Source organism: Bactrocera neohumeralis, chromosome 2 (assembly GCF_024586455.1).
Source record: "Bactrocera neohumeralis isolate Rockhampton chromosome 2, APGP_CSIRO_Bneo_wtdbg2-racon-allhic-juicebox.fasta_v2, whole genome shotgun sequence".
Lineage (NCBI taxonomy): Eukaryota > Metazoa > Arthropoda > Insecta > Diptera > Tephritidae > Bactrocera > Bactrocera neohumeralis.
Window position 1 is genome coordinate 56,589,315 of NC_065919.1, and position 131,388 is coordinate 56,720,702.

Sequence of the window (131,388 nt, forward strand, 5' to 3'; positions counted from 1 at the left end):
TATATAGCACGACGGTAATCATGAGGACTTGCAGAGTTCGGTCTTTGTTTGCCGAAAGAGGACTTTATTTTTCAATTGCCTACTAAGTCCAAAGAAGCACCTATTGGCTAAAATGATTCTGCGTTGGATTTCGAGACTGACATTGTGTTCATGCTGGTACCAAATAGGCGAAATTATGTACGACTTCAAAATTATGAATATCAAAAGTGACGTGCGAGCCAAGTCGCGTATGCGATGACTGTTTGTTTGATGACAGGAGATATTTCGTCTTGTCTTCGTTCCTAACCAGACCCATAAGCTGTAAACTCTTATAGAAGATTGTACCTACTCTATTTAACTCTGCTGCTCTTATTATTTTCTCCAACAATAGATTGAAGAAGTCACACAATAAGAGTATACTTGTCTGAAAGCTCGCTTTGTACCGAACGGCTCGAAGAGGTCCTTCATAATCCGGACGGAGCTTCTGGTTTTGCTCAACCTCAGCTTAAACAGCCGAAGTCAGATATATGATTATATATATATAGTGTAAGTGATGAGGATGCCGAGGCGAGTTAAAATCCGTCTGTCTGCCCGTGCAAGCTGCAACTTGTGTCAAAATTTACTTATCGTAATAAAATTCTGGATACTTGTTCCTTGACAAGAAAAATAAGGAGGATTTGTAGATGGCGTAATCATACCACTGTCACACCTCGGTGAAAATCTATATCTCAGGACCTACTCTACTGATATACACCAAATTCGGTAAGTATAATTATCCTATCGTCCCTACATTCTAATGAAAAAATGGGCGATTCAGATAAAAACCACGCCTACAATATAACACAATATTAAATTCCATCTTACTCTTTCACTTTCCAGTATACAAATCAAGAACCAATCAATAGATCCGCATACAACTTTGCAGAATTAGTGTCCTCATGGTATTTCATTTTTCGCCGAAAAGTTGTCGAAATATGGACGATAACTCTTCAAGAACCCTAACGTGAGATATGTGGACCCAAACGCGAATGGCTGATTCTTCCCGAAAATATCGGTCAATCTGTGGATATACTGCTAAAATTCGTGGAAAATGTTTATTTGATAATAATATACTGTTCTCTATAGAATGGTTTGAAACGGATCAATACTTTCCTTAGCTCTCATATACCTAATATAAAGATTTTCGAACTTCCAGTTCGCTTAATGCCACATATATCGGTCAGTATGAGAGTTATTTTAATGAAATTGAGAGAGCGTATTTTTCTAATAACAGTGTATCTTTGTACCAAAAATGGATAAAATCGGGGGACAAATTTCCTTTGCCGCCATATAACTTGCATTCAGGATTTTGAAACGTCTGGTTGATCTTAGCAGTGGTCGCTTATAGGCCGCCGAACATCTGAACGAAAAATGATGAAATGAAAAACCATTAGCTGCATACTTTGGCTGTACTTCTTCGATAAGGACAGTCAAAAATTAGTTTAATGTTTCTCGATTACACTCGATCTACTACGGCACTCCAAAAAGGATCATTCACTGTCGCACTTATTTGGGCTGTTCCGTGGATGAAACTTAAAAATAAGTCTCTACTAGAAGCTATAGTCGGCGCAATAACCTATGGTTGAAAAAATCACAAAATATCGGAGTTCAAAACAATTCAAATTTACCAAAAATTTTGCCTGCCGAAACTGGTAGGTCACTGTATGGATGACTATAAACGGAACATGCAGAAAAATTGATAGTGATCAGATTATTTGTATCCGAGTAATCACTCAAGTAAGTTTGAAAAAAATATAGTTTTGGAATAAAGATAAAGTGATGAAGAACTGCGAGGCTACAAATTAGAAGGCTATAACTCAAAAATTATTTGAAGTAACGCTTTAAAAATTTAGTATGTTATTTTTAAGGCCATGACCTATAAAAATATGAAAGAAATCGATTTTTTGCAGTTGTCCGGAAAATGATTGTAACGTGAGCCCAACATCACAAAAATCACCGATCTCGTATTGGCAGACGTTTCATGGTTATGGACGAAACATGGAGTGGAGGCCAATACACTTTTGTCGGCACATCAGCAGAGTATCAACAAATATGCAACACAGTTGCTGTACTGCTGCAATTATTACGAAGCTCGAACGCACCCGATGTTTTCCTGGGATTTACAAGATGTGACCTACATCGGTTACCTGTGTAAGGGGAAAACGCTTACAGGGTTCAAAAATGCCGATTTCGACGCCGAACTGCGAAGAAAAAGACCCCACTTGGTGAAGAAAAAGTACTCTTCAAACGTGTACCTACATTTCAGGGTATACGTTATTAAATAGTAGTGTAAATAGTTGATTTTAAGGATAATTGTACATGGGCAAGTTCAGTATGCTATGCTATGTCTCTTAGATTTAACGCTTTGGTCCTACATTGATTTAAAGTAAGATACTAATGGTGATATACTACTATGAGTCAAAAATTATAAGACTTTGTTCAAAATTTTAAAATTCTTAAATTATTCTTTAAAATTTATTTCGTCCCCCTCAAAGTAATCCCAGTTGGCACCAATACATTTGTGCCAATATTATTTCCAATCCTCGAAACAGTTCTTTAAGTCAATTTCCGGAATAGCCTTCAATGCGCGTAGCTATTCAAGTTTAATATCTTCAATTGAATCAAAACGGTTTCCTTTGAGTTTACTGAATAGCCAGAAGTCCCACTGTGCTAAATAAGGCAACTACGGTGGTCGATATTTATTGAAAATTTGGCAAACAACTCACGAAGAACCAATGCGGTATGCGACGGTGCCTTATCGTGATGCAAAAACCAAGAGTTTTCAGCCCATAACTCCCCGTCTTATTACGACTAACTTGGCGCAAATGACGCCTAACACTCAAATAGTATTCGGTGTTGAGAGTTTGGACCGTCGGAAGAAATTTGGAGTGCAACACACCTCGATAATCGAAGATACTGTAGCATAACCTTGATTTTTGACCTGCTTTGCCACGATATTCGGTCGATTGATCGTCTGTTTCCGGGTCTTAAGGATAGATCCATAACTCATCGCCCGTAATAAAACGTTTCATGACATCTTGGTAATCGGAAAGCATTCTTTCACAGAACAGGACGCTGTTTTTCGAAAAAATTGTGTAATATTGGAACCCATTGTGCTTTCACTTTTCTTCTGATCAAATGATGTTTCAAAATGGTTTTCAGTGATCCTTCCGATATTCCAAAGATGCCAGTAAGATCTCGGACTGTTAATTGTTGATTCTTAAGCACCAATTCCTTTATTTTATTGACGTGTTGATCATCAGTTGATGTTAATGGCCGTCTTGGTTCGTCGTCAACGCGTTCTCGATCCTCTTAGAATAATTTTGAACAATTCAAAACACTTGCTCGCGACAAACAATTATCACCGAAGGCGTTTTCCAGCGTACTGAACGTTTTGGCATCAGAAAATTGGTTCCGCACACAAAATTTTAATGGAACTTCTTTGTTGAATGAATAATTTCACTCAACGTTAAAATCGCCGAAGACACTTTATATACTGCAAAAAACAAGCGTATACTAAATACTAAAGATTATTTTGATGTGACATTTGGCACAGATGTCACTGGCAGTCATACTAACCTAAAAATAAATATTTCGTGGAATGGGTTTACGCGCGAAATTAAAATTAAAGTCTTACTATTATTTGCCCACAATAGTATATACAGATTCTAAAAATCATAGCGTGGATGGTCTTCAGTTCAATGTACGTAACAGATATCGTGCTATAGAATAGTTGATGCCATATGGAGACTGTTTACTTCCAGTTTTTTTTACTGTCATATTTCTTGCCCGTTCCCCGTCCCACGTTGTTGAAAATAAAAGGCCCACTATTTGCATCATTTATCTCAATTTCAATTTAACTTTATTGATTAATATTTATTATTGTTAATAACTAAAATAAAAGCTTATATTCTCTTTACTTCACTTCGCCGGTTCACTTTTTAAGTCTCTGTTATATCAATCTATATTTTATATATAATTCCATATCATTTATTGACCTTTTAATTGTTTATTTTTTTGTGTTTTCTTTTTATTTATTTTTTCTTGCTTTGTTTAAAAAAAGTTTCATAAGTAAATGGTTTTCATATTCATGTTTTTACATTTCTTTTTTTGTTTTGTTTTGTTGTTTTTTTATTAGTGTTTATGTATAATAAATTTGTGTATTCAAATTCCTTTTAGAAATTCATAGCTCATACCTGTTAATTTTAATACTTAGAAATTACTTTTCCATAGCATCATCGGTTTTACTTTCTATATTTATTTTTTTCCTTTTTGTTTTTTAATTTTTAGTTAATTTATATTTATTTTATTTTTTGTTTTTTTTTTTTTACTCATAGTACACACTACATACAACAGGAATACGTTGAATATCTCTTGTTTTTATGCCTTTTTTACTGTAATTTGTTTTTGTTGTTTTAAATAGAAAATGAAAGTAAGTCAACCATTACAAAGTTTATTTGTTTGAGTTTTTCACATTACAGTTAGTGTTTTTTTTTTGAGTTTTTGTTGTAGTTTTAATATTTTTTAATATTTCGGAGAGTTTCGTGTATGTAATTTTGTTTAGAAATTTTTTCATGTATTTCGGTGTGCAATATTGTGTTGAAGCACTGCTGCTTCTTCTTCTTAATGCGAATTGATGAATGTTTAATGCGAGGAACTCGTTTAAAATGTTTCAATGCAGCGAAAGTAAAATATAATTTATAAAAAAAGAATTTTTTAAATTTTATTTGCGAAATAAATAATAATTATGAGATTTAAATTATTTTAAAAATATATTTAATTTAAATTAAAACTTGAATATAAGAAAAAAGTAATAATTATTTAAAATTATTAAAAATAATTATCAAAATTTAAACAAACATTTTGTATAAGAAATTTTAATAATTATTAGTTTTTAATAAAAAAAAAACACAATTTATTGTATAAATGTTAATAAAATACTTCTTGTTATCATTTTTTTGTCAACCACTCAAAAAGAAAAAAAAAAATTTACCAAAAACAAAATCAAAATATATTTAAATTGATTTTCAAAAAATTATATTTTATAAAAAATTTTTAAAATTAAATTAAAAATTTGATAGCAACATTAAATCAAATATTTTATATAAGAAATATTATAATTAATAATTTGTATAAGAAAACAAACAATTTATTATATAATATTAATAAAATATTTCTTACTAATTTTTTATGTGTCAATGACTCAAAAATAAAAAAATTTATTTTGCTAAAAATAAAAAAAGAATTTAAAATATATCATATACATATTTTTAAATTATTATTTAAATTAAATTAACAATTTGATATAAGAAAAAATTAATAATTATCAAAATTAATTAACATTTTATCCGAGAATTATTAAGTTTTTTATACAAAAAGAATCAATTTATTACATAAATGTTAATCAAATATTACTTACTATCATTTTTTTTTGTCAATTACTCAAAAAAAAAAATATTTAACCAAAAAACGATATCAAAATATATTAAATTGATTTTCAAAAAATTTTATTATAAAAAAAAATATTTTAATTAAATTAAAAGTTTGATAGCAACATTAAATCAAACATTTTATGTAAGAAATATTAATAATTATAAATTTGTATAAGAAAACAAACAATTTATTATATAATATTAATAAAATATTTCTGACCAATTTTTAAAATTATTAAAATAATTATTTAAATTAAATTAATAATTTGATATAAAAAACAGTTAATAATTATTTAAAATTATTAAAAATAATTATCAAAATTTAAATAAACATTTTGTATAAGAAATTTTAATAATTTATAATTTTTTATAAAAAAAAAAATTGATTGTTTAAATATTATTAAAGTATTTCTCACAATAATTTTTATGTGTCAATCACGCAAAAAAAAATTATTTAACCAAAAAAAGGGTTAAAATTATATTTTATAATATTAAAAATATTTTTAAATTGATTTTCTGCAAATATTATTGACAAAAATAATAAGTCGAGTTTAGTCGTTTTGTCAAATTTCTGCGAAAACTTGCATAAAACCATGAGGCTAGTTGTAAAATAATTGCAGAATTACGCAAATTAGCATCTGTGCAGCGAAATTCGTATGTAAATATTTATTTAAAAGTAAATAATTTCACAGAAATCGATTGAAAATCAAAAAAAAAAAAAATGTATAAAATTTAAAAAGAAAAAATCCATAACCAAAATATATTTATACTATATAAAATATATTAAATATATGTATGTATATTATATATTTTTAAATAAAATTAAAATAAATAAAAACACAAATTTGCCAGTGCAGCATATATATTTTTTCAAACCTCAATTGTTACTTCTTGTAAATTTCAGTCGAAGGTGCATCAATGAATTAATCAGGTAGGAAATTTATTTGTAGGATACAAAAATTACACATTGCGCCTGTGGCTATGCAACTACAACAGCAAACTGCAATTTTTTTCAAGCATAGCGCCTTTGGCTATGCAACGACAACAGTAAAGTGCACATTTTCTTCAAACCTTGCGCCTAAGAATGTGCAAAAACAGTAACAAAGTTCAAATTTTCTTCATTCATAAAAGTAAATCATTGCAACCGAACCCGGAGAATGCCAAAATCCAAAATACATAAGTTCGGTTATTCGTTAAAATGATTTAAGGACATAAATGTTTTAAAGGCGCCTAAAAGATACTACATGAATTTAAGTTGTATCACCTGCCTTTTGGTGCGTTTTTTGACCCACAACCGAAAACTTATACATGCTTACATAAATATTTTTCACAAGTATTGTCTACATTTAGGAGCAGAAGCATTCGGCTCAGGCAGTGGTTGCGAATATTTGTGAAACATCAGAACAATTAAACCATTTAATTTTATATAATACAATTATGATATTTTTCAGATCCAAATTGTCATAAAGATTAGATTTTATGTCAACAATTAAGTATAAAATAGTTTAAAAAAAAATTATTTTGTATGAGAATCAACTATGTATGTAAAAAAATATGACTCGATATTTTAATAAATGAAATTGTCGAAAAACATTATCAAAAATGTTTTCTTTTTTCGAAAATGGTTTGAACAACTATTAAAAGGATAAAAAATGCGCGAAAGCATGAACTCTAATTGAAGGATGCTTGGGCGCCTGAAAATATGCAGCAACAACAACAGCAAGGTATGTAGACAGTTAGTTTTCTTCAAAAAATATAAAAATTTAAATGAAAAAATTTATTATGTAAAGAAAATCAGAAGCTATTTTTATATGCCCAACTATAATCTGGAAACAAAGTTGGCCCCCCATAAATATATGGCTCATATATGTACATACATATAGACAGTGTAAGAGAAAGATGAATTTGACACTAAAATTTATTTAGAAATTGATTAAAAATTAGTAAAGTGATGAAAGTTTTAGTAAAAAAAAATAAGATTAAAAAATGTGTTTATTAAAAATTGCGTACACATTTTGAATTGAGAGTCTCTTTTGAATCAACGAAATCCAAGGATATAGAAAAGCATCAGATTGGAGAACTAGAGTGTAAGTGAATAAAAAAAATGCATTCTGAACCAAATGTTTATTTGAAAATGGGCCTCGAGAACCTTTAAGCCGAAATGCCTAAGATCCACATACCTATCCAAAGTTCTGCCAAATAATAAATTCAAAAACAGCTGTAGAACTGTTGCATGCTTTTAGGCGCACTACCTATTTCCATACCTCCAAGGTTCTAAAGCCCGTAAATATGTATGCCTTCTGACGATTATCACAATGGAAACGTGTCGTCAATGCTCGTGTTTGCGATATCGCTTAGTATTCAACTTTATTATTGGCAATTGGAAGATTATAACGGTTTTCAATTGCATTTCCTATGTTACGCAGGTGTTGTGGCGCAACCCTTTAGTGTTCGATAAAAACAAATTACTTCAAAAACACAATTAAATGTTTTTCATAAATTTGTATGTTGTTGTAGCTTAATAATTTTCACAGTTATAGGCCGGTTAAACAGTCGGGGTCCGTTTCGGTTAAACATCGATTGTCGTGAGAACAACAACAGCCACTATTGAAGTTGTTGTTTTGTTAACAAATCTTGAACGGTGTTTTATGCCTCTAATATATTAAGCAAACAAATACAATAAAAAAATAAAAACAAGTAAGAAAAAAAACAAATTAAAAAAAAAACAAATTAAAAAAAAAACAAATTAAAAAAAAAACAAATAAAAAAACACATAAAAAAATTTTATATCAAACAAAAATTTTAAAAAATATATAAAAAATACAAAAAACAATTATTAAAAATGATATTAAAAAAAAATTTTAAACGATATTTAAACAAAAAAGTTAAAAGATATTTAAGCAAAAAGTTAAAGAAAAAAATATTCAAGCAAAAATTAAAAAAAAAAATAAATATTTAAACAAAATAAAAAAAATTAAAAAAAAAATATGAATTTAGAAAATTGAAATAAATTTTTTTAAAGAAAAAAATAAAGAAAGCATATTAAACAAAAAACCAAAAAATATATTAAACAAAAAAAGAAAAATTAAAAAAAAAAACAATTAACCAAAAATTTAAAAAAGTATTAAATAAAAAAAATGGAATAAAGAAATTTTAAAAGAAATTAACAAAAAATGTTTAATAAATATTACAAAAAAAAGGAAATAAAAATATTACAAAAAAAATGCTTGAAAAAATATTCAAAAACATATAAAAAATATTTTAAAAAAATCTTCAAAAATAAAAAAAAAATTTCAAGAAAACAATTAAAAAAAAATAACCAAAAAAAAGTAAAATAAAAAACAGCAGAATATTAAAAATAATATAAATATAAACCTGCATTAAAAATTATAAAAACTGATTGAAACATACATATGTATGTTATATTTATAAAAAAAATATATATACATACATAATATGTAATATATAGCAGCAAGTGCTGAATAATAATAGAACTCCTGAAATCCTACTATTCTAAACAGGCCGGCATTTATTTATATCAAACCAAGCACTGTCAAGTCAGCACCGTTCGAAAAAAGATTGGTGTATGCTGCTGCAACAATTGCTGACTTTGAAGTACGCAACTGTCTGCACATTAGGGTGGTGTGAGCAGACGCCTAACCTAAACCGCTAAATGAGATTCCAACTTAAACGCTACTAAATGAACAGACATCTTTTAATTGTTGCTTTTAACGAATATTTCAATATAACAAATGCATGTACTAACTAACACATACATACATTTTAGAACATAGCAAAGCACCAACTTCTTGCAGCCGCCACCAACGCCAGCACCTAAGCATACAACAAACAAATTTTGCATACAAATCTTGTGTTTTTACTGCTACTACTTCTTCTACTTGTTCTGTCAGCTAATTAAGAAAGGTCCAGTTATTCACGGTTTTGTAAAACGTAAATTGACAAATATATTTATTTTAGTATTTCCACTTTTTCTTCAAATTTTATTTGTTTTTTTTTTTTACTCGATTTTACTGTTTTTCATTTTTTATATATATTTTTCTTAATGTTTTTGTTTTTTCTTCGTTCGTATTACACTTTTTTGTTGTTGCTTACAAGTATATTACAAGCATTTACTGAAAATTTCGCAACATAAATTTCTAGTTTTTGCATTTCAATTGCATTGCCTCCCACCATGCGGCTGCGCCTAACAATCCGCACACATTTTTTTTGCTTCTTTTTGTTTTTGTTGTTACTTTAATGCAAGAGGGATATATACATATGTATGTAACTATGCTTTGCTTCCAATTATTGTTATTTATATATAAATATATACTTTTTGACACACTAGGGTGAGCTCGCTCACTGAGTGTGCACCTGCATATGTGTTTGTGTGTGTGGGATCGTTTTATAGCGCGCAGATTGGCTACTTGCTAGCGCTGTATATTGCATGCGGCACTCATTTAACACATACATTTACATATAAACATTTGATAGCAGTAGATGTAGTTGTTGTGGTTGTTATTTTAAGTGTATAGGTAGTAATATATGCCTTGACTTTTGATCATTTTTTCTTTTATTTCTTTTTAAATAATTTAAGAGTATTTAATTAAATATTAAGTTAGTATACGACGCACTGGTTGTGAGAAAGTAGAAATAATAAATGTTATTATTACAAAAGTATTAAATAAAATTCACATATGTTGTTGCTGCTTTATTGTTGTTTGTCGTTAGCTTTGCTGTTGTTACAGTTGCAGTTGCTGTTGTTGTTGCATTTGCGGTTTTCGCTCTTATACTCATTCATGTGGGCAATAAACAAATGGACGTATGCATTTCTGTTTTGCTTTTTTGTTTTTGTTTTTACTTTTGCATTTTTCATTACATTGCATTTGTAATTTGTTGCTAATTATCTTTGCTCATCTTTACTTTCAAACATTTTTGCACACAAATGGATTTATGTTGAAGAAATGGCGGCATGGTGGGCATGATTTGGCGCGTGAGAGTGTGTGTGGAGCGCCAGTGTAGAGGTGTGTGTGTTTCAACAACGCGGAATTGCGCTTGAATCTTCCAGCTACATACTATTTTATTGTTGTTGTTTTTTTTTTGTTAGTGTAACTTGCAACCTGGCAACTACAGTTCGAAAGTACAGATATATGAAAGTACGAGAATTACAAAATTTATAGTCGAATTTCGAAAAAAAAAATTAAAAAATACTAATCTCAAAGAAATAAAGAAAATATATGCAATTACATTGCTTTTGTTTTTGTTTTCTGATTTAAATTATACAACGAATTATACACGTACGAATGCAGGCGGATGGCGAAGGAAGCGAAAGGGGCGTGACATGGCGCTGGCTATGAAAAGTGTAGTGTGATGATTGGCGAGAGCGGAGAGAAGAGAGCGCATGAAGTTTTAAAGTTATATTCGAATTCGAAGTTGATGCGAACAGCAGTGAGGAGAAGTGGTTAAATTATATCAGGCAACGCGATAATTAGAGACATATTGCTCCAGCGAGGAAATCATTGCACCGGCGAATTTAGCGAAAAAAAATTTAAATAAAAAAATTTAATTAAAAAACTTGTAAACAATTTTGTAATTAATAAAAATTTAAAGCAATTTTTTTAATAAAAAAAATTATGAACAATTTTTTAACAAATTATTAACAATACAAAAATTTTTTCAATAAAAAAATTATAATATTTTTAATAAAAATAATTAATTTCAGAAAATTTAAATGGAAAATAAAAATTAAAGAATTAAGCAAAAGAAATTCACTCATTTTACTTATTTTTTTTTTTTAATTTTAAAAAATTTTAATTTAATTTTTTTTTATAAAAAAGTATATCGTATGCCATATGCGGTCTATTGCATTTAGTTTTTTCGCGTAGTTTGCCTTTGTTATTTAGTGCTAACAAAAATTAAATTCCATTCACACAGTACATAAATATAATCCCATTTAGTTTATCGTTACTAAAAATTAGACAATATTTAATGGACTTGACAACGCACTGCTGTTTATAAACTAAGTTTGCTTTTTATTTACCTCTTCGAATTTAAATTTAATGCATCATGAAATGTTCGTTAAGTGTTTAACTGTTTGATGATTTATGTTAGCGTGTTGTGTGTGTGTGTGTGTATAATTCGTTTGTATCGAGTTAGTAAACTATTTTCTATATATTTTTAATTTTCAATTTTCCTTTTTGTCATTATTTTTCCTTATGATTTTTTTTTTATTATTCTTTAATAAAAATCCTCTCTTGCTGTATTCTTTTTGTAGTGTTTCCATTTATGTTGTTTAAATGTGTGTGTTTTTTAATTATTTTCATTATTTAATATTTTTTTGTTTAATTATTTTTTTTTTTTAGTTTTATTGTTTAGCTCATTCAATTCAATTAATGCTTCGAAGATGTTAGGTATTGCATCCTAATTCCTCATCGTTTTGTTGTTTTTGTTTTTTTTTTCTGTTTTACTACATATTCTGCTGTCACCGTTGTTGTCGCAGTTGCTTTTGAGGCTATTGCATGCGTACGCATTTTTTTATTTTATATATATTTTTATTTTTGTTGTCGTCGACTCATTAGGATGTTCCGTTGACAAGTGTCTCCCGCTTATTGTTCTCCTGTGGTTGTATCGAGTCTGCGTGATTGTTTCTGTTTTTGGTGCGTCGTTGTTGTTTTGACTGCTGCGACTGCTGTTGCTGTTGTTGTTGATGATGCTGTTGCTGCTGCTGCTGCGACTGCTGTGGCTGTTGTTGTTGTTGCTGTTGCTGCGGTGGTAATTGCTGTTGCTGTGGCTGTTGTTGTGGTTGTTGTTGTGGCGGCTGTGGTTTCTCAATGTTGCCCTTGATTGCCACATTACTGCCATCTTTGCTGTTCACGCTCTGTTGTTTCGATCGCTCCGACGAGCTGCCGGCACCGCCGCCACCACCACCACCATTGTTGTTTTTATTGTTATCTGCGTTTTGTGGTTGCTTGCTTGGCTGGGATTTGTTATTGGTAACCCCACCATTCGCTGCAACAAAAACAAACGTGATTAGTGTATGAAAATCTCTCCGAGAAGCTAATAATCGATCGTTAATAATTATCAAAATCAAAAAGCGACACATTATAGTAATGGCAAACCGGCGATGGGCACTAATGATCAAGGCTTTGTTCCTTTACTCGTTATCATACGGAAGCATAACATCAGAAATAAATATTTCGCCGATCTCTAACTTAAGCTTGACACTTTTCTAATCGTAAAGATAAAGTAGGAGAACAAAATTAAAGAATTTAGCAATCTTTTATTACTTTTGAAGAGATTTAGACCCCAGAAACCCAGAAAGTATTAAAAGAATTGTGAAGGTGAGAAAATCGCTGCTAACTCCATATTTATTACCTGCACAGTACACATATATTCAGACTTATAGTAAACTTCGCGTGAATAAATCATTCCCATGTATTTTTATTTTCACGCGAAGGAAAAATTCTTAACACGAATTTCATGTGAAATGTTCGAATATCGATTGTGCTATTGTGAACTATGGCAGGCTGTCACATACCATATGTGTTTTAATTAGTGCTATTGACAAAAACTTATAAAGCCAGTTATGCGACGGATTTAACTTAACGTGTGTTTTTATTTTTAATTATATATCGTATATATGTATATATATATTTTTGAACGAATCGGTATTACACTGTGTAATAATTTGAAAGTCAATATTTTTCAATATGAAATCGATTTCGATTTCTCTTGCTAATGGAAGAATTATGTAACTTCATTCAAAATACATGCACTTCCTTGAAGTTTATTTTTTAAAAAACCTTTCCTTATCAGGATTGTCAGCCTTACTGCTGACCAAAAACGTCATTTTTTGATAGTTGTTCCCAACTAACAACTTTCATGGATTGGAAAATCGGGAGATTTTTGTTTGTGAAGTCCACGATAAGAAAAACACAAATTTGTGAATTTTTCCATGTGGAGTGGCGTGTGCGCGCAGTTTACGATAAAGCTGTTTAAGTTTGCCTCAAAATTTTTAACCCTGAAGGAAATGTCGGAAGTCCTATAAAATACATATATGAATGATCAAAGTGATGATCTACTATTAGCTATGTCCGTCTATATGCCCTTATATACGCGAACCAGTCTCGCAGTTTGCGAGATATCGATATGAAATTTGGCAGACGTCCTTTTCCACCCAAGGAGCAATTCATATATTGGAACCGCCGATATCTGATCACTATGGGATTAGCTGTCATGCAAACCGACCGAGCAAAAACCAGTATTTGTATGGAAAACTTGGTATTTGACAAGATATCTTTACGAAATTTGGCATGAATTATCACTCAAAACAACGGTACAATTTCCGAAGAAATTGTTTAAAAAAAATTGATCATAGAGCTGTCACACAAACTGATCAAAATCAGAAATGCACTTTTGAAGGGTATTATAGCTCCAGTGCAGCCGAAGTTGGCATTTTCTTTTGTTTTAATAAATTTTGCCACCCCAAACGAATATTTATGAAACGCACCATTTTTCGTAATTATGAAAACAGTTTGCCATTAAAAATTAACGTGTCACTTTTGGAAATTTAATTTGGCGACATCATACTCACTGTTATGAGCAGCGCTGTTATTCTTTTGCCGCCTACGTCTTCTTGAGCTACCCTCGTACGATGAGTTGCTTTCAGCTAAAGTGAAATCAAAAATAACAGTAAATATGCAAATGCTGAATAATTAATATACGGCGTACGCACCTCTTTCGACGCTGCTCAATTCACGCGTATCCTCACGCATATCATCATTATGATTGTGGTAATGGTCTCTGCCGAGATCCCTGCCGTTCTGCTCTCTGCGTCCTTTATTTTCCAACACATACAACAAAATGCAAGAATGGAAGAACCAAAAAGTAAATTCAAACACTCGTGTTTGCGCTTATAACACTTGATATGTTACCATTTTGCTTACCACCGCCGCCGCGTCGATCATTTCCACCACGATAGCCGCCACCACCGCCGCCGCCGCTGCGATCGTTGTAACGATGGTCACCGCGGGAATTGTAATCATCATCGTCCCGACGGCCTACAACACAAAAGGCGCCTTGAAATAACATTTTTTTTGGAAAATTCAAGCAAGTTATGTACCTTGATGATAGCGCTGGTTGCCGCCATTGCCACCGCCTCGACCTCTACCACGCCCGCGCGGTCCGCCACGTCCCGAACGCACCGACTCAATGTCACTGCTATACCCTCTCTCCGATCGTCGTGTGACGGGGAAATTCTGCATCGAACCCATTGTGGATTCTTGTATTGCGCGCAGTTGTTGATCGATCTCCAGTTTTTCCTGACGCAGCAGTTCCACTTCCTACATGAAATATTGTATTTATTATTCGAAAGGGGAAAAAATCGAAAAATAATAGTTTATAGTGTAGAAACAAACCTTCAAATGGCCCAAGTGATATTCCAGCAACACTTTGGCGTTTGAAATACTTTCAACGGTGCCAATGAACACAAACGGTACATGACCATGCTCACGTGGTATATTCTGATCCTGCTCATCATCGCCTGCGATCTGTGCGAATCCCAACGCATGCAATTTTCAAATATCGAACAATTAAACGAAAATTGGACATTTTATAAATTATAACGCATACCTTAATTCGAAAGACACCACTTTTGTCAACAATTTCCTGTATGATTCGCCCATTCTTGCCGATCACCTTGCCCACCAACTCTCTAGGAACCTGAAAGAATTCCTCGGCATATTCGAGCATCGCGCGTGCTCGCTGCACTGCATCCTCAGATTCGCCGGTGATTTTGAAAGTGCACGACTTCTCCTCCAATTCAATATTTGTAACACCTTCCAACAGACGAGCCGCTTGAATATTGGCACCATGTGAACCTATGGCCAAGCCCATCAGATCTTCGCGCACTTGGAATTCATCGGTATAGCTGTGTGCGTGGTAAAAAAAAGTAGAAATTTAGTCAATTGTTTATAAATAATATATGTAAATCAAAAGTGGTAATAATAATAATTATATGCAAAATTAATGATTAATCGGTATTTTTTTTTTTAATCTAACTTGTCAACAAATTTTAATAATGTAAGCAATCAACTTAATTGAATATGTATATTAAAAATATTTAAAGCTGAAGGGAGTTTATAAAAATAAAAAATATCATATGTGATCTGGTCTACGAAAAGGGAGCTAACGTGCAAAAACTAGTTTTCTGGGATTGATTTTTTGACACCTAAGCCCCCTTTCCGTAGACCAGGTCACATATTATGAATTTACCACCTGACATTAAAAAATGTATCGGACAAAACTGCTTTATCTTCTTTACGCGGTTATAGCCGAAAACTCGGACAAAACTAAACTGCAGGTTTTCAAAAATTTGAGTTAAGTTAGAAGATTAAGCAGAGCTACCACCCTTATTAGTTAATGAAAATTATATTTATTTCTGTTAGGATATAAAAAAGAGTATTATTTTATATTAACTTTGTAGCCTTTTATTTATCCAAATTTTAAATTTAGTTAACAAAAGTTTTACTATTGTGAATGACTTAAACGTGAAATAGATGTCAGAAATAACAAATCATATTTTTGTATTGAAAGCAAATATTTATTTTTTGAGTTTAATAACTGAAAGCCTGTATGAAAAGCTAACTTTTTAAAGAGGTAAAGCGTAAACACTGATCGAAGACAAGGAGGTAATAAAAGTACCTTACGCATGAAGGAAATTTCTTCTCCTAAGTACGATTTACAAAGCTTAGCGAATAAAATACTAAAATATTATAAACAAACTGTTTTCATATTTTCGACGAATAACTAAAATGATCTATAAAAAAATGTATGGTTTAATGCTATGTCACCTGATGGCTTTATAGGGTAAATTTAAGGCCGCAAAATAATAGGAATCCTTCCCCCTAAGTAGCAACACCACTCAAATAAACTCACCCACGATTAAGCAGTTTAGTCGATTCTAGCTGACGCGCAGCCTCCTCAGTTCTTTTCAACAGCATAACCTGCGAATTAAAAAAAAAAAAATTTAAGACTTCTTGTTTCTCCAAATTCATTAAAGCGTATCTAAAACAGGTAACGCACCTTCTGTGCCAAATTACGAAAATGCATATCTTTCAGCATGCTGGCACGTTTCTGAGTGTGTTCCCATTTCGAAATCACAATAAGACTGTCCAAATCGCGATTGTATACACACACGCCGGCACCTATTGTACGCTGAAATTCCTTGTGAATACCATCTTTTTGCGCTCTGTAAAATGCCGATAAGAAAACAATATCCACAAAAACAAATTATGTTCGATTATTAGCGAAATTATAATGATAATGATAACGATAACAACAGCAATAAAAACTCACTCCTGTCGCAATTCCTCGGGTACGGGTATCGAGAACTGATAGAATGACTTGGATGTCAATGGCGGATTTTGATTTTTGATACGTAAACGCTTCAGTTCGCAAATTTCAGTATACGGTGTCTCAAAGCCTATGTACGCAACGGCGCAGATTTCAGCCTTAATCATTTTAATGGAAGCAATCCACCAACCACAGGACTCTCGTTCCGTCGAACGGGTGAACACTTCCACTTCCATGCCTTCCTCAAAGGCGGGCGGATTCTCATTTTCTTCTGGCGGGAAGCGCACATTTGAGAAGGGATATTTTTGTACATCGGGACAGCTGTATTATGCATTCCAAAAGGATGAACGAACACCAAGAATGAGTAAAAAGAAATACAAATGTATTAGTAAAATAAAGCAATGGTAAAAAATATGCATACTTAAGGCGTTAATTGACAGCCAGAGGCAATTAGTGGGCTGATTTTTAAATATAATAAATGAAAAATTAATTTCGAAGAAACAGCGTGTGGGCCTGCCAGCGAAAAGCACCAATAGTTGATCTGTTGCCATTTTTACATGCAACAACAAATTTGTAAGAGTCTTCAAAATAATTCAAATTTTACGTCCAAATGAGTTATAAGTTTTGGACAGGTGTTTGCATCTTTCCGAAATTAATATACATTGATATTTGGCGCTTTTCGATGGCAGCGCAACAATCACAAAAGCCTGTACTTAAATAGGGACGCACAAACGGCGTTGGTTTCGAAGAATGTGGCGACCAACAAGTGCTACCAATACGCAAAGATGTATAACATTGCAAACAGAGAAATTAGAAAGAAGAAAAGTAGAGCATAAGAGGCGAAGATATGTCTCTTGGCGACTTTTGGCCCAATGCCAACCAAATGATCGCATGCGACTATGCTGCTCGATGGCAAGCATTACCGAATGCGCAAGCAACCATATACACGCTACTGATTACTGCAAGGAGGTGGCAAACGTGCGGGTTTTGCGACGTAACAGCCAATGACATTAAATTTTATCCGGAAATATTCTTTTTCATATATTGAACGCACCACTCTTTGCCGCTGAGGAGGTAATTTCAATATTTTTCTTTGTTGAAATAAAAACTCAACACAAAAATATGTGGAATTGTCTAAATAGGTCAAGTCGTAATAGCTCGAACGCGTCACTTACTTCTGTGTTGCACGGCACATAGACCAAAATAAGACTCAGATGTGATGTATTTTTAAACACAGTTCTATGACCACTGATTCGACATATCACACATTTTTTAGGCTGCGCAAAGAAAACTTAAAAGTTTCCAAAAACTACACTAATCACAAAAATATAAGGCACAGACGGCATGCTCCTATTCGCAACTAAAAATAAATCTTCTATTCTTATGCATATGCCACGTTCTGACACGTTTCGACGCATACTATCTATAAATATGTGTGTGCATATAAAATTAATGCAAGACTGAATATTTACAAAAAGACTACATTTGCCTTGTTTAAACCACATTTAAGTAAAAAAAAAACAACAATATTGTTTAATTAAAAGCAAATAAACATTGGTAGATGCTCCAAGATTATGTAAAACTTACCCGTCAACTTCCACAAATACGCCGTCATCACACACTGCAGTTGCTCTTCCCTAATTTATCAAACGAAAATAGATTATTATATGAAAAATAATAATATGCGCAATTATATTGCAATAATATAGAAAAATATAAAATTCTGACACTTCTGTCTCGGATTAAATTAATTAAAATTTAGTTCTATATTTCCTTTTTTGAATTATTCATGGCCTCTTTTCATCAACTCCCAAATAACCGATTTCCATGTCGGTGTTGTTATTCTTAATTTTATAGCGAGTTCGCCGAAGAGGAAATTACAAAAGGTTGCTTCATAGGAAAATAAGTGCCAGATGAGGATCGGAGGGCATGCAATGAGACCACATATGTAAGTAACAACAAAGTTACTCAGGGATTACAGATGTTTCTGACGTCGATATATGTATATAGTACAATTTAAAAAAAGTGCTACACACACTGTAAAGATGTTATGAATCTTATGCGACAATTCAAATTTTTACTCTAAATCTGCAGTCAACGTATGCTATAACACATAATTATTTGATAATATTCATAAATCTTCAAATTTCAAATGTATCCACCCATATAATAAAAAAAACATGTCAGCACTATTTTCGACAGACAAGCCGGCTAATATATGAAAATTGTAAATGTAAACATAAACATGTCATGACGTTTCGCTGCGGTGCATAACTCGTTTTCTTTATACATATATTATATTACAATAGTTTATACGAATGTTTCTTAGCGATAAGAAAACTAAATTATAAATTTTACTTTAAACTTGGTGAAACCCCAATTAACAAGGAGAGAGTAATAAACGATAAAAAGCGACACAAAGCAAACTAGTTAGTTTTGTATGCTTTGGCGCTTCGTTTTAAACGAATAACAAAACAAGGCGCTGCTCTTCTAACAGTAGCTCAGTGGATTTGCACGCAAATCTATAAACAATCGTACAAACGAACAAAAACACTGGAATGAGAAACAAGCAAGGGAAAAGAAACAACAACAAAAAGAAGAAGAAACGAATAACCCGCCGCAGCAGCAGAGGTATTAACGTAGTCAAAATCGTGGCGGCAGTGGTATTCGCGGCCGGCACATTTTTTTATTCACACACGAAAACAGATAGAATGATAAAATCAGGGAAGATGTACGAAGAAAAAAGCAAAGATTGGAGAAGCATTTGATGAAAGAAGGCACGTAAAGCTTTAGCAGACAACAATAATGCCAACGGAGAGCAAATAAGTTCTATAAAGTCGACGTTAGCGTCAGCGCCACTGCCACCGACACCGCTATTAGTGTAACTAGCCCCAGTCGTACCGCAAGCAGGCGAAGTAGATACACAAAACGAATCTGCAAGAAAGAGTATGGCAACGAAGTGTCGTATAATGACAGAAATGCCAATTTACTACGGCGAACAGATGAATCGAGGAAGGAATATGAATGTACGTACATCAATTTATTTGTAAGGATGTTCGAAATAAGCAAAATTGAAAGTGAAAATCCGTGCGTGCATATCACACTAAGGAGCCACACATAGGGATCAAGCCCGCATTAATTTTCATGAAAGCGAATATAACGAAAGCACATACATACATACATATGTAGGTATATGTATATTGTCCTTCCAACGCCTCAGTGGGCTGAGGAAGCCGTCCGACAGCAGACAACGAGGCGGATAGTAAAATATATTTCCTTTCTAAACAAATCTAAAGGGTGAGCAATTTTTGCCTTGAGGGTGGTGTGGATAATATAAAAAGTTATCGCGTTGCAACAGAAGTTTTACTATTCAAATTTGAATTTTTCGTTTTGTTGTTAAGAAAACTAAGCATAAAAAATCATTAATATATCTATAAAAAAAACAATAAAACCATAAAGATTTAACAGTACAACAATGTCGCCAAAGATGATGACATCCAATGCTTGCTTCGACGGCAACAGCGACGCGAGACACTCCGCTCACATTTACTTATACGCTTAGCCATGCTCAAAACACCGCTAATAACGCTGACACAATCAACAGAGATTTATTAATAAAACAATTAAAATTAGACATTTGCTTCGACTGACATGACCACGCACTCCAAATATCTACTTTATTTTTATTTTGTCTGTGTTTTGATTGGCTTTTAATGCGTTTAAATTCAGGATATATGTAATTGTTTTATAAGCGAATTAGACTACGTAAATGTATATGTACATATGTATCAATAATAAAAATGTAAAATAATCTTACCTTGTAGTAGGCGCCATTGTCGAGCCTTACTTCGACCATCAAATCGTCCATTTTGTTTATAGAGACTTTCCGCTTTAATACAATATAATTTTGTAATTTGCGACCCAAAGTAAATTTGATGAATGAAAATCCAAATACGCTTTATGTTTGATGCAAATATAAACAGTCCAAATTAGGCAAATAAATAGCTCTAAACGTAGGATATTCCCTGATTCTGTCCACCTACAATTCCGGCGCAATACTAATTATTAACGCAACTTCTCCTGGCTTCTGGCTTAAATCAATTTACTTCAGTCTTTCGATTTTCTGCTTTATGCGCTTCTAAACCACTTAATCTTATATCCGTATTACGATCCTTATAACCGTATTCTTTTATACTTCTTCCTGTAAATAAGTTGTTTTAGTCTAGTCGTTGCTGCCGCTCCTGCAGAAAAAATTATCACACAAAATAATATTAGAAATCAAAATATTTATAATCTCGGCTATAGACAGTACATAGATTTTTAGCAAAAATGTCTTTTCCTGCAATTTAATTATCATATTTTTAAGCATTCACGTTGACAGCAAAAACATGCTTTTTTTTCTTTTCCCACAGTAGACAGAAATATTTTACGCCTACAAAAGGGGCGGCGCAGTTCGCGTCGCTGCCAACACTAACTACCGCAGTCACAAACGTCACCGTCGCAGTCACCGCTGACAATAGAACAGCGGAGCCCCAGTAATCGTTTTCGCATCAAGAAAAATCGCAAATTATTGCACATTTCCGAATAATAGCGAGCACATTTAAATTTAAAAAATAATGTCGCATTGAGTTATCTAAACATTTTACAAAAACCTGTACAAATTTTCACCCGAATTTTCTTGAAAATTTTTCACGCCGAGCCTTTGCTTTTATTCTTCCGTTCGTTTCTTATTCTTTCACGCACACTTCCAAGCCGCTGTGCAAATTTTTTCGCCCAAAGAATATACACACTTTTACTATAAATTCAACGCACCTTTACCGTTTACAGACGTCAATTAATTAGCTTGTTCTATTCTTACTATTTTTTGTTTTTAATTTACTGAATTTTACTGCAAGTTCACAAATTTTCATTAGATTTTTTCTGTACGTCGAGCGACGACCAACGGCGAATGAACAGACAAAACGGGAACGGCAAAAAAATGTGCCTTTTTAATCCGCTTTACGTATAAAATCACCACATAACCCTGAAATTTAGGGATATACTGAAAGCAGTAGGCGATTTAATGAATTTTGTTTGTCTGTTTTGTATGCTATTCGCTAACGTTGTTTAATTTTGTCACAACCGCGATTCGTACTCACATAAAACTTGGTTTAATAAAAGCATACAATCTCATTAAGTTATACATTTTAAATACCGAATACGTAAGATAAGCTATTTTTACAATTCTTTAGCATTTTTCTAAATTTTTTCATATTTTTGCTATTGCATCACTGTGTACAAAGTATTCGAACGGAACACTATATTGTGTCAAAGAAACAGCCATCTCTTTTGCACTTAGGATAGATGTCGCTAAACAAATATTTGACAGTTCAATCATTTTATTGCGAATGGTTGCTTGTAGTTCACAATAGTGACGTTCGAAATGATTAGTAAATATTATTGGGTATATAGAAATATGAAAATAATTGTCTCAAATAAGATTTGCTCTATTATGCTCAAGCCATGACGAAGTTCTACGAATTTATTAATACAACATTAGTAATATGCCTATACAAGTATATTTTAATCACGTTATAGTGAAGTATTGAGTCGAGTACTTCATCTTTAAGTTGTTTGTTTTGGTATTGAATATGTATAATAATTTACAACTTATGTATGTATATCTCACAGCATATTTTTCCTTAGCGCTTGCTATGCACATGCTGGCCGGATTTATTTCGAGTTATCAATCAACAATTATTGACCTTGGTATTATTTCATATTGTGTGAGTTCCCTGGAAATACAGCACCGGATTTCCGCTTTGTCATTTTACTACGTTATAAACGAGGAATCGGAACTGAAAATTGTGGTTGAGAACGGCGACCGCCTGGCTAGTGCATAAGGAAATATGTGAACATGAGAATGGACCGCACTGAAGGTCATTACAAGATTTAGTTGAAATACCGAAGCCGATTATACAAGTACATATCCCCGGAGAGCAACGAAACGCAGAAGTTTGGCGTACTAATAATTTATATACATACATATATGTTGATATTTGATATGGTAATGTCAGAATGTAAATCGATCGATCTCAAGCCCCCTGCACTATATTTCTTACAATAATACACTTTCTACTTGCAACCGTTGTTATTTACTCACGCTATTTCCTCTAATGACTAACATTTCTTACTTTTGACAGCACAGAAAATATAAAAATAACATGTGTGCATATGTTTGTATGTTTTCATATGCAACTTTATTTTCTTTGTAAAAAGAATTGCAACTTTACAATTACTTGTAAGTATGTATGCACGTACGTATGTTTGTGTAGCCACCCAATCAACTAATAACTACTCGGAAATGCAAATTCTGCAAATGAATTGGAAATTCTATTAACCTGTATAAAAAAATACCATTAATCTAAATTAAAAAAAAAAGATAAATAAATAAATAATGGAAGAGTGGCGGACACGTGTCCCACGTACCCGTACACAGATTGAATATGAATTTGTCGCAATTTGTCTGTTGTGGCTGTCTTAATTTAAATTTTTGATTTACCTCTTCGCATTTGCCCACACATACATATGTACATAAGTGCATGTGTATGTCTGCTGTTCAAGCGCGCCCTTGCAAAAAGGTGCATCCAAATGCAGTTTACATTCATATGAGGGTATATACTATACATATGTATGTAAATGAAGAGCATGTAAATTGTTTTTTAGAATAAACATGTCATTCAAATAGGTTATACATAAGTACATATGTATGTATGTGTGGCACGCTAAAAAGTTATTGGTATTCTTACATACATTTATGTACATATAAAATCATCCCTTAATTATATTATAAATATTATATAGTAAATACATATATTGTTTTTTTTTTTGTTTTAGTTCGAATGTTCGACAATATTCAAATTATTAAACCCGCCAAACTTTTAGTATGATGAATTTAGAAGGATGGCAACACTAGTTGAAAATATTGAAACTTTTTTAAACAGACTTTTAAACCAATTCTGCTTAAAAAAATGTCAAGTGACTTCGGTTTGGCACCATTCTTTGTAGTATTAAATGTAAATTACTTACTTTTGCTTTTAAAAAAGGTGGCAACTCTGATATAATTGTTCTTTAATAGATTTCTAAGTCACCTGCTATTTAAAACTTATTATTTAATAGGTTAGGTTTAGTTATACTCTCCGGCAATCACGTCATACATCATCCTACTGGTTCTTAGTAATGTCAGATAGAGGTTCAGTTTAATTTGAGGTGAAGAACTCGTCACATTTGCGAATTTAAAAAGCGACTTGATGTCTACGTTTGATACTTCGTCCAGTCCTTTGAACTCCGAAGCTCCTACATATTTGAGTCGAGTTCTAGATAGTGCTGGACAAAAGCATAGGAAGTGTTACAGCGTCTCTCTCATGTTAACTTCTCTGCACTTTCTGCATGTACCGTTATCACTTTAGCCCATTCGGCTCGCATGTGATGCCTGTAGGTTGTGACCTGTCAAGAGGCCAACAGCCGTCCGGCAGTCCCTTCGAGACCGTGTGAGTAAGAAGCAAGCGAGTTTTCCAAAGCGCGATCTTGCATTTAAGTACAGGCATTCCATCTCTTTCGTAAATTTTGTTGTACATATGTATATCGTTATTAATAAGTTAATAAGTCCAGTTAAAAGAAATACATTATTTTTGTATTAAATTGAAGGAAATATTTAATACAGTTAGTGTGATACGATTTAAGCCAAATATACATGGTTTTGCTCGAAAATTAAAGATAATTTTTTAAAGAAACTATCATAAAAACCCTCATCCCTTTTTGCGCAAGACAGGGACAGTCGCTTTTCACAAGCTTTTATTGAGGCGCATTTTTCAGCCAACAGCAGCCACAGACAGACGTAAAAAGTATAATTCCTTTTCTTACTGGAAAAAGGGGCCGCTTCTGGGCAATGCTTTCTTAAAAGGTCCAATTGTTGATAGTACAGCACCGAATCAAACGCTTGGCCGTAGGGGAGCTTGTTGTAAATGATTTCCTGGCAATTCCTTCAAATAGATAGAAAAACCTTTCAGATCGTGCAGTCTAACTTGGCCGATAACGATCTATTTCGTTTGAGTTGTGACCAACATCCATCACCATCGTAATCAGTAGACACATTCTTCTCTAATAAAGTTGTTTGGATATTTTGAGGAAACTTCAGAGGGCGCTTGCAAAAAAAAAATTCAACTTGGGGAAATAACGGATACCCTAATATTTACATATTTTATATAATATATAAATAAGAACAACCACTTCCTAATAATCATTGTTGTAGGAAGGTATGGACTGATCCTGACCTATCGGGTTCAAGCAAACATGTTCGAAAATCATGATATTAGTTGCATATATGGAGGCTAGGTCATTTTATCTACATATTTTACGCACAAGACACTGTTATGGATAAAACACGACTCGCATTTTCATTGAGCTAACTCACATATTGGCCGATATATGCGGTAGAAAGTTAGCAGGAAGTTCGAAAATCTTTATAATAGGTGGGGGCTGGGGGCTAAGGTAATTATTCACCCGATTCAACATAGTTTCGGTACACAGTGATACCTTTAATATTATTAGGAAAGGATTCTCTCTGAATTACAATTGTAACGGGTGATACAAGTGGAGGTACTTTTTCAATAACCTTTTTTGACAGATCACGCGTCAGTCGTGTCAAGCTGTCATGTCATTTTTACGTAATATATGCTTACGCCTGAACAACGTTTATCAATCGTTCAACTTTATTACGAAAATTCATGATCTGTAAATAATGTGTTTCCCGGGCTTCGCAAAACTTATAGTCAACATAATCGGTCTATTGAGCATACTATTATTCGCAACACGATCACCGATCTTGAGACCCAGTATTCATTCTTGGATAATATTCGACCGAATAGAGCACGTCCAGCACGCAGTGAAGAAAATATAGCAGCCGCAGCTGAGCCGTTCGCAGCAACTCGGACTGACACGTGATCTTAAATTGAAAGCGTACAAAATACAGTTTGTGCAAGAACTGAAGCCGCTTCGCTCTATGGGCTCTTGAAAAGTTTCAAGAAGATCCGACGTTTGCGAGCTAAATTTTGTTCAGCGATGAGACCCATTTCTGCTGCCTTTGAGACGAAGAGAAACCTGAAAAAATTCAAGAGTTGCCATTTGAGCCATAAAAAAAAACGATTGGGTATGATTTGTGTGCCTGTGATATCATCGAACCATATTTGTTCAAAAATGATGCCGGTGAAAACGTAACCGTCCATTGCGGCCGTTATCGCGCCATGATTACCGACTATTTGACGACTGAAATTGAAGCTCGTGATCTCGGCGACATTTGGTTTCAATAAGACGGCGCTACTTCCCACACATCGCATCAGTTAGTGGATTTATTGAGAGAATACTACGGTGAGCAGATAATTTCACGTTTCGGGCCGGTCGATTGGCCACCAAGATCGTGCGAGCACCGTTAGACTTTTTCTTGTGGGAATAAGGAAAGTCTTAAGTCTATGCGGACAATCTTGCTCCGATTTAGGCCTTGAAACAAAACTTCACAGGTGTCATTCGTCAGTTATTAGTCGAAATGATCGAATCTGAGACGTAGTCGCGGCCAAAATTTGAAAGAGATAATCTTCAAAAAATAAATGCCAAAGAATATTATAAATATTCCCCATGAAATTTGAAGTTACTGTTTCAGTGTTTTTTCTTTCAAAAAGTAGGGAACCTCGAAATAGATCACCCTTTATTTTTTTTTTAATAATCGTTCACCGTTATAAATAAAATATCGGGCGATAATTTGATTTGGTAAATACGCTCACACATTGTTTGCTACATCTGAAGTTCCTTTAAGTATCTTAAAAATCAAAATAATTTATAAAAACTCCAGATAATTTAAAATGTTTGAAATTAAGATCACATTCCATTGATTTAATACAATTTATGGCAGATCAAAAATCGTGAGTGTGCATAAATGCATAAACGAAAAATTCCCTAAAACTCGTGTGATAACACGGCACAACTTTAATTGGTGCGAAACAACAAAAAACAAAAGCATTTGAATGGTCATAGATAACAACAAAAGCAACAAATTAATGTGTCGGAAATGCAGAAGTTCATTAATGAATGGCGGAGCGTTCAATTGAGCAAGCGCCCCTTTTCTCTATTTATATTGAACACAAACACACGTACTATATCTGTATGTGTGGAAATGTACGGAGTAGGTGTTCGACGTCATTTGCTGACTGTGGGGTGTTTGCATATGGGACAGTGGGCAATCAGGCCGGCGGACGGTTGGCGCGATGATTATCCATTAATGTCAATTGCAAGCGTCATGACAATGTCATACGGCTATAAAGCAATTTATTTGCTACATTTTCAAATGTCATGGAAAATGTGTAAACAACAATAAAAAATACACACCTGATTATCAGCACACACATATGTACATATGTATGTACATATTGTAAGTGGCTTCACACGCATGCATTCGCATTAAAAGTATACTTTTGAAAACATTTATTGTTATTTGTTTTTGTAAAATTGTGAACCATTTCGTTAGCGGCTCTGGCTGTCACCACTTTAAATACACCATTAAAATGTTAACATTGAGCAAACGCATGGTTTTTATTGACTTAACTAGCCATTTACTAAATAACTGCTCATGTGGCATTTAAGCAGTGTTTCGTGGTAAGAAGCTGCTAAGTCGAATTAAAGCATGTTGAGCATAAGAAAATATTTTCGAAAATTAAAAAAAAAAAATTCATTAAATTAGCTGACAATAACACAGTTCTACGAAAAAAAAAATTATTGCTCTGAACATCTTAACAAAGTTTGATATTTCAAGTGTCCAGATTACGAGTTTATTCATGAAAATGTTAAATGTGCTCTTGTTTTTATGATATTGCATATCTTCTATTTTAATCGATTATCAAATATTTATTAATAAAATTTATTTTTCCAGTCATGATTCGTGTTCTGCTTACATTCTTCGCCCCTATAAACGTCATATGATCCCCACTCTCAGGCTCATTACTGAAAATTGGCGAAAAATTATGCGGAAGGTTTTACGAAAAATCAAATTTAGGGATATCCATATTCACAATCTACAAATTATTCTTTCTTATTGAACGAGTTTCGTCTTTGGATTTTAAAAGTCATTGACATGATGTCTCTCAGAAAAAAAGTGTCTCGCAAATCCCTAAAATCGGTACAGTCCACCGGTAGAAGTGAATGACAACTACATACGCCAAAGTTATTTTCGTAACATGAACACAGTGATGTAATTTGTGATGAAGTTAGGAATGATAAAACAATTTGTTAAAGCGTTGGATGTGGAAGGATGTTGTTTTAATTACATTTGTAGGCAATTTCCGAAGTTTGGTAGGAATGGTAATGAAAAACACCGAATTCATCAAAAATATGACAGCTTTGAAAAGTTTTACAAGGTAAAAAAAAATAAATGGTTTTTTCGGCAAAATCAATTTATTTTATTCAAAACAGTCTCCTGCTGCTTCAATACAGCTTTTTGCACGGTTCAAAAGCATGTCGAACGAGTGTTTTAGCTCATTGGTCGGTATGGCCGCCAGTATGCCGGTGCAAGCCTTTTGAATGGCCTCTACGCCTGCTTAACGCTTTCTTTTCATACGCAAATGCATTTTTCCGAAAAGGAAGAATTCGCACGGTGCCATATCAGGTGAATACGGGGAGTGGTTAATGGTTAAAATGTGATTTTTGGTCAAATAATCGGTCACAAGCGTCGAATCGAATGTTGGATTCTGATCAATTTTTGGTCGTCAGTCAATTTGTGCGGAACGTACCGTGCACACACCTTTTGTAAGCTCAAATGTTCGATCAAAATGCGATAAATCGATGTTTTGGAGATGTTCAATTCCATTTCCATGAATTTCAATGATAATTTCGGCTGATTTTTGATGAATTCACGCACAGTTTCGATGGAATTTCCGGTGATCACGGATTTTGATTGGCCCACATGTTGATCGTCATTTATGTCCTCACGTTGAAACCACTCTTGCACTCTGCCGCGGGATAGGAGAGAGAATATTTTCCTGTGCATCAAAATCGGGTAAATAGTTGCCAGAGCCTCCATATATGTACCTAATATTATATAAAGATTTTAGAACTTCCGGTTGACTATGTATATACCGCGTATATGGGGCAATCTGTGAGTTATTTCAATGAAAATGAGAGAGTGTATATTACTCATAACTGTGTATCTTTGTGCCTATAATAAATAAAATTGGGCGAAAACTGGACCTAGCCCTCATATAACTAATATCATGATTTTCGAACATTCGGCTAACTTTACTCAATTTGATTGGTAATTGTATGTGAGGAACTTTACGAAACCTTTATGATAAAATCGGGTCAATACTACTCCCAAATCCCATATAACTACAGAGTTTATCCGGAAAGTAATAGGACTGAGTCGATTTAAAAAAATGTACTAAATCAATCGTTACAATTATTTAAAAATATTCAAAATAGGCTCCATCTGCGTCGACGCAGCGCTGTCAGTACGATTTCCATGCATTGAAGGCGTCACGGAAGGCGTTCTCTGGAATAGCCTTAAGAGCCGAGGTGCATGCTGCTTGGATCCCCTCTGTCGTCTCATAATGCTTGGATGATTGCGTCTTTGCTTCGGGATCATACTCAAAGGTTCTCGGTGTTTGTCAAAGTAGCAGGCCTCCCAGCACGGTCTTCATCAGCGACCTCTTCCCGGCCCTCCAAAAAGGCCTGGTGCCACCGAAACACACCACTTCTTGCTAAATGATCATATCAAACGTCTCTGTAGTAGTTTTACCGAGTTTCACACAGAATTTAATCGCTTACCTCTGCTCTAACGAACGCTACATTTTCGGCTTGCCACACTTACAGAAACACGTCGCCCGAAAATGTTGCTCCTGACTCTCCAGGTGCTCGGAGAAAACTGACCAACCGGTCCTTCGTTGGCTATGAACGCCCTCTACCGAATCCAGTCGGGGCGGATGAAAATCAATCCTATTAATTTCCGGCTAAACCCTGTACATAGTACGTATGTATAATGAGTTTCGTTTTTCTAACAAATTTTATGTCGAATATGTCGGTCAGTGTAAGTTAAAATTTTCAGAATTTTTTTTTAGTATATATAAAAAAATTAATAGTTAAAAAAAAAACACCCTAATGTGTATGTATATATAAAATTGTTTGTGTTCCGAACTTCTGATTGACATCTTACACCTTAAGGTATTTCCCTGACTCTGATGTCTGCAAGTTGCAAGATAATAAAATGTTCGGTTGCATTCAAACTTAGGCCTTCCTTACTTCTTTTAATATCACAAAATTCTCTAGTAATAAATTAGAAAGCTACTTTTGAGTTGGCTCCCATTTTTCTGTCAAGGAAAATCAATTTCTATCAATTTGGAATGTACATTTTATTGCTTTAGCTAACTTTATGAATGAATCAGAAAGCACTTCAGGCAGTTCTGAGGACAGACATACCCACTTTGTTATATCGTAAACCAGTTTATATTTGTGTGTCATAAAATACTCGTATCAATGCGTGATGAATGGTCTGGGAATTGTTGATGGCACTTTTCCTTTACTAAAAATCACCGAGTATTTATTATTACATTTTTTTTTCGAACAGAGATAAGTGTTGACAGCCTATAATTGTACCCATAAAATAATTAAGGTTCGATTGATATACTGTTATAAGTACATTGTATGTATTTTGTATATCATAAAACATTTTTACTACCACTTCTTTGGAAGTAGTAAATGGAATTTTCCAAAATATTAGGAATAAAAGTGCATATAAGTGAAGATATTAGTTTATCGCGTTTCTAGACGAGTTAATTGTCATCCTCGGATCTCATCCATGTAAGCGAAATCTCTTTTAATCCAAAATCACAGTAGTAAAGGTGAATGGTGAGGTAGTTAATATATAGTTAACAGTTTTTGAAAATCTTTCACAAAATGACAAAACGGCTGCTCTCCGTGTCACGCGAATTTAAATATCTTAGGATTCTTATTAGCTAAATTGGTTAATTTATGCATCAGTGTCGATAAAGAAAGAAGATATGAAATATAATACAAATTGTGTCCCAGACATGAAGCAACTCTCATTAAAAAGTGGACCACATACGATAATCTCCCCATTTCCTCTTGACCTTTTATCGAATCAAACGATCGATGTCTGAGATACGTATATCATCATGAAATTTAAGAAGTATGTTTCCTTGTGTGATTTGGCTCCAAAATATATATCATAAATAGGATAAAACCTTAACTTGGGTTGCATCGAATTTTTAAGACCTTTCACAATTAAAAAACAGAATCCATCCAAGTACATGATTTTGATGTGGTCCGATATCGGCAATTCCGACTAATGAGCAGCTTCTTGAAGAGAAAAAAATGTGCGCAAAATTTTAGATCGAAATCTTAAAAAGTGATTCGCTGATTATTTATGTATAGGGAGATCCCTTTCAAGGTCCACTACTTTTTTTATGAAAAAAAAAAAAACAAAAACGTCCAATTTAATGGGGTATGTTTATTATCATTCGAAAGAACATTCTCGGGCATTTATTTTTTGAAGATTATCTCTTTCAAACATTGCCCACGGCTACGTCTCAGATGGTACATCCGTTGAGTCCAATTTTCGATTACTCGTTGGAGCATTTCAACTGATAAAACTCGCGAATGATACGCGAGATATTTTGCTTCAAGGACTGAATCGAAGCAGGATTGACCGCATAGACTTTAAACTTTACATATCTCGACAGGAAAAAGTCTAACAGTGTGATGTCACAGGAGCTTAGTGTCCAATCGACCTGCCCGAAACGTCAAATTTTCTGCCCACTGAAGTGTTTTCTCAATAAATCCATTAATTGATGCCAAATATGGGAAGTGGCGCCGTCTTGTTGAAACCAAATGCCGCCGAGATCACGAGCTTCATTTTCATGCATCAAATAGTCGGTTATCATGTTGCCATAACGGTCGTAATTGACGGTGACATTCCCACCGGCATCATTTTTGAAGAAAAATGAACCGATGATTCCAGTTGAACGATTTGTAAACGTTGTTCAGACGTAAGTCTTTCCATGATGAAATGCCAAACAATACTGAACTTGAATAACAGGACAGCTTGACACAGGACAGCTTGACACGACTCACGCGGGACCGGTCAAAAAAGGCTTTTGAAAAAAGTACCTCTACATGGATCACCCGTTAAATCTATAATATTGGTACTTTATAAAATGTGCGATATTTTCTCCTGGGTGTTACAAACTTCGTTGCAAACTTAGTTTACCTGGTTGTCTAAAAGTATGAGATCCTTGAGCTGATAAGGCAGGACATTCGAGGCGAAAATGTTGAAATGGTTTCAACGCATCTTCTTCCAAGTAGCTGATGCAACTGGCATTCATTAAGGTGTTCAATATTACTGTATGTATACCGTACAGGCCGTGCCAATTAAGCTCCTAAGCTTGAAAGGTGCACCTTGCTGAGAGCGAAAAGTACTTTAGACCTCTTAAGTTTTACCCTGGGCCAGTAGGACTTTGCGACTGTACAGCTGCTGGTAGTTGACCAAAGCTAGCTGAGCTGGTCTGAGGCAAAACAGTGCAGAAGTGAACCGCAAGAAGCCAATGGAGCTCCTAACTATTCCCATTTCGGAGTTATTAAGACTGAAGTACCTGTCCCAGCAAGGTCATCAGCCTTGCAGTTACCTCCTCCTTCGAAGGTTAGTAAGCAGAGAAGCGACAGCCACAGCTATGTTCGATGACCTGATAATCCAAATATTTTGGAATGAAATCAAAGCGTGCGAGGATTCCAGAGTGCTCAGATTGAATAAACATCAACTTGCCTCTTGTCTGAAGTAATTTTTCCGACGAAGATATGTTTTTATTACACCATAAATACCATAATTTCTGAATGTTTCACATAATTAAAATTATGCTTATTAATTTCCATAGTTCACACATATACATATCTACTAATTTTTCTTCTCGCTGAGGAAAACGGCACGAAATTCACACTGTCAACAACAGTTTACATATACAGGTATGAATATACATATGTATGTATACGTATAGGCTTACAAGGATATATGAGGGCATGTCCACCGAGCATCAATACTCATACTCACACACTCTTCGACACCTCCGCGCAAAGACAAACCTACGCAGCACCTCGCATTTACCACCACATTTCCATGTGAGCACTCGCTATACATACAGATGCACTCAAACAAGTGTGAATTGAGCGCACACAAGTGCTCTTTGTTCTTATCACTAACTAATCGTTTAATATTCGCAAATTAATGTTGTTGTCGCACCGCCACCGAACCTCGCTCGCAATCGCTCTAATCAACACAAGCAACCACTATGAAAATGCTATGCGCGTCAAAGCAAACGCACACACAGGCACACATGCATGCATGTAAGCACATGAGAGTCGCTTGTGAATTTTCACTTTTGACAGATTGGCGCGTGAGCGTCGTCGGCAAATTGCAATTTCTCTGTTATTGTTGATAATGCCATGCCACGATGTACATACACACAAACAACACCACTCGCATATACAAAAACCACACACACACATATGCATGCATGACAGTAGCAATGTGCTACTATTACAAATTCACCGTTATTGTGTTGTTGTCAATTTGATTTTCACTATTTTGAATTTTTTTTTTGGTTACTAATTTTATATTTGTTGCTATTATTGTTGATGTTGTTGTTTTGTATTTGTGTGTTTGTTGTTATTCATTGAGTAGTCTGGCCGTGGCTTGCCACTACTCAAATATAGTACTTATTCGCGTAGGTACCGTGTAGTTAGTGTTCTTCGCCGGGTTTTCAGTTCTTTCGCGCCTCGCACATATTCATACATGTGCATAAGCGCTACTATAACAACAACAACAACAGTATGAAAAAAATTGCTAGCACATGGGTTTGTCAATTTTAAAATTTTCGTTCAGTAATCGTTGAGATTTTGACCGCTACGGTGGTCTGCTGGTCCTCCCATCCTAATCCGCGTGACGGTGAATTCGTTGTTCTGTTTGTTTATTGCTGTTGTTGGCTTTTGAGACAAGTGTCCACCGGTGGTCAGTGCCAGAGTTTTGTCTAACACACGTTGTCTTTTGGCAAAAATAAACACAAAACAAAAAGTAAATAAATTTAGCTGAAGTGCTCGGTTTTTGATTTCGGTGTGGAATTTCTGCGGAGCGCCAACAGGATAACACGCAAAATGCACGCGAAAGTGTCCTGCACCTTTGGTAAATAGAAACTTTAAATTGTTTTCGTCTCACCAAACCTTTTTTCATTTGTATATAAATATGCATGTGTGTGTGTGTGTGCATTTGTGCAACATAGCAGTGCACATGCGAAGAATTGTTGCAAATTTAAATTAATTAATTAATTAATTAGTGCAAAAAGCGGCATCCAGACCGATCTAGTAGCTTTACTTAATGTTGTAGTTTGTTTTTGGCGCGAATGACGAAGTGAGATAACCAAAAGTTGAGATTATTCACCGTTTTAGTTAACCCAACGCCGCACGGCGTCGCATTTTTATATAAACTGCGTTCAAAAATGTTTAAAATGATCAGATATAGAAGTTCACAGCCACGCCTACTCCACATGAGAAACAAAAATTTGATTAAGATCCAGAAAATCGAAGTTCAGAGATTGAACTTAAGTGCCGCTATTCGAAAAATGTGCTCCGTAATTTTAAATTCTGTCTTCAAGGGTATTAGAACCTACGATTTATCAACTGGTAATCAAGCAGATATTGGACCCGCCTGCAGAGATTACATTTTCGTTTAAGAATATGTTGAAACACTAATGCTTTAAGAGATTTCTTTTGCATTAAATATTCGAAATTCTCAAAATTTAATTCTTTAGATTTTAAATTAGTTGGCAACGCATTGATTAAATAATAAATAAAAATTCTTTGTTTAAGAATATGTTGAAACAATAAAGCATTAGGAAAACTGATGTCTTTTCCTTTAAATATGTTTCGAAATTCTCATTATATTATTTGCTATATTTGAAATTAGGTGGTAGGCATTTTTAAAATATTTTCGTAAAAATTATTTGTCCAATAATATTTTGAAAAGGTTTCTTTTCTATTAAATATTTTTTGAAATTCTGAAACAATTAATTGTTTTTATATTTGAAATTAGGTGGCAACGCCTTTCAAAATTATTTTCTTATTCTTTGCTTAAGAATATGTTGAAACACTAAAGCATTAGGAAAACAGGTGTCTTTTCCTTTAAATATGTTTTGAAATTCTCAAAAAAATTCTTATTTTTTAATTTTAAATTAATTAAAAATTTTAGTTTAAATTTGCTTACAAATTATTTGTTTAAGAATATGTGTTAAGAAAACCGGTCTCTTGTCCATTAAATATTTTTTTAAATGCTCAAAGAATTATTTTCTTTAATTTTAAATCAGGTGGCAACCTATTTTTTAGCATTTTCTTCTTCTTTATTTAGGAATATGTGGAAACACTAAAGCATTGAGAACCGGTCCTTTTTCCATTAAATATTTTTCGAAGTTCTCAATATTTTTTTTTTATTACAAATCAGGTGGCAACACATTTTTAAAATATTTTCTTAAAAATTATTTGTTTAAGAATATGTTGAAACACTAACGCTGTAAGAAAACCAGTTTTTTAAATATTTTTCAAAGTTCGCAAAATTTGTTTCTTTTTAAATTTCAAATCGGGTGGCAACGCAATCTTAAATACTTTTAAATATTATTCGAAATTCTCAAAGAATTATTTTTTTTTTTAATTTTAAATCAGGTGGCAACATATTTTTTTAATTTTTTTCAACATTTTTTAATGAAGAATGTGTGGAAACACTAAATCATTCAGAAAATTGCTTCCTTTTCCATTAAATATTTTTCGAAATTCACATTTTTTTTAAATCAGGTGACAACACATTATTAAATATTTTTCGAAATTTTCAAAATTATTATTTTTTTATATTTTGAATCAGGTGGCAATACATTTTTTAAAACTTGTCTAAAAAATTGTTAGCTCGATTATGTTCAATTATTTTTTACTTTTTCAACCCGCTAAAAAATTTAATAAGCGTGGCAACTCTGTTCACATTTATACTTCACCTATGAATTTCCAAAAATCTATTGTTTTTTGCATATGTGTACATATTTCGAATTTTCGTAAATTTGAGAGTATTGTCCGAAAATTTTAGGTTGATTCGGTAAATACTTTCGGAGATATGAGCGTATTTGTCAGAATTTTTTAACTTACTGTAATCAGCGCCCAAAACTTTAGACGCTTTTCGCTCGAAACGCTGTTGTTAGAATCAGTGAGAAAAATTTCTCCGCAACGGCTTCACCGAAATTTGTTTTAAAATTTAGCATAAAATTATCAACCAATTTTCTTAGATATACTACAAGTATATCTGTCAGAAAATGATCAAAGGTATACGATTTCTAATGAAAAAGTCGATTTTTAAACCACTCTGAAATGTGAAGTTTTTTCTATGAAAGTCTACTTTTTTAGAGAAGCTGTAATTGTCTTAAAAATCTAAATTATGACTAGACCAGCGATCATTACCTGTACTTATCTATAATGATATCAGTAGTTCTTGGACTTAAGATACTTTTAAGCAGAAAAATCTTCCATTAGCGATCTCCACGGGAAGCTCCGTAAAAAGGTTCACCACCAGACACTTTTTGTCGGAGATCTTCCTGGAGATCGCCAATGGGAGCAAGGGAAATAAATTTTTTTAGAATGGATAAACAATTTTTAAAGTTCTTTAAAATCTGTAAATATATCTATATATTTATTAAATAAAATGTCCCTTAAAAGAAAAAAAACTAAAAAAATACCATCGCAGTAGTCAAGTTGTGTTGTGAAACAGTACTGATTCCGATTTTGATTTGGAAAAGAGCACGTACAGGTACAATCGACGGCTGCAGCGTCAGCTTTCATGATAATTGTTTGTGTAGCCATCGAACTTTTTCTAAAAAAGGTCTATTATTTCAAAAAGACCCACAATAAATTACAAACCAAGAATAATCTTATCGCTGGATATTTTTTTGGCTATAAATTAGTCTCGACGTATAAACGTTTTTCTTCTTTCGATCTTTGGTGAGATACGCATTTTGAAGTCACGATAAGAATGCTGAAAAGCGGACGTGTTAATCTCTTTAATCACTAATTATGCCACTTAAGTCAGAGTGTCACACTTTTTTGGTAATAAATTGTCGGCTTACATTTTTATGAACCCATAATGATTACAGAAATGTTAATTCATAATTTTAATTCATAAAATAGTATTTGATTCAGTGCGATTCATTAATAAAGAAGGTGATTCAATATAGCTGCCTTCGATTTGCTAAACTTTAGAGTATGATGAAACGAACATAAAACTGGTATAAATTGAATAAACTGGTATAATTATTAAGGGATTTACATAATATCTTATATAAGATAATTTGTTTGAAGCTTTCACATATGTATATATTTTTGGACAAAAAAGCAGAGCTCAAACATAGCGAGCAGAGAAGAGACCAATCGAAGACAGCTAATACAGAGGCTCAACTTAGACACTCAACTTTGAGCGCATTGCTCCAAATAAAATATCATATCTACCATATTTGCATTCTTCTATACAAACATCAATTATATTTCTGATATACATATAAATTTGTCAATAAATTTTTGAATTTTATCTTCGTTATCATAATTGGCGCAAACATTTTCCGAAAATGCAAATTATCATGTACGTTTGTGCTTATCAAATTTTGATTTCATATTTTTTTGCGATCGTGATGAAGCTAAGTTAATTTCCCACTGTTAAAGACAACTTTGGAAATTTTTCGTTAAACTATTATTACTCAAACAAACATATTTATACACTGAAGAGGGTATATTAAGTTTGGCGTAATGTTTGTAACACACTGAAGGAAATGGCGATTCAGCTATATCTGTCTGACCATCCGTCTATATACATATGTATATGCGAACTAGTAATTTAGTTTTTGAGATATCGATTTGAAACTTGACTACTCCCTAAGAAGCGGCTCATTTGTCAGACCAATGAAATCGGACATCAACAGCATATACTTAGCTGCCATACAAACTGTCCAATCAAAATCGAGTTTTTTGAAAAGTGTTCTCTTATTGTATAAAAACGCACCTATGAAGGGTATCATAGCTTCGGTTCGCCGAACGCTTTTTCTTGTTTTAATTGCCTTGCAGGCACAACACTCATTTCAGCAGAAATCAAGCTCACTTTTATGTCTGCGAGCGTACTTAATGAAAGTAATGAAAATTTTGAGGAAAACGTTTAAGAAATATTTGCACAAAGCCAAACAAAACAATGACAAAACAAATTACTATTTTCATGAACTCAAACTGGTTTTAGTTTGGCAACTTGCTTGCAGCGAAGTGAGGCTTCCTAATAGTTTCATCATACACTAATGAAAATGAAATGAGGAAAATATAATTACATATGGCATTTTCAACCTAAGTTTGTTTTACTATTTTCGATAATGCAACTGGTTGCATAAATTACAAAAACAAAAACAAACAAAAAATCAGTGAACTATACGATTTTCACTTAGAGTTGTAATTTTTATGAGAAAATACAGTCTGACAGCTGCTATTGTAAAATTATTTAGTCAATTAAGTGCTGGCTCAAGGTAAAAATTATAAATTTGCTCTCACAAATTGAGCTATAATTTTTGAATTAAATGTTCTGTGATAACTTCGAAATATGTTTATCTAAGAGGCTTAACTACAAGCGAGAGTCGCAGAGTCTGCGCCTTCTTTTGAAACGATTGCGTTTCGAGTCCATAGAAAAGTAAATGCAGTTACTAAGCCTCAAAGCTTCCGTTTTCATAGCAAAAAACTGCTCTATCATTCTATAGTCAATACCAAATCGGTAAGAAATCGAGATCGCGATAAAAGGTTATGTCGTAATGAAGTTTTAGAATCTGTAGCTTAAGCATCGTTAGCTAGCTTTTTATTGATATATGGAATTTTCGAACGATCATAGGCTAAATGTGAAAAAAATTAAATAAAATTCTTTCTGTATTAAATTTTATAATATTCGAATCATCACTCCATATATATTACTTATCAAATATGGTTTTCCAAATCGGTTAATAGAATATATATTTGACTAAAATTAGAATAGGTAAAAAACAATAGGTAATTTATTATTAAGAATTATGGGAATTTGATGCTAAAGTCATCAATCAAACAATAATTAAGTTGGCATAGTTGAAGAGTGTTTGTTTCCTGTGGTATATCATCCGAATCACTCCAAAATCGATCGCTGTTGCTGTGAGCATGTGAAATCAGCTCGAAAACGAATGCAATGGTTTGACAGTAATTCGAATGGCTCATGTTAACAACAAGCGCTATATTCTTAGCGTTTAAATATCAATTATTATTGAAACTGTTAAGAGTCAATCTAATTTTAAAAACTTGACAGAGATCGATCACCAACATTTCTTCTGTTTATATGAGTATATCTGCCTTTGTATACGAGACTTACACTTCACTCCTTCCCACAGACTAGATATTTTGAGAAGATGCGCCGATAGTAAGGCAAAAGAACGTCTTTATTTCTTCCAAAAAAAAACTCGTTTAGAGGGTAGCCATTGAATTTATATAGGCTGTGGCGGGAAACAACAATGGAACAAAGTTGGTCAATACTACTACGAAAGGTTAGAAAAAAACCTATAATGGCTTTTTGTGTTAACCTCGGTTCTTGGGTTAATTTTGCGTACAATATACATAAATGAAGCATTTAAAAAAATTGTTAAGATTCAGCAATCGCTCGCATAAATTCAATATCAAATAAAAATTTCAGAGAAACTCTCTTATATTTACAGTGGAAGAAATGTCTTGATTAAATTTTTTCAAACTTTTTGGATTTCGTAGAAGTCCATATTAGTTCCTTAAAACAACCAAAGAACACTGCTGGGTTATCTGCAGCAGTTTTAATAAAATGGAAAATGTATTGGAATTTAAAATTAATTCAACATTACTCGATCGATTTCTTCAACATTTGGATAAAGTTATATCCTCTAATTTTGTTCTTTAAAATTTTAAATGGTTAAATGGTTCCCAAGGTATAAGTTTAAATATTTATCCTTAGTACCTATAAAGATAATTTTCGAGCGAAAAAAGGCCATGTTAATACCTTATGGGTATCGCAAAAGAGAGAAGAAATTTTAAAATCATAAAAATCATAAATTTTAATATACCTTAGTAAAGAGTTTTTGACTTCATACCGGATCACGTGGATCATGGAGTCGCCGAACCGAACTCTGACGGCTCCTTTTCTACCCATATACTGGCGAGTGAGTTGTGGATGGGAAGAAGTCATTAGAGGAGAGGGACAGTAAGCCTTTTTACGGATGGATCAAAGCTTAGGGGGAAGGTTGGTGGAGGGCTTTACTGTCAGGAGCTCTCTATCACCTCTAGCTTCAAGCTTCCTGACTATTGCAGTGTCTTCCAAGCCGAGTTTGCAGCCATTAAGGTAGTAGTCGATTTACTGCTCCGGAGTGCAGCCTCTTGCAGAGAAGTGACCATCCACTCAGATAGCAGTGCGCCGATACTAACATTGAACTCATTAACAGTGTGTTCAAGGCTGTCTTTGTGATAAGGGTGTCAGGCCACAAGGGATTCACAGGAAACTGTAAGGCTGACGAGCTAGCAAGAACCGCTAGCGGTAGAATGGAAGCGGATCGGAGCTCTCGTATCCTCCTTTGTTCTACTACTAGATAGCTAGGCTTCGCGAAAGCTTGGCCAGTGCTGGGCCACCATCGGTACATGTTTTGTCGCAAAAGCCTTTTGATCCAAGATCGATCCCAAGAGAACTAGTGACCTCTTTGTCCTCAGTAAGGTTAAACTCTCCTTAGTTGTGTTGCTTTTAACAGGCCATTGCCCTATTGGCGTTCAGATAGTAAGGTTGGGAAACCTACCAGACGCCATTTGCAGAAACTGTATGGAAGACGATTAGGTGGAAACAACTCAACACTTCCTTCTTGACTGTGCATGTGCGATCAGCCATTTAACCTAACCTAGCAAAGAGTTTCCACCTACCAAAAACCAAATATCAAAAATTACAAAACTTTCTGGAATTCTTGAATTTTTCAATTCATAAATATTTTAGAATGCTAAACTTAAAAACTTTTTTATGTAAACTTATTGAAGTGTTGAAATTTTATCCACATTTTGTTCCGTCGTGCATTAAATTTTTTTTATTGTCATAACTTTACTAAGAAAAGAATTTTGTTTCTATGAACTGTTATTTTCAATTTAATAAAAAAATGTATTACCTTAATTTGTCTTTCACAACACCTAATTAATGCATTTCTTGTATGATTTATAACCTTTTCAAAAATATTATTTAGTGGAAACTTTAAAAGATCTTTGATTTTAAACAGAACAATCATATATTGGACAATATTGTACAAACTCAAAAGCAATTCCATTAGATTATGTCACGAAGTATTTCTTTAATTACCTCCGATTTGAATTACAATTTATTATTTCCATATCTCATATGCATACCTACGTACATACATGTCTCAAATGGTTTTGTATATTTATAGATATGCAAAGGTATCTTTGGCATATTACCATAGACAATTTTTATTTTATTTTCTGATTTAGTTAGACATACAATATTTTTTCTTCGAAATTGAATTAAATTCTTAATAAAGTTTTATATAAGCGATGTCATACAAAGTATTTTATTTTCTGGTCGAACAACTCTATATTTATTTATACACAATATATACATATATCATCTTGTACATACACTTAATATAATAATTGAGTATTATATTGAACAACCAACTTTAATAACCTATAATAAAAGCTTAATACTGAAGTGCACTCAATATAAGAGTAACGGCATTAATGCTATAGATTAAAAGTATTTTGTAACTGCATTTTAAAAGCAACTGCTTACATTATTTTGTAGACAACAAAAATGAATAATAAAACTAACCGATTTCAAGTGGAATTGGTGTCGGCGTCCGGTATTTCACAGCATTTTCTGTCTTACGTATAACGGTTAATGACGGGTTTTTAATAGCACAAGCAGTTTCTAGTATTTCAAAAACTCCACAATTCCGGCCGTTTTCGACTTATGTTCAAAGTCACGAATTTTAAAACACCAATGAGCATCACCTTGATTTTTGAACGGCTTTTGGGGTGGTTTGTTTTGCCTCGGCTCGTTTTTTTCTTCTCCATTCCGATGATTTTCGACTTGTTTGCATGTCAAACTCATAAACCCATGTCTCATCGGCAGTTATAATGCTCTCCATGAATGTGGGATCGGAATTTACACCATCAATCATGTCCAAAGAACATATCCATCAAAATCATTCGAACGAACTCGCGAGAGTTATCGTGCTCTCCTTGCATCACTCTAACACTTACCTGATGATTGTCAAGCAACATATTCGTCACTCATGTTTTCATCGGTCGAAGGGCGTCCAGAACGAGACATGTCTTCAACGATCTCTCGACCATCTTTGAAGGCTTTGTACCACTCATAGGCTTGTGTTTTTGATAAAACTGAATCACCGTAAGCCTTTTCCAACATTCGCAGCGATTCCATACAAGAAATTTAGTTAGAAATACAAAATTTGAGACAAATTCTTTGTTCGATATTTTTATCCATTGTAAAAAGAATCCCATCTACTGAGGTGTACCGACTTAAGCGACTGCTGTAAACAAAACAATTGACAGATCGCGCTCATATTTGGCATAGTAATTAAGGACAGTCGTACCATCATAGCAAAATACATTTCTTGAAATATCATTTATCCTGGGAATTTAATTACAAATTCCGGGTGCTTTTTTGCCACAATGTATGTATGTCCTGCACTGATGCTACACAGCCATTATAAGCTTAGCGTTGCTGTAGTGTGATGGACTACTTACCGGAGGCCAATGGTAAGGGTTCAGCGGCTCGCTCCGCTATGCATAACGGCAGCTTTAAAAACCACCACAACATTGGCTCTGGAGTTAGTGCTAGATCTGCCACTTACAGATCCGCTGAAAACTGCCCGGCAAAATCGGCGGGACGACTACTGGCTGCAGGAGATTTTACTCATCGAACGCTCGGGCATAGATCGGTGGGTAATGGGGGTTTGGCAAGCACCATGATTCCACTTCACAATTGGGAAAGAAGGTTCAGAGTAAACATGGGAAAAGACGGTTGGCGTAAAGGTATGTTTACTACGAGCAACTCTCTAAATATTTACGCGAATGGCGCGAAAATGGAAGACGGAGTTAATGGAGGGAGATACTGCCCAGAGTTAGACATAAGACAGTCTTTGAATGCATTGTCTATACGAAGGTCTCGACAGAAGCATGGTAAGGAAAATCAAAATACAATGGAACGATCTATCAGGGTACACAACTACAAAGGTCAAGTAAAAATGGTAAGATCGGCAATGTATGAAGTTCCTACTGATACACATTAGAAGGCACTGTAGAAATATGTTTGGTATACTCACTGATCATATTCTTGTGGTTGACAGGAATGAATGTGGGTGACAGATTGATGTTGACAGAATGCGGTTGACAGATCGAAAAGATGCTGGAAATGTCAAGAGTAAGGCAACAGGTAAACAATTAAGCACCTCGTGTTCACTCTTGTGAACGCATTGGCAAGGCAAGGCATCAGTCATTTGAGTGCCTTACGGTATGAGGTACTGGAAGAATATGACTACTCCTTTTGTACTCCCTAATGAAACTCCATCCTAACCTAACTGTTTACATATTAAAGTAATATTGAAAAATATTTATAATCGATTTATTTCGCTTAACCATAAAATATTATTTTACAATGATAAAAAGATAAGAAATTATGGGAATGGCTTATAATATACTATGTCAAAAATATTCCACCAGAAGCTTTTCTATAATACACACATATCTCTCAAGAACCAATAAAACACCAATAAAAATAATTTTGAATAATTTTGAAATATTTGCGCACATGCAAGTGACGCAGTGTTGTGTCTGAAACGATATTTTTGCGAAACATTTGGTCACAAATCGAAGAAAGAGTCCCTAAAATGCTCTGGTGCTGGCATTTCCAAAGTTCCACAAAATTTTTTATCTAAAAAAGTATGCAACATATTTTTAAAGCATAATTACCTTGTATGTTTTATGTCTGCAAAAAAGTATTCGGCATGTAAGAAGGGTCTATAAATACTAACTGCAAAATAAGTCTGTAAATACTATCAATCGATGGGTAATAAAAATAGCCAATGGCTCGCTGAAATTTTCATATTTTTAATATTTGATGTAAAGATAAATTTAGTTCGTGCGATATTCGTGTGAAATCGACTGTCGTCTATCGCCTTTCGCTCAGGTAAAGTTCAAAATACTTGTAGAAGCCATGCGGAAGTTATGTTTACGCACACATACATGTATCCATATATGAGACTACACCTATCGCTTGTCATCCCAGCGTTATCACAATCGAATGGAAATTTCTATAATTTAATTAACGCTAAGAATTCATCACTATGCCTGTAATGTTAATTAGCCAATAATGAGTGGATTCGCTATGACAACAACAACACCTAAGCGCTAATGTACAAAATTTTACTACGATATATGACGTTGCATAATAATGGTCGAAAGTAAAGTAAAACCTCTTTTGTCAGTGGATATGTGCCAGCTGACAGCTTGTTATCACCCGCTTTGTGTTACTAAACATTTTTATACTCTCGCAACAATGTTGCTAAGGAGAGTTTATAGTTTTGTTCACATAACGGTTGTTTGTAAGTCCTAAAACTAAAAGAGTCAGATATAGGGTTATATATACCAAAGTGATCAGGGTGACGAGTAGAGTCGAAATCCGGATGTCTGTCTGTCCGTCCGTCCGTACAAGCTGTAACTTGAGTAAAAATTGAGATATCATGATGAAACTTGGTACACGTATTTCTTGGCTCCATAAGAAGGTTAAGTTCGAAGATGGGCAAAATCGGCCAACTGCCACGCCCACAAAATGGCGGAAACCGAAAACCTATAAAGTGTCTTAACTAAGCCATAAATAAAGATAATAAAGTGAAATTTGGCACAAGGGATCGCATTAGGGAGGGGCATATTTGGGCGCAATTTTTTTGGAAAAGTGGGCGTGGCCCCGCCCCCTACTAAGTTTTTTGTACGTAACGTTTGAAAAATATGTAAATGACGTATAATGAAATCTCGATTATCACTTTATAATGCGAGAGTATAAAATGTTCGGTAACACCCGAACTTAGCCCTTCCTTACTTGTTCATAAATATTTTTCCACAGTGGCATACTAATTGTCATTGTTAATTTGTAAAATTTGCCGTCAATTACTTAATTCGACACCGTTAATTTATATACACTGGCGAGTTGTTGGTGGAACAACAACTAAAATTTAATTCATGTGCCTTAACGATTATCTACCACTAATACCTGATTTTCACACCATAAATCAAGTGATTTATGCGCGGGTAATTGAGTGTGAAATCGTGGCTATATAACATGGCTCTTTGGCAATATTTATCGCTTGCCAATCTGAATTGAATTATGGCTGAAAAGAGGTAGTAAATTTTGATTGATCACATTGTTTTGTTTCTATAAATATGTTATCACTACTGTAAAATTTGCTTATACCTATACATATGTACAGACACATGTTAATATATGTATGTGTCTACATATGTAAATTGTAGCGTATGTTGATAAGCGAGCTGGCGTAGAAAGCCGTTGAATGATTAATTAGTTCAAGTGTTTGATTTCGAACAGAAAGTGAAATGTTTAACTCAAATAAATCAAATAATAGAGCATAGCATAAAGAACATTACACATAAAAGTGTGTATGTTATGTTAAGATATCTAAAATATGTTATAGGCACTTATCAGGGAGTTTCCCGTCTACCAAGTGGATGATAAGTCTAGTCGATATTGATGGTATGAAATGGCATGCATAAGATAAGCGTATCTAATTATATTATACAAACATAGAAATTAACAGGCATGCTTAAATATATTAAAATATAATTTAGTTTAAGAAAAATCATTTGTCATGCTTTATAAAGGGTGATCCATTTCGAGGTTGCCTACTTTTTTAAAGAAAAAACACAGAAACTTCAAACTTAGTGAGAAATGTTTATTATTATTCGAAAGAACATGCCTTGGCATTTATGTTTTGAAAATTACTCTTTCAAATGTTGGTCGCAGCTACGTCTCAGATGGTCCATCCGTTGAATCCAATTTTCGATTACTCGTTCCAGTATTTCGACTGGTAACTGGCGAATGACACACGTGAACAGAAGTTCCATGGCCTGAATCGAAGCGAGATTCTCCGCAAAGATTTTAGGTTTTACATATCCCGATGATTCCACCGGCCTACAAACCACATCAGACGTTGTTTCGCTGGATGAAATGGCAGCACTTGAACCTTTTCAGGTTGCTCTTTGTACCAAAAGCGGCAATTTTAGTTGTTTACATATCCATTGAGTCAGAAATGGGCGTCATCGCTGAACAAAATTTGGCCCGAAAACGTCGGATCTTCGTGGAACTTTTCAAGAGCCTATAGAGCAAAACGATGTCGGAAGGTCGAGCAGCTTCAGTTCTTGGACAAACTGTATTTGGTATGCTTTCAATTTAAGATCTCGAGGTAAAATGCACCAAATCGTTTCATACGTAAGTCTGAGTTGCTGCAAATCGATTCTCCACGGTCTTTGTGTACACCCTACGCTACGGCTGCTATATTTTCTTCACTTCTTCTGTTAGATCGAATATTATCCAATAATGAATGCTGGGTCTCAAGATAGATGAAGGTGTTGCGAATAGTACGCTTAGTGGCCCGATTATATTGACCATAAGTTGAGCGAAACGCGCGAAACACATTCTTTACAGAAGGTGAATTTTCGTAATAAAGTTAATCGATTTGTAAACGTTGTTCAGGCGAAAGTCTTATCATGATGAAATGCCAAATAATAGTGAACAAAAATAACATGACATCTTAACACGACTCCCGCGTGATCTGTCAAAAAAAAGGCCATTGAAAGAAGTAACTCTGCTTGGATCACCCATATGTACTTTTCATATATTTTTAGATTGTAACAGACTTAATCACATATTTTTGTACACTGAACAGGGTATTTTAAGTTTACCACTATGTTTGTAACAGCCAGAAACGTCGGAGACCCTGTTAAATTATGAGTATATATATAATTTTAGCGGCTTAACCTTGTCCGTTTGTCTGTCTGTATATACGGGAACTATGTTAGTCCCTCAGTTTCTGAGATATCCATCTGAAATTTCGCACCCGTCATTTTCTCGCCAACACCACATCACTTTATGCTATGCTATTTGAGGCTACAATAACAGAAAAATATTGATATGACAAAAAAGAAATGTTTGAGAGTGTTACCTTCACCTTCGCGTAAAATGTGTACATCCCCTGTAGTAAATGACTAATTTGAAAAAAAAATGTGGCTGAATCATTGCTTATGAATAGTTCAGCAATGATCGAAAAACCCCGAAAATCATATCGTATATAACATAGTTAAGCGCATGAAAGTTAAGGTGTCACACGAGAGTTTATTAATCTACGAAGCATTGCAAGAAGAGAGAATTTTTTTCATATTTTCTAATAACACTGGTTCATTAAGCTTTTACCCTTTAAATGATAATTTTTTTCTTCACGATTGAGATGTACTGAAATTTGGAATAAAAGTAATATTTCGAGAAATCTACTATATCTACAAAATTTTAACAAAAATTTATGCTCACAAGAATATCAAACCTAAAAAGTCTAATATTTTCCCACATCTTTCGAAAAATCGTTAAGAGTCGACGTTTTGTCGTGAACTTCGAAACAATCAAAATATGTTTCTATTAAGCATTATAGTCATTTCCAATTTCGAAAAAACGCGTTTGTGTATATTTTAAGAGATCTTTCATTTAATAAATAAATATGTAAAACCATTATGCTTTTATAGCATTTCAAGTGCCTTAGAAATCGCCACTTCATTTTTCAAAATTTGGATTTCCTTGTTCTCGTAGCCAATCTACTGGAGGATCACCGAAAAAACGTTGTCTAGCAATGAGGAAGATTTTTCTACTAAAAATAAAATATAAAAGTCAAAAACCTAAATAATGTATAGCTATAGATGCATACAGATCATGATCGAACGATTGGTTAAAATTCTTTTTTTTACAAAATGGCAATTTCGCAACAAAAAGTCGGTTTTGTGAAAAATTTTTCAGGAAAAAGTAGCATAAAAAATTATTATTATTAGAAAAAACTTGGTTCCTTTAATAAATGATATGAGAATGTGATCTGAAAAATTCAAATCCAACGATCAGCTGTTTCGAAAAAATTTTCCTCACTTCGCCAGTGTAATCCCATAGTCTGACCTCCAAAAATGCTAATAATAATTCGAAAGTTCATTTAAGTATTACTTGTAAATTTATATTCTAATTCAAATAGCTGGAAAAAACATTTGGTCATAGCAAATTCCTAAAAATGCCGCTGATCCACACAACATAAAAGTATTAATCTGAAACCGCTACATTTTTTGATTATGTCATCAAAAGCTTAATATTTCTAATAATTTTTGGAAAGTGCAAGTTAAAAACAACTATATGAGTATAAAATAAAATAAGTAAAACATATATTCATACATTTATAGACCGATAAGGCATTTTTGCCGCAATTTTCTCAGTAACACACCATAATATAATAATCGCTTGCTTATTTATATGCGTATGCATTTATAAATATTTTTTATTCTTAGGAATATAAATAAATTTTCAAGTTTATAATCGAAAGAGATGAGTGACATACATAATTTGTATGCTACTTTGGCTAAGGTCACGCTTAAAGAGCCTTAAAGATTTTTCTCTTGAGCTTTTTGGAGAGTCAAGAGAGAAGTTGTTGTTGTGTTAAAGTCTAATAAGGCGAGCACTCTTGTAGAATTGCACCTTCCCTATTCAGATCTGCAGCTCGAATTATTTTCTCCAGGAGTAGTTTGAGGTAGTCGCATGATAAGGAGTCGCCTTGTCTGAAATCTCGTTTGGTATCGAACGGCTTGGAGAGGTTCTTCCCGATCCTGGTATTGCTCAACCTCAGTTTACACAGCCGTGTTAGTTTTGCGAGGATACCAAATTCATACATAGCGGCATAAAGGCAGCTCCTTTTCGTGCTGTCAAGAGCAGCTTCGAAATCGACGAAGAGGTGGTGTGTGTCGATTCTCTTTTCACGGATCTTTTCCAAGATTTGGCTCATGGTGAATATCTGGTCTGTTGTTGATTTTCCAGGCATGAAGCCACACTGATAAGGACTAGTCAGTTTGTTGACGGTGGGCTTTATTCTTTCACACAGTACGCTCGCTAGAACCTTATATGCGATGTTGAGGAGGCTTATTCCACGGTTGTTCGCGCAAATTCTCTTTTTATGAATTGGACAGAATACACTTAAACTCCAATCGTCGGGCATGGTGTCGTCCGACCATATTCTACAAAGGTGGTGATGGATGCTGCTTATCAGTTCTTCGCCGCCGTATTTGAATAGCTCGTCCGGCAATCCATCGGCCCCCGCCGCTTTGTTGTTCTTCAGACGGGTAATGGCTATTCGAACTTCTTCATGGTCGGGCAATGAAATGTCTGCTCCATTGTTATCGTTTGAGAAATCGAGTTTTTCATCTCCAGGTGTCATGCTTTCATTGCCATTCAACTGCTTGGAGAAGTGTTCCCATCATAATTTCAGTATGCTCTGGGCATTAGTCACTAGATTACCTCGGGGTGTTCTCCAAGAGTTATGGTCATAGTTTTTTCGCGCTTATCATGATTAGTTTGACAGAAGTTTCATCTCTTTCAGCAATAACTCAGGTTTCACACGATTGGATGATGGTGAAAGATGCATTAAGTTTAGTCTTGCAATTGCAACCTCTCAGCATGAATTTTCAGTTTACTTTCATTTTACAGACTTGCTATCTAGTCAAATAGGACAGGGACTGATAAAAGACAAAAATAAGTATTTAATACGAATATTTATTATCGATCAAATCGAAGCCTTCAAAATAGACTACTAAGCCAATACAAGCTGGCACGTTTAATACAATTTTTCGTACACTTGTAATAGGCCTCGGCTGGGATGGCCTTCAGTGGCTTCTTCGAATTGTCGTTTCTTCGATTTCGGCTCATTTTCAACGTTATATTCGTAAACCTACTATAAATCCCGTCACCAGTATTGATGCGTTTTACTCGAGATCGTTTTTGCAAAAGTTTCAAGTCTTTCGGTACGAGTTTAGTAAAGACACGCTTCATAACGTAAACACTAACTAAAATGTGTGAAGTAGATCCATAAGAGTTAGTTATTAAGTTCATCTGCTACCTCTCTGATACCAGCACGACGTCTGTCTGTTGGTCACTGTTTCTTTAACTATTTCGGTGTTATCGTCAGTAAGGAGCACATCTAGTGTTACAGCCTAAAAAACCGTCGATTTTACCATCAAAATTAAAAAAAAACACTCCTGTTTCGATTGTTTTGAAGTTTTCAGGGAATATTTTTACATGTCTTCCACTGGATCTTCCAAAGATCAAAAAACCAATAGGTCATTGAATAATGATCTGATGATATATACATATGTATGCTATCTCGGGCAGCAGAAAGACGCACTCAAAGATTAACTAATGGAGCTAATTGAACAGGGCGGCCAATCTTGAAATGACTGTAACTCAAAAACTATTTGAGATATTGATTTGAAATTTGAGTATGTAATTTTTAAAGCAATAAACTATGGGAACATTCAAAATTTCACGACTCGCATTAAGCATATTTTCGATTTCACGACTTTCACTGAACGTTTTGTCAAATTCAAAACTTGTGTTCGTTTTAAAGTGGACTCCCTCTTCTTCCTCTAAAATATTTCCGAGATTCCGCATCCGGAACCGTTATTTAATTTAAAAATTATCAGACAAACATTTCGCTTCATAAACATATGTACATAAATAAGTTATACCCTTATCCGTATATTCGGTTTGAGCGTGTTCAATTTTGATGTTATTTATTAGAGGCCATCAAATTTAAATTCAAAAATTTACTTTTCACTCTAAATAGTTGCAGATATCATCTCGCAACATCAGACAATTTTGTTTATGATGAACATCTGCATTTGATGAAAAATCAATTCAATGAAAAAACTATGAACTTCGCGTGGATAATTAACTTCTGTAACATATTTGCAAATTGCTGACGCAAAATAAACAAATCCTTTTCGAAATCCAATTTGTCCATCAACATCAGCATGTGTTGCTGCTTATAGCAAAACTTCTTATTGTTTTTGACGCCTTTGTTTATTTTCGAGAATTCCGATAAGTCGCTAAATGTCGAAAGCATAAGTGCACACAACACGCACACTTACACACAAACATAATCAAGTATTAAATAATGCAGACTCAAGGAACTTATGTAAGCACATCTATAATGCGAAGAAAAAACATTTAACGAGCCGCAGCACTTCTGTCAATGTCGTAAAGTCACAAAAAAAGTCAAAGGCGCTGATGCCTCAAATTCATATGGTTCCAATCCATGTCGAATTGTTGGCCGCCACGAGCGATAAGCAGACGCCAGTTTGCAAATATGTAAACACACATACACAGCCATACATACTTAATTTATGTGCACACATATTTACAGTTATTCAAATTTATATGACATGCAGCTTATGTGGAAATACTACAAACACATCTATGTACATACATATGTGTAATGAAGATCTCTGCTGCTACTTGTGGCATTTAAAAAGACATTATTATTCCACTTATTTGCGGTTGTGTAGGCTGCTCCCCACAATTATTAATTCCACTTTGCATTACTTTAGGGTTGCGCTGATCTTTTTCGTTCTTTTCTTTCGGTATTGTCAAACCACAAGCTGTTGGGCAGTTGGCCAATCGAGCAAGGTGACGTTTGTGGGCTCATCAAAATATGTTTGCATGTATTTATATACAAATGTATGTATGTGCATGTATGTATGAGTGCTAAAAAATGCAAGGTATTTTTGAAAATATAAATATATATTATATTTAGTATCAGTCGTCTGACGTCTGGGCACATAAAACATAAATAGTTTCATTAGAAATGGACGCCAGCGATCGTCAGCAAAAAGCTCTATCTTTTATGTTCAATATTTTGGTCGCTAATGGCAAAAAGCACTAAAATTTCGAATTTGACCGAAATAAATAAAGAAAGAAATAAATCAGTTCTGGCGAAAGCCACACACATTGATAGCTAATTTTAAAAAAGAACAACAACAAAAATCTGTGGGCGTGGAACTATGAGCGATAGCAATGAAGCTTCTTCGCATGTGTCGTTATATATAATAAAACATATTTAAAATATGAAATTATTTTGATTATCAAATTCTAAAAATAATATAATTGCTTTGTGATAACTGTAGATCTATGCACAAACTGCTGATGCAATTGCTTTGCTAATCAGAGCATTTGATAGCAATATTGCATAATTATGTTTATTTGAATAATTTCTAGATAGTGTTGCCATTTAAAAATATTTTCAAAAAATTGTTTTCTAAAATCTACTTTAGTTTAAAACCGCTATTATCGTAGAAAGCTTAGCTTATAATGTAATTTTAACGAGGTGGCAACTCTCATCAGAAATATTTTCAGCTTTAAAATTTCTAAAACATACATACATATTTATTTTGTTTCACAAGTGGGGTGTAGCGTTTATTTATATGTTGTAATTTATATTCCTATGAAATTTAGAAACAGGTGGCAACTTTTTAACTGTTTCGTACATTTAAACCACTAAATAATCAAAAAATGCTTGATACTCATATTATAATAATATGATAAACTTATAAATTTCGTTTTGAAATAGGTGGCAACTCTCCTCGGAAATATTTTCAAATTTAAATTTTCCAAAACATATGCATTTTGTTTCATAAGTGTGTTGTAGCGTTTATTTACATGTTATAATTTTTTCCCTATGAAATTTAGAAACAGGTGGCAACTTTCTAACTGCTTCATACATTTAAATCTCGAAATAATCAACACATGTAAAAAAAATTTAATTTCATACGCATATTATAATAATATGTTCAACTTATCAACTTTATATTTAAATAGGTGGCAACTCTTCTGACAAATATTTGTAACTTTAAATTTTCCAAAACATATGTATTGTGTTTCATAAGTGTTTTGTAGTGTTTAGTTGTATTTTATAATTTGATTTTTCTGAAATTTAGAAACAGGTGGCCACTTTCTAACTGTTTCATACATTTAAACCTCGATATAAACAAAAAATGTTATAAAAAACTTATCAATATTATTTTTAAATAAGTGACAACTCTCCTCAGAAATATTTTCAAGTTTTTTCTTTTGAAATGTTCAAACAGGTGGCTACTTTCTCACTTTTCCTTATATTTTAAACCTCTAAATATTCACAAAATGTAATACACTTCAATTCTATAACAAAAATATTACAATAATGTGCTAATCTTACAAATTTAATTTTTAAATAGGTGGCAACTCTCCTCACAAATATTTTCAACATATTTATTTTTTTTTAAATCTCTTTTAGTTTTGAACCCTTATTACTGTAATATACCAATCTTACAAATTAATTTTTAAATAGGTGGCAACTCTCTTCAAAAATATTTTCAACTTTAAACTTTCCTAAACATATTTAGTTTTATAAACATATTGAGTCTTTATTATATAGTATCAAATATTTTCTTTTGAAATCTTTAAACAGGTGGCCACTTTCTAACTTTTTCTTATATACTTACATACATATTACACAACCTCTATACATAATCATAAAATGCGCAAAAATAAGTTAGTTTCAGTATGTTAGTATTTTTAGCAGTGTGAGTGTGACGGCATTCCGTTACGTTCCGTTAGATTGATTTTATTTAAGTACCCAAAGTAGTTCACTTCCAAAAATATGTGACTTTTTACAAAATTATAATTTAGCAATAAGATTTTAGAAAAATGCCACTTCTTGAGATTCGCGTTGTGGATTTGGGGTTTGCCAAGCCAATACTTGTGCAACAAAATTGCGTATCAATTTGGTAATAACTTTCTATACTTAACCTTCTAAATTTCTCTTATATTTTTAAAAAAGCTGAGAAATAGTTTATATAAATTTTGAAACTTTGTATAGAACTTAAATATGTATACATTTATATAGTATAAGTATATATCTAATTTTTACCAAAATCGCGGTATTTTTTATTTTCTTTCATTTTTTAAGGTTCATTGTTGCGGTCATAATTTGTACACTATCTAAATATCCCTACATTGTACATAATACATATATAGCACATACATACATGTATATATTTGAGAATTTTCACAAATTTCAAGATCAACGCATCGTTTAGTTTTAGCCTACCCATTTGTCTGCTGCCAGTGGCAATGTGTTAGCCGCTCAATTAAGCTGTCACGTTTTTAGATTTTGACAGCATGATGACAAGCGAAATACCCAAAGTCATTTTATTTACTTATCAAGTGAATTTTTGTCACTGCAAGTGCAATGTCATTGAGAAAATTGCTGGGGAAATTAGAATTGCTAAATTTTTTTTTTTTTAATAGTTTTAGCTACAGTATATTTACTTGAAACAGGGAAAATGAATGTGTATGTGTAAATTTGAATGAAAATGTGAGTTATTATTATTCTATGTACGTATAGTATGTACTTAGTTCTGCCAAAAAATCTGTTACAAGATTAGGCCGTAACAAAAATCAAACTATGTTATTGGTATTAACTAAGACAAGATTTTTTTAACTCTTCTTATATCACTGTGTCATTCGACAGCCCATATTTTCCAGCCTTGAGCACAAATTGTAGTCCAATGGATTTAACTTTGGACTTCCAGACAGTCAAGCCGTCTGAAGCTTTGAAATCAGAAACAATGATTTGAAGGCACTGCTGGGTGTTTTTTGCATTGCGTGTTGTAACAGAATATTGCAGCAGCTGAATGGTGGTAAGGTAACCCTTGGAATAACATTTAATGCATCTTTGAAAGTTGTTTGTGTAGTTTTTAAGGTGATTAAAAACTTCTTCAACGGTAAATTTTTTTCATCTGTAAAATGGATACTTTAAAGCCAGTTGACCGTAAGCCACTAAAGAAGCCGCCATTTATTGAGCCTAATTTTTCTTCAAGTTGTCAGAAGAAGACCAGCTGACCGACGAAACCGACCGTGTTCATGAAGAGATCATATCGAATAATTCTTGACATTAATATGATCGATATATAAAGAGTAATCCATTTCGAGGTTCCCCACGTTTTTAAAGAAAGAACACAGAGACTTAAAATTTAATGGGGAGTGCTTATTATCAATAGGAAAAAAATATTCTTTGGAATTTATTTTTTGAAGATTATCTCTTTCAAATGTTGGCCGCAGCTATGTCTCAGATGGTCCAACCGTTCCGTCCCCATAGACTTTAGACTTTACATATCCTCACAGGAAAATGTCAAACGGTGTGATATAACATGATCTTCGTGGCCAATAGTGTTCTCTCAATAAATCCAAATGTCGCCAAGATCACGAGCTAAAATAGTCCGTTGTCACGACGGTTAAGTTTTCACCGGCGTAATTTTTGAAGAAATATGGACCGATGAATCCACCGGTCACCAAACACACCAAAGCGTTGTTTTTGCTGGATGAAATCGTAGCTCTTGAATCTCTTTTAGTTGCTCTTCGTTCCAAATGCGGCAGTTTTGCTGTTTTCATATACTATTGAGCCAGAAATGGGCCTCATCGCTGAACAAAATTTGGCTTGAAAACGTCGGATCTTCTTGGAATTTTTCAAGAGCCCATAGAGCGAAGCGATGTTGCTTGGGAAGGTCGAGCGGTTTCAGTCCTTGCACAAGCCTTTATTGAAAAAAGTACCTCTACTTGAATCACTCGATACAATGCCTCATCTTACAGCAGGATTAAGTTTGCGTTTATATTTTTTAAATTTCAAATTCCGGCCAAACGATCGTACAGTTTTCCGTGGTCTTGGGACAATGCAAAAAACACCCAGCAGTGTCTTCAAGTTCGGCTTTCTGGTGTTTCAAATTCCGGCCAAACGATCGTACAGTTTTCCGTGGTCTTGGGATCAGTTTGGCTTTCTGGTGTTAACACCGATTGCTTTCTAGCGAAGCCAACAGCCACGTATATAATGTCGTATTTATAGCCATCGCTAAAGAAAAAATCTGCCGCTCTCACTACTGGACTGTAAGTTTCTTCTTTCAAAAAAATTTTACAGATTTATAAAAATATTTTAAAATTTCAGTAATTTTCAAGTATTTGAATTAGTGTTGTGCTAAATTTTTCCACGTAAAAGGTTTATGTTCGAAAGATCAAACAAATTTTGCGCACGAAAATTTTCCTTGGCAAAGTAAGCACAAATTCCGCGCCACCAAGACTCCAACACTCAAGTGCATTTTGGAACATTTAAATCATTACAACGTCTACATTTTGCTTTTGCTAATAACAATAATAAATAATTTTAATTACTTTTTTTTTGTAATTTTATATGCTCATTCCATTGAGTTAGCGGACGCTTGTGATGCAAAATATCCCGCCAAGCGGTGTGTGGCACGTAGACAAAAGCAACAGCAACAAATTGCACGTACGCGCCAAGTGGCAGCTGTTGCATGCAACAACAATAGCAAATTAATAAATCTAAATGGTAGACATCGGCGCGCCACTTGGATTCGTGTCTGAATCGGGACTATCAAGTGCAAGGTTGCGCGCTAGCAGGCGTCTAATTTTAGTGAAGACCGGTGGCAAATTGGCACCAGCATGCACACGTACACATTATATGTACAGTAAAATCACGATAAGACTTCGCTAACATGAAAATAAGTTGCATAATAAAAGTATTCTTGCATTCATTAGATGTTTGGATGATTTCAATTTGAGAAGGTACTACTAATAGAGGGTAATAGATGAAAAACGTGTATAAAATTTATTTTTCTTATTGTTGGTAGAATTATCAATGATCTACTGTAGTGAATTCGCTGCCACTTTTCAAGGGGAATTCCACAGAAATTGAAGATTATCTTTGTATTGAAAATTATTTCTGTGCTCAGTTGACGCTGTAAAATTTTCAGCAATTTAAATGAGCTTCCGAAGACCGACTAGCTTTTTGGTGAGGTGAATTTCAAAAAGAAGTAAATGGAGCAAGTCTACCTTCGTATTCTCCATTTCCTTTCAAGCGCTTTAGCAAATGCGTTGGCTGTGGCTTAATTCGTCGAGATGTGGTTGATCTGTCATATTTCCGGATAAACAATTCAGCTTTTTGTCGAGATGTAAGACAACAGGAGCAACATATATATGTATGACCTCAGGATATATTTCTGACTTTGTTTAAAACAGGTAAACGTTTATCTCAATAAACGGAAAACTCCGAATAATACTTCGAACGTAAGTATGAAAATCTATGACCGTTTCTGTTACGACATCAAGTTTTCGAGAGAATGATTCATATGTGTAGAAGCGATGAATGAAGCGCGAACTTTATAAATACTTTCTATTAGGCGTTTCGTAGAAACCGACAGTACGTCCACACAATTCAGCTCTTAGGACCCAGGCTATGGGTATTTTATAAGTTTTTTTTCGTTTTTTTAACCAGTCAATCCGAAGTCTATCGGCAATCAAACAGTTTCGTAACATCTGATCAAATTTGACTCAAACTGATCAAAACTTGTAACTTCCGTTACACAAAATCTATAATAAACATCACAAATAAAAAATATGTATGGAAGTATACAAAAATTCACCTATAGTGCCGATATGTGCATGATTTCGATTCGATAACTCAAATACTTCGATAATCTTGTTAAAGATCTTGGCTGTGAAGGCTTTCGTTGGACAGTTTCCGCGCTATATTCATTAAAAAGCATCTCATTTCATTTTATCATTTTAGCAAAGGATTGAAGTCATTTGATAGAAGCCTAGCAATGACACGCGTCATATCCTAAACATTAACCACAATGGCTTAGTCGTTCCATAAGAGATGTTTTTGATTATCTGACCTTTCTCAGATGCCAACACGACGATTTCAAGCCTTGTTTCTTTAACTTTTTCGATGTTATCCACACAAATACTTGTGTGGTGGACTCCTCAAAACACTTCCTCAACATTTTCAACTATTCTGTAGGCGTGATTCCATTGGAATCAAAAAACTTCAAGCAAACTCGTTGTTAAATGTTTCTTCTTTCGTAAAAATGGTAAAAAGAAATTTAAACCAGTTCGGGTCAATTGGAATCAAAAAAACTTCAAGCAAATTCGTTGCCAAATTTTTCTTCTTTCGTAAAAATGGTAAAAAAATTTAAACCATGATCATGATGATTGATCATTTGATAATTAAACTACTATTAGAGTTTCAGAAAATTTTAGATTAGAGTATTAGAGAAAATTTCTGATTTCAATGTTCAATTTGTAAAAAAAAATTTAAGCCAGTCCGGGTCAATTTTGATCATGTGATAATTAATTTCCACAAGGCAAAAATTTCTGAAATTTTTTTAATTCAATGGTCGATCGTAAAAATGGTAATAGAAACATTTCGTACAGTCCGGGTCAAATTTGATCATGTGTTGATTAAACTGCTTTATACAAGTAGTTCAACAAGCCAAAAATTTCAGAAATGTTCACATTTATTATTAACAGTACTACTACCGGATTAACATCAATTTCAGATCAAGTTGAAAAAAGACGTATGCTGTAAAAACTTGTTTGAAAATGTTTTCTGGCCCCTTAATATTGATGGTTTTTGTTTTTGTAATAACGCAAGCTAAGGCTCAAAAATATCAAGAAAAGCTTTGATTTTTTAAGTATTTCTTTTAAACCACGCCATTCACCCTGGAACGCAACTTTCGTGTAAAAACTGTGTATCACTTGTTGCACGCTGTTCATTTTGGCAAGAGTTGATCATTCACTTGCTCGCTGCTCAGCTAGCTAGCTGACTGACGTTGTTAGCGTGTCGTCGTGACGCGGAAGTGGCACACTCTTTCAAACGTCGGCGCGCTTCAAATCAACACGAAAACGCTTATGAAACTCGAAAGGGCGGCGACGTGCACAGACATACTTACATACATACTTGTTTATGTTTTTATTTTGAGAATTTGGCAAAGTTTTTATTACCGGCAATTAAAACGAATTTTCGGGCGAATTATGAAAGGTGAAAAATCGCTGAATGCTTCGTATATTTTTGGGTAATTTCTGCAATGCCAGTGCATTTTATGATGTCTCCATGATTTTTTTTTTCGCATTTTTTGTGTGCTTTATGAAGCACAATGGCATTTCCGTGCAAAAAAATTAGTTGAATATTTTGATAATATTTTTAAATTATTTAATTCTCTATTTGCAGCGCTTCTTCTACTCTTGGGTCTGCAGCGCACAGACGCCTCACATTGGAGCTATCCCAACCGGGATTTAGATGAAGGTAATTGTGGCATAAATTCAATTTATATAAATAGCTTAATTCACGTAAGTGTCCACTAAATTTGACGCACTTGTTGAGTTGTAGTCAAGTGTACCGAAAATTATTTTTGTACCGAAAATTATATTAATTTGAATAGAATGTGTGATTGGTCTTTGTGTAATAATATAAATAATACAAAAGCTTTTTGAGTTGCAATTGCACCAAGTATGTCAATTTAGAATATCTTTATGTATTAGGGTGACCCTTAAGTAAAGAAATGAGTTTTTTTACTGAAATTTTCTGCAGCTGAAGTCGAAACTAGGTGGCAGTATGTCACACAGTGACGTAATTCCAATTTCGCCTTTGAATACTTCAAAACTTGTATGAAATATACATAAAGGGTGATCCATTTCGAAGTTGCCTTTTTTTTCAAAGAAAAAACACAGAAACATAGAAATATCAAACTTCGGGGAATGTTTATTACAATTCGAAAGAACATTCTTTGGCATTTATTTTTTGAAGATTATCTTTTTCAAATATTGCCGGCGGTTACGTCTCAGATAGTCCATCCGTTGAGTCCAATTTTCGATGACTCGTTCGAGTATTTCGAGTGGTAACTGGCGAACGACACGAGTGATGATTTGCTGCAAGTCCTGAATCGAAGCGGGATTGTCCGCATAGACTTTAGACTTTATATGTTTCCACTGGAAAAATCTAAGGGTGTGATATCACACGATCTTGGTGGCTAATCGACTGGCCCAAAACGGAAAAAGTAGCTGCTCACCGAAGTATTCTCTCGATAAATCTATTTGTTGATGCGATGTGTGGGAAGTGGCGCCGTCTTGTTCAAACCAAATGTCGCCAAGATCACAAGCTTCAATTTCAGGCATCAAATAGTCGGTTATCACCTCGCGATAAAGGTCACCATTGACGGTTACGTTCTCACCGGCATCATTTTTTAAGAAATATCGATCAATGATTCCAACTGCAAAGCACACCAAGCCCTTGTTTTTTTCTAGATGAAATACAGCTCTTCAATCTTTTCAGTACTTAACAAAAATAACATGACAGCTTGACACGACTCAAGCTTGATCTGTCAAAAAAAAGCTATTTTGAAAAGTACCTCTACTCGGATCACCCGTTATATTATGCTAGCTTGAATCTTCATACACCTCTCCTGAAAAAATCATTCCATTATTTCCCATGTAACCTACATGATGATTAATATTTGTTTTAATTCTCTAATCCCGAAATATAAAGGTAACCCTCATGTTACCATCCATTAAACATATAGCATTCATACAATTTTTTTATAATTCAAAGCAAAAATTTAATTTTTCAAAAATGCTTAATATTATTTAACTGAAGCTCAGAAAATAATGCTCTTAGCACAACAATTACAAAAAACTTGATAGTTTCTGGTATTGGACGAAAGTAAAAAAATTAATTTTTTGAATATTTATAGAACAAGCTGTTCTTTCAAATGTTTTCTAAAAACAATATTAAAATTCGATATATTTTTTAAAATTATTAAGGAAAACCCTAATATATTTTCCTGTCTGTTTGTATGCTAGCATTAGCCCACATTTGATCGCTAATTCCATTGTCACCGTGCAATTCATGCTTTAGCCACTTTAAATTCCTATAATTTGTGGCATTCTGGGGTTTGGCGCGTAAATTGCTAAATTGCTCCACCCCTCATTATACCAGATACATACATACATATGTAACTACATACTGAAGTATATTTGTATGGGATACTCCGGGAGACTAGTGGCAGCGAAATGGCCATTCTAAATTTTTACTGTTATTATATAGACTGGGCAGCTATTGTCAAGCGTATAATTGCAAAATTAGCGCATATATATTAATTTCCACATATGTAAATATGTATGTATAAACATTTGTATTCGTATGTATGTATATGTATATGCAAATGAAAATAAAGTGCCCTTGCGCTTCCACTTGTGTCTTCGTTTCTTTGCTTAATTCGCGCAATTTGAGAAAGTGTTTTTATTATTTTTTATTCATCGCTATTGTTGTTGTGGCCGAATGTCGGGCAATGACACCCGTAGGAGACGCTCAATCCATCACCTGTCTTCCAGCGCATAAAGTGCCTTAGTGGTTAGCTAAATTTTTGGCGCAATTCATGTAATTTAAAACGCTAATCTGAGCGTACAAAAGCTAGACTGAATCTAAATGTGTGCGCTCGTTCACATGAATTGTGTGTAATTGAAGAATTAGTTGTGCGAAATGGACACACTACACATGCTACGGCATACATAGCTTTGTATTATATTAATATTAATTAGCTCATACTTATATTTGAGAGCTTTTCTTTCTTAATACATGTATGCTTTTGCCAATCTAAAAGTCCACTGTATCCACTTACGAGGGTAGTCGAGTGAAGAATGTGGCTGACTATTATACCGCAAGCAATAGCTTGAATCGCAGCTAAAGTACGTACTTGTTTGGTCATAAGATGGCATACTTTAAAGAAATCATGAATCCAAAATATTATCACTTAAAAGTGGAACTTTTAACTAAGAACTTTCAAGTTCTTGTATGGAAAGCTTTCACATTTGACGATGTATCTTCACAAAAGTTGGCACAAGTTATTTTTTAGGGCAATAATGTAATCTCCGAAGATATTGTTCAGATCGGTTAACTACAGCATATAGCTGCCATACAAACTGAACGATCGGAAAAAAGTTCTTGTATGGAAAACTTTTGCATTTGACAAGATATATTCACGAAATTTGGTATGGATTATTTTCTAAAGCAACAATGTGATCTCCGAATAAATTGTTCAGATCGGTTAACTATAACATATAGCTGCCATACAAACTGAACGATCGGAAAAAAGTTCTTGTATGGAAAACTTTTGCATTTGACAAGATATATTCACGAAATTTGGTATAGATTATTTTCTAAGGCAACAATGTAATCTCCGAAAAAATTGTTGAGATCGGATTACTATAGCATATAGCTTCCATATAAACTGAACGATCATTCTTGTAGGAAAACTTTTGCATTTGACAAGATATATTCAAAGATGCACCTAAATTGTTCAGAAGGGTTCTTGTATATTCACGAAATTTGGTGTAGATTATTTTCTAAAGCTGTAATCTCCGGTTGGTTAACGTTTTTTAGTTACTTGTTTAGGTTTTCAAAATTACCGTTATACGGGGTTATCAACCGGTTTCATCCATGTTCACACTGTCGGTAGAAGTTCTTATAATTATCTTAATATTTGGGCTTAGCAAATTTGGTTGTTGTAGCGTTAGTGGTTTAAGAGATATGTACATTAAACTTATTAGAGAGCGTGGCCACGCCCACTTTTTCAAACAAGTTGCCTTTGCTGCTGCGTTTCTCTGTGCCAAATTACAGCTTTATATCTTAATTTGGTGCTTAGTTATGGAACTTTAAAGGTTTGCGGTTAATGGCGATTTGTGGGCGTGGCATTGGCCCGACTACGTTCAACTTCGAACTCGTATTATATTTTTTTACTATGGAATGCACATACCAAGTTTCATCAAGATATCTCAATTTTCACTCAAGTTACAGCTTGCATGGACGGTCGGACGGACAGACAGACAGTCACCCGGACTATAACTAGTCAACATAATCATTTATATATATTATATCTATCTCGCTTAGTTTTAGGTGATGCTTACAAACGTTAGGTGAACAAAATTATTATACTCTTGGGCAACATGTTGCAATAGTATAAAAATAAAAGAAACTTAAAAAAAATTACCAAAAAATGTAAAATTGTTATTCACTTCAGAAAATTAACTAATTGTTATTTTATTTTCCGTAATTTCCGATAAATACTAAATTTTCATTGGGAGTTTTTGCAGCCTTATCTGTAATTACTTCTTAATTACTTACAACAACTAAACAACAATCCCTAATTGTAGCCAGGCTTTGTGACAGCTGAAAACTCAAAAATGTTGACAATTGGACACATTAATCATTACGATTGCATTGTAGATTAGATTGTAATTAGTTCCCTAAACTTGACGAGTGGCGAATCGAACAAACAACAAGCATAATCAATAATAGATAATATAATCTCAAATGAATTTAAAAAAATCGAATTTTTCTGCATATACATGTGCATGTATGTACATCGAATATATTTAAAAAAAGTCTTCAAAAATTCAAAGTTGATCTGGTAAATAGTTTCGGGATATGGCCGAATTTTTAAGATTTTATAACTAAGAAAAATCACCTTTTCCTCGAAACGCCGTTTTTCAAGTCTGTATGAAATTTTTTTCGAAACGGCTATACCGCCCGAAATGAAACTTTCACACAATCTTCCTAGAGATATTTGTCAGATAATGATCAAAGAGGTCAGACAGAGAGAGAGGTTCAATCTAAAGTGTAATTTTTTTTTTTACAAAAGATCTTCTTGGGAAGATGCCATTTGATTAAACATTAAATTTTTTGGGTGGTCCTACGACTATGTCCGGTAAGCTCTATACTCATTTATTGTAATAATATTTTTTTTGTTTGTTTTTTGAATTTGAGATAATTTTAAGCAGAAAAATTTTTATCAGCGCCTGACACCTTTTGCGGAGGTCTTTCAGGTGATCACCTACCGGATAAGGGAAATCAATTTTTTTTTAAATAAATCGAGAATTAATAAAATACATTAAATTCTGTACATTTACATACTTTTTATTTATTTATCAAGTAAAATGCCGCCTCAATAGAAATTCGCAACCTTAAGCTTTAAAAATGACAAACTCAAACGTTTCTCTAAAACCATCACACTCCTTATGTATTTGCGCTGTTAATTTTAAAAACGATTATAATCTAATCTGTACAAAAATAATTATTTGCATATTTTTCTGTTTTCTTTTCCGAATTTATTAATACAGCTTTTCCAAGCTGGGGTGGCATTTGTGATACCGGCACTCTTCAAAGTCCAATCGATCTGAGCATAACGAAATCATTGAAGGGTGTGTTTGACGAACTCAAACTTGACAACTTCGAAGATAAACAGAGCGGTGTGACAGTCGTGAATAACGGGCATTCCAGTGAGTATGAAAATGTGCACTAATTTATTATTAATTAGAATAATTTTCGATTATAATAATCAATTTTATAAATGCCTCGGATCTAATATTTCTGATACACAGTTCAACTGGCTAACTTTAACAATGAAATGGAGGTGGAAGGCGGTCCATTACTTGACGAATATGTTGTCGAGCAAGTGCACTTGCATTGGTGGTCCGAGCACACCATCAACAACGTGCGTTACCCACTCGAGGCGCATATAGTGAGCCGCAACAAGCGTTATGCCAATGTGACCATGGCGTCGAATTTCAAGGACGGTCTAGCCGTTATAGCTGTACTCTATCATGTCTCGAACGAGCGTAACGAAGCTATCGACCAAATCGTCGAATACTTGGATGATGTGAAGGATTTCGACAAAATCAACGAACCCGTGCGCATGAAGAATCCTTTTGTTGTGCGTCAACTCTTCCCGAAACTCAACGGTTACATGACTTATGCGGGTTCACTGACTACTCCCACCTGCGCCGAGGCGGTGACCTGGATCGTGCTCAGCGAAACATTCCCAGTCACTTTGGAGCAGGTGAGTTCTTTTGTGTTGAATGGTGTTATATTTTTATAATTTTTGTATTTATTTGTTTGGACTCAGGTTGACAATTTCAAGCAGATCCAAAATGAGGAAAAAATAACGTTGAAGAATAACTATCGTGATTTGCAAAAGGCCAATAATCGCCCAGTGATAGTGGTGTTGCCGGTGGATAAGAGCGTATCAGATGCGGCTAGTCCCCTACAGCTCTCATTGGGCACCCTGTTCTTCATGCTGATCGCAGCGAAATTACTGTAAAGCGCCATCTCGTTTACTCCAGTGTTGGTAAACGATGGAATTGAGATTTGTGTACAAATGTACAGAAATTTGTGCGATATTTCTTATGACTGGCCATAATTGAAATTGCAACAAAGTGACAATGAACAAAATATTTTTGTTTAATTTAATATTAATTGCGTAGAAATTTCGGAATTACAAAACTGTGTCATAACTCACTAACTTAGCTTTTAAATGTTTATATCTGTATGTTTACGCGTTATTATATTTAAGTTCGGGTGGCATCTCATTGTTACATACAGTTACTATGTATTTATGTATGTATATGTCTATATGTTAATTATGTGTGTAAAATCGTTGTCCTAGTCAAATAAAAACTAAAGCAATGTTGATGTTGATGGAAGGTGTTGTTTTAAAAAATTCTCAAAAAATTATATATCTTTATGAAAGTGTTAAGTAAATATTTACAATTATTATTATTTTTTTTAATTTAAGTTGGAAATTAATTTCTTTTGGTTTTGATTTAAGCTTAGTTTTCAGATATCTTATGTCGATACTTAACTGAACTCATCGACATCATAAATATTTTAGGTTAGGTTCAATGGCTGAAATGGTTCAATGGTTCAAACATACGTGATAGGACTTGGTTTGAGTTCAAGTTCCATTATAAATCTGCATTGCTATTTTATTACTATTTCGGACTTGATCTCGCAGAGTAAAAAAGGAAGTGTTGAGATGAGTATATGAGCAGATCTGTCATGTAGTGTTCCAAAAAATTTCGAGGACTCACTTCTGATAACATTTTTTACATCATCACATGCACTTCGATTTCATTGCTCAATCAGAGAACATAAAACATATAATACATTTTATGTTCTCTGGCTCAATCACCAGCTACAACTATTACAGTTGGGAAAAGATATTGACAGTTGCTGAGGGAGAAGAGCTCAAGCTTAGGAGATAATCCAGATATTAACTTTAAAGTTACTCAGTAATATCAAGATGCCTGGATTCAGTACTTAACCCTTAAAATGCAACTAAATATTGTTTCTCGTTTGCTTTTTACAAGGATTTTTCCGAACCCTTGTAAAACTGTGAAATTCGGCCGGTTTTTTCGCATAGGTACCTTTATTTGCCGGCACTAAAAGGGTTAAGACTTGGTGGAATGTAAGAACCGACATTATGCATTATTCATAATCAAATATCGACAAATAAGTTTTTGAGATACTATGAGTAAAACATAGTAGCTAATCGTCCCCTCAGAGTAAACCCCATTGGCGCCAATACATTTGTGCAAGAGTTTTCGGCTCATAAATACGGCCTATTTTTACGAATAGCTTCGCGCAAACGACGCTTAACACTCAAATAGTATTCCTTGTTGACAGTCTGGCCCCTCGGAAGAAATTTGGAGAGCACCACTCCTGAATAATCGAACTTTCAACATAACCTTGATTTTTGACTTGATTTGACGTGATTCTCTCACCTTTGCCGCGATATGCGGCCGATTGATCGTTTGTTTTCGGGTCGTAAGCAAAATCCAAAAGTCATCGTCAGTAACAATAATTTCATAACATCCTGGTTGTCGGAAAGCATTGTTTCACCGACGTTAATGCGACGCTGTTGTTCGAAAAAATCGTAAGTAACATATGATGACCAATCTACATAAAGAATACTGCAAAAATGCCGAAGCCCCCATATTCGCCAGGCATGGGTTCGTGTGACTTGTTGCTATTTCCAAAAATAAGAGAACCTTAAAGGGACGTCGTTTTACAAGATAGATTGAAATTACTGAAAGAGCGAAATCGAATTTGAGCAGCGTTTCGACGATCATATAATTCTAGTATTCATACCTAATTTCATTCATACATTATATATTCAAGCTATCCAGAAAAACACAAATTGGAAATAGCGAAAGGGATGCGTCTCACCATGCCGATCATTGGGATAAACATAAGGGTAAACAACCACTAAAATAAGTAACACACATTATATCTTAGACACCGGAAAGCGTAAGTACAAATGTATCATAGAAAAGGTGAGATAAGAGTCGAAGCTAAAGCTGTGGAAATCCAATTTTCATCTACTGCAGTTAAAAAGGGAATGAAAGTTAAAGAAATAATATGTAAAATGTTTCTTTATAATCACCATTAAAAAGACATTTCCCATACACATTTGCCTCAAATGCATCATTGATGTTGCAACTCTTGCTTATGCTTGTATTTCCACAATAGTGTTGGTGCTTCAACGCTATTTGCCTGTGTACTTCTAGGCGAGCTGTTCTATAATCCCGCCGCCTAAAAGCATACTACAAATTTGGCGTCTCAAGAAGTTTCATTGTTAATAAATGCAAAGCGATCACCTAAAATCAAATTGTCTGACAAAATATGATGTGATATCGTCTCAGCTAGCGATGTGATGTCACTTCAAGCCACGTCATATGATATGTTCATGAAACATTTGTGGCTTTCTTTTTCCGACCACAGAACGCCTCTAAATTATTTTTATCTTAATGTTTGTCATTTTATTTTTCGTTTCCGATGAGTTTCATCCTAATACGAATTTCTTTCTTTTTTATCATTTTCAAAGGCTTCTGGAATAGTTTGTTTACGTAGATTGGTGGTTAAAGTAAGCTTTGATTTTTTCTAGTTTTGACAAAAATAATTAATAAAATATTTAAATAATAACACTTAAGTGGTTTGAAAGATCATATAATATCTTGCTCAAAGAAAAATGGGTACACCAAGGTCTGTACTTATCAATTAGCCCTAAAGATAGAACATCAAAACTTTTTTTTTAAATGTATAGTATAACTATTAACATTGTTGCTGACGCAGTAAGCTCATTAAATATATTAACAAAACATTGTTAAAATGCATGCCCCTTAAAGGCTTTAAGATTTAATTTGATTTTCATTAAACGAACTGTTTTCCATTAATTTGACAAATGATCTTTTAAATCTGATAATAGTTTATAAAATAATTAAATTTAAGCATTGATTGATTGACCACACCAATGTTCATGACATTTTTGCTGTTATTGTTAATCTTTTTACATCAATAATACTATTTAATTTAAAAGTATTGATGTAAAATCAGTTGGCTACTACAAACGTCCATTCGTATTAAATAGGCAATGTGCGAGGTTGGTTTGACAGATCACTGATATTTTAAAATTTATATTGGGTAAGACTACCCAATCGTATTTTGTCAATGGATTTCGTTGCAGTCGTACATATATCTCCAGTGCTACCAATCACATTGTATCACACCATATAGTGTTGGAAAGGTGAAATTTTAAGCTTCATTTAACCAAAAAAAAAAAATTAAATTCGGGGAAGTTGAAAAAAAAGTTACAGCTGTTCAAAAATGAATGAAAATAATTCAGAAATTCGGTATATTTTGATTTTTTGTATAAAAAAAGGAAGAATGCCACACAAGCCACCAATGAAATTTGTGAAGTTTACGAAGACGATGCTGTATCAGTTCGTGCAGCACAGCAATGGTTCGCTTGTTTCCGTTCTGCAAATTTCAAAATTTCTATTTATACTGATAAAGGTTTTACACTGACAGAGTAATGTCTCCAGCGGAAAATGGCAAAAAGAGGTCAACCAAAATGGAACATATTGGTTGATTGATTTATTATTATAAATATAAAAAAACAAGTTTTGATTAGAAATACGAAAAGACTTTTTCGACTACCCAACTCTTAATGACTTAAAAAAAATTGTCGCAATTCGAAGCCCGATTCATAGATTTTTGCCATCGTGTGATCGTCTTGCTTTCTTTTTTTTCAAGCCTTTTTTTACGAGTTCGTCCTTCAAACTGTTCAATAGTGCTAGATATTAGTTGATGTTGATGGTCCCATCTTTTTCAAGATAGTCAATAAAAATTATGCCATACGCATTCCAAAATACAGACGCCACAACCTTGCCAACCGACTGTGCAGTCCACTCGGATGACTGTCGATTGGACTTCGGAGTGAAATGAGGGAGCCATGTTTCATGCAGAGTTGCATATCGATGCAAAAACTCGGGTTTATTATGCCTGAACATCTACAAACACTGCTCCGAATTATCGACTTGACTTTTTTAGGCATTCACTGCGTTCACTGTCTTCGGTGCTCATTTCCCTACGTCTAAATTTAGCATAACAATCCTTGATGGTTGATTTTCCTGCGGCTAGAAACGATTATTGCTCGAAATTCAACCACAAATAACTATGTATAGGTGTGTTGTGATTAAAAGTATAAGCGTATTTTCCACTGTTCTCTTCTTGGTGTAACAGAGGATACCTAACGTTATTTATAAGCTCGTGGAACTATTTTTCTAGGCGACTACGAGCAAATGGAAAGTACAAATTCCCTTTTATTTAGAGAAAAAAACTCCATTTCACTTCGTTAAAAAGTAGTCTCGGACTTATCAAACTCACCTTATATCAATAAACAAAAATTATCTTTGCTTTACGTCTACTTCTTAACTCTTCATGCCACTGACTTATTAATTTCTTAATTATTTAAGTGCAAACATTTAGTTATTGTTGTTTTTTCTTCCTATGCGGTCTATGCAGTTTGTAGCCAAACATAACAATACCATCACAGGCACCTCTCATAAATGCATTTTCGCCTCAAACGGCACTGCACATTGATTTGTTGTGACAAAAATTAATCACTTCCCCTCTACATGAAACACTCCGAGCTTGCAACCGAAGCTGAAGCGATTTCTTGTCAAATTTACATATTTCGATTTTTACCATAGCAAGCGCTCGAAGAAAGATGCGTCCATAAAGCGAGTTAACGCAATGCTCGGCGTCAACCTGCCCAAAATACAATGAATGATAGACAATTGGCGTGAGAAAGTCGAAAACCCGTTTCAAAGCATTAATGTCAACGGTCAAAGATTTACAATCCGCTTGTGCGGTTGCTCGGTTTTGGTAGCAAAAGTATTGGAAGTTGCAAAATGTGCTTTCATGGTTTTTGCAAACCTAATTAATTTATGCTGCTGAGAAATGTGCATGGTGTAATTAATCACAATTTTTACTTAATTAATAATAATGGAAATTTGAAATGATAATATGTGTACTTGTAGGGAATGACATATGTACATAGGTGAAATTAGGCTAAGTACGTTAAATTATTAAATTAGGTTGGGCTAATGTGGCTGAGCGTCGAATGGAAGATCTCACTTTTTCACTTTGAGTTATCTTGGTGTTATCGTCTTTTCTCAGCATTAATGGCATTAACCACTGAATATCTGAGAAAGCGATACATGAATCGAAACAAAAAACTGTTTTCGAAAAATTAAAAAAAAAAATAAATAATTAAAGGGGTTTATTGTAAAGAACGATAAGATAAGAAAGTTTATTTGGAAAGAAAGATTTAGTTTATCCAAATGTTTACTTTAATGGAATGATCATGACATATTTGTTTCAATGGCTGCATTTCTGGAATTACTTATTTCTACACCGTCCTAAAATGTTTGCTCATTTTCAATATTTCAATGCCTGAGGTTAACTTCAGGCAAAAGAAAAAAAGGTAAAATTCAAACATTATTGCAATATTTGCGAATTCGTACTAAAAAAAATTATCCTGCTTTATTCGTACCTGTACTGTCGAAAATTGGATCATCTGAGGAAACAATTGGCTAGAAGCAGCCAGCTTTGTTCAATATAAAAAGATTTGTGTTCCATCAGACCAAGGTCAAGCTACGCACTGATATACTGACTCGCCAAAGGCTCCGGGAGCTTGGTTAGGATGTTTTTATGCATTTATTCACCCTATACCAATATGTATGACATGTTTCGATAGCACTTGGTGGCCATATTTGTTTAAGGATTTGTGTCCAATTTCGTCAGTGTGTTTAGAAAGGTTTGCCACTTCGTCATGTCCCATTTCACTTTGGCACACCGTTTGGAATTTGTCCAGTATTATTACGCAAATTCACATTTCCCGAAAAGCTCCCAAATTCAATTTCATCGAAAAATCATCTTCTCAGATGAGGCCCATTTCCGTCTCAATGGTTTCGTCTATAAACAAAATTATCACTATTGCGGTGAGTAAAATACTCTTGTGATTCGGGGTCATTGTATGGCGGCATCATCGAGCCTTATTTCTTTCTTAATGAGGCAAGAAGTTCCGGTACCATAAAACAATAGCGAGCGTTATAATACTATATTGCCCGACTTTCATCCACGTAATTTGAGACGACGTCGACGATTTTTTTTTCCAACAAGACGGTGCGCTCTCTCATGTTTCACGTCTAATTTCGAGAAATGCCTTAGACAAATGGCCGGCAAGATCATGCGATTTAACGCCTCTAGGTTATTTTCTCAGGTGATATGTTAAATCAAAGGCATACTCCAATCAACCCGCAACGCTTATGCAGGTCGACGACAACATTCAGCGGACCGACATCCCAGCCAAAATGCTGGGTTATCGAAAATTGGTGTAATCGGATGGATATATACAAACAGAGCCGTGTTGATCATTTGGCTGACATTAAGTCATAAGATACATAAACTTATCTGCATAACAAAATGACAGGACCAATTTTGAGTGTTTTGTTTCATTTTGACATCATGTCGTGCTTGTTAGTGGACCCTATAGTTCGAATCTCTTGCACCAAGGTAGCCACGTGTGTATGACGAATTATTTTGTTGGTGAAAAAACATTAGAATCATCAAATCATAAAAATCATAACAAAAATATTCTGTTCCGATGTATTATAGAATACTTTAAGGATACCCTGATAGTTTCAAGCCGATTCCGAATGTATGCAAAAAGGAGTTGGTAGCCGTTTCTTCTTACTTAAGATGATTGTGGTTGAGCCTTATACTACAGATATCACTGACATATTTTATATAATTTTCAAAGACGTTGAGTCTATTTAAAACAAGGCTATTTAAGTCGCAATTAGATTAAGAGATAGTCGATACCCAAGTCTCCTTATCGAATAATATACTATATATCCTAAATATATCGACCGTAATTTAATATTTGTAATGGATATGCAATTTAAGCAGATAACATTCAAGGCTGCAATGTAAACTTTAAGATTTTTTAAATTTTTTGCGAGGTTATACCTTTAAAAATAACACATTAATATTTTAGTTTTGGAATTATATGCTTCTAACCGTACAGATTTTAGTTTTAGCAGTTTAAAAACGACCAAAATTCTTCAACCTTTTTAATTTTTTTTTTCTCCATAGGTTATTGTATGGATGATATCTACTGACGATCATTTTGTTTTAGGTTTCATCAATAGAGAAAGTAGGAATCGTTGCAACACTGTGGGACCTTTTTTAGCGCAGTCGGCGATCGCGTATAACTCTTTCACTATGTACTAAAAAGACAGGCTTAATACCAAGATGATGTAATTTGAGAAATTTTGATTTTCTGCTCTACAAATTCTCGTTTGCTTCATTTTCTGTGTTATATTTTAACCCATGATTAATGAACAAAAGAAAAAGTCTCCAATAGCCCACACCATTGGTCTCAATCATTTCCTTATTCAACAGGTCAGATAGTATTTAAATTTCCTGGTTGAGCAAAAGAAAAATATTTTGCTTAATTTCACTCAACCATACATTTACATTTTGTTTTAACTTAACCCAATTTTTAATCAGCCGAAAGTAATGGTAAGTGATTATTAGCCGAATTTCTTCACCAGAGCCACTCAAACCGATTTTGTAATTACCATTATAATACATCGTATAATAGTGCATACATACATACCTATATGTATAATGTAAAAGTGCCACGTTGCTCATTTATCGCCATTGAATGTGAGCGCCTTGGCAGTGGGAGCCACAAAGCATTGAACACTATAAATCACTTTTATATATGACTTTGACTTTAATAGCATTATTAAAAATCGAAATGGTTTATAAGAAACCCATTGATTCGAAAACAATGCCATCTAGAGAGCGCTAGGCGCCCAACCAAAGTTTGAGAGAGCTTTATAGCAATGTTTCGGTGGACAATAGCCGAGTCAACAATGGGTTTTTTGCATCAGTTGTTGCTGGTTTTTACTTAAAATATATTTTTGCATACATTTGCAATTTCTGTCGAAACCTATTGTAAAATCCAGTTCAATTCAAAGTGTTGTTAAAGTGACCTTAAAGAAGAGAGTGGATTTGTCATCATACTTATAATTTTTTTTTTCTGCGCAAGATCTTTTTTCTCTGTTCGATGATTATGAAAGGACAATCCTTTATTTGTTATATTATGACTACAAATTTTCTTGTAATAGTGGGGAATTCCGTGACTTCTAAGACTCTCCAGACTCGAACCTGGTGCGGAAAAAATAATTCCAATAATTACCGGATGTTGGTTGAAAAGGTAGGCGAATTAGCAGCACTTAGGCCATCATTAGGCCAACCTTTTTAATGCCCCAGGTGCCCCTTATCTCTTCTCATCAGACTGACGATTGGGCATTCGCATAGATGATGTTCCAGCTTTTTATCATACTCCGCGGATGTTCGGCATTGCGCCGAAATCAATTTTCCCACTTTCTGAAGGTGACATCTTAAGGGTAGTTGCCCTGAAAGTGACCACTATGATGTTACTAAGCTCACTTTAGTCTAGCAGCACGAGCTTTTTTGTCTATCCACCATCGACACTACCCCAAAGTAATTAAGTAGTATGCCCTGTGTAACTACTGTTTCACGCCTGAGATGTTCATCTAGATTACGTTGCTTTAAGCAACCTTTGAAGGTACTTAATGACCTGGGGCAGCTTAGCATAATTGTGTCTGTCTTTTTATTTTCTTCTATTCCTTTCCTATATGATTATTTTCCTATATGATCGGATTCCCATGTAGTATTAACCGAGGTAGCTACTAAAAATATAGTTGTTGCCTGCTTGCATAACCTAACGCAGTGAGACTTAGTATTGGCGCTAGCCTTAATTGCTTATGGCTATCCTCTAGACTGTTTATGAACTTGTTGGTTAGAGCAGAAGCCCACTTGGCATCTTCTGTTATGCCCGCAATTTCGGTTTGAGATACTGAATTGTAGTCATTTAGTTTGAAGCTGCGTTCTGTGTATGGTTTACTACTGAAAAAGCTGTTCGAGTTTCACCTTTTGATCCGTCAGTGAATATTTTTGCTGTTGAATTGGCGATCACTGAACCATTGGTCTATTAATCTATACTGGGGAATGAAAAGGATACGTTACGTTCTTGGAACGTCTCCTTTACTCGGTCGCAGTACCAGATTAATTCGAATTCATTTACAAAGTTAAGTATGATACCATGCCAGTAGTGACGCTTGGCCTGGCTCCAATGGCCTACAGTCATAAGCTGGTGATTGTAAGCATTGTCTCATACTTTACTTGTGTATGTATTAGCCAAATGTCAAGGTAACCTCCAAAGCCTTAGTAGGCATAGTTCTCATTTCACTCGCAATTCCCAGCAAGCAGGCCCGTGCAGCTGTTCTAGGGGTTTAATACGGCACTTTTTTGTTAAGTCCATCCACTTGTATAGAACCAATAGACCATGTGGGGTCGTAAACCTCAATGTCTATTCTGTAGGAGTTCCAGATTCGAAGAGCTTTGGAAGATCTGTTCCCAATGTGTTCTCTCCAGCTAAATTTTATATCTAGGATAAATTCGAGATATTTGACAGAGCTCGAGAGTACAATAGTTTTATTCCTAAAAGAGAAGAAGAAGACATTGAATGGCGATGTTTTTGTTCTTTTTGTGAAAAACAAAAAAAATTCTGCTTCCCCCGATTAACAGTTAGTTCGACACTCTCCACCCAGTTGCCAGTGATCTCAAAGGCCATTTCTATGCCTCGGAATAGGCGAATAAGATTCCACCCTGAACAGAGCCCAGCGAGGTCGTCGGCGGAGCAAATGGTGTAGCAGAGAAAGAAGCGAAAAAGGGTTTCACTCAACAAAGAACTAATAAAGATGGGCCAAAACTTCTTCAACTTTGACTGCGCTAATCAAGAAGAAGAAAAAGATTTCTTACATCTTCTAGAAATTCAAGATATATTTGCTTCCAAACAGATCTTATAAAAGAGTCCCGACAACATCAGTATCTCGAATTTTCTAAGATTTTCATATGAGGAGATGTGTGCCACTTAAATATAAACTTATTAGTCATCGCTTGTCTCAGATAGATAGTACTAACAATACTGTTACACCACACAAGGAAATGTTTCACACTGTTCCCTTCTCCAAGCGCCCTCTCTCTTTTTCGATAATAACATATCTATAAATCAGAAGGTTGACATTTCTAAAATGAACATGCGAATTATTGAAATTGATTTTGATTATGCTTATTGTTGCTAATTTTAGCAGCGCGAAGGGCGCGCATTATCCGCAAAATATTTGCAACAAATCGAAGCTTTTTAATTGAGCCACTATTGTCTGGTCCATATACACCTCTATAGGTTGATTAAAATGCTACTAAAGCTGTGATTTTCTCGCCGACAGTTTGATTTGTAAAACCTTTTATGCGCAGCACATTGTCATTGTAATCATTAAAGCGGGTAAATGTGTGAGTGTACACACATATATTGTTTGTGTTGTTGTTATGATTATAGGTTGCGCTATTATTGGTTGCCAAAAGAGTGTTGCATATGATTACAAGTTGTAAGGTGCGTAGACGACGCCACCAAACAGTCACCGACGCACCAGACGGTCACTGTCACTTCAGCTTGACGCTCATTTTGTTATGCGTTCGCGCCAGTTTTGGTGAATGCTAAGGTTTATGCTGGTATAAAAAGCATGAACTGAGTGCAGGTGGTTCACAGTCCAACTAGAGTGGTCAACTCTTAAAGTCAACCGTTCAACCAACTCAACTTTAGCATCAAACTAGGCGACAAGATGAAGATCTTTGTGGTGCGTGGCTGTGTGAAATTATAAGTGATTGAGTGTTATTTAGTTATTTTGAATTTTTTTTAATATATTCGTTGAATTGTGTTTCCGCTGTGTAAAGAGAATCAAAGAAATAATAACATAAAACGGCTGTGAAAGCTGGAAAGTTGGAAAGTTTAAGTTGAAAGCTTGAAAAACATAAAAGAACTGCACTTTTTAGAAACAAACTTCATATTTTACCGTTGTTAGCACTTGAAAGTGCATAAACGAGAAAAAGTAACCTATACATAAAGCATGTTGTTCTGAAAATTTAACAGCGAATTTAATTCGCCAAAATTCTTGTGAATTATGATCAAATTATCAATCAGATTACAAGTGAGGCAAGGCTAATAATGTTTGGTAGAGAAATAAATGTATAGATATGACTATTGCTTATCGAGTCGTAGGTTCAAATACTGAAACTAAAACCATTTTATCATAGCAGATAATCATACCAAGAATATACATTGTGATGGCCTTCAGCTCCTTCAGAAAGTTTGGTTTTATCTCTTCGATCGGCTGGAAACGGATTTCACGTAGCGCCAATTTCAGTTTGGGAAATAAGAAGAAATCACCCGGAGCCAAATCTGGTGAATACGGTGGTTGATCGGTGGTATTCATTGTGTTTTTGGCTTTAAATTCGACCACAATCGTGGCTCGGTGCATTATTATCGTGGAAAATCCATGATTTTGTCTTCCACAATTCCGACCGTTTTCGACTTATGTTCTCACGCAAACGCCTAAATACAGCCAAACAAAACTCCTTATTTACCTCTCTCTCTCCGGAAAATTTGAAAAAGATAATGAGCATCACCTTGATTTTTGTGCAGCTTTGGCGTGATTTTTGGTTTAAGCTCATTTTTTCCTTCCATTCCGATGACTCTTGACTTGTTTGCAAGTCAAACTCATAAACCAATGTCTCATCGGCTGTTCTCCGTGAAAGTGGTATCGAAACTCGCTCAAGCATACCCAAAGAGACCTGTTTACGGCGCTCTTTTTGGAAAAAAAGTCAGTTGTATCGGAACGAGTTGAGCAAGTACGTTTCTTACGCAAAATATTTACTATAAATTCGAAAGGACTCGCGAGTGATGTCGAGCTCTCTTGTCATTCTCTCTAACACTTGCCTGATGATTTTCAAGCACCATGTCCTTAATTTTTTTTTAATATTTTCATCAGTTGAAAGGTCGAAGGTTGTCCAGAACGAGGCTTGTCTTCAACGACCGTTTTTGAAGGCTTTGTACCACTTGAGTTTTTGATAAAACTGAATCACCGTAATCCTTTTCCAACATTTGAAACGATTCTCCACCGAAAATTTGGTTAGAAATACAAAATTTAAGACAAATTCTTTTTTCGATATTTTTATCCATTGTAAAATTCGCAACGCACCACTGAGGTGTACCGACTTAAGCAACTTCTGTAAACAAACTGGTTGACAGATCGCGCTCATATTGTGCATAGTAATTAAGGACAGTCCTACCAACTTAAAAAACAATTTTTTTTGACATATCATTTACACGGGGAATTTAATTACAATTTTCTGGTACTTTTTTGTTACAATGTATAGTTTTGACATTCAAATATTATTCACAAACATCCATATCATATCGGCTGACAGTTTAAAACCGGTAGATAAATAACTTCGCTTGTTGAGTTACATATGTACATCAAAACGATTTTATAACATAACAAAAACTAAATTTCATAATCACCCTACAAAGGTGTCAACACCAAATTATCATAATAATTGTATTTAATCGAACAATAGCTTCAATTGGGTCAGGCTTTGTATTGAGAAATGTCAGCTCAACTGACTTCCACTATAGATTAAAGCCGGTTTAATAATTTTTTCTCATAATAAAGTGGTCGAAATAAAACATTAAAAATAAATTATTGTTAGTTACGCTTTAAAATTTGTCAAATCAAAAACAAAAGTTAAAATTTTTCGAAAATAGTCAGAATTCACCATAACCTAATACTTTTGAACCAGTCTTTATGAACTTTATTAGTACATTAGTCTCAAATTAGAGTGAGGAAACTAAAAACTGGAAATTTAATTATTTTAAGATACGATTTAAATAGGTGGATGTCTGCATATACATATTTCTAACAAATTTTTCGATTAAATATCTAACAGTAACCAGATGTATTCACTCTTTATTGGAGTCTAATTTTAATATGGTGCATGATCTGTCTAGTTCAACTGTTTCTTAGTTATCTAGAATATTTCCGTGTCCTGTAACCCCTAGCAGGTTTATCGTGAAATAGTGTGTTAGGTCCGTTCGTAGATCAAGACATTGTTTCACTATCTTCGATGATACCCTAAGAAATTTCAAAGCCGTTTGGCTACCTGTGAATATGAATAACACTCTTATTGTAAGCACCCTCTCTATCAGAGGACTTTTTTTAATTGGTGTGATCTTCACTTGGAAGTCAAAGCAGTGATCTGGTAGTTGGAACACAATACTGATATTTAATTTTTCTAAAAAGACAACATCTCTTTCTCGTTTATCCAGTTTGGATCTGTCCGTATACTTATCACTACGTCTAAAATTTGTAAAAAAAAAAAAAACATGAGAGAAATTGAAAATCACTTTAAATTATTACTTTGAACCCACTCTACATATATTCGATTCTCACAATAAAGATATTTCTATATAAATCTTCAATTCACAGACTCTTTCGCTGACACTGGCAGCACTGGCATCCGCGGATATTTCTCTCCGAAATGGCTACAATTACCAAGTGCAACAGCAACCACAGTTTAACGATGCCCAACAACCATTGATCTCGCACTTAATCAACTCGCTATCCCAACAACAACAGCTGCAGCAACAACAGCCGCAACACTTGCCAGGTAGCATTCACAATCCTATGCAAATAACTCAACCCAGTCAACAATATCCGCCGCCTTTGCAACAATCAAGACGGCCCTTATTACCGCAACAACAATTGTCGTCACTGCCACCACAACAACAGCTGCAAACACTGCCGCATATACAGTCACTGCCACCACAACAACAAGTACAATCACTACCGCTACAGCAGCCCCTCGGACGTTTGACACAGCACCCAGCAGCATTACCGATGCCATCTAACTTCCCATTGCCCATTGCACCAGTGAGCGCTATCAAGCAGTCACGCCGCTTGCGATCACGCGCGAAAGTGCCAAAGAAGGCTATAGTCACCAAGAGTTTCTTCATACACTCAGCACCCGAGGAGAATGAGGAGGAGGTTCAGGATGAACTCAATCAATTGGCCGCTCAACCACGCAAACACTACAATGTACTGTTCGTGAAGACACCAGCGCAAACCAGTAAGGCTGCGGCTGTCAATCTGGCCAAGGCGTTGAACGAGGAAAAGACTGTTGTGTATGTATTGTCGAAGAAGACCTCAGCCGCTGACTTGCAGGATGCCATACAAGAGGCGCCACAACACATTAACAAACCCGAAGTGTTCTTCATTAAATATCGCACACCCGAGGAGGCGGCCAATGCACAGCGACAAATCCAATCGCAATACGACAGTTTGGGTGGTACCTCCACCATTACCGATGAAGGTTTAGCGCCAGTCACATCGGTTGTGGGCTCACTCGATGCATCCGAGGAGGAAGATGTGGAAGACGAGCAGCAGTTGGTTCAACAACAGCCGGCAGCTCAAGATGGTTCATACGAAGATCAATTTCCGAATGCCATCAATCCACCAGCCAGTGGTCAGTACTTACCACCCCTGAATCAGTACTAAAGATCTTCATTTTGCTAATGAATGCTTCATGTTAGTTGTTATGAATTTATGTGAGAGAGTTTAAGAAATCAATCCATAACTTTCGTTTGTTAATCTAGTTTTAAGTTTGTAGAAAATTAAGTGCCCATTTGCAAATAAAAATTAACCTTTCCATAGATATTATTAAAAAAAATATTTGGAGTGGTTTAATCATTTTTAAGTGGAATAGTTTTATATAACACTCTCAGCAGCGTTTTATCTATGTTCGACATCGTTGTTCTTGTGACGTCATTTATGAGAATATAATGGGCAACTTCACATTTGCTAGAAATTATTTCACAAATGACGGGTCCTACTTAGTCTAACTCCGAACAGCTAATAATTGTTATGAACCTTTGAGATGAATTCTAGAAGGCTCGTATTTCACTAGAGAGCGCTGCCGTAGAGCACAACTGACTTTATCCGATATTTGTATTTGGCATTTAAAATACATGTATAGATATTTTCCGACTTACCTTTAATATTTTATATTAAACTTCACTCTTTCAACTGCATTCTGCAATCTCAAATAGATAGTATAGTGTACACGTACAAGCATTTTTGCAAAATCTCTTTGATGAACCGCAGCACCAATACTCTTCATCTTGCTCTTTTCAGTTTATTTTAAATTATTATTGAACTATTGTTCTGTATATTTTGCACTTAAATCACGGAAAAGGCATTCTTTGTTATTAAATACTTAGAATTTTAATTTTTAAATTCAAAGCTCACAATTTTCACTAATTTTACGCAGGCGAATGGGAAACGAATATCTGACATTTGAAATGGCGGCGGAAACTGTGCAATGCAACTACAGAAACAGTGCTGCCAGCGCGTCGGTCAAAGCTATTACATGCGGCTGCCAAAACTGTAATAGATTATTCCAGCATAACCGTGCGATTCAGTGCTCTGATACAGTCACAAGTCTCTAAATTTGAGATTTTAAGTTAGAGACAATTTTTGTGACTTGAGAGACGATTGTGCTATTCTGTAAGTGGCAGTCACAAAATCTTTTACACTTAATTATACAGAGATGTTTTTACGCTTGAATGGAAATAAATATGTCGATAACAAATATAATACCATGTTCGGACCGAAAATTTAAAAGATTAGATTACATTTAAGCATTTCATAACCCATCAGTGTTCTTACTGCCGTTGAAAAGATTAAAAACAGCTGTTTTTGCCATTCAAGAACTTACATCGCTCAATATTTATCAAAAGAAAACATTGTCATATAGTATTTTGTAATAAAAGCCGTATTCTTTTAAATATTTTCCATATAATGGAAATAATGGGCGCATTTTTTCATTTGGGAAGTCGATTTTCAGCAGAAATTAGATTCATTGCTCTAATAAAAATTTGTTTGTTTACATTTTTTCCTTTTTGTAGTGTCTAAATCAGCTGTGATAGTGTAATAGATTTCCAATGCTGTCAAGTAGATGGCGCAAAATCAGAGTCGCACAGAGAGATTTAGCGTGGATCAGTTTCAAATCACTCCGATGAAGTGATTTTGAACTGTCATTTTTGTATGGCGAAATCTTGATAAATTTATAAGATTAGTGGGATAAACCACTCAACAGCCGAAATCGTGTGATTAAGTGTCGGTCTGAACATAGTATAAAATTGTCTATAACAATTTATATATAAAAATATATAAAAATAAAAATATATGTTTACTTTGTTTCATAATATTTATGAAATTTATGTAAAATTGATTTATTTTTAACCTTTTCGTGTTTGAGTTGCTTACAAAATATAAAAAAACGACAATCGATTTATATCTATGATGATATCTATTCAGTATATTCAAAATGGCAAACAAGAGTTCTTTTTAGGTTTGTGACCTGCTAACTATCTGGTCTCAAATTTGAGACAATATTTAGAGACTAACGCTAAAGACTGTTTAGTGAATAGTGACTAGTCACAAATTGAGACTTTACCTTAAAATATCTCAAATAGCGACTAGAGACTGCTTACAGAATCGCGCCATTAATTTCAGTTTAATGTTAATTATTTTCGAAAATGTTAGGACATGTAAAATCGTGCTGTAATCAGATCATCTGAGATAACCATATTTTTGTCTGAAATTATCTGATTTATTTGCATAATTATTCCTTTAATTTATTAAAAATTGATAGGCAACTTTTTTGTAATAGATTGCTTAAGGCTGTAGGGTAAAATTATATTTCATATTTTAATATAGTTTTGTAAATATGTAATATATTATATGTTAGTAACAAAATACTTAAAAAATAAATGCTAACTCTTTACATTTAGTTAAAATTAATTTAACGATAAGAATTCTTTTAACAAATAGTGGTAATTAAACAAATTTCTTGTGAGAAGTGAGCCAGTTTTGCTCTTAATAAGTTCAAAATCTTTCATTCTGTGGTTAAAGTAAATTAGTAAAGTTAACTATTTGTGAAAATCCCTAAATTTGTATTTGATTATAATTTTTATTGTTTTTCTAAAACATTTTATTAATATATCTATTCATTTTAAATTTTAAATATATTATAAACATAAATTATATTTTTTTAATTATAAGAAACATATTTTATATTTTAAAAATTAATTGAAAATTTTTGCACCTACCTTTATATAAACTTCTTTGCACAAAAATAGTGGCTACCACATTTAACCATCTGTCATTGCAAATGCAACCCTTTGCATCATTCAGTTTCCTTCGCGATTTCAATTTTCGTGCAGAAAGTTTCGACGTGCTCGTGTAAAATTAGTGAAAATTGTGATTTTTGCACAAAAATATTCGAGTAATTTAGAGTTTTGTGTTTAATATGCATTAAATAATTGTTTTTTAATGAAAATGAAAGTGCAGAACTTATGTTTGTTAAGTTAATTGGCAAAGGAGCTGTAAAGTGTAAAAGAGTGTGCTGCGCAGGCAGAGTCAAATGTTTATATCCGTGTTTTTGTATGTAAAAATTTAAAATATTATGTGAATTATGAAGTAAAAGTTAGCTTGAGATATGGTTTTGATGATAATCTACGTAAAAGGTGAGTATTTTTACGTTTTCTATAAAATATATGCTATCAAAAACCTCTAACAAAAGTAGCAGCAAAGAAGCGAGTCGCCGGCAGCGCTGCTTGGCTTTAGTTGGCTTCAAAATGTTCAACTTGTTCATGTAAACAAAGTGCAACATTTTGAAGCTTATGTAGCATTAATTCGTAATATTTCGGTAGTTTGAATTGTATTGCACATTTGATCATATGAAAAGTGCAGGATGATATTTTAATGATTTTGCTTTTTTCAATTTAATACAAATTATATTTATGTATATAAATAGACAAAAATAATAAAATAACAACCACCTAGACCTATGGGCTGGTTAATAATAAAAAAATAATAAAATGAATAATGTAAAAAATTTCTAATAATTATTTTTATAGATATATATCATATCATCAAATTAAATTTGTATTCAATATGTTTTAATTTATTGCAACTAAAGTGTTTCAAGCCCGATATTTGTCATACAATATCGAAAGAATATCGAGATATGCGAAATTCTACCTTTGGACTTCAAAGGCATCGTGTAATGGTAACTTGTATCACCTTAAAATAATCAAGTTGAACATATTATATATATATATTATTGATTAGGATGAAGAGACTAGCTAAACTCTGGGTGACTGTCTGTTCGTCCGTCTGTGGAAGCTGTGACTTGAATAAAAATTTAGATATTTTAATGAAACTTGGCACACATGTTCCTTGGCAAAACAATTTAAGGACCAGTAACCGAAAGGCATAAAAGGCCATAACTAAGTCGTAAAGCCCGAACTTGCCCTTCCTTACTTGTTCGCATTTAGTTTTCCAGTTAGCACCGGAACTTCTCAGGACTCTTGAGATTATATTTTTATGTCCTGAACGGAGTATATTAAGTTTGCCAGATATTTGTTGAATCCGGAGAAAATATCGGAGACCTTGTAAAATGTTTGGCGGTAGTCCTGAAAATTTTCATATGTTCTTTTCTTCCTTAGAAGCTGCTAATTTGTGGCAATAGGACACTATAGCATACTGCGGCCATACAAACTGAACTATCGTAATAAAATGCCAGTAAGAAAAACTTTTTTATTTGACAAATTATCTTCACGGAATTCAGCATAACATATTTTCCAAGATCCTTTGTATTTAGTATCCGCATGAGTTGTGACTCTTTTATAGCTAGCGCGCGAATTGTTCAGATCGGACCACTATAGCATATGTGTATGCATATAGTTGCCTTCCGAACTTCCGATGAAGTATAAAATAAAGTTGTAAACTCTTAAAGCCCAGTTATCATAATGTTCTCTGTGTGTGCTCGTATATTTAACGCAAAGACATGACATAATGAAGAGTGAAGTTATTGTTTTTCTCCTCGAAATAACAACATGGAACGCACTACTCTACTTTAAAATAAACCTACTTTTCAACAATCACTTCAGGGCTGAAACCGTAACCCTTTTTTAAGTGAATACCGCATTGCACACATTTGTGCTCACTCGCTAAACATTATTTTCCTCACAGCAGGGCTCTTATGCCTCGCCGGTATAGAAGTCAATGGCGAGGTGGCGATAAGCACGCCACAAGAGCCAATAGCTGCACTTTTATTACTTAACCTCAATACCAAAAGTTCTAATTTTGAGCTATAAAAGTCTAGACTATTTTCCAAATCAAGCATTCCAGTTGTCGCATTACACAGAACATGTACCATTACAAAATAATCGGTTTACTGGCAGTCCAGTTGGCGCTACTCGCTGCCGTCAGTGGTCGCGTCGTAACAAAGTACGAAAATGAAATTCTATATCCACCACAGACAAATTCACGCATTGTCGGTGGCGCAGCGGCACCCGATGGACTGGCGCCATATCAAATTTCCATGCAGAATCTACGCGGTCGTCACTTCTGTGGCGGTGCCATCATCGATCAGCGTTGGATAGTCACCGCCTCACATTGTGTGGCGGGCGCAACAGCTCCTAAAATACAAATCCTCACTGGCGCACAAAATTTGAAAAACAACACTGGCAAATACTACTACCCCGACCGCATTGTGATGCACACAAACTACAACCATCCGCCATATGCCAACGATATTGCGCTCTTGCACTTGAACGATTCGATTGTCTATGATGAACACACGCAGGCGGTGAAGTATGCTTACGAGCCGCTGAAGAAGGATGATGAGTTGGTGCTCACCGGTTGGGGTTCCATGGCGTTGGGTGGCTCCACACCGGATGTCCTGCAGACACTGACTGTACGTGTTGTGCCATATGAAGAGTGCCGCGCAGCACACACTGACAATTTGTCGAGCTACGTGGATGTGGGTCACTTGTGCACCTTCAATGATAACGGTAAAGGTGCTTGTCACGGTGATTCAGGTGGTCCGCTGGTGCATAATGGCACGCTGGTCGCTTTGGTCAATTGGGGATTGCCCTGCGCAAAGGGTTATCCTGATGTGCATGCGAGTGTGGCTTATTATCACGACTTCATACGCACTCAATTAGCCGCAACCACTGAGGTAGAGGCTTTGGAGAATTGAGCAATAAAGGAGAAGAATAATAAGGAAGTTTAGTTAAAATGAAAAATTCGGAAAAAAAATAAATAATAGAAATAATACAATTTTCATCGCCGAAACAAATTGATAAAATGGCGTAATTTGGACAAATTCTTTCGATGTCACGAGCGTAATTAAAAGAAATAATTGAGCTATATATAGCACACACTATATCCATGCTTTCTCAAAGATACGGTTCACAGTTGCACTATGAGTTTAAGAAAAATTTAGCTCCAAAAAGTATGCAAAATAAATTTGCCTAAGATTGTTTTCAACAAATACCCTGTAGGAATTTCAATTAATCTTGTGGTGAACTTTATAGGATTGATTAAAATTTTATTTAATTGAAAGTCTATTTCTAATTATTATTTATCCGTTATACAAATAATAGCATAAATACCTTTGTTAGATATCTTGTCCATACGTTCATATAAATGCGAACCAATACCTCAGTTTTCGAGTTATCGATCTGAAATTTTTCACACGTCCTTTTTCTGCCCAAGAAACCGCTCATTTGTCGAATCCGTCGGTATAGGATCAATAGAGCATATATGTAGCTGTCATACAAATTGAACGCACAAATTCCAGTTCTTGCATGGAAAACTTTTTCATCTGACAAGATATCTGTACAAAATTTGACATGGATAATTGTCTAAGACAATGTTGCAATATTTGAAGAAACAGATCAGATCGGACCATATTACCATATAGTTGGTATACAAGCCGACCGATAGAAATCGAGTTCTTGTATAGAAATATGACCAGAATGACGGGACGCTTTGAAGTCCGGGTGATTGTCAGTCTGTCCGTCCATCCGACCGTGCAAGCTGTTACTTGAGTAAAAGTTAAGATATATTGATAAAACTTGGGTCCATAAGAAATTCGGTATTGTTGATGGGCGTAATCTAACCACTGCCACTCCGACAAGATATCATTAATCGATATAAAGTGCAATAACAAAGTTGCATTAAGTTACAAAGCTATTTTATAGTACAACGAATTGCATTAAGAGATGCCCCCTCTGGTTTGAAAATCATTAAAAAGTAGATGCGGCCTCGCTCCCTAATAGGTTTAATGTACATATCTCCCAAACCATTAAAGCTTTGAAGTTTGAACAAGACAAATCTATTCGACTCTTCTTAAGACTGTGTAAAAATAGGTGAAATCGGATGATAACCCCGCCCAATTCTCATACAACGATTTTGTTAAAAACAACTGAAAGTTTCATAACTTCAAATTTTACATCCGGGATGGTACAAGAGCTGTTTTTAATCGATGTCAAAAATTACGATAGGCGTGGCAGCGCCCACTTTTGATGAAATAACACATCTCGGAACCTGCCCAACCGATTTAAATCAAATTCGGTGCATAAAAATATTATTTGTATTTTACAACTTGAAAATGATCGAAACCGGACGCAACCACGCCCCTTTCCCATATAGCAGAATATTAAATTTCATATGATTCTAACACTTCTCAGTATCAATGAATATATTCAGATAAAATATTCCACAAATATTACCTTTGGTATGTCATTTGAAGTGTAAAATTGTCAAAATCAGACCATAACTGTTCATGTCCCCAGTTACATATTATATTATTGCAAATCGGAGAAAGTCTCTTTCTGATAATGTATGCCTGTGCCAATGAAAATGAGAGCGTGTCTTTTTCTAATGACAGCGTATCCCTGTTCATAAAACCATGACCTAGCCCACATATAACCAATAACAGGATTTTCGAACATCCGACAGATTTTACTCCATATATTGGTGATAGTATGTAAGGTACCTTAGTGAAACTCAGAGAGCATTTTATTCTGTTAATAGTACAAGTATGTAGTAATGCCAAAAATATGTGCCATTAGTCCGTGAATTATTCAAATTCCCAAATACTACATATAATTATTTTCGATTTATAAAAAATCTTATGTCGAACATGTCGGTCAGATTGTGAGTTATATATTTATAAAATTGCTTGACAATGTGTTCTCACGTATACCTTAGCAATTTCAAAACTAATGTGTGCCTGCTCATTAGTTGCTCGGGCCCCAATATACCCTTTATAATGGTTTCCGACTTCTCATCGGATTTTATGGTAAAACCATTCAGATTGGTCAAAATTTTTGATACTTTAATAAAATTGTCCGTTTGAATTTTTTTCCTTAAAAATTATGTGGGTTTACTGAGTATGAATGGAGTTGGAATTTCGATTCTCTGATTGACGTTTTCCACATTAACTCAATATGCTAAAATTAGCCTCTCCGATTAAGTTTATGTCAGATATGTATATCTCATTTGAGGATGATTTGAATATAAACATGGTTGACGCTAAAAACTAAGTGAGCCTATGACTTTCAATATAAGTTAATAAGTTACCAAATTTGTTTTTAATCTATTTACCAGTGCGTCGAACAATGAATGTTGAATTCTTTCGCAAAAATTTTAATATAAAGTTTCGCCAACACCTGAAAGTATTTCCCGGACCTTGGCATTTACATGTTGAAAGTGTATAAAATGTTCGGTTACACCCGCACTGAGCGCTTCCCTACTTGTTTTGTTTTCTATTCTTATTAGTTGTCTACCGAAATAAATATTTCGTAATTTTTACAGAAATTAGTTTAAAGTTATTTTCAGAATCTGCATTTGTTTATATAAAATGCTAGCGAACCAATTTCGGTTTATCTTATCAAACATTGCTAGTCTTCTTCTGAAATTCTACCATGTATTATACTTGTACATATCTATTTCCAAGCTGCGTAGGTGCGCTGGTACTTTTGGTACCTGACTTTGAACATTTCCGCATTTAAATGAGTCATACAAACAAATTTTAAACTTCATTATAATAAGATTTTGAATTCGTTTACTCCAAATTAAGTATTCTTTTCCTTGCAAATAGTTTGTACTTTGCCCAAAAGTTCCCAACAACTCGCTACTTGTGGCAAAACTATGCTAATACCTTATCTCTACTTTCTTGTTTTCAAGTGCGGAAATATTTGATACAAACTTATTTACTAGATCATGAAATTACTTGATATTTTATGGACTTAAAATAAAACTTTATTAGGTCTTTCTTAAATTGTATTTAATATGGCTTATCGCTTCTGTTTATATCGCATTTTATTTTCCTGGTGGGCATGAAGCATGGGCATTTCTGATAAGAAGCGCCACTAAATTGATAATATTCAAACAAAAATAGACGTATAAAAAATAATATAAAAATGTTTGAATCTATATAATTGATTTACCCAAAATATTTTGTTTATAATTAATCACAACTACTAAAAATATAAACAGACGAAAGAAATGAATATTATTGTTATTCTGTCTAGGCAAAAATCACAAACTAGCCAGGACAGATAACTTTCAAGTGTTTCCTGTTCATATTATCAGTAGCAGTTTTTTGAGTTCCGATTTGTAGAAACTGTTGGAAAAGACACAAACGAAAGGCATATGAGTTTTACACTGCAGACTCATTAAAAACTTGTTCACATAATATCGAACCAACGTATCTCAAAATAGAGACCAATAACATCTGTTAACAGCACAGTTGTGGCTAAGATCCTTGAGATGCATTCTAATATGGGCAACGAAACATCGTTCGAACACCTTGTAATTAATTTCCAGCTAATAACACAGGTCTGTAACAAAATTGTATGTGGATGTTTTCAACTGAACTATACGCATTTAAGTGTTCTAAGGCTAGGTTATTTTGCAAAATTGAAATTTTATTAAAAACGGCGTGTTTTTTGGCTGACTTGAAGAAATGCTTAGAATCACTTCCAATCCCGGAAAACAAAGAGGGTAAAGGATTTGGTGGATGGACCAATTGTGGCATTTTACTTCACCTTCAGTAAAACATAAATCAGTGGATTCCCCACTGTATTTTAACGCCTTACAATATTTACAAATTATTACCATTTTCACAATTGTTACCGATTTGTCGGCACAATAATCTATTGCCAGATCATAGTGATACGCAGCTCGTTCCAGGATGACATTATGTCTTGATCGCTCAATTTCATTATGTCATGTCGCTACGAACTCGTCAAACTCTAAACCTACCTACTTCATTGTCACTCTCTGAAAAACGCAATTCTGTCATAGAAATATGACTATTTTCTTGATCTGCCTCTATCTTGTCCGTAATTAAATGTATTTAATCAAAGTGAGAAAAGTTCTCGCGCACTTAGCAGTAAAGTATCACTATCACAAAAGATCAACACGGTCAAGCTGTGAGATATATTATTGCAATTCGGAGAGAGTCTTTATGATAATAGTATACCTGTGTGTCAAAAATATATTGAATCTAGTGAATACTTCTCTTAGTCCCAATATACCTTATAGAAATATTTTCAAACTTCTTGGTGACTTCATACCGCATATATTGGCCAATATGTGAGTTATCTCATTGAAAATGAGAGAGATGACTATTTTTTTCTTGTAGACAACAAAACTTGAAATGTCACTATTACAAAGCATCTGATGGTTGTCAAATATGAAACATTATGATTGTGTTCAGAAATTTAATTTGTGACAAAACTTAAAATTTATCTATCCACATAAAAATAAACTGATTTATAGTTAAAAACTGAAATGAGATAAAATCAAGTTTATTTTTGACCTCAGAATAAATATGTAGTTCGAAAGATATAAAAATTCTAAGAACTATTCTCTCAATATGTTTTTTGAACGACGAGAGACACATCAAAGGAAAAACGAAAGCAGCCAAGCACTTCCATATTTATTTACCTTTTAAACCATATCTGAATTTATATAAATAATTCAATATCAAAATTGGTTAAATCGGTCCAGCCGTTCTCGAGCTTTACTGAGACTAACTAAGAGCAATTAATTTTTATGTATGTATGTATAGTATATAGATTTTGAAATTTTTCACATTTTTTTTACATTTTAAACGATAAATATTTTTATAACAATCTACTATGTCAATGTCGATATTCGCCGTGGCCAACGCGCAAAGGACCATAAATCTTTCGCAGAACTTTTCTCTCGAAAACTCGCAACGTCGACTTATCAGTTTTTGTCATCATCCGAGCCTCTGCACCACATAGCAGAACGGGAATTCTGAGTGACTTATAGAGGTTGGTTTTTGTTCGTCGAGAGAGGACTTTACTTCTCAATTGCCTACTCAGTCCGAAGTAGCACCTGTTGGCAAGAGTTATCCTGCGTTGGATTTCCAGGCTGACATTGTTGGTGATGTTTACACTGGTTCCAAGATAAACGAAATTATCTACGAGTTCAAAGTTATGACTGTCAACAGTGACGTGAAGCCAAGTCGCGAGTGCGACGACTGTTTGTTTGATGACAGGAAATATATCGTCTTGCCCTCGTTTACTGCCAGACCCATTTGCTTTGCTTCCTTGTCCAGTCTGGAGAAAGTAGAACTAAGCGCGGGTGTTGAGGCCGATGATAACAATATCAGAGACCCATGAAATTTTATTAATATCGCTCTATTATTCAGCATAAAATACTTCGGATACTCCATAGCACCAAAGAGGTCGTGTATTTTGAGTTTAGATATTTTCAATGTGATTGGGATTTAATACTTCATCACATTCTCTCAAGAGGCACATTTTGAACCCTGAACTTCACTTTTCAATGAGTATATAACGAACTCAGGCATTTCGAAAGGACTAATTGCCAGTCAATGTTTATATACTATGGTATTAGTAACTAGATGCTGACGCTTTAACAGTTTTCATTTTCCGAAAACGTTACAGGAAATGATCGTGAGAGATATTCAAGGTAGAAATAGAAGTACTATACATATAGTATAACTCGATTATCTAGTCGACAAAATCTATTTGACAAATATTTCCACTCTACAAACCCAGGAAAATATAAACATTTCAATTGTTCAATCAAATAAATTCAGTTTAATGTTTTAAAATATAGTTTTTGTGACTAAAGTTTTGTATAAAAAATTAAAGACTAAGTGATAACTTAAATATTTGTTCGCGAAGGCATTTTCTTCATATTTCTGCAACTCCAATAACATCCCATGTCACCCGAAGACTTAGCAAGCGTTATTACCCGCGATGGTACTGACAATCCAATCATGATAGTAGGCAACACTGGCAAACGTGTCCGGATAACCGATAGCGCATGGTTCACCACCGTTGACAACACCAACTTGTACGTTATTGGCATCGACCAATGGGCCGCCAGAATCGTAGCTGCAAGAACCTTTACTCTCCTTAGTCGATGTGCAAATGTGACCATCGCCGACGAATTTTTGATTTTTGACCGAAGTCAAGCAAGTGGCGTGATCCAGATACTTCAAACTCACTTTATTCAGTTTGCTAACAGCATTACCCCAAGCTTTAAGGCTGCCCCAACCGCTGAGCACCACACTATCGCCGTCCTTCAGTGTATTACTCGTAGCCAATTCCACGGCTGCAGTGTTGCTATCGAACTCAATCGGTTTGCTCAGACGCACCAAGGCAATATCATTGTGATACGTTGGTTTATTGTAGAGACAATGTACTTTCACGTCTTCCACAGTGTATTCGCCGCCGGGCTTATTCCATTCCACAGTGCCAGTGACGATCTTCAGGTATTGTTTAGGCCAATCCATGCAATGCCCCGCTGTTAAGATCCATTCCGGTGCGACAATGGAACCACCGCACACAAACTCGCCGAAGGTGTTCTTTATGGCCACTTGGTAGGGTATTGCGGCCAGCGCCACTTCATCACCACCTACAATGCGACCTTGAATGGGTACGTTGTTTGGTGTCGCATTGATGCCACGCGCTTCACAATTTGTCCGGAGCGTTAAAACGCTGAAAAGTATGATTGCTACTTTAAACATTTTCCGTTACTTCGCGCTCACGTATGTTTACTTTAAGGTAACTGAATTTAGTTTGATTTGAAACAGTGGGATACTTTCACTTTTATAGCTAACATGTGGACTAAATTCAATACGGCTGATAAGGGATGTACTACTGTGTGCGCCACACTGATAATTTCTAGCGGAAGCATTCGCAAACGAATGCTCACTTTCTTATCGCATTCTACGAGCTTCCAACGAAACGGAACGTTGCTCAGCGGCAGTGGGCCACGCAGTTTGGTCTTCGCCTCTGCAGGTGCCAGGCGTGTTAGTATAGACCACACTGTTTGTTGTTGTTTAGACACAACCTTTCTTTTTAATCGCTTCGACTACTGATATGATCTCTAATAATTATGATTTGGAAAACAGTAATAAATAATAGACAGCTATTGATTAGTCATAACATCCATAAATTAGGCAATGACTAGGAGCTTATACGTAATGCTTTGAAAAATACACCAAGTTCTTAGAAAATAACTATGTATGAATGAAATTGCCCTAGATTGTGTACGTATTCACTTTGGACTTTGTATCTTTTGACTGAGTGGAAGGTAACCGCAATCATTTCTTGCTTTTAATCTTCCCAAACTTCATTTCAAGTACCGTTTGGTTTAATTTCAAATTAGCGCGAGTGTAATATATTTAAATATATGATTGTGATAAGTAAATTTTGAGACGTCTGGAATACAGAGCGATTAGGTGAAGTAGAATTTTTTGTCGAAGTTTTAATCGCATAGACGAACGCTATGGAAATACCACACCCGAAATCGATTTTGTCAAATTTCAGAATCTCAGAAACTTCACCTTTGGCATTGTCCAATTACTTAATAACAATACGTAATGGATTTCCCCATGCAAGTGAGAGAAAGAGAGAGCGGAGAGAATGTTTTACTACTTCTGAGTCACCACCAGGAAATACTGTACCGAAGTACTTACACGAATGGGCAGATAGGCTGTTTTTGAGTTTTCTTCTTCTTCTTCATTGCCGTAGACACCGCTAACGCGGTTATAGCCGAGTTAACAACAGTGCGCCAGTCTTTTCTTCCTTTTCGCCGCTTGGCACCAATTGAAGATTCCAAGTGTAGCCAGTTCCTTCTGAACTTGGTCTTTCCAACGGAGTGGAGGTCTTTTTCTTCCTCTGCTTCCCCCCGATGGATACTGCGTCGAATACTCTCAGAGCTAGAGTGTTTTCATGCATTCGGACGCCAAGACTTAACCAGCGTAGCCGCTGTCTCTTAATTCGCTGTACTATATCAATCTCGTCGTATATCTCGTACAGCTCATCGTTCCATCGACTACTGTATTCGCCGCTACCAATGCGCAAAATACCATAAATCTTCCGCAGAAACTATCACAAACTTGTAACGTCGACTCATCTGCACCATACAGCAGGCCGGGGATGAATGACTATTGGAGTTTGGTCTTTGTTCGTCGAGAGAGGAGTTTACTTCTCAAGTGCCTACACAGTCCTAAGTAACACCTGACACAAGAATCATTCTGCGTTGAATTTCGCTGCTCACGTTGTTGTTGGTGCCAACGCTGGTTACCAGATAGACCAAATTATCTACGACTTCGAAGTTATAGCTGTCAATAGTGACGTGGGAACCAAGTCACGAGTGCGACGACTGTTTGTTTGATCTAGAGAATCTCCTCTATCCGACCATACCCATTTTACTCCTGAAATCCTGGGGCGGTATACTTAAGTTTTCCCCAAAATCCCCACGTCAACTTTCGGGAAGATATCTCACCAATTAAAAAAGTTATGCATACAAGAACCTGATTTTGTGCGCTCAGCAGTATGCTACAGTGGCACGATATCAGCGATCCCGACAAATGAGCGGCGGCTTTCGTAGGAAAAAACGTGTACAAAATTCCATATCGATATTTCAAAAACTAAGGGACTACGTCGAATATATTCAAACCGATTGACATGGTTAAATCGTCTCCGGCTGAGCCTTAATGGGGTCTCCAACAATACCTTCGCGGCTAACTTAAGGGGTTACATGCGTTAACGGGTTTCAAAAAACGATTTTTTTATTGACTTAAATTTTCAAGTTTAACCGAGTAATAGTTTCGGAGATACGACCTTTAGAACTTGTGCGCTGGAACTCAAATCTTTAAATGCGTTTTTCTCGAAACTGTGTTTTTGAAGTCCGTTGGCAAGATTTCTCGAGAGCTACTAATCGATCTTCATAAAATGTTGCACAGGTTTTTGAGATACAATTCTTAAAGACTTGTTTTTCGATTATAACTATTTGAAAAGAAATGTCGCGAAATTTTAATTTTTTTGTAAAAATGTCTGCTAAAAATCCAATTCTCAGTTTTTTTTTCCTTTTCCAAATTCTAAGTTAAGGTTTTAACTGATTTTTTCATTTTTTCCACTTTAGAGGATCCTGTAAGGAGTTATCCTGCCAACGCTTGGTCAATGATTTTGTTGATCAGCTTAGCATAATTTTCCCTTTGGCAAGAACTGTTCGTAACGAGCATGTGCAAAAAGAATAGAGATTAGAGGCGACTAGTTGGTAACACAAAGTTCGAAATCAACAGAGAGTTCTGAGAAATCCGTTTACAATCATTTATGAATGTTTTATATATAAGACCCACTTTCGCAGGCCGCATTTGTATACACTTCTTCAAATTTACTAAATATATACTATATATACTATTTTATCTAGGCATGGAAATCTTGCAAAGTTCTGGCTTACCTTATCAGTTAGTCTGTAACTTTTTTTCTAGCACCAGACGAGCAACGGTCACGTACTTCTATTACCGCCATGTTAAATTTCTTTGTTTTTAGGGAAATTTCCATTATACACCTGCGGACAGTATTGTCGAAATCGCATGATTTAGTTAATCGATAAAGCAATTAATACATTCTAATTTAATCGGTTCTATTACTGAAATCTTTCTGATCTCCCGTTGAAATTCTTCTGTGCCCGTTTTTTAACTACTTTTAAATAGATAAGGATTTTTTCGGTACAAAGTTCATCGAATAGATCAATCAACATATACTCGTACAATTAACGAGCGTACATACATACATATATTTACACACACACCCTGCGAAATAAAACTTCAAACCAGTTAGTTCATGTTTTATTCATAGTTAATCCACAAACAATTGTAGATTTTAGAGTATCACTTTTACAAATTATGAATCACTATTTTGTTAAGTTTGCTGACAGCCATTTATGGTTGAGCGTATCCAGTCAGCATGATATGACATTTTAGCAAATACATCGGGAAAACCGCGACCACATGGTATACCCCAATTGCCGACACCGACCAGTTGTCCCTTCGCATTGACCAACGGACCGCCGGTGTCGCCATGACATGCGCCCTGGCCGACTGGCGATGTGGTACATAAATGTCCCATATCCACATCTTCCGAACCACCGTATGCACTACGACACTTCTCGTAGGGCAAATACTGCACGCTCAACTGCTGCAATGCATTAGGATAAGCTCCTCCTTCCACAGAGCTACCCCAACCGGTCATCGTAAGTGTTTCACCCTCCACCAATTCGTCCTCATCAGCGATTGTGATGTTCTGGGTCTTGTCATCGTAAGCGATCAGTGTGGCTAGCTCTAAGAGCGCGATATCATTATGATATAACGGTTTATCGAAATTGCAGTGCACATGAATTGCCGATACTGCGTACCACCATGCTTCGCCCATCCAATCATTGGTGCTGGTCACCACCATGATCCAACTCTTTTGTAGTCCACTGACGCAACTTGCCGCTGTCACCACAAATCGATCGTGTATGATCGCGCCACCGCAAAAGTGATTGCCGTAAAGGTTTTGTATGCTAACTTGCCAGGGAGATGATGCGGCGATAGCTTCTTGTCCGCCGACTATGCGTCCAGTCGCGCCAGCAGCACCACTGGCTTCGGTGGGTCGTGTGTTACGGTAACGTAATCCTTCGTAAGGTTCACCGTGCATACGTAGCGCATAGCTGCAAGTAACGGCTACGGCTACCAAAATGGTAAAAAATATGTTGAGTTTAGCAAAAAACCACATTCTGTTGCGAGTTATTTGCTGGATATCCAAATACAATCTGTTCTAAGTTTTGGATAGTACTTAAAATTTTATATTGTCGATACTACCAAAGTCATATATCTGGTATTTCTTATCTAACCGTTATGTTAATGGTTTTATTAATCAGCGATAATATCGTTTTTATCAGGTCCACAGTTTGGTATTTGGATAAGAATTATTGAAGGGAGCTTCAAGTAGTTTCGATCATAAATTCAATGCATTTAAACTTGATCGACGGAAGTTAAAAGTTTTGATAATAATTTTGGGCGATAAGATCAATATCTATAATGAATAAATGTATGCGTTTTTATGCGAGAGAGAGATGAACTGGTTCGGACCATCGCGTGCTCTATCAAAATTAGTTTAGTCAGAAACTTATTCCAATGGCAATGTACAAGTATTACTGAAATTAAACCCTTCGAACTTAGAGCATACGATAGAGCAAATTTTACCGCCAATATGACCTACAACAAGAAAAAAGTTAATTTCGATTGCACTTTCACAATTAGAAAATATTTCAAAGAAGAACTGGATATTTATTTCAGATCGATATCACAAAAACTGAGGGACTAGTTCGCATATATACAGACAGACAGACGGGTGGCTAAATCAACTCAGTTCAACATTCGGTTCATCATTTATGCAGAGAATTAAGCCACTTATGCTTTGAATAAAATGTCGGCCAAATGACCACCACGGCTCCGTTTTCATAACTCTCCACCCATTTACACCAATCTTCAATGAACCGGTATAGCGTTTGGGCTGGAATTTCGGTTATAGTTTGAGGATTTGACTTATCCCAATAGCAACAATTTTGATTGCTGACGAAGCCATTAAGCCAGAAAGATAAATTTTCGGCGAAGATATTTTACAGTTGCCACCGGAGAACGTGAATTTGGGTAATAATTGTGAAACGTGACATGACACTGAGCAACTTTGATTCAAACCGTAAACAAAGATGTCCTCCACAAGCTGTCAAAAACACGTCATCCCTATTAATAGCCGCTGTATATTTTAATGTGGGCTATGCCGTTTCGGTAATACATCCTGTTCAGAGTATAAAAAAGATCACGGAAGTAATTGATAGAAATTTATACTAAAAAGTTAGAACTACTTGATTGAAGGAGTATTTGTAAGTTTAACGACAGCCAATTCTACATTACGTGATTTGACATATTCTACCCAAAGGAAGAAAAATCCTTTTGACGTTCTAACCCTATCTGAATCATACTGACAACATTCGACAATTCATATAGCGGACAATCGACGTCTTGAACAAAGCTACAACCAATATCTGCATGAACTCTATCTCTCTCTCTCTCTATTTAAATGAAGAGCCCTCCCTACCTTGTTAAGAATTACTCTGTTTTACATAGTTTACTTACCAAAAATAATGAATAAAGTGTTTAGTTCTGAGTTTCGGGTACTACTAGTCCGTTCAACACAGCAATAAACCAATATTCACACATTTGTAAACATAGTATACATATATACAGGGTTTGTCCGGAAAGTAATAGGACTGATTTTCTTCCGCCGCGACTGTACTTCGAAGCGTGAGCGCAACGACTGCATTCGGTAGAGGGCATTCCTAGCTAATGACGAGCGGCTGGTCAGTTGTTTCCGAGCACCTGGAGAGTCAGGACAAACATTTTCGAGGGACGTGTTTCTGTGAGTGGTGCAAGCCGAAAATGCAGCGTTCGTTAGAGCAGAGGTACGCGATAAAATTCTATGTGAAACTCGGTAAATCTGCGACAGAGACGTTTGATATGATCAAGCAGGCTTACCCAGATGTTGCATTAGCAAGAAGTGGTGTGTTTCGGTGGCATCAGGCCTTTTTGAAGGTCCGGGAAGAGGTCGCTGATGAAGATCGTGCTGGGAGACGTGCGATTTCGACAAACACCGACAATGTGACTCGTGTGCGCAAAGTGTCAGACCGTCGACTATGTATTCGCTAGTTGTCCAGATGTTAAATTTATCAAAATATGTGAGGTTCATGACATTGTGATGGAACACTTGAATATGCGCAAGGTGCGCACGAAGATGGTCCCAAAAGTGCTCACTGACGACCAGAGATTGCGGCGAGTGGAAGTGTGCCAAGAAAATTTGATAATGTGTGAAAGTGACTCCCAATTTTTTAATAACGTAGTCACTGGTGACGAGTCAAGGATCTTTGAGTACAGTACCTGAAGAGGCCGATGAAAACCAAGCACTTTGAGACAACAAAGGGGATCCCAGCAGCATGCACCTCTGCTCTTAAGGTTATACCGGAGAATGCCTTCCGTGACGCCTTTAATGCTTGGAAATCGCGCTGCCGCGCTGCATCGACGCAGAAGAAGTTGTAGTTGTAACGATTAGTTAAATAATTTTTTTTTAAATCGACTCAGTTCTATTACTTTCCGGACAAACCCTCTATGTATGTATATATACTATTGTGCACTCCATTAACTCTGTTAGCATAGATAGGATTAGGAAAAGTACTAGTTTCATGTCGAAGATAAAAATATTGCCAAACTATTAAGCGCCTATTTCACAAATTTATACTTTTTGAAATATAATAAAATTTAGTACATATCTACGCCCAAGCAAAATATCATAAAATAATCACAAATTTTCTAAGAAGTGCCGTAACGAACAGTTTAATCTTTTTCAGAACTACTTGACCAATAAAATGACGCGGCAGACTTACTAAAATTTGTTTTATTATTGTTATTGTTTTTTTCCTTCAATATATATTGATAAAAGGTTGGCTTATTATCTTCGGCTTATCAGCGAAGCCAAAAATTACTACATATCTATCTCACTTCTGCAGTGGCTGACCATTTCTTGGACATTTTTGGATATCTTTTTGGACGCAGAATTGCAAAAACCCAACAAGTATAAATATAAATACCTACATTGTCGATAGACTTATTATCCCTACCTTATATGATACCAATTATGGGGTCAATAAAACCAAACGCTTTAAAGTAAGACCGTCTATGCCAGTTTATTGTTGGTAATTCTGATATTACAGCTTGGTACACAATAAACAAGTATTTGACCATAAATATAGGTGCATGCATATGGGGCTCGTAAACGATAAATTTATTATCTTCGAAGCAATAAGCTCCGGCGAACCCGATCACACTCCACTTACCATTAGACTGCATGAATTCCCGCATATAAAACTAAATTTCTAAATTTACTTAAGTCATATTTACTTATATTGTGTGTAGACCAGTAGCAGTTGGTGTCGCTAGTAAAAGTATTGCATGCAAGCGAAGCGTGTTAACATAATGTGGCAACCGTGTGGTTCAAGCGATGCCTACGCGCTTCTCTTCTTAGTTTGTCTCAGTATTGGTGGCGAATACACGCAGGCCCTACGTATACCACCTGAATATAGAAATTATGATGCCAATGAAAACAATGGCACATCAATTGAAGGTCGTATCGTGGGCGGTGTGGCGGTGGCGGAGGGTGCCGCTCCCTATCAAGTGCTAATCAAAACCATCTGGGATTCACATGTTTGTGGTGGTGCCATCTTATCAGAGCGTTGGATACTCACCGCTGGCCATTGTGTGGAAGATTTTCCACTAGAATCATTACGTATTGTTGTTGGCACGAATAAATGGAGTCAACCGGGTGCCACATTCCGACCGGAGCTCGCCTACCGTCACTGTCGTCAAGATATGCCGATGTATCAAAATGATATTGCTGTGGTGCGTCTCAACGGCACCATCACATTTAATAATGTCACACAACCGATTGAGTTGCATACGCAACCACTTAATGCTGGCGATCTTGTTGCAATGACGGGCTGGGGTAGTCCGCTGTTGAACCAGCCGAATACGGAGTTGCTGCAAACACAAAACTTTACGGTTGTCTCCCGCGCGGAGTGCTTAGAGCGTTGGGAGAATCACGAGGGTGTTGGTTATGGACACATTTGCACATTTAGTAGAGAGGGTGAGGGCGCTTGCAATGGCGACTCGGGCGGTCCGATAGTTTATAAGGGGAAGTTGGTTGGTTTGGTTAATTGGGGTGCACCCTGTGCGAGAGGCAAGCCGGATATGCATGCGAGTGTCATATACTATCGGGACTTCATTGAACGTTCGTTGGAGCAATGTACGCGACAGCGGGCATAACGGTCTTTTTGCGACGAAAAGTGGCTGTGATTTTTTAGTTTTTAAAAATTATTTCACAATTATAATAAATATCATTTTGATTCATGTAAGTATATCGAAATATTTTTGTTGTGATGCTGATGTGTTTAAAATTAGCGTCTGAGTTTTAGTTTTTTATACTTTATTTTTCTATCTTCTTTTTCTGTTGGGTTTGAGTAAGTGCTCCTCCCTCATTGGTAAATGCTATTCTCAGTAGCTAATTTAATTTATAATGTATTATATAACATCTTAATCATTGGATACTAAAAGCTTTATGCACTCGTCAGCGGCGATCCTGCATGCTTTCTGTGACTAGGCTGGGATCAGTCGGACGTTTGATCTTTGTGTAGAAACTGGAGATCAGCAAAACCTCTCTTCTATTGAGTTGAAATTTTATTTAGGAGCGGTTAAGATATTTAATCCAGAGAAAATTAAATAGTTCGGAGAGGAGTATTGTTAATATCCAACGAATACTGTGGGTAGTCTACTATATTACACATAAAGCGCCAACATTACTGCTGACGGGACGTCGGTCGATGATTATGACGTCAAAACAGTCCAACAATCTAGCAAATGGCGTTCCGAAAAACCCACGTCAAAGTCGGAAAAAACAATGTTATTTTTCCTTTTCTTTGATTACCTTGGTGTAGCTCACCTTGAACACGTTCCACCAGGTCAAATGGTCAATACGGAATAATATTTGGTCTTTTTGAGGCGTATACGTGAAGCAATTCGTCGTAAACGACCGGAGTTTTGTGCAGAAAAGTCATGATTTTATACCCCGATAATGCGCCGTTATATTCTAGCGTGACTGTGACTGACTTTTTAGCCAAACACGTAATGAGAGACACCGCTCAGTTAACGTATTTGTCAAATTTGGTTCCCAGTGATTTGATTGAGTCTGCTAACAGCCAGCCATTATTGTAGAAATCCTTTTTGAAATTAGTTAGAAAATTAGATCGGCCACAGGAACTGAGATGTGTAAGAATTTTTCAGGAAATTTCGGAATGTATCTTTATTGAAAAAGGACAGGAGAAAGAGGAGAGCACCAATATAAAGAAAAGCCCAAGTCTTTGAAAAATATATAATTTTTATACCCTCAACACCATGAAGACTGTAAAAAATTTATACTTCAATTATCAGCATGACGAGTTGAGTTGATTTAGCCATGTCCGTCTGTCTGTATGTACGAATTAGTCCCTAAGTTTGAGATTGAGGTCTAAAATTTTGACTCGTTTTCTCCTCAAGAAGCTACTCATTGGTCGGAAACTCCGATATCGGATTACTATGTCTCGGAGCTGCCATACAAACTGACAGCTCAAAACCAAGTTCTTGTAAGTTTTATTTTATGTTTGTTAAGGTGCTTCGGTGCAACCGAAATGAACGTTTTTCTTTTTTGAGTCAAGTTTCCTTTTTGTTCTAAATAAAAATATCGACTGCAAGACCACTTAAGTCCCTAAAATAGAATATAATATTTAATGAACTTAACCGTATTTTAATTCTATTAAAGTTGAATTTCTTTTACTCGAATCACAATACTTGACTAGAAAACTTCGAGTTTGATTTCTATTGCCAATTCAAGAGTTCGAGTAATGGAAAACTTAGAGTTATGGAAATTCAACTGTGATTAAAACTCTGAAGAATTAATTATAGAAAAACCGGCTGAGAGCGTGTATTTCCCTTTTTTTTGATCCTGTCAAGTTACAAGAGTATGAAATGTTCGGTTACACCCGAACTTAGCTCTTCCTTACTTTTTTTTTATTGCTTGTTGGGTAGATAAATTCACTACCGATAGGTGTATGTATGTATGCAATTGTGTGCTTGTGTATAGAGTTACATTTTATCGAAATTTGGATATAATTCCACGGCCATAAATGAGCAGTACAAAATGAGATAAATCGGTGTAAGCACCAGCGGTTTTTCCACTCAGTCACTTCGCTCAACTCAAGCTATTCAAACGCTTGTCCGATTCGGTGGGCGAAAGTCAAAGTCCAAATTCAGTAAAAATAACTCCAAAATGCATTTGCGGCGCATAATTTCGATATTACTCCTCTACATTATCGTCACAACGACGGCTAAGCGCTTGATCAAGCCCAGTGAGCGTCTGTTAGCGCGTCAGAATGTAAATGCCAGCGCTCAGCAGGAAGGACGCGTCGTTGGCGGCACAAATGCCGATCCAGGATTCGCTTCATATCAAATATCCATACAAGGCCAATATAACGGACATTGGTGTGGTGGCAGCATAATCGACAAACAATGGATAATAACCGCGGCACATTGCATTGATGGCTACAATCCGCCTTATCTGCGCATCATAACGGGCACTGTGGAGTGGGATCAACCGCGCGCTATCTATTACGCCGACGAGTTTTATACACACTGTAACTACGATAATCCAGATTTTGCCAATGATATTGGACTCATACATTTGAATGATTCCATCGTGTTCGATCAATATACGCAAGCGATACCATTGGCGTCGAAGCCGTTAGAGGACAACGCTGAAGCTATACTCACCGGTTGGGGTGACATGGCCTTCGGTGGTCCGAGCACAAATATATTGCAGAAACTCACATTACGGCACATGAGTCACAAGCGCTGTGCGGAAGTATATGAGGATGAGGGGATACTCGATGTGGGTCACATCTGCACATTCACCAAAGAAGGTGAAGGTACCTGTAGCGGTGACTCTGGTGGTCCTTTGATTAGTGGCGGTGAACTGGTCGGCCTCGTTAATTGGGGCCGGCCGTGTGCTGTGGGCTATCCAGATGCATATGCAAGTGTTTACTTCTATCGTGATTGGATACGTCGCGTCATGTCGGGCACATGCAAGACATGCCACTGTGAAGCTAGTAATTATCCTACATTTGGGAGTAAAAAATAAATACTGAAAAATTTTAATAAAATATACTCACTCAGTAGAGAGTTGTGTTAAATGTTTTGAGTATTGGTGTTTTGATATTTTTTTTAAATTTCTGGTAATTAATTGGTTAAAAAACAAGGTTAAAAGTTAACCTCAGTTGCACTGAAGTCATAATAACGTTCAAACGTACATTTTATTATAGCATAAAGTAGTATAGAAATATTCTTAGCTTGCATTTTATTGGTCAGTTTATGGCAGCTATATGCTATAGTGGTTCAATCTAAAAAATTGGAAAATTATAGCGCTACTTTGGACAACAATCTGTCCCAAATTTCTTGAAGATATCTTGTGAAATAAATAAGTTGTTCATATAAAAATCTGATTTTTATTATTTAATTTTTCCGTGAGTACCTTCTTAGAAAGAAAAGACCGTGTGCAAAATTTCAGACCATTATCTCGAAAACTGAGGAACTAGTTTGGGTATATAGACTACAAAATTGAAAGCCAAATTTGATTAAATCACTCCTTCCATAGAAATTTTATGTGCCATCTTTTCTCAAGTCTCTCACAGCTTTCTCATTATCCATAGACCGTAACTCTTTACACATGATTTTTAGTCAAAACATCTGACAGTCTTAGGGAATCAGTTAAGTTCAGTAATTTTCCACAAAAAGTCAGAGACCCTTTGTATTTGAAAGCCAAGTACTAGAGATATTTGGGAATTATTTGAAATTTTTCAGGAGGCACGCCATAATCAACAAATTGGATTTAGAAAACCAAGTATATAAACAAATAAAACACTCAGTGTCAAGTCATTGGTATATTTTAGGTACGTGAGCTATATTCAATTTATCCAAAGGATGCTTAACAAACACATGATGCTGTTGTTCGAAACAGAACTCAACATCAAGGCCCGTTCATACATTTTCGACAAAATAAAACGAAACAATGAGGCCCGCATCTCAAAATCCTCATAAATTCCTTAGATGCACACAAATACATAGAGCTACGAAAACCCGATTATATTATAACCAGTTATAACTAGTCAGGTTTGGGATCATATAGCAAAAACCCTGACTATGAGCTATATAAATATTTAAGATATAAATTACATGCTCCTTGAGTTCCGCCATATTTTATTTTATCATTCCTTAATATAATAAAGGTGATTTGATAGAAAACCCGAGATAAACAGTTATGATTCCGGACACTCTTACCCGTTGTAAACAATGTTCTACTTTGAAAGAAAACAATATGGACGAGGACCATATCTCTTATTCTATTCTAAAAAAGAGACAAAAAATAGATGTACGCTTATAACAAAGCTCACAGCCACTTCAAACAAAAACTATTATTATTTTATTATATTACTTTATTTTTTTTTTTTTAATTTTCTTATTGAGTCCTCTCATTGATTTTCAATCACATCTTCAATATTATTTTAGCAATAACTCATTCAACTAAAACATTTCGTAGTACCGCTCGTTACACGACGGATCCAATCCGTATAGAAATAGGTACTCGCGTGCGCATCTGGATAGCCGACGGCGCAGGGCATACCCCAGTTAACTAAACCGACCAATTTTCCATCGTTCACCAAAGGACCACCCGAATCGCCATGACACGCACCTTCGCCATACTTCGTATATGTGCACATGTGTCCCACATCCACATCTGGATCGTCATCGTGCATTTCTTTGCAACTTTTATGTGGTAAATATTTTAAGTAAACAATCTGCAGATTGTCGGGTGTATCACCGTACAATTCAGTTGAACCCCAACCCGTCAATATGACCTCATCGCCTTCCGTCATCTGCTCCGTCGGCAACGCTATGGGTTGGGTTCTATCGTTGAACACAATAGATGAGTTCAATCGTATCAACGCGATATCATTGTGGCTGCTCGGATTGTTGTAGCGACAGTGTATATGTATGGAGCTGGCATAATAAGTGGCGTTCGGCTTCTGCCATTCGACGGTGCCTGTAGCGACCATTATATTCTCGGGATCTCTATTGGCAAGACAATGTCCGGCAGTTGCGATCCAATTCTCGTTGATTATGGCGCCACCACAGAAATGATAGCCATACCAGGTTTGTAAAGACACCTGATACGGTGCCTGACCTAAAGTGGCATTAGTTCCTCCTACTACACGACCCTCAAACGCACCTTTTACGTAATTCTTTGGATACTTGATTAATTTGGCCTCGGCGTGGGCACACAAAAGTAGTGCGAGTAAAAGAAATACCTTCATGGTGTATAGCTATAACGTTTATAATGAAAGTTTATTTAACTGGTCATTAGAAAACTTTGGATAAACCTGATAATACGTAAATTAAAAACTTATCTTTAGATATCACTAACAAAATTTTATCGTTGAACTCATAATTTGGATAATAAAATTTATGGATTTTAATGTGCGGAAGGCGAAACAAAAACATACAAAAATTGCATGTGGCACTGAGTCAGCTGATGTTTTGATATTCATATTTCCTATGAGAGATAATGTATACTTAAATTACGAGGAGGGAAGCGTCAATTGGCGTCATTAAAGGCTTGGGATTTCATTTTGTTAGTAAATAATTGACTGAAAACAAGTAAAGAAAGGCTAATTTCGGGTGTAACCGAACATTTTACACTCTCGCAGTTTACAAGGGCCAAAGCAGGGGAAATACTTTCAGGCGTTGGAAAAGCTTTATTTTAACATAAGGCTAAGAAGACTAAATGTAATATCTTGAGTATATGAAGAAAAGATTAACCAGGCATCCATTATTGACCCCCATAAACAGCTAAAAGTTAGCAATAAAGTCGGAAATCATAACTTCGGACATATTTGGGCTACGAGAAGGTCTGGACCGACTGCGTTAACTTGTGATATTACACCACTATATTCCGGAGAGTCCTTGCACTCTTGTAAAACTGACCCACATATGTGTCATAAAGTCTGCTAACATAACCAAAATCATTATTTGTAGAACGTATGATAGCTGAGACACTTATTGACCAGTTTTAACCATTTTCAGCATTAAAATATAGTATGCGTTTGCTTAATTTTGATATCTTATCTAATATAAGGACTGATTTATACGGTATAAAACCAACTCGAAGTTTGAAATCCTTATATTATATATATGGCATTACTCCTTGACCTGATATGATAGATTTTTGGTATTGCAACATTTTATTACCAGAAGAAGTTATAATTATCATTAAGAAACCTTGCAGGTTGACTGGTATATACTGCATAAAGTCAACCGGAAGTTCGAAAACTTTTATATTAGATAAAGAAAAGACCATCTTTGAATTAAAATAAGATATCATCAGCTATAGACACAGACGTCCACATACACGGTATCAGGAGGCTTAAATAATAATGAACTGTTTATCAAAAATTTTACACTTGAGATAGCATCTAATAAATCTTTCTATTTGTGCAAAGTGTTAAGCCAGCATATCGTTTGGTGTGTGATTTGTATACGAAGAATCATATGGAAATTAAAATTGTGTTATATTGGAACAGTCTTGAGTCCAAAGAAGTATCATCGAACTCTAGACCTGGAGCAGTCGAATGAAATCTTTGGCATCAGATGATGACCAATTTGAAGTAACAATATGGTTGTCTTGTTGCCTTTGATTACAGAGTCTACTCCAATGTTTTGGATCATTATCTTCTTAGAGTATACAATAATAGTTATTTTTGTCATAAAGCATTTCAGCTGTCTTTACTAAACCCTTAACAAAAAATGTTATTATTCCAACGGCGTTCAAGTTTTCTGTGAAGCACCACAAAACCACATATCCATGAGAAGACAAACATTTCGAAACATTTGAGGTATTTAAGACTCCTTTGAAAATTTGCCCATTTCATAGACAGGTATAAAGAGCTGAACAATACAAAAATTGGTTGATGATTTCCTCTGCTCAATGACGCCTTTTTATACTCCTGAAACATGTTGATACAGAGAACTATATAATAGTTTTGTTCACTTAACGGTTGTAAGTAACTCTTAAAACTAATCGAGATAGATATAGGGGTATATATACAGGGTTTGTCCGGAAAGTAAGAGGACTGATTTTCTTCCGCCGCGACTGTACTTCGGAGCGTGCGCGCACAGACTGGATTCGGTGGAGGGCGTTCCTAGCTAATGTTCGAGCGGCTGTTCAGTTGTCTCCGAGTACTTGGAAACTCAGGAGCAACTCGGTAAATCTGCGACAGAGACGTTTAATATGATCAAGCCGGCTTACTCAGATGTTGCTTTTGCAAGAAGTGGTGTGTTTCGGTGCCACCAGGCCTTTTTGGAGGGCAAGTGGTTGTTGATGAAGACCGGAAGAATGAGCAAATCCAAAGTGAAAACGATGCTGATTGTCTTTTTTGACATCAAAGGCATCGTCCATCATGAATTTATTCCTCCTGGACAAACCGTCAACGCCAAGTTCTACTTGGAAGTCCTCAAGAGACTCAAAGGAAGGGTCAATCGGGTCCGACAAGATATCGCAGCCGATTGGAAGTTGCACCATGACAACGCCCCGGCTCACACCGCCTTTTTTGTGAACAGCTACCTAACCAAGGCCGGCATCCCACCGCTTCGGCAGCCGCCCAACTGCCCAGTTGTGGCCCCCCGGACTATTTTTGTTTCCTTCCAAGCAGCATGCACCTCGGTTCCCAAAGCGATTCCCGGGGGAAGGTGCCATAACTAAGCACTAATCTAAGATATAATACTCTAGTGCGGCAAAAGGAATCGCAGTAGCAAGGGCAACAAATTTTGAAAAATTGGGCAATTGGACAATCAAGATTGTTTAGCGCAAATATTACAAGAACTCCTACCAACTTCCATACCGTTGGATGAAATCGAAAGATAACCCATATCTTCCTATATAACGGTACTGTTAACGACTACTAAAAGCGCGATTAATCAGTAACTAATTATGGCAGAGACAATAAATTTTACCTCCGAGATGGTGTGAGAAGGATTTATGGGAGCCGGTCTGTAAACTTAACGATGGAGATGGCATCACATATCGACCAGAGCGACTGATTTCGACTAAATTTAATACATGACATTTTTCTCATTTTCCTATGTCACAGTGCGTAATCAGATTACAACCACGCCTACTTCCATATAACACAGTTTTAAATTCCATTTGATTCTTTCACTTTCATGTACAAAAATTAAAAAATAATTAATATAACGGGACACAATTTTGCATTAACAATTCTTTTAAAGTATGTCACCTTATGACTAAAAATTTCTCAAATCTAACCAAAACTTTTCAATCTCCCAAGTAGAGAAAATTTGGCCCCCAATATCTACAGTTGATTTTCGACCGAAAATATCGGTCAATGTTTTGGATATACTACAATTGAAATTCAGAGAAAATCTTTTCCTGATAGCAATAGCAGATTTATGGTCCTTTGCGCATTGGCCACGGCGAATATCGCATTCGATGGAACGATGAGCTGTTCGAGATATACGACGACATTGACATAGTTCAGCGAATTAAAAGACAGCGGCTACGCTGCCTAGGTCATGTTGTCCGGATGGATGAAAACACTCCAGCTCTGAAAGTATTCGACGCAGTACCCGCCGGGGGAAGCAGAGGAAGAGGAAGACCTCCACTCCGTTGGAAGGACCAAGTGGAGAAGGACCTGACTTCGCTTGGAATATCCATTTGGCGCCACGTAGCGAAAAGAAAAAACGACTGGCGCGCTGTTGTTAACTCGGCTATAATCGCGTAAGCGGTGTCTACGCCAATTAAGAAGAAGAAGAAGATAGCAATATATTAAAAATTGGTTGAATCAGGTCAATATTTCTCTGAGCTTCCATATAAATTTTCAAACTCAAAGGTGACTTTCTACCGCATATATCGACCAATATGTGAGTTATCCCAAAGAAAATGAGAGAGTGTATTTTACTCATAACAGTGTATCCTTGTGTCTAAATTAGATAAAATCGGGTGAAGTCTTGACCTAGCTCCCATACAACTAACATCAGGATTTTCGAACATCCGGCTGACTTTACTTCTTATGATTGGTGATTGTATTTGAAGTACCTTAATGAAACCCAGGGGACATTTTTTAGTCTGTGGTTTGTTAATAGTATGTGTTACTAGCAAAAATATATAAAATTAGGACAATATTACCCCAACTACTCTATATAAAATTTTGGTTTCTCTAACAAACCTTATGCCGAATAGGTCGCCAGTGTATAAGTTATATATATTATGGTATCCGCGCCTCTGGTTGACGTTTTACACCTAAGGATATTTTCCTGCAAGTTGCAAAAGTATAAATTGTTCGGTTGCACCCGAACTTAGCCCTTCCTTACTTGTTTCAATGTGTGTTTTTGAAAGTATTTCGTTTGATTACAATAACATATTGCTTTGTTTGCGAAATCTCCGAAGTCGTTCCCATATTGTATTTAAAGATATATCATATCTTTTTTCAATCAAAAATTTTCTAGCTTTTCTTAGACCGAGTATTATGTTTTTTTTCTCAAAAAGGAGAAATGGCTTTATTCATGCTCTTAGATATCTTGTGAATCCTCCCTCTTTATGGCTTGTCATCAATGCTTCCAATTTCTTCATAATGGTCAGACCACCTCTTCAAAAATGTATAACTCATATTTAATTACCTCGCATTTTTCACTTGTCCATATGGAATCTTTAGGATGCTTCGTTAGAAAGGTTGCTGCAAAACATTTCTTAAACTGAGCTTTCAATTTTCTTCTTCTACTCCACGGTGATGTGTTAGTTCGCAAAAAAATTACACCGAATTCATCGGGGAAAGGAGAAACGTTAGTTTTTGAACGCACTGTATTTTAGGTTCTTAGGCTACATACAATGCTCATCTAAAGCAAGTATAAATATTAATTACAATCCCATACGTATTATTGTTCGCAATAGAAATCCAAATAAGGACAATATCCCATAATTTTTCCAAAATAAAATGAATCAATGAAATCCGTGCCTCAAAACCGGTTCTACCCATTTTGATTACTTTATACCGAACTGAAGAAATACTTATTTGAAAACAACTCCATAGAGCTTTTGAAACGGTAACCCAACTATATTAAAAGTAATCGCGCTTAGGATCTTATAGCAGAAACCCTAACTAAGAACTTTTTTTGACAAAGATTAATGTTGCAATTCAAAAGGAGCTGTAGGTTTATCCACAAAAGCCACAGTCTGATCCGGGAAACTGTATTTTAATAGAACTTCAATGCACACACAACAGCTATCAAAAGGAACTCGAATAAAATGGGTAGATATTTAGAGAATAAATTAACATTATCCATCAATATTAGAAAAACGTCGACGAAGACCATTTTGCTGAAAAAATTCTGAAGGTTTCAACATAAATCAGGTGTTCGCTTATAACTAAACTTAAGGCTTCTTAAAAAAAAAAACAATGTCATATTTTAATTTTTTTTAAACTTCTTTCTTGTTAAGTCTTCTCCTTGATTTCCAATCACATCTTCAATATTATTAATAATATTTTAACTCATTCAACTAAAACATTTCGTGGTACCGCTCGTTACACGACGAATCCAATCCGCATAGAAATAAGTACTCGCGTGCGCATCTGGATAGCCGATGGCGCAGGGCATACCCCAGTTAACTAAACCGACCAATTTTCCATCGTTCACCAAAGGGCCACCCGAATCGCCATGACACGCACCTTCGCCATACTTCGTATATGTGCACATGTGTCCCACATCCAAATATGGATCGTCATCGTGCATTTCTTTGCAACTTTTGTGTGGTAAATATTTTAAGTACACAATCTGCAGATTGTCGGGTGTATCACCGTACAATTCAGTTGTACCCCAACCCGTCAATATGACCTCATCGCCTTCCGTCATCTGCTCCGTCGGCAACGCTATGGGTTGGGTTCTATCATTGAACACAATAGATGAGTTCAATCGTATCAACGCGATATCATTGTGGCTGCTCGGATTGTTGTAGCGACAGTGTATATGTATGGAGCTAGCATAATAAGTGGCGTTCGGCTTCTGCCATTCGACGGTGCCTGTAGCGACGATTATATCACTGGCATATCTATTGGCAAGACAATGTCCAGCAGTTGCGATCCAATTCTCGGAGATTATGGCGCCACCACAGAAATGATAACCGTACGATGTTTGTAAGGACACTTGATAAGGCGCTTGACCCAAAGTGGCATTGGTTCCGCCAATTACACGGCCTTCAATCGTACTTTTTACGTAATTCTTTGGATACTTGATTAATTTGGCCTCGGCGTGGGCACACAAAAGTATGGCTAGTAAAAGAAACACCTTCATGGTGTATAGCTTTAATGTATTTAATGCAAGTTTAGCGACGTTGGAACCATTTAACTAGTCAAAACTTTGGATAAGCGTGATAATACGCAAATGAAAAACTTATCTTTAGATATAACAAACGAAATTTGATAAAAAACATAATAAAATTTATGGACTTTAGTGTGCAATTATCACTGCAGAAGGCAAAACTGAAACATAGAAAAATTGCATGTGGCACTGAGTCAGCTGAAATTTTGAAATATTCCATATTACCTTTAAAGAAAAATATATAGTACCTAGATAGCGGGGAGGGAAGCGTGAATTGATATTGAAATTATATTTTTCAGACCTAGGTTTCCCATCCCTTAACAAAAAATTCAGAGAAAAATCTAAGTTATGAAAATAATTTTTTCCATAATTAATTTTCAGTAACTGTGTTAGTGAGCTTTCCATGGCCTAATTTATTGCATTTTCATTCGATTCGGCGAATGGCATATTTTTCTTTTTTTCGAACTACTTCGGAACTATAGCGAAGCTATGTCGAGGGTGACAATAAATATTTTTAGGTGATACAGTGAAATCTCCCATAAGCGGACACAGGCGGGATCAGTCTTTCTATCCGGTTAATAGAGTTGTCCGCATTATAAGTTGTCCGTAATAAACAGAAAAATATGTTGGCACCGGCCAACGAGTACAATTAATGGAAACATCAGCCTAAAAGAACGTCCGTTAGCTCATCCCGATCTTTCCCCGTATATACAAGTAAAACAGAGTACGTAGATTGCCTTTTATATTTCGGGATCATTTTAATTGTTTTTCAAAATATTCTTTAATAAGATCTGTACACTTTGATTGTGTTTGAACTAATGTGTTTGAACTAATTTCCGGAGCACATTTGCCACTTTGATTGAAGTAGATCCAAAATATGCGTTCTAGACGCATCAACCGCCTTTTCAGGTGTCGCAAAACGTGGACCTCTTAGCTTATTGGACCTTACGGTGCTTTACTCATCAAATCGATGTTTTAAGTGGTCAACAATTGAGTTGATTCAGGGGATGTATGAGAGCTCATATTGTCATGGTGAATAGAGATCCGTCTTCGTTGGTGGGTTTTCCTGTTTACTTGAAAGACAACTGGCAAGCAAATGTTTTAGGTTGATCCAGTTGTATGGTAGCGACATGTTTAGTTTTTACAGAAAACCATTTGCTAAAAAGTGCTTCGATCGTTTTGTTCGATTCGCCTCAGCTGGCACACACGCATAAGTCCACATGTCATCATCTCTCACGATTTCATAGACGTGTTTCAAAGCTTTCGTATTTTGTTAAGATATCTCCTGACCACTCGACACAAGCCCTTTTTTTGAGCGATTGACAAATTGTGTGGGATCCAACGTGAAAAAATTTTTAACAATCAAATTTTCATACGATAGAATACAATTATTAAATTAAATACAACGTTAAAACAATTTTTAACAATCAAATTTTCATACGATGGAATGTATGCTAGTCCCACTAATGCTTATAGTTGTTTAAATCTCACGATGACTTTGCGCTCAGCATCAATAGTCTCCGGAACAACAACTGAGTTTGAACAACCTTCAACAAATTCACCTTCGTGTGATCTACGACTTCAGTTGCATTCACCATACCACCGATAAACACTTGCCTTGGTTAATATGATAAATAATAATAAAAAGCTTTCTAAGCACGAATGCTCAATTCATCGATACAAATACCGTGCCAACCAATAAAATGGTGATAAAAATAATGAATGAAATAAACATTTCTGCCAATCATCTAAAGGAAAATGTACGACCTGAAGTCAATATCAAGCACTTAGGGGTTATAAATTCTGATAATATCTTGCCGTAAAAAGATAACACTGGTTGTTATAAAAAAAACCTCTTAGAATTACAAGTTCCACAGTTCTAGCTATGGCACACATTTTAATTGAGTATCTATAGTTAGCAAGCAGAAGTCGCTACTTATTATTTTACCGTTACTTACGATTTTTACTAATGAATACATACATAGTAAAAGCTCTTAACAAAACTTTGTTGAAACTTCCTGAGTAGTCATAGCTCACAACGGCACTAATAGACCAACAAATCGTATGCGCACCGCCCCGACTAGTAATCAAGGCGCGTCCCACCACGTAGACGCAATTTAAATGCTTTACAGCTATTAAACGCCTCGTCAACGTAACGATCTGATGATCTCAGGCTTCACTGTATTTTTTGTGTCGCTTTTGACTGTTTGGCGCTCGACTAGTCCCATAGCTGAGAAGGATAGCTATGTGACACGCGCTGGCCATTTTCCGCTCTTTCTGCTGATGCCTTTAAAGAAAAAACGGGCCGTGCATTTGCTGTTAATCATTTATTGATTAGACAGTGAAAGCTGCTTAAAGCTAGTCGAATAATCGTGTTTTCCGATGGACATCATAGAATTGACTAATTTTTAAAGATTTCATTTGCAGTTTCCCTGATTAGTTAACTCGACTTTGAGGCTTGAAATCGTTTACCTGCTTTATATACTGAAAACAATCTCCTAATGACTAGAGAGATTAACTGAATGACCTCTTTAACAGACTTGATCCAACAAATTCCGAAAAACTTTTCGACATTTTGTACTATTTTGAACTTTCGAAACTAAACACTTGAATGAATCACCCATTACAGACGAATGTATGGGCATAAATTCGAGCGAATGGCTCCTGAGAGCACTAGGCGCCCGCCTAGATGACTCAGTTGAATCTTTGATGCGAGGCGATAATTAAGAATTGTTAGCTATTTTGAGTTGAACCGTTTCGCGTGATAGCTCCAAAAAAGATGGTTCAATGATTACATATAATTAAACCTAACATTAATTAATTACATTTTTTTTAGTTGGATTAGCTTAAGTTTTATTTTTTAAATTGGAATTTTATACTGCACACTCTCACCCGCTCACATTTTATCGCTCAATTTTGACGCCACTTACCGTAGCGGTTTTTTTTTTGTTTTTAGTGCCTATTTTCGTTGCCAACTAATTTCGTTTCTTCCGAAAGCTGGCTGTCAGCCAAACACTTCCTTTTGGACTTTTTTTGCTTCTTCTTCTTCTGACGGCCGAACGTTTGACGATCGACTGTTGACTCAGCCGATATATGTATGTCACACGTGTACTGGGCTGCTGACAAGCTTGTGTGCCAGTTTGCGGCCATAGACGCCACAGAGCGACTTCTCAGGTGTGGACCGTAATAAAAACTTTTTTCACTTAATAAATGTGGCTATCTGGACTGTGTGACGACAGTGAAAGCAATAAAAAAACTCCTACTGATCTCGCGAGAATACTTTTGAATATTTTTTTATGATATTTAGCTGAAATTATTAAATAATTTTAAGTTCATAAATTATATTGAAAGCGTTTAAAAAATAGGTTGTTGATTCAGAATTTAAAAATGTATATGTCGCTTATAACTCTATAATGAACTGATAATTAGAATAGGCTATTTTTCAAGTTTTTTAGTTTGGGCAAAAAGTTTATTTGTCGATTGCTTGAGCCGAAGAAAGTTTCCAACCATATCGCGATTTTATTATTGAACTAGTATATAATTAATGTTTAAGTTTCGGAACCTTATAGCCAAGAATCGCCTTAAACAAAACTGATACCCCTTTTATCTACGAAGTTACAGCATCCAAGTTTAATTAAGACTTCGCAAAATGGGCTCCACCATTCCATACTTCAAGATTTAAAAGACAGTTAACACAGTTTCTTCAAGTAATTTCTTTTATTTTTCCAAATTCATTATATGAAAATTGCTCAACTTCAATAAAATACTCATAAATAGGATTCGACAATATCATTATTTGATGGGCATAGAGCATTTATGGACTTCTCATAATTTTCATGATGGTAATATTATAAGTCTACGAGTGCTGAACAGACAACTACGCTCATTAGTTGATATAAAAGAGGCGAATTACATCTAAACATAAATGCGGTTAAGATCGCCATGTGATTCGTCTATCTAATGATTCCATCTTTAGAACCTCAGGTATTACCATGAATATGGATATCTTGAGTGTACTATACTATCATATTTCCATGAGTTGCTCCAACTCAGTTAACATTTAGGCAGGCGGCAGACTTTGCGATCAAAAAAGATTACATAAAAACATAAAAAAGTTCAATATACATATATATACATATATATAAAATACGCATGCGTTTTACTCACACTCTACTGTAGGACGGTGGTTCGCCCAATGGCAGGTCACAACCCAACCTACTGATAACGCGCTTTAAACGCTATAAAATTGACCAATACGGACAGCAAACGACGCCATATTTTTTCCGCTCTTTTGACATTTCTCTTCATTGAGGTTTTGTTATTTCATCATGGAAAGGTATATGATCCGACAACGAGTAGAAATTATTAAAATTTACTACCGAAATTCGGAGTCAGTGGCCACAACTTTAAGAGCGCTACGTCCAATTTATGGTCGTCATAATTGTCCTGTCAGATCAACAATTGAGCGTCTAGTGGTAAAATTTGAATCCACAGACACAATTCTAAATCCTTCCCTACTAGTGACTCAAATAAGTGACGCAAATCAGTCTCTCACACGTCGTTCTCAAGCGTTGAGCATCTCTGTACGTCGTTGAAAAGATTTTACAATCATTCAATTGAAGCAAGAACTAAGCCTTTTGACCTCCGTAATCGTCGTATGTTCATGAATTAGGCTGAGCTACAACTTGAAAATGATCAGGATCTTCATCGAAAAATTATCTTTAGCGATGAAGCTCATTTCTGGATGAATGGCTTCGCCAATAATCAAAATATGCGTTATTGGTCAGGCAGCAATTCACATGTACTTCATGAGTCACCCTTGCATCGCCCAAAAATTATGCTTTGGTCGTGCGATTTGACGCCTATTAGGCTATTTCCTGTAGAGCTACGCCTAGTCTATGGTCTATGCCAACAAGCCAGCGACGATTGATGATTTTTTTTCGAATATCGAACGTGAAGTTGCAGCCATGCTTGAACCGTCGAAAAAAGGGTGCAGGGTCTGGACTTCTGCAAGCGTGCCCGTGGTGGCCACGCAAAAGATCTCGAGTTTCTCCATATATCGGGTGATTTTTTAAGAGCTTGATAACTTTTTTTTTTAAAAAGAAAGCAAAAATTTCACTCATCGGTTCTTTATTTGAAACGTTAGATTGGTTCATGACATTTACTTTTTGAAGATAATTTCATTTAAATGTTGACCGCGGCTGCGTCTTGCGTTTGGGCAACTTTTTCGAGCATTTCGGCCGGAATATTTTATCGACAAGTTTTGTTCAGCGATGAGGCTCATTTCTGGTTGAATGGCTACGTAAATAAGCAAAATTGCCGCATTTGGGGTGAAGAGCAACCAGAAGCCGTTCAAGAACTGCCCATGCATCCCGAAAAATGCACTGTTTGGTGTGGTTTGTACGCTGGTGGAATCATTGGACCGTATTTTTTCAAAGATGCTGTTGGACGCAACGTTACGGTGAATGGCGATCGCTATCGTTCGATGCTAACAAACTTTTTGTTGCCAAAAATGGAAGAACTGAACTTGGTTGACATGTGGTTTCAACAAGATGGCGCTACATGCCACACAGCTCGCGATTCTATGGCCATTTTGACGGAAAACTTCGGAGAACAATTCATCTCAAGAAATGGACCCGTAGGTTGGCCACCAAGATCATGCGATTTAACGCCTTTAGACTATTTTTTGTGGGGGTACGTCAAGTCTAAAGTCTACAGAAATAAGCCAGCAACTATTCCAGCTTTGGAAGACAACATTTCCGAAGAAAGTCGGGCTATTCCGGCCGAAATGCTCGAAAAAGTTGCCCAAAATTGGACTTTCCGAATGGACCACCTAAGACGCAGCCGCGGTCAACATTTAAATAAAATTATCTTCAAAAAGCAAATGTCATGAACCAATCTAACGTTTCAAATAAAGACCGATGAGATTTTGCAAATTTTATGCGTTTTTTTAAAAAAAAGATCAAGCTCTTAAAAAATCACCCGATATAATGGCATCAAATGTACTTTCACAGGAAGAAAGAATTTCACTGATATGCCAAACCGTTTTTGTTTTATTTAGCGTTCTTGTACCACTCTTATTGAAAACCCTATAATAGATAACAAGGATTTAGATATTGCTAAATCATTCCAACCATCTATTAGAGTGTGGGTATGGTACAATGGGTATTTTCGTACATAGCATTTTTTTGGAGGATGGACCATAACTTTCAAGCATTTGTACTGAGTATGTCTTACAATTCGCTCCACACGAAGTCCACTCAAATTTACAAGTATATTACATGCTGCTGTTTACTTCCACAACACTGTATTGCTAAAATCTCACTGCCACATAATAATTTACCAAAATTTTGACAAGTGCAAATGGAAAAACAGCGGTCAAACTCTTTGCTCACAGCGCAACAGCGACCACAACAACAATACGGCACGCAATTCGAAATTTTTTGAGTTGAATTTTCAAAAATGTATTTTTGACTACTCAGTCGCTTCAGCAGCCACTACGAGAGCGGTACGCAAGACCGAACAGAGCGCGTGTAATTTTTGCCCGAGTTTCCACAATTCCATTTTCCAAATATATACCCATATACATATATATGTATTTACAATAAGGTGTTGTATAGAAAATTATGACTTCGCAAAGAGTTGTGAAATTGTGAAAATGCCCTATTTGTGCGCAATTTTAGTGTTGAAGTGCGAGTTTTGAAAGGAGGCAAAAGCAGTTCAGCAACAAAATCACGCGGTTGTTTCATAATAGTTTTCGAAAACGCCAATTTAACTTGAAAAGTGTGTGTGTTTTTAGAAAAAATTATTAAAGATCGAAATGGAAAGGTAAAAATTATGATTTTTAGTTGATTTTTAAACAGAAAAGCAATATCAATTATATTCGTCGAATTTTCTGAAAAGTCTAGAAGTTCATTTTCAAAAATAAAATATCGAACCGGCGATGAATAATCCAGCGCAGACAATGCGTTTGCACAGTTCCATATATTTATAACGGTTGACGCTGACGTTTGTGAACCATATGGAAAATATTCGACGAAAAACATGAAATATACACGCGAAATATTAAAAATATAAATTAAATTTTCAAAATATATATACAAATGTGTGCAATTTAAATTTGTTGCCGCTCGCTACGCGGCACACCGCACATATATTTGCCAATGGATGCGGTGTGGTGGGTGTCGTCGCGCCGTTGCTGAGTGGAGGCCTTCTGTGTGTGTCGCAATTTATTGAGCAAAAAAAAAACACAATAAATAAAAATCAAAAAAAAAGAAGAAAAGCTAACGCTGCCAATAACAACAACAATGCATTGAGGAAACGCAAATTGCACGGCGTTGTTGGCAGCGGCCGGTTGTTCGACGAAAAATATTTCAAAATTCTCATTCGCGCATGTGTGCATTTATATACACATGTGTGTATGTATTTGTGTGTTTCAAAAAGTGAGCTGCTTGTAAAATGGAGCGTGGTGTCGTGGTGTGAAGATGTGGTCCAAATTAAAGTGCGAGAATAGTTGACAAGCGATTCCGGAAAACAAAAGTTTCCAAAATTTCATCATTTAATAAAAATTATACTTAATTATAATTAAAAATTTAAATTAAAAAAATTAAGAAATTGCCTAGTATCTTTTAAGTGTATTTTTAAGTGTTAAGAGGAATATTCATGTTTTGAAAATTAAGCCCTGTGAAAATGTGTTGTAACACAAATTAAGGCAATTATTGAAATAGAAATCGAATATTGAAATATTCGTAAAAGGTTAAAAAGTCTGAACATAAGTCCGTTACTTCGAAAATGTACCTAAAAAATTATTACAAATTTTTATGCCATTATAGATCACACATTGTGGTTGCCACGTGGTGATAAATATATTTTACTTTTCTATGAAAGAGAAAATTTCGTAAAATATCTAACATTTCTTCAGAAGCAACTTAATAAGAGACTGAGAACGAACTGCCATGTGCTGAAAAATTTAAACTATGTATCTACAATTTATGCTATGTTTAAAATGAACCGTTAACACAATTATAAAGGATGATGCATTTCGAAGTTTTCTACATTTTTGAAGAAAAAATACAGAAACTTTAATTTTAATGGAAAATGTTTATTATGAAGATTATCTCTGTCAAATGCTGTACGCTGCTACGTCTCAGACGGTCCGTTGAGTCCAATTTTCGATGACTCATTCGAGCATTTCGACTAGTGACTGGCGAATGACACACGTGTGCTTTGCTCCAAGGCCTGAATCGTAGCGGGCTTATCGTATAGACTTTAGACTTTACATATCCCCACGGAGAGATGTTTAACGGTGTGATATCACACGATCTTGGTGGCCAATCGACCGGCCCAAAACGTGAAATTATCTGCTCACTAAAGTGTTCTCTCAATAAATCCATTTATTGATGCGATGTGTGGGAAGTGGCGCCGTCTTGTTGAAACCAAATGTCACCGAGATCACGAGCTTTACTTTTTGGCTTCAAATAGTTGGTTAACATGTCGCGATAACGGTCGCCATTGATGTTATGTTCTCACCGGCATCACTTTTGAAGAAATGTGGAACGATGATTCCACAGCCTCACAAACCACATCAAAGCATTGTTTTTTCTGCTTAAAATTGTAGCTATTGAATCTCTTCAGGTGGTTCTTCATCCCAAATGCGGCAATTTTGCTTGTTTACATACCTATTGAGCCAGAAATAAGCCTCATCGCTGAACAAAATTTGGCTGGAAAACGTCGGATTCTCTTGGTACTTTTCAAGAGCCTGTATAGCGAAGCGATGTCGCCTAGGGAGATCAAGAAGCTTAAGTTCTTGCACAAGCTGGTTTTTATGCGCTTTCAAATTTAAATCCCAAGTCATTCCATACGCCAGTCCGAGTTACTGCGAACGTCCACGAATCGAATCTCTACGACCTTCGTGTTCACTCTCAGCTCTGTCTTCTATATTTTCTTCATTGTATGCTGGACGTAGTCTATTCGGTGAAATATTATCCAATAACGAATGTTGAGTCCTAAGATTATGATGATGCGAATAGTACGGTTAGTAGGCCGATTTTGTTGATCATAAGTTGAGCGAAACGCATTCTTTACAGAAAGTGAATTTTCCTAATAAAGTTGAACGATTCGTAAAAGTTGTTCAGGCGTAAGTCTTTTCATGATGAAATGCCAAACAATACTGACATACATACATAATACATGACAACTTGACGCGTGATCTGTCAAAAAAAGACTATTGAAAAGTGTACCTCTGCTTAGATCATCCGTTATATTAGCTTACATAACTTTCTGTATATAATCCCCCGAAATATAAGCCGTTATTAAAAAAAGGGTTTTCTTTACTTAGGAAAGAATTGAACAAGATTTCTACAATTTGTTGATACTCTTGTAGATCATCTTGTAGATCATAAACTCTTATGCAAGTCCTTCACGCTTTTTTCAATGACAAAGCAAACAAACAAATAATATTTTAGAGGATATTACTTACTCTTATATATTTTCAATTAAATTAATTTAATTAAATTAATTAATAATTTTTTTTTTGAAATTAATGATTCTTTTCAACACAACAACAATATATTTACATTTCACTTAAAATGTTAAATATTACGTAGCTTCTTAACGTACGTAAATGCCATTTGGCGTTTTTCTCATTTCGATAATAATAATGAATATTTATTTCTGTGTGTGTGTGTTTTTTTTTTGCTGCAGTTTTTCACATTTCCTAGTAGAGCATTAAATACATACTTGTACATATGTAGATGCATTCATACACCTACATGCGCAGATACGTCGTGTTATAAAGTATTAATGGGTGAAAAATGAGTTGTTGATTTCATTTATTTCTTTATTTTCTTACATTGCTTACAATTCTCATTGTGTTTATCCAATAAAGAGCATATAAAATGAGCGCTATAAATTTTACGCCGGTTCATTGTAGCGTAAGATAGTTTTCGTATATTTTTCTGTTTCACATCTACATTTTTTGGAAAATATATAAAGTAGACTTGGGAAAAATAAATGCATTATTTATGCATAAAATGTGAGAGTTTTATTTAACATAGTAAAAACGATACGATTTAGACTTAATATGCACCGTTTCGATCTATAATTTATTGCCATTTTGAGAGTAATTTCATAAGGATGCTTTCATAGAAACCCAGGTCACTATTGGAAAAACTCCCTATCTTCTTTTAAAGCGAATTTTTCAACAGCAAAAACAATCGTCATCAACTGGAATTTTCCTAGCAGTCATTTGGTGGCTGTTCTGAAGAATAATGTGTATGCATAAAGAACTTCATAACCAAGCTCCTGGAGCTTAGGTATGCCGAGTTACTATCGATTTATGTGACACGGTCTTTCTTATTGGATAAACCTGACTGCGTCTGGGCTATTGCTTCCTTTGAGCTGTGCAATTATTGACAGTACAGGTCCGCATTGAGCATTTGCCGAATGAATACGAAGCTTGACACCGTTTACAACGGCTCACCGGGATTCAATAACGACAATTTTCTCTCGATTTTATTGTAAGGGATCCACTTTTTATTATCAGTAGTAATACGCTTTAGAAACTGATCGGTTCTGTATGATTTAGTATTGATTCGAAATTTGAAATTCAGTATTTATTGAGCTACTTTTGAGTGAACTCGTGTGACAGCCATACATGGAGCTTCTCTTTATATCCAAACTTATTTAAAAGGTTCCAAACGATTTTTTGCGCCATGTTTAGCTCCTGGCCAATTTGAAGCATTGTTTATATGTCAATCAGGTCGGACTCGACATCAATACTTTGCATATTTAATATAAATATCAGTGGAATAGTATCTTATGTTCTTATTTTCAGCCATCCATTCATTCATATACAAACGGGCGCACAGACAAATGGACTTAAACTGGTGTACGGGTTAAATCGATTCAGTATATTTTTATATTATTTGGGGTCTCCAAAAATTCCTATTGGGTGTTAAAAACTTTTTGGCAAATTTAATATATTCCGTTCAGGGTATAAAAATGATAAAAAGCTTCACTCACTTAGGTTGCAGCAAAAAAAAAGGAAATTCTACAGAAATCATAAGTAAAGTGATACAATTTTAGAATATACCAATATTACTATATATAATATTATATATAATAATAATAATAAATAAAGTAACTGTTCATGCATCACACTTTCTTTTCTTCACTTTCCTTTTTGTATTCAATTCGCCATAAATAGATACCATGAAAACGAATTTATGTTTAATTTAAATTGTTATCATTAGTGCAACTAAAATTACTTCGAGAAAATCATCACATAAAACGTCACTTGTGATTGCAGTATATGCCAAACTCATCGAAAGTCACATTTTATTGGTTCGTTAATTTTAGCGAATTTTATTTGGCATTACGAATGCGAATTAATAGCAAGTGATTAGCGCATCTGCTCTGCATGCCTTAGCGCAAACGTAAATTTAATATATACTATATACATATATACAAATATAGTAATTATATACAAAAACAAGAGATATTTAGAGCGTTATTGGCAATTTACATTTCATTCAAGTGCATCGCGCATCACATTTATTTGTTTACGAAAATGAAATTGTTATTGCGTCCTAAATATAATTGGGTGAATCAAAACGAAGTGAATCAAGCATAAAAAGTGATAAGCTTTATTTTTGAACAAATTTAGATTAATACAAAAATAATTCGAGCAAAAATTTGCGACTTTTTATTGCGGGGAGAGTGTTGGATTATGCGCACGGGTGCCTTGGCGTATACGTAACATGAAAATTACAGAAATTTGTTTTGCATGACAAGTTCACAAATTGAACTGCGTGTACAGTTATTGATAACAGAATTTTTTAAATAATTTTGTATGCCCTTTATGGGCTCAATTCTATTTATTGGCATATTACTTCAAAGCTAAGTAGAAATATTTTTGGCTATGCCAAATTTGGAGAAATCTACAAATAATGAAATGTACGAAATAAAAGCATATTGTTGTGAATTGAGCTACTTAACAGCTGATCTTCAGCTGTTCTGATAAATATTCGCAGTAAGTTTTGAGATTATATCATATGGGTATGATTACAATGTGAATATCGAAATTCCTTGTTAGAAATCCTGGTTTCAGCAACGTTAGCTAGAAATTTTAACATTTTTGATTATATAATCGGTAATAAGTAGGAGCCACGATCAGATCTGCGCACTTTTAAGCAATAAACATTTATTTATTTTATTGTAATTTTAATAAATTTTTTTACATTGCCAATAACTTCGGTGAACTTCCTATTTACCCCCAAATTTTAGAGGAAAATATCAAAAAATTTCAAAAAAATCGATGTTTTTTCTTTGCTTATAGTGCTTATTTTAAGTATCATTCTCTAAAAACTAAAAATAAAATAAATTTTAGTCTCAGTTATTGGTCAGTTAATATTTCATTCCCATCCTATTGAAGCACAAATTTTTTTGGCAATCTGCTAAGCATATTTATAGGCGCAACTCAGTTTGATCTTAATATTTTGTTAGTATTGATCGACAATCAATGGCTTTAGTATGAAATAACGGATTGCATTTGGCGCATTATATAATACTACTAGGGGATCCGGCCACGCGTTGCTGTGGTATACATTTTATACTATTATTCGTATAATAAACTATTTCATACAGTGAAAATTTTATTTACGAATAAAGGCAAGGAATTGCACTTGTGGTTTAATTTTGAATATGTTCATACAAATAAATTTCATTGGAAAAAATAACGAATTTAAGACTGCTTTTTAAGAGGGTACTCTCATGTGAACGCATACATTTTACTGCTTTTTAGGAAAATTTTTTTTATGCGACAACAAAATTCAATCATTTTAATTTTTTAATATATTTTTACTTGTATTTTGAAGTGTAAAAAAAAAAAAAATTTTCCGTTTTTACATTTTTAATATATTTTTCTTTTTAAATCAAAGTAGCCCCCAACAAAAAAAAAGTAGTTCACTGGCTGTCAGGGGCGAACGCAGGGGGGGGGGGGGGGGTTTGGGGTGTTAGCAGCATGTTTTCAATAGGTGTTACTGTCAAAATATAAAAAAAATCGATTTTTCGAAGTGATTACATGAGAATACCCCCTTAAATGTCTGGTTACCAGCCTTTCTGTCCAGTTAATGGAGATGCCCTTGTAATAGAGCTGTCACTGTATTTTTTATTTACGAATTGTTTTTACCATCCTATCTTCTAAGTTGGTTCGAACTGGACACAGTGTGCTTAACTTTAATAAAATCGGTTCAGTAACAACAACAACATGGCACGTACTTTATATATATATACACAGATGGACAAAAGTCACCGTCATGTGGCCACTTGAATGTTTAAGAAACGACCATGCCCACAAAATACTAAAAACACAGAAATTGAAATATACATCTGTAACTGCAATTAGTTTAATTTTTATTTGTGTACAAAATGTCTATTTTACTTTGCCTTACGTACAAAAACAAAGACTTACTAATATTATCGTACATATTTCTAATGGACAAAAGTCACCGTCATTGCACTCGTGGTTATGTTTTAACTAAAATATAAAGTAAATAAAAACAGTTTGGGCACTCTAACTTATTCTATAATCAATTCCATGTAATATGGTAACTTCGAAATTAACATGTCACAATTCAGTACCGTTATTTGTGTGCAAATATTTTCAAACGCCGCGTGTTAATACAAAATGAGTCAAAAAAGGAAAGAAACGACTGTTGAGGAGCGTAAAATTATCTTAAATGCTTATAAACAACATAAAAGCATACGGGAAATCTGTGAATTAGTTCAACGGCCTCGAACTACAATTACCGGTATAATAAATCGTTTTAAAAATGATCCAGATTGCGAGTATCAACATAGAAGCGGGCGACCACCTGCGCTATCAGACCGGGAAAAACGGGAGATAGTACAGATAATAAAAAAAGAGCCAAAAACCCCTTCGTCAGAAATAGCTGCAATGCTGAAGGAAGACACAGGTACGGTTGTGCACCCTCGCACTGTCCGTAGAGTGCTCAATAGTAATGGATATAATGCCCGAGTTTGTCGAAGAAAACCACTCATTAGTAAAATTAACCAAACAAAACGACTTTTATTCGCAAAACAGCACTTAAACAAGCCAAATGACTTTTGGGAGAAAGTTATTTTTTCTGATGAAAGTAAATTTTGTGTCTATAAGTCAGATGGGCGTGTTTTGACATGGCGGCAAAAGGGCGATGCATTATCAGAAAAAAATATTCACTCAACAGTAAAACACGGAGGTGCTGGAGTCATGGTGTGGGGTTGCATGTCAGCAGCTGGCGTTGGAGAGTTAGTGTTTATTGACGAAATAATGGACAAAACACTGTATTTGAATATTCTCAAAGAAAATTTGAAGAGAAGTGCTGAAAAGCTAGGAATTGAAAACGAGTACTACTTTCAGCATGACAACGACCCCAAGCATACAGCAGAAATTGTTCGATTGTGGGTCTTGTACAACACTCCTCACACCCTCAAAACTCCACCACAGTCCCCAGATCTTAATCCAATCGAGCATTTGTGGGACCATTTGGATAGACGCGTTCGAGAACACCATATCACATCAAAAACTACCCTAAAGCAAATACTTCTGGAAGAATGGTTAAAAATCAGCTCAGATGTTACGAAGAAATTGGTTCATTCGATGCCAAAACGTTTGCAAGAAGTTATTAAAAATAACGGTAAACATACAACATATTAAAATATGTTTGCTTCGCTTATAAATGAAATTTTGGCTGATATGACGGTGACTTTTGTCCATTAGAAATATGTACGATAATATTAGTAAGTCTTTGTTTTTGTACGTAAGGCAAAGTAAAATAGACATTTTGTACACAAATAAAAATTAAACTAATTGCAGTTACAGATGTATATTTCAATTTCTGTGTTTTTAGTATTTTGTGGGCATGGTCGCTTCTTAAACATTCTAGTGGCCACATGACGGTGACTTTTGTCCATCTGTGTATATATTTATAAAGATAAATGTAAATAAGAGATATATTTAAATAAATTGATTTACAGTTTTCATATTTCAAGTTATTTTTATTATTAAATAAACTTATTGAACCATCTAGCGAACATACGACACACTCAACCCATCTGAAATCCTGTAGATCGTGCAATTATTTTTAAGATTTAACATAAGTTAAGATAACTCACTCATTAGCGGATTGGAAGTAAAACGCATAGTGACATAAGAGCAAAACCATATTCACTCTTAACCTTTTCCACTAAAAAAATTTTCTCTGGTTTTTCATTGGCAAATGAATGGTGGTAGTTACCTACATTAAAAAAAAATAATATTAATTTCAAAAAAAAAAACTTTCGCAACATTCCTTTTTTCGCTTTGTGAGATTTATAATTAAAAGAACTGTTAGCGAAATAACACATGTGCCCGCCTATATGTATTGTTGATGAGTAAGCAGGTATAAATTTGTATAATTATGATTGAGGTGACCGCATACCTGCGAATTTGTATTTATAAACATTAAAAGAAGTCATAAATTGTTAAAATTTTATTTGGGATTTCGTGGTGTTTTGATATGAGGAAAACGTCTTTCAAATTTGTTATTGCAGTGCTATAAATACATTTGTAAATGTATAGACATACATAGATGCTATAAATATATTTAATTAATATTAATAAATTAATTCAAAAATGTAATAATTCAACATATAGTAAATAATTTGACTTAGAAAAATTAAACTTTGTCAAAAAGGAATAGCAATCGGCTTGACAGTGGGTAAAAGAATGAAAGAGAGTGAGAGAGAATGAAAGAAACAGAGATATAGTATGAGAGAGAAAGATAGATAGAGTCAACAAGAAGAGGAAGAAACAGCGGGAGAGATAATAAGATTTATATAAATAAAAGAAAGTGATTATAGTGAGAGGGAGTTTTTAAAAAATTTCTATCCAAACATTCCAAAGCTTAAACTTAATATATAGGATTTTTACTGTCACAAGTTTTGGTATTTTATTGGCTTCAAATCGCTAAGTCATCCTATTTATTCTACGAAACTGGGTCCAATTAATTATTTTATGCTCACAGACAGAAAAAAAGGTCGCATTACAAATATGGCATCGGAAACATGTTGCCTACGAAAGCTATTAATTTTGACAAAAAATACTTTCTTCTTTAAAAAATTTTAATTTTGCAGCCTGTTTTATTATACATACTATGTATATAAAAGTTTTTATTCCAGCTGTTAAACATTTTTATACCAAATGTTCGGTTTCACAAACAAACATAACAAGAACTGCTGTTTCCAAATCTTGTTTGCTTGTACTGTACATTGTCATAGGTACAGCTGTTGACAGCTAATTAGAAACGCTACATAAAAATCATTTTTTTTTTGAAGATTTTAACAAAAATGTGTGGAATCAATGATTGGAGTGCGACGACTAATTAGGAACGAAAATATTTTATAAGCAAAAAATACTGTTATTAAAAAAAATTGCTTACTTTCAGGTAGTATTTTGTTACTTAACCCTTTTACTTTAAGGGGGTATTCTACTCTAGAAGCATGAATTTCAGGTAATTTTTAAAGTGTCGTAAAAAAAAGGCAATTAATATTTTTACCATCCATTTTTTATGGTGTTTTTACTGATATCTTAAGAATACAGAAAAAAAATTTTACAAAAAAATATTAAAAATTAATATAATTAGAGGGGGGGAGAGACAGGTGTAAAAAAAAATGGCGCATCCTGGTGACATTGATCCTGACTCTCCTGGTGGTCTGAAAAAAAAATCAAAAGAAATTCTTAATCAGTAAGGATGCTGTTATAGTCCCTATTTCAGGGAACACGAAAACAATTTTTTTTGAAAAATGGCGACTGCCTGAAAATAAAAATCATTTTTTATGTTTTTTTTGAAATTCCTGAATTTTTTTAAAATATTAAAAACAAAAATTTTGACACGATGCTGGTAAGAACGTTAAAGGATTATATAAAGACGGTTCACACAAAATTTCAAGTAAATCGGTTGTATAGAACTTGAGATAATGCCGGTACTGTGTGGAAAAAAGTAGTTTCGAGAAAAACGCGTTTAAAAATTCGATACGGCCGAACCGGGCTAGGTACTGCGTCACTAAAGTAACTGTAGCTCTTAAAATAATTTTAATTTTTAAAAATCCTTTCGAGGATATGTTCTTAAGGGTCTAAACTTTAAATATATGAAAAAAATCGAACTTTTAAAAATTCTAAAGTAGAATACCCCCTTAATACTGCTTCATATCGATTGCGAATTGACGTTATAAGACATTGACAGCGCACCACTGGTGTTGCTTGCCATGCCGTCCTAATTTCATCAAAACGGACATCCATATTTGTGATATTTTTGGTACCTACAGCATTTTAAACATCAACCCAGATGTGTGCCCTTCAGGCCACTCCAAAACATTCATGGAATTTTCAACAAAAACCTTTGCGTCAACTTTCCCGTATTGCTTTGTTATTTTGTTGGAATTTCCGTATAGCAGGCAAATTCCTTCTTAGTCCATGGCAGAATGACATTTTTTAGAATGTCGACGTGTTTCTCCTTTTTTAAAATTACATCAATCGTATGAAGTGGACCTACACCATTCCAGGAAAAAAATTCCCACACCATGATTGATCCTCCACCATGCTTCACTACGCGTGAAACATAGCGAGGATCGAATTCTTGATAGATTGGTCGGCGAACATACCTTCGACCATCAGGATCTATGCGATTAACTTTGGTTACATCGCTCCAAACAACATACTGCCATTGATTTGTTGTCCAAGATCAATAAGAGTTGGAAAAGTCTACGCATTGTATACTTTGAATTTTAGTCAGAAGTGGCTTCCTGCGTGCTGCCCTACCGCCTTACCAGAAATCAATAATATTATTACTAAAAATTAGCACCAGAAGGTATTTTAATTCTTTAAACAACTGTTTCTAATTAGCTGTTGCACTTAATTCACCTTCTATATCGTAACGCATTTACCATTTGGGCAAAAATTAACAGAACTTCAACTGTGCAACTACAAAACTGCGCGAATTTAGTACTACATAGAGTAACACAAACAATGTAAGGTTTTTAGGAATATAAATAACGGTATACCAAAACATCTAATCACTATACTCATCAGCACCTTACAAAAAGGGAACGTTTCTAATTAGCTGTCAACAGCTGTATATACAATAAGCTGCAGAATGAGCTAAAGGCGCATGGTATCGCACAAAGGCTGAGTCAGCCGCCTTAAATGAGTTCATAAAGTGCCAAACAAAATGCGCCTGCACTCATAATTTGACAGCTAACAAGGAATAAACATTTTATTATAATAGCAAAGCATTACAATATAGTTTAATGGGGCATGTAGACATAGTGATAATGGTGCAAATTGCCAATAATGCCGAAGAACATACAACAGAGCAGATGAACAATGCCTATATGGTGCAAATTAACGCACAATGGTTATACCATATGGTATACTGGTATATAGAAGATACGAGCAGAAATCTATGAACTTTCGACACTCAAAATTAATTATTTGACTTTAGTATATTTCATATTGACTTTTTTTTAATGATTTCATATATTCAAATTCGATATTTGAAATTGAATTTTAGAAAGAGGGTTCTTAAAGCATCATTGCTGCTTTGTCGAACTGAGGAGTTGTGTAGTGAAGATAATTAATAACAACTCAAAAAAATTTTAGAGCTTTACTTGAGAGATTAATGCATGAAAACCAACTTGCGAACAATTCTTCGAAAACTATATTGGATATCTGTATGAAAGCTCAGAGAAATATTATTTCGTTGTTAGCTATTTCTTAAATTATTAATACTATAATTCTCATGCTGAAATTCAATGTGGGTTTAGGAATGTTCAAAAACGAAGATGAGAGTGGGGTTAATCTATGTGATCTGTGTTATTTCAATAAAGCCGTTCATAACATAACCGTTGCGAATGTTGGAAAAGCCGTACGCTGATTCAGTTTTATCAAAACCACAAGCCTACGAGTGGTCAAAGCCTACAAAAACGGTGAGCGATCCTTGAAGGCATGCTTCGTTTTGAACGACCTTCGACCTCTTCAATTGATGAAAAAATTAAAAATTGAAGGATATGCTGCTTGAAAATCGTCGGGCAAATGTTAGAGAGATGGCAAGAGAGCTGGACATCTCTCGAGTATCCATTCGAATGATTTTGGTGGATATCTTGGATATGAAACGCGTTCTTGCTCGACTCGTTCTCTTAAAGCTGAATTGGTTTCAAAAAGAGTACCATAAACAGGTATCTTTGGACGTGCTTGATGGTGCGAATTCCGATCCCACATTCATGGAGAGCATTATAACTGCCGATGAGACATGGTTTATGAATTGGACATGCAAACAAGTCAACAATCAACGGAATGAAGAGAAAAAAGAGCCGAAACTAAAAAACCATGTCAAAGTCGCCCAAGCATCAAAGTGATGCTCCTTTTTTTTGATATTCGTGGTTTAGTGCATCATGAATTCGTTCCGGAGGGTTAGAGGCGTTTGCGTGAGAACATCCATCGAAAACGACAGGAATTTTGGAATAACAATTAATGGATTTTTCACGATGTTAATGCACCAACGCATCGAGCCACGATTATGATCGAATTTAAAGCCAAAAACGCAATGAATACCATCAATCAACCACCGTATTCAAAAGATTTGGCTCCGTGTGATTTTTTCTTGTTCCCCAAACCGAAATTGCTGCTCCGTGGAACCCCTTTTCAATCGATCGAACAGACAAAACAAAATTCGCTGAAGAAGGCCATTCCAAAAAGTGCTTATGAAAAGTGTTTCGAGGACTGAAAAAAATATTGGCAGTGGTATATTACAACTGGTGGGGATTACTTTGAGGGCGACAAAATAAATATTGATTAATAATTTAATATTATACGTTTT

At 35.0% G+C, this 131,388-nt stretch overlaps 10 protein-coding genes and 3 long non-coding RNA genes across 16 annotated transcripts; 8 read left to right on the forward strand and 5 right to left on the reverse strand.

The window, feature by feature from the left end:
- Nucleotides 1-97: 97 nt before the first annotated feature.
- On the forward strand, nucleotides 98-2,949 carry LOC126762580 (uncharacterized). The gene is made up of 3 exons (XR_007667485.1): nucleotides 98-741; nucleotides 859-1,870; nucleotides 1,929-2,949. It is a non-coding gene; the product is annotated as an uncharacterized LOC126762580 (long non-coding RNA).
- Nucleotides 2,950-10,330: 7,381 nt separating this feature from the next.
- On the reverse strand, nucleotides 10,331-22,028 carry LOC126758967 (fragile X messenger ribonucleoprotein 1 homolog). 3 transcript variants are annotated; one of them, XM_050474670.1, is made up of 13 exons: nucleotides 21,941-22,028; nucleotides 20,620-21,043; nucleotides 18,390-18,439; nucleotides 16,806-17,123; nucleotides 16,533-16,698; nucleotides 16,386-16,453; nucleotides 15,081-15,378; nucleotides 14,867-14,998; nucleotides 14,572-14,791; nucleotides 14,384-14,509; nucleotides 14,185-14,286; nucleotides 14,044-14,118; nucleotides 10,331-12,458 (listed from the first exon to the last, which is right to left on the reverse strand). In XM_050474670.1, exons 2-13 carry the CDS (start codon nucleotides 20,668-20,670, stop codon nucleotides 12,025-12,027), a joined length of 2,040 nt encoding a protein of 679 aa, XP_050330627.1. In that variant the 5' UTR covers nucleotides 20,671-21,043; nucleotides 21,941-22,028; the 3' UTR covers nucleotides 10,331-12,024. The 3 variants fall into 3 exon arrangements, with proteins under 3 accessions (XP_050330627.1, XP_050331466.1, XP_050329836.1); XM_050475509.1 differs by lacking the exon at nucleotides 21,941-22,028 and adding an exon at nucleotides 21,615-21,764 and having other exon boundaries at nucleotides 14,396-14,509; XM_050473879.1 differs by lacking the exon at nucleotides 21,941-22,028 and adding an exon at nucleotides 21,615-21,764.
- A 106-nt stretch (nucleotides 22,029-22,134) lies between these two features.
- LOC126760582 (uncharacterized) lies at nucleotides 22,135-23,034 on the forward strand. The gene is made up of 2 exons (XR_007667255.1): nucleotides 22,135-22,423; nucleotides 22,488-23,034. It is a non-coding gene; the product is annotated as an uncharacterized LOC126760582 (long non-coding RNA).
- A 10,631-nt stretch (nucleotides 23,035-33,665) lies between these two features.
- On the forward strand, nucleotides 33,666-65,496 carry LOC126758738 (carbonic anhydrase 2). 2 transcript variants are annotated; one of them, XM_050473115.1, is made up of 5 exons: nucleotides 33,666-34,068; nucleotides 59,192-59,266; nucleotides 64,135-64,293; nucleotides 64,396-64,853; nucleotides 64,920-65,496. In XM_050473115.1, exons 1-5 carry the CDS (start codon nucleotides 34,041-34,043, stop codon nucleotides 65,112-65,114), a joined length of 915 nt encoding a protein of 304 aa, XP_050329072.1. In that variant the 5' UTR covers nucleotides 33,666-34,040; the 3' UTR covers nucleotides 65,115-65,496. The 2 variants fall into 2 exon arrangements, with proteins under 2 accessions (XP_050329072.1, XP_050329080.1); XM_050473123.1 differs by lacking the exon at nucleotides 33,666-34,068 and adding an exon at nucleotides 58,774-59,036.
- On the forward strand, nucleotides 56,137-57,225 carry LOC126758755 (uncharacterized). The gene is made up of 3 exons (XR_007666880.1): nucleotides 56,137-56,745; nucleotides 56,811-56,971; nucleotides 57,039-57,225. It is a non-coding gene; the product is annotated as an uncharacterized LOC126758755 (long non-coding RNA).
- A 10,422-nt stretch (nucleotides 65,497-75,918) lies between the features above and the next one.
- On the forward strand, nucleotides 75,919-79,689 carry LOC126767788 (uncharacterized). Its single transcript, XM_050485422.1, has 2 exons — nucleotides 75,919-75,933; nucleotides 78,622-79,689. The coding sequence occupies exons 1-2, from the start codon at nucleotides 75,919-75,921 to the stop codon at nucleotides 79,687-79,689; spliced, it is 1,083 nt and encodes a 360-aa protein (XP_050341379.1).
- A 4,720-nt stretch (nucleotides 79,690-84,409) lies between these two features.
- LOC126761845 (chymotrypsin-1-like) lies at nucleotides 84,410-85,243 on the forward strand. The gene has a single exon (XM_050478306.1). It carries the CDS (start codon nucleotides 84,410-84,412, stop codon nucleotides 85,241-85,243), a length of 834 nt encoding a protein of 277 aa, XP_050334263.1.
- Nucleotides 85,244-91,131: 5,888 nt separating this feature from the next.
- On the reverse strand, nucleotides 91,132-92,125 carry LOC126755731 (chymotrypsin-2). Its single transcript, XM_050468478.1, has one exon. The coding sequence runs from the start codon at nucleotides 92,087-92,089 to the stop codon at nucleotides 91,295-91,297; it is 795 nt and encodes a 264-aa protein (XP_050324435.1). The 5' UTR covers nucleotides 92,090-92,125; the 3' UTR covers nucleotides 91,132-91,294.
- Nucleotides 92,126-95,191: 3,066 nt separating this feature from the next.
- On the reverse strand, nucleotides 95,192-96,180 carry LOC126757249 (chymotrypsin-2-like). The gene has a single exon (XM_050471012.1). It carries the CDS (start codon nucleotides 96,129-96,131, stop codon nucleotides 95,277-95,279), a length of 855 nt encoding a protein of 284 aa, XP_050326969.1. The 5' UTR covers nucleotides 96,132-96,180; the 3' UTR covers nucleotides 95,192-95,276.
- A 3,241-nt stretch (nucleotides 96,181-99,421) lies between these two features.
- On the forward strand, nucleotides 99,422-100,289 carry LOC126761704 (chymotrypsin-1). Its single transcript, XM_050478070.1, has one exon. The coding sequence runs from the start codon at nucleotides 99,425-99,427 to the stop codon at nucleotides 100,268-100,270; it is 846 nt and encodes a 281-aa protein (XP_050334027.1). The 5' UTR covers nucleotides 99,422-99,424; the 3' UTR covers nucleotides 100,271-100,289.
- A 1,940-nt stretch (nucleotides 100,290-102,229) lies between these two features.
- On the forward strand, nucleotides 102,230-103,229 carry LOC126755686 (chymotrypsin-1). The gene has a single exon (XM_050468436.1). It carries the CDS (start codon nucleotides 102,306-102,308, stop codon nucleotides 103,170-103,172), a length of 867 nt encoding a protein of 288 aa, XP_050324393.1. The 5' UTR covers nucleotides 102,230-102,305; the 3' UTR covers nucleotides 103,173-103,229.
- A 1,307-nt stretch (nucleotides 103,230-104,536) lies between these two features.
- On the reverse strand, nucleotides 104,537-105,402 carry LOC126755840 (chymotrypsin-2-like). Its single transcript, XM_050468559.1, has one exon. The coding sequence runs from the start codon at nucleotides 105,400-105,402 to the stop codon at nucleotides 104,608-104,610; it is 795 nt and encodes a 264-aa protein (XP_050324516.1). The 3' UTR covers nucleotides 104,537-104,607.
- Nucleotides 105,403-110,570: 5,168 nt separating this feature from the next.
- Nucleotides 110,571-111,448, reverse strand: LOC126759694 (chymotrypsin-2-like). The gene has a single exon (XM_050474715.1). The coding sequence runs from the start codon at nucleotides 111,446-111,448 to the stop codon at nucleotides 110,654-110,656; it is 795 nt and encodes a 264-aa protein (XP_050330672.1). The 3' UTR covers nucleotides 110,571-110,653.
- Nucleotides 111,449-131,388: the final 19,940 nt, after the last annotated feature.

Coding starts and splice junctions, on each gene's coding strand:
- LOC126758967 (XM_050474670.1), bottom strand. CDS start 20,670: ATGGACGATTTGATGGTCGAAGTAAGGCTCGACAATGGCGCCTACTAC. Junction 17,124..18,389: donor GTATTTGTGGAAGTTGACGG/GTAAGTTTTACA, acceptor TGCATAATACAG/CTGTCCCGATGTACAAAAAT. Junction 14,287..14,383: donor CGGCGGTGGTAAGCAAAATG/GTAACATATCAA, acceptor TGGAAAATAAAG/GACGCAGAGAGCAGAACGGC.
- LOC126758738 (XM_050473115.1), top strand. CDS start 34,041: ATGCACGCGAAAGTGTCCTGCACCTTTG. Junction 59,267..64,134: donor CAACCGGGATTTAGATGAAG/GTAATTGTGGCA, acceptor TTATTAATACAG/CTTTTCCAAGCTGGGGTGGC. Junction 64,854..64,919: donor TCCCAGTCACTTTGGAGCAG/GTGAGTTCTTTT, acceptor GTTTGGACTCAG/GTTGACAATTTCAAGCAGAT.
- LOC126761845 (XM_050478306.1), top strand. CDS start 84,410: ATGTACCATTACAAAATAATCGGTTTACTGGCAGTCCAGTTGGCGCTA.
- LOC126755731 (XM_050468478.1), bottom strand. CDS start 92,089: ATGTTTAAAGTAGCAATCATACTTTTCAGCGTTTTAACGCTCCGGACA.
- LOC126757249 (XM_050471012.1), bottom strand. CDS start 96,131: ATGTGGTTTTTTGCTAAACTCAACATATTTTTTACCATTTTGGTAGCC.
- LOC126761704 (XM_050478070.1), top strand. CDS start 99,425: ATGTGGCAACCGTGTGGTTCAAGCGATGCCTACGCGCTTCTCTTCTTA.
- LOC126755686 (XM_050468436.1), top strand. CDS start 102,306: ATGCATTTGCGGCGCATAATTTCGATATTACTCCTCTACATTATCGTC.
- LOC126755840 (XM_050468559.1), bottom strand. CDS start 105,402: ATGAAGGTATTTCTTTTACTCGCACTACTTTTGTGTGCCCACGCCGAG.
- LOC126759694 (XM_050474715.1), bottom strand. CDS start 111,448: ATGAAGGTGTTTCTTTTACTAGCCATACTTTTGTGTGCCCACGCCGAG.